The 144,179-nt window shown below is 45.9% G+C and overlaps 6 protein-coding genes across 9 annotated transcripts in view; 4 read left to right on the forward strand and 2 right to left on the reverse strand.

The window, feature by feature from the left end:
* Positions 1 to 19,090: 19,090 nt before the first annotated feature.
* Positions 19,091 to 41,930, reverse strand: LOC119393465 (UDP-N-acetylglucosamine--dolichyl-phosphate N-acetylglucosaminephosphotransferase). The gene is made up of 8 exons (XM_037660497.2): positions 41,587 to 41,930; positions 40,932 to 41,046; positions 38,515 to 38,728; positions 36,963 to 37,109; positions 30,842 to 30,926; positions 25,941 to 26,129; positions 24,339 to 24,582; positions 19,091 to 19,216 (listed from the first exon to the last, which is right to left on the reverse strand). Exons 1-8 carry the CDS (start codon positions 41,733 to 41,735, stop codon positions 19,151 to 19,153), a joined length of 1,209 nt encoding a protein of 402 aa, XP_037516425.1. The 5' UTR covers positions 41,736 to 41,930; the 3' UTR covers positions 19,091 to 19,150.
* A 5,727-nt stretch (positions 41,931 to 47,657) lies between these two features.
* LOC119393466 (splicing factor, proline- and glutamine-rich) lies at positions 47,658 to 76,984 on the forward strand. Of its 2 annotated transcripts, XM_037660498.2 has the most exons (4): positions 47,658 to 47,950; positions 49,010 to 49,035; positions 55,588 to 55,751; positions 74,682 to 76,984. In XM_037660498.2, exon 4 carries the CDS (start codon positions 74,710 to 74,712, stop codon positions 76,846 to 76,848), a length of 2,139 nt encoding a protein of 712 aa, XP_037516426.1. In that variant the 5' UTR covers positions 47,658 to 47,950; positions 49,010 to 49,035; positions 55,588 to 55,751; positions 74,682 to 74,709; the 3' UTR covers positions 76,849 to 76,984. The 2 variants fall into 2 exon arrangements, with proteins under 2 accessions (XP_037516426.1, XP_037516427.1); XM_037660499.2 differs by lacking the exon at positions 55,588 to 55,751.
* On the forward strand, positions 54,148 to 55,374 carry LOC125758589 (splicing factor, proline- and glutamine-rich-like). Its single transcript, XM_049415918.1, has one exon. It carries the CDS (start codon positions 54,148 to 54,150, stop codon positions 55,372 to 55,374), a length of 1,227 nt encoding a protein of 408 aa, XP_049271875.1.
* Positions 76,985 to 128,931: 51,947 nt separating the features above from the next.
* LOC119393468 (pterin-4-alpha-carbinolamine dehydratase) lies at positions 128,932 to 131,723 on the forward strand. The gene is made up of 3 exons (XM_037660500.1): positions 128,932 to 129,118; positions 130,486 to 130,617; positions 131,429 to 131,723. Exons 1-3 carry the CDS (start codon positions 129,038 to 129,040, stop codon positions 131,609 to 131,611), a joined length of 396 nt encoding a protein of 131 aa, XP_037516428.1. The 5' UTR covers positions 128,932 to 129,037; the 3' UTR covers positions 131,612 to 131,723.
* Positions 131,724 to 134,160: 2,437 nt separating this feature from the next.
* On the reverse strand, positions 134,161 to 141,809 carry LOC119393469 (protein BTG4). 2 transcript variants are annotated; one of them, XM_037660501.2, is made up of 4 exons: positions 141,767 to 141,809; positions 140,903 to 141,370; positions 138,133 to 138,256; positions 134,161 to 136,706 (listed from the first exon to the last, which is right to left on the reverse strand). In XM_037660501.2, the coding sequence occupies exons 1-4, from the start codon at positions 141,796 to 141,798 to the stop codon at positions 136,476 to 136,478; spliced, it is 855 nt and encodes a 284-aa protein (XP_037516429.1). In that variant the 5' UTR covers positions 141,799 to 141,809; the 3' UTR covers positions 134,161 to 136,475. The 2 variants fall into 2 exon arrangements, with proteins under 2 accessions (XP_037516429.1, XP_037516430.1); XM_037660502.2 differs by lacking the exon at positions 141,767 to 141,809 and adding an exon at positions 141,688 to 141,706.
* Positions 141,810 to 142,008: 199 nt separating this feature from the next.
* Positions 142,009 to 144,179, forward strand: part of LOC119393470 (integrator complex subunit 10) — a 35,816-nt gene continuing 33,645 nt past the window's right edge. For both annotated transcript variants that reach the window (XM_049416257.1, XM_049416258.1), the window contains exon 1: positions 142,009 to 142,169. In XM_049416257.1, the coding sequence (XP_049272214.1) occupies positions 142,020 to 142,169 (150 nt within the window). In that variant the 5' untranslated portion in view covers positions 142,009 to 142,019. The remainder of the gene's footprint in view (positions 142,170 to 144,179) is intronic.

The following is a 144,179-nucleotide window of genomic DNA, read 5'->3' on the forward strand; positions in this document are numbered from 1 at the left end:
CCAGGGGGGGGGGGGGTTGCATCAACATGGGGAGGCAGCCAGATTAGTCAATAGTGTGTAACGTGCAATGTTAGCTGAGCAATTCTGAAGGCCGTTTCACACAGATATGCGAGACCTGAGTGTGCTTATCAAGCTGTGTAGCTTATTGCTACACTGCATAGAAAAATATTATCTGAAATTACAGGGCGGGGGGGGGGGGAGCAGCCGCCCTCCCCCCTTGCAACCACCTCCGGACGCCCACGGATACAAACAAATATGAAGACGAGAGTCCCAAAGTCAATGACTGCCAACGGGGCCCTCGGTTAAAAAAAGAGAGAGAATGTGTCCTATGGACATAATCACATACCTCGACCACAACGCATCCTCCCTAGACCCCTCGGGTCTCCAGTGTGTAGAACCGACTAGTGATAGGCAATTATTCTTCTTTTCGTTTTTTTTTTTTCTTGATCTTTTTTTCCTATTCACGTCGATCACTGTACAACGTACGGCTGATAGTAAGCTCCGTGCGCCGCACACGCATAACACACGGCAGCACGCATATCGCACATGAAGTGAGCCAACCGCAGCAACTCGAATCACATCCAACTGTTGGCACTTCAAGTATTTTGAGCGCAGAGGATAATGAGTTTAAGATTAAGAATGGCAAAGGGGTAAAGATGTTTTTTTTTTGTGTGTGTGTGTGTGTGTGTGTGTGTGTGTGTGTGTGTGTGTGTGTGTGTGTGTGTGTGTGTGTGTGTGTGTGTGTGTGTGTGTGTGTGTGTGTGTGTGTGTGTGTGTGTGTGTGTGTGTGTGTGTGTGTGTGTGTGTGGAGGAGGGGGGGAGGGGGGATACCATAACTCTAAAAGGGAAACATTATCATTCACCCGTTTTCAGCTCGAAGCTAAAAGGGTGGACGCCGCCCCCTTCTGCAGTACTAGTGGTTTGCCAGTGGTAAACCCCATACAAGAACCGACATTCCTGCAAGCTCATTTCCATATCACGTGCGTCGCCGATGTGGCTTACGTATACGGCATCGATACGAAACGGCGATTTCAATTATGCTCCCGAGTGAACTGCGTAGAACGAGGAGACTTGTAGCGTCGCGGCAGCCGCACCACAGGTTGGCAGCGGGCGGGAGGCAAGGGCGGCAGCTGGCGACACGCAACCCTATCGCGGCGCGCGCGTATGCAAATCGTAACGGTGGGCGGAGCGCGCGCGCTAGGCCTACGACGCCAGGGCCGCGCAACGAGCGGCACGGGTTGGTCTGGACGCCGACTGCGCCACGCAGGGGCGTCCGGTTGCGCTGGCGAATCTGCGGCGCCGACTGACGCCCCAAGTCGATAGGCGCCGGCGCGAAACGACGCGCGCCAAAGGAGGGAAGATAGCGCGACACGCCATGGCTGGCGAGAGACAACCGGTTCGATTCGTTGAGCCAAATAAACAGGTCATCCGTAGAAGGTACAGCGAAACTTGAGGAGAGGTTCACGAAGGGACAGTCGCACTCACCCCAGCAACTATAACCATGCAAAAATGTACAGCGAGCACCGCCTCATACACAACCAACACCGCCAGGATAAACAAAATCACGCGCGATGCGAACAGCATCGGCGAGAATGCAAGGTGCCGGTTTGACAAACAGCGGTTCACCCTGCACCTCCGCGTAAATCGAGATCGTTAGATCAAACGCAACCGGCTTGCCAATCCAAGAGCGCAACGTCACAGAGTTTTGCTGGGACTCAATTGCACTCTTAGGAAAAAAAGGTCGGCATATTCACTAACTAAATACTAGCCGTTTACTTGTCACAACATACACTAGCCTCTTAGTAAGTGAAGGTAGTAAAATGCAAGTTAATGAAATTTGCTACCTAGTTAGTAAGTGAATAGTGTTGGCTCCAATGGTTAGCCCATTACTAAGTTGTTAGTAACTGCGCTAGCGACTTAGTAACCGTATTAACTCTATCGGACTACAATAAGCCAATTAGAGGTTTACGCCTATTTTCTTTCTATATGCGTGTGCATTGCCATATCAAGATGATTCTACTACAAAGGTATCCTATACGATAAAAAAAAAAAAAATGTGATATTGTCCTCGTGCATTAACCAATGGCCGCTAATTACTTCATGTAATTACTGTGGTAAGTACGCATCACAGCAACATACATAGAGGCATGAATAGATCACAAACGAGAACACACACGCAAACGCACACACAGAATATCAAGACTTCTACGTAGCCGATATCTACTCTAGCAGCAGCTTGAAGGCTATTTATGCTCCTTCTTTGGAATAGCACACCGTGTACTGGTTAGCAGCCATAAAATTTAGAAGAATAATTGATGTCTTCTACACATCATCGCGTGCCCTTCTATTTGTTTGTATCTGTGACATCACGTATCACGAAACTTTCATTCCAACGTGATCAATAAAATTAAAGTTTGCGTAAATTTTCCAAAGACTGTCACGAGTACGGCAAAATATACTGCGGCATCTACGAAAGATCTGGCAACGTGGGTGGCTAGTAGTTACTTAGTTAAATACACCAAGAAAGCTTCCCTGGTTAGCAACGGCAATATTTACTACCTTTACTAGCTGCTGGATGCCGCGAAGGTAGTAAAATACGCTCGAAACTAGTAAATACATGCTTTTACTTACTGTTTACTAACTTTTTTTTTTCTAAGAGCGAAGCGAAGCTCGAGCATCTTAAAATCAAAGAATTTCTGTAGCGCGAACAAACATTAGATTGCAGGCACGTAGCCAGGATTTTTTTTCGGGGGGGGGCCCAAGGCCTAACTGTCCGAAAAAAAGTATCTCCATGGCAAAAATAAAACAAAAGTTTCCCGGGAGTATAGAAGGCCGGACGAATTTCGGGGGGGGGGGGGGGGGGCCGGCCCCCCCCCCCCCCTTGCCTACGTGCCTGTTAGATTGTGTCTACGACCCGCCACGGTGGTCTTATGGTTCACGTTAAAGAACACCATATATGGTCCAAATTTCCGGAGCCCTCCACTACGGCGCGTCCCTCATAATCATATCGTGGTTTTGAGACGTAAAACCCCAACAATTATTATTATTATTATTATTATTATTATTATTATTATTATTATTATTATTATTATTATTATTATTATTATTATTATTAGGCTGTATCTAACACAAAACGAAAAAAAAAACCGAGACCCTCGAATAATTCCGCTTCTTTAAGCACCAACCAACCAATTTCAAGTTTCTTCTGCCTCATATATCTCGAAGCGCCAGCCTAAGGCTATCTACATGAATGATTCCTCCTTGACTACCTATAAGATCATGAATTTCGCGCAGCAAGGTTAGTCTGACTAGATAACCGCACGGCGTGTCCACACAGGCTGTTTAGACAGCTTTAGGCTTTGCGCGCTAGCGGATGCGCTTATCGCAGAGAAGTTTCAGCTCTCAAAACATTCGTGCTGCATGCAGTCGCGGGGCAAGCATGTGCCATAGGGATCAACCGTAACACGATATGTAGGCGCCTTGCTTCGCAAGACCATGCATGCGCTCAACGGAGACGACAGGGGGATCGAGACATGGGAGGGCTGCAGCTGCGATCGGAGCCCGATACGCGACAAAGCCGGGTATAAGGAGCGCGTGCAAGTTTACGGTGTTCGGACATCTAATCGTCCAAGGCTCTAAACGACGGCACAAAGCCCGTTGGCAGAGGCTGCGACGGAAGCGTTGACATTGTGGAGAGCGCCTGGGACAACTCGAGTTGCAAGGAATGAACGCCGAAGCAACGGCATAACAGGGGAGAGCTTTTGCATTTCGCCGAGGAAATTCGGCCGTCCGGATCGGGGCGGCGCCGTCTCCACGACGCACGCCGTTCTCGAGACAGTCGAGGGGCGCCGGCATGGGGGCACCATTGGCTCCAGCACGCGCACTCCATTCGACGAAGGGGCTCGGGTTTCCCCAGCCCCGCCGACTGCGATTGTCGCCCTCGGCGATGACACCCCGAGCAGCGGGATCCAGACCACGGCATCACAAGGGGGAGGGGGGGGGGGGCATCGAGGCCCGCAGAAACGGTGTTTGCGTATGTGCGCGTGTATGCGGAGGAGGGGTATGAGCGCGTGTGAGAGTATGTGTTACGGTATAGTCTACAGCACAGCAGACTCCGCTTTGTCGACGATATTCACTTGTGATATAACGATTAAGTGGTGCCGTTCCTGCATGGAATTGGCACCAGCTCAGACTTCCTGCAGAATGGACAACGACTCGACATTGGCTCGGAAGTTAATTGCGACGCCGCGTACACGTAGGCTGGGCGCTTTACAACTGTAGGCAGGTGAAGCATCAGTTTTCATGTAAACATGTAAACATCAGTAAACATGTAAACAAATATTTAGAATGTGACGAGGGCATAGTCTACAAAATTCCGTTCACGTGCGGAAAATGCTATGTTGGGCAGACTGGGCGTTGCATAAACACAAGATTAAGAGAACATGGGTACGCCACAGAAATGCTGCAGTCACCAGGGCACTTAGCTACTCATTGCGCAAGATGCGGATGCGATCCCATTTTTAACCAAACGCAGACGTTGGCGCACTACAGGTCTAAAAAAACACGCGAAATCATGGAGGCATTTTTCATGTTTAAATCACACAATCACGTGAGCTCTGCATCTATTGCCCTCAGTGAGGCAGCATTTAACTTTATTGACAACCGCCAGATTAGTTAGGAATACACATGCGGAGCATGAGAGCACCAAAATGACCTGATTCCATGAACAACACGTTGCAATATGGCCCTTGTTATCTTCAGTGTTTTTTGTGTATATCTTTGGCGTGCTTTTGCGAAAATAAACAGTTGAAAGTTTGCGCACGAAGTCCCGTCCCTTGTCAAGTTTCTCGTTTGTGCTTCACTCAGCGCATCTATACATTGCTATGCCGTACCAACTAGCCCAAATTGAAGCTTTGCTGATCAGTTTTTAGCCTGCCTGGTAAGCATGGGGTGCAGCCAATTTTTTTTTTTTTTCGGAGGGGGGAAGTGGGTATTCAACCATACCTTATTTATTCTCGTGCGTACGCTTGTGTAAGCGTATATATATACACATGCAAAACTGCAAGATTCCGGGGGGGTTTAACCCCCCCCCCCCCTTCCAGGGAATGCTGGTAAGTGAACAGTCAACTGGGCTTGAAGTTATTTTGGACCTACGGATAACAGACGTTGTAGTCACGAATGGTCTTCACAAACGAAGGGTCCCTGCAATGGCTGCGCGATATAGTATATAAGAAACGGCGCCGGAGGGCAACCACCGCGCTCCTCTGAATCGTGCAGGCCGCGCCGCATATACGCAAAGCGACGCGCGCGCACTGATGAATGTGTGCTTCTTACTTACATTTTACAACATGCGCGGAGAAAGAAATAAAGAAGGTGAATGGCAAAGAAGCACAGTCGAACGCCCATCACGAGACCGAAAGGCACGCATCCGTCGGCTAAAGAGCGCAGCCCCGGCACGAAGACCACGCGGAACGCCGGTGCGAGAAAACGCGCGGAGAAAAACAAGCAATATATATATATATATATATATATATATATATATATATATATATATATATATATATATATATATATATATATATATATATATATATATATATATATATATATAAAGGCACATAACAGAAAGACGCCGCCGCCTCTGCCACCGCCGCACGGCGCACGCATCACATTACGACCGCGCGTACACTGCCATATAAACGCGTCGCGCGCACAAACACACGAACTAAAGCACCCAGGCCGGTACAAACAGCACCGCGGCAGCGCACGCGGGGACGAGTAGAGCAAAGCGCCCGCGGCGGCGGCATATCGTAGCTCGCGGCGCTTTCTCCGCGCTCGCTTTCACATCAGCAGGCACACACACACACACACGCCCGGCTCGCGCTGCAGGGCCATCACCGTCATCACAACGGCACGATCCTCCGGCGGCGGCCGGCGGAGCGACCATGCACGGGGGAGGGGGGCGGATGTGGATGCAGCCCGTATACCAATATGCATATACAGTCCGCTTCCTCGCGACGGTCATCCGAGGCCCCCCGCTCCACGATTTACATGCCAGGGAGTGCAGAGAGAGATCGTTTACTTCGTATATATGATGCTTCGTCCGCGCCAGTGACCACTACCGAAGATGCACCTCAGCACAGTATCATAAAAACCGAACAGCGAAAAAGGGGCGCTCACTGGTTCGTTTCTCGGAAAGCGCGGCGAAGTTGGCCCACCGTTTGTCCTTGAGCTCGCGAGGAGCGGGTTCGATTCCCGGCCACGGCGACTACGTTTCTGCTGGGGTGAAATGCACAAGCATTAGCGTACTTACATTTACGCGCACGTTAGTGAACCCCAGGTGGTCAAAATTGATCCAGAGTTCCTCCTATGGGGCGCCTAACGATCATATTATCAATTTCGTACATCAAACTGCAGAATTTAGGGTAATTATTTTTACTAACGTACACGCTGAGCGCGAACTCGACGACCACGGTACACTGTACACAAATCACAACAACATTGCTCATCCGCCTGGAGGTGAGGCCGTACATAGCATATATATAGTGCTTCAGAGACTTGCCTATCGGGATCGACACACAGCAAACAACAACAGGCGTATCTGTTATCCTGGTGGCCTAGTACGATAGAGAGCACGGATATCGCACATCCCTGTACAACTTGCGCTAGAAAACAAGCAGAGGGAGTGAGAAGGCATAGAAGAAAGACGTCGTGCAAAAAGTGGAACGCTGGCCATCAACGAGCGCAAGTCTGTAACCATCCCGTGCAGAACGTATACCACCAGATGTAGGCAATATCACTCGAAAGAGAAAGCACACGTCTCCCACAAGCCGCTGCCATTCACATATTTCAACTCGAGGCAGAAAGCGAAGAAACTCAGAGGGAAAGACAGCGCCCTGCGTACACGCCACGAAACGGCGTCCACAGCGTCGCAAAGACACGAGAAACGGGACTCGCACGACCGTCGCGTGCTGTGCTGCTCGCGCACCGCCTCATAAATCCTCAAGCACAAGTAGCGGCCTCAGCTTAACCTTGAATTCACGCAACGCCATTGTGCAGCGATAGGTAAGATTCGGGAAGCCACGACGGAACAAAAAAAAAAAAAAACATAGCAGGAAAGAGGAGGAACCATGGGGATGGGGAGGATGGCCCTAACCTTGACCCTGTCATCCACGCAACGGTACCGCAGAAAAGTAAACTGGAGGCGTCCCGCCGATGAATGGAAACGGTACCGTGGGGGAAGCACACCGTGCAGGAGCTCGTCACAATGGAGCTCGCACGCGACGATCCCACCGACCCCTCGAGGTTCTTCAATGCAGCAACAATGCCACGGGAGAAGGAGGAGCGATGGCTTCAGCCCGCCACGCGACTCACGATGCTCGCAGCGGCCTCGGCGTCTCGTCCCGACAGACACACAACCAAATGTCCACGTAACTTGGGCACTTTTCACCGACCATCGCGCCTTCCGAATTGTATTTTTGTGACAAAAGCTCAGAATTCCGGAGAGGGAGCTTATCGCGTACGTTAGGTCTGGCAGTGTGATGTAATGGAAAGCAATGATGATAGAAGGACCGGTAAAGCGCAGAACACAAAACCAGGCAGATGTGGCCAATGTCTGGACATCTGCTGACAACGCCCCCTTACTAAACGCATTATCTACTTTCGCGAGGGCTCTAAGCGAGATGCGGTGTTTCAGCGGGAGCTTGCAGAAAGCTCTACCGGACGAGGAAGCTGTGCTATCGCCCTCCACCACAGCCACTAGGGAAAGAAAATTCAAGGACCAAGCATGTGAAAGGCCTCTTTGATTAAAAAGCCGATCAGTGGTACGCCACAAGCGCCTGCATTGGTTTCGGACGTGTATTTTTGGCGGGGCACGCGGCTAGGTTCACAACTGGAGGCATTGATGCATTAATAATAATTGTTGGCGTTTTACGTCCCAAAAACGACGATACGATCACGAGAGACGTCGTAGTGGAGGGCTGCGGAAATTTCGACCGCCTCGTGCGTTCTTTAAAGGGACACAAAAGGCAAATGTTAAGTCGACGCTGATTGTTGAAATAGCGTTCCAGAAACCTCGTAGTGCTTTTTTCGTGCCAACAAAATACTCATTTTGAATGAAAATCACGTTTTCGTGGTCCGCACAGCATCAGCGCACTTCCAATAGCGCGCCTCAAGAGGCCTCGTGACGTAGCATTTGCCTTGCCCAACGTTTCCTGTATTTACTACCCGGCAGCCGACGCCGTGGTTTCTGCTCTACACAACATTACATTACACAACATCACATGGACACCGTATTTTGTCCAAGTTTACGTTAGAGCGACTTTCATAAGCGTGTAAGGTGCAGTAGGCGATAACGAAACTACCACTTACGCGACCGCGCGAGCGGAGCGCAGGACTGTGAAAACGAAACGTTTGCACAACCCGCGCCGTAACGTCAAATTCTTTTTTCCATGACAACCACATACACATTATTTATTATTTATTTTCTCTCTCTCGCTTTTAACCCCCCATTCCCCAACCCCAGCGCAGGGTAGCATACCGGATACAAACTTCTGGTTAACCTCCCTGCCTTACTCTGCTCTTTCTCTCTCTCTCTCTTTTTTCCATGAATCAAACAGATGCGCACAAGCAGAATTTCATTACGTCTTGCAATGCTCGGAATGTTCTTTTTTTTATCTTAACTAGCTTGAATACTAGTGATAATTTGTACTCGGTACTGTTGATGCCATCGGGCTCGTTCCAAAACAACCCACTGGTGGCGCGTATAGTGTCCAACATTTACCTCAATTTCTCGATTACTAGAGCTCTGCTGTTGATAATATTGACGTTTTAGACGTTCTCGAACACTGAACTTTCACTCTGGCATAAATTTTTATTTGCATTTAGTGTCCCATTAAGGTGCACCTTGTTCCAAACACAGGTCTCTAGCATATTGCCTCCATCGAAATGCGGCCAGGATTCGATACCGCGACCTTCGGGTCAGCAGTCAAGCACCATAACTACTAGACCACCGCGAAGGGTGGCACTGACGTATGGGTAGGTTAGGCGGTTAATCATAACGTAAGGCAGCGCGCATCAAAAACAAGGACGACACGGAAACGTAAGAAAAGAGAAAACACGCTAGCGCGCTGGACGAATACAAAAAAAAGATAATAATAATTAATAAATAAATGAAGACGTCAGCGCTTACGTGTTTTGTCTATTCCACGTTGTAAAATATACTCTCTCTAGGTGAAGGCACTCGCGAGACGCGATCGACCAGATAAAGTAACAACTTTGCTGAAACGGTTGCTTGGGCGAGTTGGCGGGACGACGCATCAAGACAAAAAAGGCGTTGCCGTAGCAACCGGCGCTTCGCTTTTCACCACTTTTCTCCTTGTGTCTGGCCAAATATTTTAAATAAATATTCTTCTAAGCTGCACACACAACATTATAAAAGTTAATCTTTCACTTTAGGCGCCTTCCTTTTATCTGAAAGCGGAAAACGAGTCTTTCCTTACTCTGGCACCATTAAAAAAAAAAAAAAAAAAACTTTCTGCTTCAGCGTTAGAGAGTGGTAATTGAAGTGCCCGGAAGTTTCTTGAGGTGCAACACGTGCTGCTGCTATATCTGAATCTTGAAACCGACCGAAAAGGCGAATAGCAACGGCACATCACATTGTCTCTCTTGAAGTTGCGTCGTCCCGCCGATAGATATGCGCTGCTGTCACGGGACCAACGGACGCGGCGCGCACCGCTGTTACTTTATCTGGCCGAACGCGCCTAGCAAGCAAGCTGAGAAGTGTCCCCAGCAAAAGAGTATATCCTCAAACCACTACTATACCATTACGAGGATGAATATGGTGGTGCATAAACTCGAACAGCCAAACATTCTTCAAAGGCTCATATCAAGATCTCTCTAGTGCAAGAACGTGACGAAGCGAACAATTTCTAAATAATACATTATTAAAGTACATTGCATTACCGTCTACTATACATATTATTATTATTCACAACAGCCAAGAGGGAGAGAGAATAGAGGGAAAGCAGTGACATTAACTAAACTTTGACCAGGTGCTACCTTTCTTCATGTGCGTTGGGATGGGAATAGGGGAGTAAGAGTAAGACGGTATGGGTCTATACTCCATCCGACCACCACCGTTCAGCATTACCAAAGCTACGGGGTGTAAGCAAGCCACACGCTTGCGCTGCAAAATATAGTTCCAGACATAATCACCATACAATTCGCAGGGTTGAGACATTTGCGCTTGTTTAGCACGTGTTACATCACATCAATTCGCGATATGTTTATTCTTCATCGCATTTACGTCGTATTTCTTTTATTGTTGTATCAGTAACCGCCGGTAACCGCGGTTACAGGTAAACATGGCAGCGCCCATGCAGACGTGACCGCCCTCTTCGATCCGAAGTTGCGCTTGTTACTTGCCCACAGCGTTGACAGTATGAAATAAATGGTTAAATGAGCCATCGCTATGTGCCATCTTACGATGAGGAGAAGACATCAGGTACGCTTTGTCGTTACTGGCGAGATCAGACTTGTTTATCCACGTCTGCTAAGCCTATCGTGCCGAGCATTCGATAACGGTTCATGAAAATAGCGCAATATAGTCACGAATACATTACTGTCGAAGCGTAAGAAAATTAATCTAAGGCAAATACAAGCGTCAGTTTGGAACTTACGGGCCATACAGCGTACGACGACGACATGATAAGTTCGAGGCGGACGGCACCAGCGTCGACGTGTGCAGCCATGTTCTCTTTCTTTGCCGTCTGCTCGCTTTACAAGCCCAGCGCGGTCGCGCAGATACCATTTAATCTTTTAAATATTTTTTTTTACCTTTTGGCATTCGCACAAATAAAGTTTTTCACCATGTACCACTACCATGGGGACGCTTAGCAGACGACGCGGCGCGGATGAATACATCGCAAGGGATTTTAGGGGCGCTGAGGAGTGCTGAAGGGAACTTCTGGGATGGAGTATAGATCGTTAACAAGCATGACTCTGCGTATCAACAGTTGGGCAGCTAAGTACCGCAAAGAGAATGCTTAAAAAAGCTGAAAAGACGCAAGAAAACAAAGAAAGATCCTCGTGGTGATGCTGCTTCGAACTTCGTCGCACCGGTTTCTAAAGGAGTCGTGAATTTAGGTAGCGCTTGCGTGGTGCTATAGTGCACTCTTTCTTTTTTTCTTTTTTCATTAACATAAAGGAGGCTACTGCATTCTGAAGAAACCGAAGGTTCAACCTAGCAAGTCTGATAACTTACCGGGAGCAAAGAGGGTCTAAATACGATTAAAAAAAAAAAAAAAGTCTCGTTATGGCACTCTTACAGCGGCACTGGTATTCTTACGAGAAGTTTTTACTAAAGACTGTCCTTTCTTCAACTGTTTACCAAAACTGTTTCTCCCTGAATGAACGAAAAAGAGTGCGAGAATACTTCACCGTGTACAAACTGTTTCAAAGGGGCCGCCGCATGACTAACTGTTCATGCGAAAGTCGAATGACGCCCATTTATTTCACCTTGTCCGTGACAACCCGTAGCACGTAATTAGTCACGTCGCAAAGCAAACACACTGCATCCGAAATCTGAAAAATTGGGTTCCGCACGTGTGCATACAGACTACGCCATTCGCCCGAAAGGCAAGTATCCGGGCGAATAGAAACGCGCGTTATTTGTTCAACCTGCTGCCGTAAGTTTTGGAAACACGCATTTGCATACACCTGCGCCTCCTATTCTTACTTCTCTGCGCATAACAAAGGTTCAGGTATCTTCCAAGTCTTTCCAAATTTTCTAGAGTAAGAACAGTCTCTTTCGCGGTTTCTCGTAATTTCCGGACATCTACAGACAAGCGGTGTCCCAAAGAAAATGTAATCAAGTTACAAATTCAACAAATTTAACCAAGCCGTGCTGCAACGACACAGCGCTGTCGAAGACGCTTGTAGACTCGTACGATAGGCAAGGTACACAAAGATACAACAGATAAAAAGCAAACTGTAAGCGTTTCCCAGCAGAAAATCTACCTATTGCCGGAGTAAATAAATTTAAGAGCGCTTAACGACCACGCACTGACTTTTAAATTACGTAGAAAAGGCAATGAAATCAGCGTTACTTATAACATAATGGATTCTAAGCTCCCGCTCCTTTGAACACACTAGTAGTGTGACAATCGCTACAGCCCCAAATATTTTAATCGGCGGAATTCAACATCGCGAATAACAGCGGATCGGAAAACGGCTCCGCACGCTGAGTAACGCTTAAAGAGCGCTCCTAAAGGCGAAGACAAAACGTAGTCTCAAGCGTCGTTCACAGTTCGATTAAATCACTCCGATTGTTGCAGTCACCACGTCAAAGCGTTCACGAGCGAAACAACATTCGCGTATTGCGCACAATAAAAACATTCGATGCCGCCACGCTCTTCGGCAAATGTCAACGGTCAGGGGAAAGCCGGCGCATGAGCGATTGGAAATTTAGATTTATGCTGAATCGAAAACACAAAAGGTCGCGCTTCGCTACTAAAACCGAAGGACGATATCACAATGCCAAGGCACATCGACACGTAAAAAAAAAAAAAGAAAAAAGTTTTGCGTAGCATGCGGACGCTGCCAAGAAAACGATACCCAGAGGCACCTCGCCGATTTAGACGCGTCCTATCGAATGTTCTGCTATTTCTACCGTATGCATACACACACAAAAAAAAAAAAATCTTTTTTGTTGAGGGGGACCGGTGTTCGCGACTACGAGCAGGCAGCGAGCGCTCGAGGATGAACTTCGCGCAAATCGATTCGCCCGTTATGCAGCCGACGGAGCACATGTGTCGCTCGCGTCTCGTTTACCGCTCGGCATTTTAGAACGCCCGGCGATTCATGATCGCTTGACAGCTCGCAATCGCACGTTTGAGCGATGAGTGACACATCAGAAAGCACGCACAGTACCCATAGATACGCGTACTGACACGGACAACACCAACAATCAAGCAGGCGGGCGCTCGTGCACGCGCGCTACGTCCCGGCGAGTGTCGGGGTTATCACACGCCCGAATGGAAGCGCCGTCGAAAGCGGAACCCCCCCATCTCGCTGTGTCAGTGTCCAATAACCACCACGCCCACTTCACGGCGGGTCGCATTGTGTGCTCCAAGCTCCCGAACTACCTGTCTCCGATCGGATCAGAAGGCAAGAATGAAATAAATCGCTTACTCGTCCGCTGCCCAGCCGCTGGCTCCGCCATCTTGAATAATCTAACAAGCTCCGGAAGTCGTCTAAAAGAACGGATATCGCTGGTTCTTGTTTTAGCGTAGCAAAAATATATCACCGCAGCGCAACCTCACTGTCGTAAGCGACTTCAAAGCAGTTTTAAAAGTACAAGCACCGCAAAAAATAAACTCGAATCTTCAGTACAACTTTACGCCAAGTTTCGCAACATTGAGACCGTGCTTTTCTGTTTGTTTTTGTTTTCCTCGCCTCAGCCCCCTCCCCCGCCTTTCGCGCACAACTTGCGCTGCACCCCAACCGTCCACGCCCACGTGTTGTTCATTTTTTGTGTTCATTTTATTCGCCCTTCCCGCTCTTCAAATGTCGGTGATATCGCAGTAGGTCACTGCGACTCTGTTTCCGTGTGTTGGCACTCGTTCCAGCTGTACACTTTTCAGCCAATGCAAATGTGGGGCGTTTCTATGAATGGACGAATCAACATTCGGCACTGCACCAAGTGCACTGGATGCATGATCAGTGGCTTGTGGCGGTCTCGTACAAACTGTCCACCACCGTAGGGTCGTTCGTGTAATGGATACCTTTATTGATCTGTCACTTTGCAGCGCGATGTGGCGTAAGCGTATGTGACCAACACTGCCGAGGTGCGGATACAGGGCGCGTCAACCTGTTGCTCGCGCTTTTCCTTCGCCCATTGATATGCAGCAGTGTTAGCCACCCTAGCAGTGTTGTCGTTGCACTGTCATTTTCGTTATTGTTGTTTGACTCTTTTGTTGCTGGTGCTTCCGCGCGTGCGCATTGGAATTTTGCGAAAGTATAAACAACAAAAATGTGGAAGAAGAGGTTACATCGGTTCACATTCTGTTCTGAATATAGCACGATTTGTTGTTGACTGTTTTGTATGTGAGCGCTACAGAGTTTATGCAAATTTATTATTTTTCCACCCATCTAACTTGCATTTTGCACTTGGCGGCGACTCATTTACTTTGATCAACAATTATCACTGTGGCTATCAACCAATATAAATTGGTTCCATTGTTCCAACACTCCATTGGTAAAAAGTAATCAAAGCACGTAGTTGAGCCTGATCATAATTCATTGCAAGCGCGCTTCCAGCATGTGTTGCAAAATTTCTTGTGGTAATTTCTGTCGCACTTTTTTTTTCCCTCTCATTTTAATGCTCACCATCGTCAGCAGTGTATACTTGAGAAATCTTGGTTAATTAAACAAAATATACAATAAGTATGATGTGCTGGGTCAATGAGACAGCATTATAACCAGCTTTTGCTGTGGTATCCCGCTGTTGCCAACAACGGTGGCAGTCTATGACTTTTGAGGTGCAAATGACCAGTGTCGTAGCATAGTTCACTGGTTTTCTTATCCTTTCTTTCAAGTCCTGTTTAAATTAGCTGCACATACGCTTCCAGCTATATGTAATATGAGTGAGTGAGTGAGTGAAACAACTTTATTCAGTCCACAATAGAAGCGAGTAAACTCAACGTCACCTGGCAAGGCCCACTCGGGGACCATCAGGTTAAATCTGATGGCCCTTGCGCAGGCCCTCTGGACGGCCAGAATTTGAGAGGTCTGGTCCTGGGCCTTAATGAGCCTCTCCATTTCCGCTTGGGTGAAAGGGGGACCGGCAGAGGCGCAGCCCCACAGGACATGCTCGAAGTCTGCATAACCACCACACAGGGGGCAGTCCGGTGCAAAAATATTTGAAGCTTTTCAATACCTCTGCATATCTGGAAATGTTGCCCTGAATACTTCGTAGCCCCTAATTTGAGTGTGCTGCTGCGCACTAGCTAGTTGCAACAGCACGTGACTCAAAAGAAATTGAGAGCTGTGGTGGGCCCCGAGCACGACGCAAATTCAATATTTGTGTATGACTATTTCCCTTATAAAATTTTCAGAAGGTCATATATGCAAGGCCAACAAGAATCTTCAAGTGGTGGTCAAGCAAGAGAGCTAAATAGTGAACTCAGTCATGAAGGTACAAGGAAAAGTAGCGTGGATTAAATATGGGACGATATTAGGCAATCTATTGTGACCATCAACTTGGCAAGAACACACAAGGCGGTTGTTCCTTCCTCGTCCCTGGTGTTTTCGCACAGTTGATCATCGCAGTGGCTTACCAACTCATGCACTGCTCCGCTCTTCTAAGATTACGTAATTTTGAAGTATGTGGCTTCAGGCAAGACATAATATATCAAACAGTGAAGTTGCTATCTATTTCATTATCAGGCTGCACAGCAAGAGAAGCGAATGCAGTAAAGCTCTTGTTGCTTGTCTCCAATATAACTCTTGCTGGCAGGCATCTTTCAAGTGGTACCAATTGGTAACAAACTGTTTGGTCAAGTATTGGTGCTGGGCCCTTGGCCTGATAATGTATCGACACTGTAAGCCATCGTTAAAAGGCATTTGTTCAAGGCTGTGGATGTGTCGCCAAGTTTAAGCATGTCTGACAGCAGGGGCATATCCAGGGGGCCACGTCGGGCCCGTACACCCGCCGAAATTTTTTTTCCCCGTGGGATACAGAGGACAAAATGACACTTGACCCCTCTTATCTGCCCGGACCCAATGTTGGATCAAGGAGGCGCCCCCCCCCCCCCCCGAAAAAATTTCTGCCTACGACAGTGAGCAGGGGGTGCAAAAGGGGACACCACTTGACCCCTCCAAGCCACACCGCAATGAAACATGGGTCTTGCCCCCCCCCCCTCGCCCCCCCAAGACAATACTGTTGACATTCTTTAGTGTATGTGACTATGTGCCACGGTAGCTGGGAGGAGGGTTGCAGGTATGCCCTGTATGGATCTGCAAGCAATCTTTGCATGTTACTATGCATCTCATTGATTACTTTTCATAAGCTTTTCGTACTCTTCCCTTCGAGTAGTGTAGCAAGGACCGTCACGTCATGGCGCCATCTCTGCTTTCTCTCAAATAAATTTTCGTCCATCTGACATGAATGGGCCTATGCCCTGCAGCGAGACCAGTCGGAATGATTGATGGTCACGATGAACATAGAACATGCAGAGACGACAGGAACACGTCGGGCTCTACTTACTTTTTCTGCCACATAATTACCCTGTAGCTGCCAGTGGCATAAATCCAGAAAAGTCACAAGGGGGGACAAATATATTGTAATGGCAGCCATAGTGTTTTTATAAATATGCTTTATATTTAATCATTAAAAAAATAAAATTATGCTTTCACAAAAATTTAAAAAAATAAACAAGAATGAGCATTGGCACTGGGTAAAGGAAGAAAGCCCTGAGCAGCCAATAGTATAAGCCTAAGTTGCGTGGTAAGGTTAGTTTCTAATCGTAACTCATAGGTAGACTCTAGCATATTTCCAGCAATGTCATTCAGGTTAAAGCATAAAATAAAAATGTCAGCACTTTTTTGTGATAATGCGTGCAGCTTTTTCATTTCAGCTCCATTCCCCACGGCGTATACCAGTTAAAAATAGCCTCCCACGGTTTACACCTGGGAACTTCTTTATGAAGCATTTTTATGTTCGCCGGTGACATCTTTTCAAGATAAGACAATCATAATCCAGCGACTGCATTTTTATTTCATTGTGAATGGCTTCTAACAAATCGTCGACATAAATAACGGTATATGATCGGGGATTATTTATTTACTTTGCATTTCAAAGCCCAGCATAATAAAGGTTTGTGGCACATCAAAATTAATTCATAGCATTTCAGGAAGCTTGTGCTTTACAGTGCTTTTTGAAACAAGCAGCTTTCACTTTTGTACTTTGTCTCTGCTCATTGGAAGGGCTTCAGATTTCAGAATTGGTTTTACGGAGAGTGCGCCATCCTTAACTGTCAAGAAATTCAAATATGACGTTTGAAGATAAAGATAAATCTCAAGGGGAGATACTTGGTAGCGGTGTCCCCCCCAGCCTGAGCAGAACGGGGGGTTAGGAGCCCCCCCCCCCCTGACCCCCCATTATTTGCACCATAGGTAGCTGCAAACACCAACTTTCTTCAACTTACCTGGCAGCTATTCGAATCTTCTTACTGTTGCCTCTCTTGAGAAAGAAAAGTCTTTGATGTGGCAGTACAATAATAAATTGCAGTGTAATTCTTAAATTTTAATTACTGGTTATAACATAATCTACTAACTTGTGCTGTTAAAGGGGTACTGACACCTTTTTTTTTTTGAAGGCGAGTTTACTCTGTCATACAAATCTCCTGTATGCAGAGATGGCTCTGAGCAAGTGTGAAGCTCAGCAAATGCTGATATTTTATTTCGATATTAAAGTCAATTTTTCCATGGCGCACCAACTGACATCGACACTAGCTTGACGTCAGGCTACAGTACAAATTCTGGTGACTTCATGCAGCAGTCTGGCTGGTTGTGATGATGTTAGTTACCAAAACTTCCAAGATGGCTGCTTGTGCGTCATCAAAACTTCCGAAATGGCCGCTTGTGCGTCACCAACGGAGCCACGGTGCAGAGCGGCCGCGGAAATGTCACTATATATTGTGCGAGCACGTGACGAGAAGCTCATATCGTGTTGTGACGTCAGGGTACAGTAGGAACCGAAACTAGCTTTTAATAACATACTGTAATTACATTTTCAGGGTGCACTCGTGCTTAGCACTACCTTTTCTAGGCTCTTGAGGGCTTGACCTTTCATTTGACGCAAGAAAACGACAACTGAAAATATTCGTGTCAGTACCCCTTTAAATTACACAGACACCTATGTCTGGCAGGAGTGAGCTTAGTTTTCTGTTCTCTGTATTGTTTCTAATCAAGTTTCTGCCCATAGAACGGTCCTCATAGAAATTTGAGAAATGAATTTAACTGCCACAACACCCAATATTCCCAGCTCAGTGGCCTTATGTACAGCTTAAAAGGTCCTTGATACTGAACGCCTGTCAACTGTAGACATCCTTTTTCTTTAATGGTTAAAGGGTCAGAAGGCTGGCATTCAGCACACTCCATTAGCTCTGCCCAAGAACAAAAGACAGCAATGAGGGCTGATTAGGAAATGGCAAAAGTTATTATGAGACACAGCTTCCTGGCTACCATCACAGCTGCTAATCAAGACCACTCCACAAGAAAGCAAAAAAAAAAATGTCCATTAAGCTTTGTATCAGTCTCGTTAAACTTCTACAGCAAAATATTCTCATTCACTGGTACAATGCCAAGTTTCTTAAGAGAAGCAGCGGATGCCGACCAGTCGTAAATATTGGAAACAACTGCAAGAAAACGGTTGCACTGTTTAAAATATAATGCATACATCAGATTCTGTAGGGCCCCTCATATTGAATACAATGCTTCATACAAGCTATGCCTAATTGTAACGTGAACACAAGACATGCTGGATGCCACGCAGAATTCGCGTTTATTACAAGATCACACCTGTGAAGGTGGCCGTAGCTACTTTAGCTGATTGTGGCCAGTGTCTAGCTGTCACACTGCATCTGCTCTCGGGAACTGGAGGATTATGGTAAAATTACAATGAAAGTAAGGCGTGCTGTCCGCATTTCTTACCACAATGTGCAACAAATTTGCTCTGTTACATTCCGCATATACACACACAGATGCCAGACCAAATCGCACAGTTTCAAGTCCCAGCTGCAGCAGCCATGATTTAACAGACGTCAAATGCAAGAGCCTGAGAACCTAAAAAAGTTCATAAAAAAGCACATGAATGGGGGCAAGATGATGGTATGCTTTTTGAAGAACTTTGCCCTTAACATGCACTTTGTCACCTATCGATATTTTTAAAGATGCAAGACTACATCTCTAAACAACGACTACATGTAATCCTTCATGGTAGGTACCTCTAACTAAGCAATGCTAAAGCAAGGCTTTCAGCGAAGTAACATCAGTGAGACAATAAAGGCTCAGGCAGTACACACTCTCCAAAAACACAACATTTTATTATCCGAAACCAGAGAAGGAGACAATTTGAAAAATAAGTGGACTAGAAGTCGTAAAAGAGCCTTGCAAGGCCATATCGAATGCCAAATGCCACCACACTGGAAGCCACCTAAAAAAGAAGACATAATAAGATATGTAACTGGTGTCAGGAATCCTATTAATGAAATCGTTAGAAACTACACGAATATTTTCAATAGTTTATGGTAGAAACAACAAACGTCAGATATCACTGTCAATGCAGCTGAATAGGGAACACTTCTGGAAAGCTATGCATCTTATTAATGGAATGATGCACTTGACACGAAATGTCAAATGTGTTTCAAGGACCATATAAAGTGATCAGAGTGAAATATACAGGTATTGTTTGTTGTTTGATATCCATCGTAATTCTGTAGAAAAGAGAGCTATCTACAGCTACAACATGCTAGGGACTCATGCAAACCAGTTCCCTACTTAATACCAAAAGAACCTGAGGGTTCTTGTGAGAATTCAAATTGGTGCATGGATCACAATTTCGCAAAATGACTGCGCAGCTGAATGCTCAGTAGTGGGTGCCACCAAGTCGGACAATCTTGCTTCATTCTGTTTTTCTGCATTATACAGGGAATAAGCCTTGCATTGTGCTGTGGCTTGTGTGGCAACACCCACAACCCTCACGCAGCTTGTCTCAGTTTGAGCCTACTGGTTTCAGGTATGGCAGCAGGTTGATTATCTCGCACATCAGTGGTTAAAGGAGTGGTGATTGAAAATTTGTGAACCTCTGTTTTTGCTCTTAATCAGTGGCTACTGACTCGTTAATAGTGGCAACGAAACTCATTTGCCCCAGCGCGAGACGAATGTTTAATTATATGCTCGTATGTTACGACCGGAGGCAGTTTCGATTTCGAAGAGCACTCGATGGTCCCGTGACGTAGTCGGCCTACTCATTATCAAATACTACCAAGCGACTTCGAGAGCCAGTGATGTCACTGGCCAGCTTCTGCCATGTTGCCAGCGCTGCTGTTTCATCTGCTGTGTTGAGCGTTGCGAGTGCTTGTTTCCTCAATCGTCAAACAACGTTGCTTATCTAGTGCGGCGATGGACAAAATAGCTGAGAGGAGTGTAAAAATCAGTCAGAAAAGTTCGATTCACTTCGCGAATCTCGGCGGTGGCTGCGATTTTGTTCTTGTCGTCGACGTCCAACTGAGGCGACGTTTTCCATGAGGCTTGGAGCAGCCGCCGCATTAGACGTGCTGAAACATTTCCCTTCAATCATTTGTAAAGTAGCAGGTTGAGAAGTGACGAAGGAAGCAGTGAAATCACAACATTGGCGCCCTGTAACAGTATATATCCGTAACATGCAAGTGACGTGATGTAAGCTCTACTGACTCATATTTAGATTGGGCAACGCTGCGTTCTCAAGGCATGCCAATCCCACAGACGGACATCGGAATGTCGAAGCAGTTATCTGTCCACTACACAATACAATCCCGGCAGTAGAGAGCTCTAGTTAGTCTGTAGACTTCCTAACGTTTGCGGATACCTGGTTACCGGAGCTCTTGACAGCTGCAGCAGTAGCAGCAGCCGTGGAGCCGGTAGTGACATCTTGTGGGGTTTTGTCCAACTACAATAATTCTTTTGTTTTCTCCGTCGTGTTGCTGCTCTTGTCGCAAAAACAGCAGTGGGAATACTGTGCGTTGCTACTTATCTCACTGCTAATGCTTTACAGAGAGTCAATAAGCCGGTAAGTTGCTGAAATGTTATTTTGTAGGGCTTTGGTTAGGCAATGCATCATCAGGTGTCGCCACCAGCATTGTCCGTCTCATACACGCCTGCGGTAACCCGGCCAGAACTCGTGACGTACGTTGTTTACAAAACGGCCCCACTTAATGACATCATTGCTTTTTGCTTCTATTTCCGATTCGGCTCTTTCACAAACTTCAAAACTCAATAAAAATGCTTTTTAGGCTGTATTTGTGGCTGATATTGTACAGATGGCACCTATATGCACCCATTAGTGTGATGCAATAGTCAAATTGTGTCCGAATTGTTGTGTCACCACTCCTTTAAGAATATAATAAGGGCACAACAACTAATTATTGTGAACCGTTGGGATTAAGTATAATAAGAATAATCAAGGACTGCTGCCTGCATAAGGAGTTGAGAACCTTTACCATCAACATAGAGTAACTATGCCAAAAGGTAGAAGTAAAGATGTATTTTATCACTACTATTTTGTCTATTAAAACAGGAGAAGACGTAATAGCCTTACTCCTCACTCTTCCATCACTTTTTTCGTTTGTCATCCGTTCCCTTGAGTATATCTTTGCAGCTTACAAGACCACGGATGAATCCAACAGCGGTCAGTATGCACAAGGCTGATCTATGGCTAAAATTAGGTTGGTCGCTCTAGACACGTGTACGGGAACTTGGTTTCTTTTCACGTCACCTGTAATCTCTTTTAGGGCTGCAGAAAATTATAAGTCCCGGAGGGTGCGACTGATGACAGAATTGGTGTGAAATGGTATTTTGGCCTTGCAGTGTTATATTAAATTGTACTATATGGTATGTAGCTACACATCAGCATTTGCTGCAACCTCATTTGGGTGTAGTAGTTCCTGCTGGCTTCCCAATACCAGCTGCTCTCATTTTACTGCAACACATACGCGCGCACGCACACACACACGCACGCGCGCGCACACACACACACACACACACACAAGTAGAGATAAGGCTTCAACTTTTGCGTGTACGGCAAATGTATGCTATCTCATGTTTGATCTTTTACCAATGTAAGCAGCTTATGTGCCTAGCCCTACAATGTCTTGCAACAATGCAGGAGTAAATGTAAATACAGTTAAACCTCGACATAAACAAGCCAGTAAAATCGACACTTAGTTCGTCATATTGAAAACTGCGTTAAATTGAAATTCGATCTTTTATGCAAGTTTTGATGCCAAAGGCCTCCTCTTTGCAGAATAAGTGTTGGAAGGATGTTTGAATAATACAACAGTACAAAAAACTAATTTCAATAATGGCGACCAGAACTTGATTATGCGCTGGCGAAGTCCTCTTCAGAGCGGCCATACACCACGCACAATGCCGAAATTAACGCAGTGTCAACGTAATGTGGTAATATGGGTGAAGTTGAGCTATCACGCCTACTCTGCCACCATATCCCTTTCCGACCCTGCGACCAGTGTACTGGACATAACAAAAAAAGCGGAGCAGAAAAGCAAGCAAAGCCACAGTCGAGGCCGAAACTACTTTGACAGCTTCTGTAAGAGGCGAGAAATATCTTTTTGAATGTGATTCCTCCTTCAGCCCCATTTTCTTATGGGGGCGCATCACAGTAATGGTGGCAATCAAGAAGAAACGCGCGCGCATGGTGTGCTCAAGCATACAAAATTATTTGAAGAGTTATCTTCGCGCCATTCAGATAACTTAAACCGTGCGAGCTGATTTATGCCCTCTTCAAACAATGTTGCAAAAAGGTAGCTTTTGTGATCAGAAGTTTGCTTGCAATGCGAGATTGTATTCATGTCCAGTGCACTGGACACCGGGATGGAGATGGCGCTCATTGTGCTAAACATGGAGGAGAGAAAATCAATTAGGGAGGACGTCACGTGAAAATCTTGAAACCCAGCCATAAAAATTGAACCAGGAGGACGCTGGGAATTCTACCAAGTGCCTGGAGCACGAGGAGGGACCGGCGTCGGAGGAGGTTGGCGTGTGGACGATAAGCGCGTTCCCTCCTAGCTTTTTACCCCTTCGTGGTGCTGAACATTATGCGCGAAAATTAACAATATAATTTTTTCTCTTTTTCTCAAGTCAAAACAAACCATTTTTGTGTTTTAAAAGACAATTAACTTTCTGACAGGAACAACAGCAACATTTTTTCAAGGAAGAAAGCAGAATTAGTGTACCCATAAGTGGAACAAATGAATCCTAGTGTCCAGCATACTGGACATGATCCTCCCGTGAAAGCCATTGTACCTACGGTCTCGTTTATTTTTCTGCATGCTTTTCAGTAGCCTCTTAGCTAGAAAAGAACACGGAAAAAATTTTATTCTACCCTACGAAAAATTCGGGACGGAAAGGGATATTGCATGCTGACGCACGGCAGGAACGGCACTGAACACAGAAATGCAAGCACACGCCAGGGTTCCTGCATGCCACAGCTCAACCGCATGCTCTCCCTTCCCTCTCTGCCATCTCGAAAGCAAGGTGAGCATTGAGTTGCAACCTTTCACCTGAAGCCACTGCTGAAACATGCACTATTCCGTTTCAGCAGCAGCTTTCTGTAGCGCAGTGTGCAATTTGGAGAATGTGTTGCACAAGCCACCTGCAATTCAACTACATGACCATTCTCCCTAATGGAAATTTCAATTTATCGCTTCAGCAGGGCATTGGAACGAAATGTTTTTCGTTTCGGTTTTAGTTTCGCTCAACCAAAACAAAGTTCCATTCCTTTTCTGTTCCAGAACGTTACAAAAAAATGTTCTGTTACGGTTCGTGACTGTTTTTATTTGTACCCAAAAATATGAAGTTAAAGTAACGATAAAACATGCTACTTAACTTTCTCGTAAGTGAATTACAAATTTTCTGAGCAGGGGCAATGCTTTGCGTCAAGGGAGTGAGCATGATCTCGGAAGCAGCATGTCATTGAGACAGCTTTTAGTCTCTGATATGCAAGACCATTCTTCTGATAACACAAACTTCAGCGCCAAGAATGCTGTCTCCACGCTGGCCTGTGTGACTGGCACACCAAGGTCCACTTGCGTTGATATAAACAGCCTCATTTACCACTCTTTTCGTTTTTCACAAAATTTCAACACAATATTTCAACACATTTTTACATTGAAATCCCTGCCTGACATATGTGCTCCCCTGAGATATGCAATAATGCTCACATTGCATGACCTCAGTTGTTCCGGATTGCCAACTTTTCCCTTAAACCGAAAACCAGTAAAAAATATTTCGGTTTCACTCCAGAATGAAATAATGGATAATGTTTTGTTGCATTTCTGTTCCGGTCAAAAATATTTTTTCGTTTTCGTTCCATTCCTACACACTGTGCCTTGGTCTACCTCTGCAGCAGCAGTGAAACTTCATTACAATGAGGTTCAAAATACATAGTGTTCTATGTACACGGAGTTGTAAAAAGTGAAACATCATTGTATTGAGGTTTAACTGTAAAAGAAAGCACGATTTTCTGTTTCATGCGTGACAATATCTGCCACAGGCAATACCTGAATAGCAAGGAGCACAGTGGTGACCGACTGCTCGTGCTGCTTGCCGCCCCACACGAGAACTAGATTGATGAGCGTGAAGTTGCTGCAGTCCACCTCATCACTGTCTTTCTCATGCACTGGCTTGCACTGCACCAAACCAAAGGTTCGATACAGCTGGAGCACCAGTCGTCCCAGAGGGTTGAGCGAGGACACTCGGAAACGCACTGTGCTCGCTTCCATTTTGTCCTCCTCAGGGCAGAACCTGCATGTGATTGCAACAGTCAATCCTTGCTTTAAAATACATCTGAAGGCCACAATTTTGTGTTACTTGGTGCTACGTAATACTTGTTGATTTATTTGTACCCTTCGTGCATGACTGACCGTTATCTTGCTGTTTTGCCAAATTGTAACGGGTTCGGAACCTCGTCAAGCTGCTCGGGCTTCTTGTACTCCTCCTTTCCAAAGGAAATAAAGTTTATTTATTTATTTATTTGTTTGTTTGTTTGTTTATTTATTGATCTTGATACTGCTGTTAGCATGAGGTCTACCCGCCCTTTCCTTCAAACATCCCAATACAGGAAGGCCTATGAATAGCTGCCCAAATTGAATATAGTATGTGCAAGCAGCGACTTTTCTATGTGTCAGTGCCATGTGATGGAGCCAAGTTGCAAACATGGTGAGGGTAAGTGCATACCCACAAAGTGCGCTCAGCTGTGCCCATCATCTGCGAGGCTGTTCGTTCTTACAGATGCCACCCCATAATTAGCGCACTTCAGACAAACAGGCAGCATGAACAGGCAAATGGCTTTGCTTGTATGTCATGTTCCAAAGATGAAAGTTGCAGCAAACAAGAGACAAAATTAAATTTTAAGCTACGCCACATGCCCACACTCATGAGATAAGCTGAAGAATGTGGTTTGTCTAAAGTGCACTATTATGGGATGATGTCTGCAAGATGGAACAACCCGGCAGGCAATAGACCCAGCTGAGCACGCTTTGTGTGCATGTGCTTACTGTCGCCCTGTTTGCAGCTTGGCTCCGTCATATGGTGCTGACGCACAGAAAGTCTCCACTCGCGCACGCTAGTTAAAGATTTTGCTGGCTGTACCTGCATGCATTTAAGCTAAATAAACAGTGTACAGCAATTCTGTATACTGCTCTACATATATAGGAGAGCTCACAAATTTCAGTAAAAAGGGATGCAGAGTTTACAGATGTGGGTCTGATCATGCTTGCTATAGGCTGCTGATCGTGAATTATAACATACAAACTGCCACATGGTGCTGAAGTTCATAGTGAAACACGTGTTTTTTGCCTTTCACCCCCATCAAAATGCACCCCGAAATCAAACCCACACCCTTGTGCTTATAATAAGCATGGTGACTTATTGAATGGCACTAAAAAAAGCATTACCAACCTGCCCAACTTGCTGCATTTATCAGTGCTTAGCAGAGGACACCTTAGGCGATAAACTACAATGGCAGGTAGTTCCCATGAAGCTCCCTCCCACTGCCCTATCTTGCATAAACCATACTTCATGCTTCACTAATAGCATTCACACTGCAAAATGTTGCTGTCTCACTCTTTGTTCGAAGAAAGAAATCAAAGCAGCAGTGGCACCTGGGAAGCCTGTGTCTTGGGCATGGCACTAGGTGGAAGAGCTGTGGCATGCTGTACAGGAAGTTGAACACTTGTGGGAGAAAGAACAGCAGCATGGTTTTGCTGAAATGGCCCAGTATGCCCACCACGGCAAAGGTCATGCCAGCGAAGTAGCAGAATGTGTCACCCACAAAAACTTGCGATGGGTACCTGCAGCAAAGGAAACAACACATTGCACCAGCTGCTTCAAACCACAACGCCACCACAGCTAATGTAAGCAACACGAAGAGCCGCGGAATAAACGCAGTCCCTACCTCTTCTGTATACTTCTTTACACACTTATTAAGGTGAAAGCCTCGGATGCCTCATCAAACGCAAAAACTGACCGTCGGCATCCCACAGCGTCGGGCACAACATGAGTGATGAAAAAAATCATCATCATGTGATCATGTCACAGATCTCAAAATTCTGTGACATCATCATGATGTCACAAATTCTGGCGTGACGTCTCATGATGCTATCATCACATGACATCTTAGCTCTGTCAAAGATGCGCCGATCACGGAGGCAGTGCAAAACCAGGTAAGTGCCTCCAATCCTAAAGGCAGTGCAAAACCACACTAGGTGCACAAAGCTTTCAAAGGGTGGCAGGGCAGGATCAATACTTCAACTGAGAAAAAAAAAAAGATGGCTTTCGCCTTCGAGTCATCTTGGGTGAGTGCACAAGGGACCGTGTGAGTTTCTTACTGATACCTGGAAGGGTGCTATCACCCCCTTTAGAGTCGTTTTCGCCTCATGGCGCATGCGCATCCAGTGGAAGTTGTAGTTAGCGTGGTTATAGTTTCGCCGCTAAGTAAGAGGTGGCGTTGTGATTGCGCAGTGTAAAGTTAGCACAGTGGCACCAGCAGCGCCGCCTAGCGGGGGCAAGGATGGGCAGGCGTACAGCAAACAGCAGCAAAGCTCTTTGGGGTTTGGCAGCATGCATGGACGGACAGCTCTCGGCGGGGTCCTTGGGTACAACTCCGCGGGTCGGACCCATGGGCCCTCATGGCAAGTTGGATGTCAGCGATAGCGCATGTGCACGTTGTATGTGTTATGTTTCCAGAGTGTTGTCTTGGCATTATGTAAGTTTGTTACTAGTTATGTATTAGATTCGGCTGGCAAGCTCGTCGACGTAAAAGCAGCTAATAAATGTACATGTGTTTGCTGCTCGACAGCACGAACTGTGTCCGTGTATTCCATGAGCGCAGCTCATCTGGACCCCACATACTTCACAGGCAATGTTTTTTTTTCTGCCAACATTAGAAAGCTTCAGGGCTCTGCTCTGTATCTCAACAAACTTCTACATCTCAGTCCACACCACACAGAGCAAACCCTGTGGGAGGCAAATATTGATTCATTCTCTGCTGGATCAGAGGGATGTGGCTGCATTCTGCATGTGCCTGCAGCCAGGAATACACCAACGGCACCGTGCAAGCTCAGTAAAAATTGCACTCATTCTGTAGAAAGCGTCACAGGTCGCAAATAACTGCTGTGAATTGCATGGAGTGACATTTCCATGACTGTGCTACATGCATAGCTTCTGCAGTATTCCTGCTAAGTATCAAACGGTGTAAAGATGCTCACACGTGGATGCTGCAAGACCTATAAGTCACCCACTTGGCAAGGTGATGCCATTGCATTTATTCGAGACAGAGGAAAGGCTTGTGGCACCAACAAGTGTCAGATACTGCAGGCTCTTTCAGTGCCAGCTTTTCTAGAAGCCTAGTACGGTGTTGCACGGGTATTCTGAATATGTTCAAAATGATTGTCTAGTATGGATTCAGAGGTGATTCAGGTACTGCCATACAAACAGTATTGAAAACTGCCGAGTCATTTTGCCTACTGAGCCAACGTACACTCAAACCGCATTATAACAAAGTCACATCTGCCACGAAAATAACTTCGTTATATCCGAAAATTCGTTATAAACGTTTATTTGTAATACTGTATATATGACAACACTATTCTGCATTTACTTCGTTATAACCAATAATTCATTATATCCGTGCTCGTTATATTGAGGTTTGAGTGTATATATGTGGAACTCTGTGAAGATGTCAAAGGCTCTCAATCAGACAATGTGAACTCGTTCGTCAACAACACGTTCACTGCACTACACTGTAAGCAATTCATTTGATCAAAAACAATAAAAAGAAATATTCTTGCAGCAATAAAGAAGCACCAGTGCCATGCTATGACAAAAACAATGCAGCCAGTAACACCAATATTTGCCAGAGCACTCAAATAAAACCAACAACAATTTGGATAACATCTAAAAGATGGCACATTATTTCAATATGCAATTTAAATGTCCTTCGGCATTGAAGATGCGCTCTTTAGATAATTTGAATAATTGTTAGAGTATTGGGTCTGCGGATGCAGAATCGTCATTTGCAATTGGGGTGCCACAAGCACTTGGTCTCAGTGCGCATAAGTAGAGTGTACTAGAACAGGGGAATGCTCAGAACGGCCGCAGCACCAGTGTACAGAAAGTGAAGCCCAAACAGGGTCAATCCGCTTGTTGCACTGCGTTCAGTAGTCTGCAATGTGTCATCGTTTAAGAGTTGTGCGTGGCTCCGCCAAAGTGGCACAGGGGTAGAATGCCCACTTCCCACTAAAATGCCTGGGTTCGAATCGCAACTGTAGATGGTGGGTTTTTATTCTTAGTGTCACTTTTAATATCTGTATTGGTTTTCCTTTGTTTCTTAAAACTAGCTTCTGTTGCTACGTATTACTACAAAAAGTAACGTCAAATGTGAAATCTCGTTTCGAGTTTCGTATTTGCAAAAATCTCGGCGGCCAGACTTTACATTTTTGTTAAATCCTGTGTGGTGGCACTGCAAATAACTACGCTCATTGTCAAATTTCTTCTACTTTACTTCACATTTTGCGTTACTTTTTGAAGCAACACATAGCAACTGAAGCTAGTTTTAACAAAGGAAATCCAGTACAGCTATAAAAGGTGATGCTAAGAATAAAAACCCACCATCTACAGCTGTGATTTGAACCAGGGCCTCTTGAGTAGGAAGCAGGCATTCTGCCCTTGCACCACTTCGGTGTAGCCGCACACAACTCTTAAATGACGACACATTGCAGACTACCGATCGCAGCGCCACAAGCGGATTGACCCTGTTTGGGCTTCACTTTTCGAAGCTCGTTCCGAGCACTCCCCTGTTCTAGTAGCATTTTGATAGACACTGAGTTTACCATGTAGCAGTGGTACAGATCCTGTGAATCAAATAGTAAGAAATTCAAAAGCCATCGACTCAATACTTATGTGACCTGGGAGCAGTTTCACAGAGGGCATTGCAGTAGACTGGATAGATTCAAACCATAGCATTTTTTTTTTGTACCTTGAAGATGTTCACCCTATCAACTCGCATTATAACTTTGCTCATTTTCCTTCCTTCAGTGTGTGCACAAATTACTATTTTTCATCCATTCTTTCTATCAAACATAGACAGAACTACATTTTACAGCAGGCATGCTTGTTTTAAAATCTACTAATCTCACCAACTATGCAGTTTACATATTTGCAGTGAATTCTGTTTGTTGGTTTAAGATGTTTAACATCCCAGAGCAACTCAGGCTATGAGAGATGCCATTTTCTGCAAACTTCCTTAGAAAAAAAGGCGCATTATATCAGAATTGTGCAAGTGCTGCAATGTTCGATCGTGAATATTATACTAAAATATTCCACTGTTGTCACCAGAGCAGTCGCCATTATAACGCGTGCAAGGTGAAAATCCATGTTCATGTTATCTGGCAAAGGCCAACTTGAGTATGAAGATATTAAAAGTTTAGTCTAATAGAAGTGTATAGATGCTTGCTGGGACATACAGGTGAAATCAAATCAACCAGTGCCTAATTAATGAAAATCTGCTGTACGATGTACTTTGCACTTATTCTGCAGTTAACTGTGTGCTATAGGCTTTGGCAAAATGGTTGTGAAATATTAAAGGACTCCTGACAGCAAAATTGTTTTTGCGACTTGTGCTTTAATTAGTAGCTGTTGCCTGATAATCCTAAAACTGAATTGTAAATGCTCTAATGTATTGTGTAATTAATGCTAGCATCATTAATTATGAAAAATTTTCCCATCACTTCAAAACAGCTGCCTAAAACTAGTGTCCCAGAGCGGTGGAGTGCCATAAGACCATGTGCACACAAGCTTTGGTGACACTCAGAGTGCACTTTTGGAATCGGGGCTCCGCGTGTGGGAAGAAATGAAACGTCGTGGATGCTACAGTGTCAGTAAGGGTGTGACGCATGAGGTACATTCTCCTGCCAAAATTTCTGTCTACAATAAAACAACACGTGACATACCTGCCTGCCAAGCACCCTGACAAGGGTGCGCCCCCCCAGGAAAAAAACAAACATTCCTTGCTACAGTACTTAAAAGCCACTGGCATAAGCAGCCAGAACCACCTTGAGAGCCACTCGATGACAGAGCGATGGGGGCAAGCAATAGCTCACTTTGGGTGCAAGTCGTGGTATTGTATACACAAGGCAAACCTGTCTGTGATGTTGACAACATTCTCTTAAATCAGAGGGGCCTCTATCTGCATCATAAGAGCGGAGATGTCACAAGGTGCTGCCAACTCAGATGAACACTCACACTTACTTTAAAACCAAATCAAAATATCTTAAAGGCAATGTTCGCCGCTAATAATTGGTCAGAAGTACTCGATGTATGCAGGAGAATCAAACACAAACGTCTCGAGTTTGCAATTTTGGTGCCAGGGGGGTTCCTTAATAGTTTACTTTGCAATACTGCTTCAGAGTCATTTTACGTTGGTCAGTGCAAGTTACCTTACATCGACAGCATTAAATAAACATTTTGTAAGGAAAAAAAGAAGAAAAACAAGGCTTACACTCACCAATTGTACTTCAGGAGGCCCAAAGTGGTGAAGAGAAATGGAGGCATCAGGTAGAGCGAAAACAGGTGGCTTTTCCAGCAGTCGCCTAGCAACCAGGGAGACCAGAAGAAAAGTTCATGAGAAAAGTTCAGGAAGAAAAGTTCATGAGGGCTATTGTGCACAATGCAAGCGAACACTACAGCAAAGCTGCCCAAATGACAATGGACGACGTAACCTTACTCTCAAACCACAGGAGAAGAAAAAAAGAATATGTCCAAGATGCAAGTGTCAATTTTGAAACTAAGACATCAAAAGCATTGAAACTGGACAACAAATGGAGGAGAGGTCAGAGAATGTTAATGTGCAGCTTTACAGCATGTGTGTGCCATTGTCAAACTGTCTAAAGGTAGAGGAGATGGGCGAACGGAAGTATGTGCAATGTCCTTTTGATCATCCTTATCATCCACACAACAGATGTGGCTTGTAACATATGACCTTGTCAACATAGGTGTACACACAGAGTAGGGGAACGGAGGGGTCCTCCCTAGTCATCTAAGGGGGGCACCAAATCTTCCCCATACCTTTCCTCAGTCGGGCCTGTCCAGTCATTGTTTATTGTTCAGGGTTATGACCATGCAGGTCTTCGCTGATAATGGTGGCCGAGGAGCTCTGATGTTGCATTCCAAGAACTGTTTACGCCCCATATTTACCTTTGGAAAACTGGGGACCAAAGGCAGGCCGTTGTGAGAATCACGTCATGGCTTAATTTTCATTCTTGCATCCATTGCGAAGCTTGTTTTCTTCACAACTCGACCAATGGACGGAGGGGGAGAAGCTGCGGTGAAGATTGCAGCCTCTCCCCCTCCTAAAGGACCCGAAAAAAGAACCTTGCTAATGCCTATGCTCGTCAACGTGGACCAGGGGCATAAGCAAGGGTTGGCACTCCGAGCACTTTCACCTCCTCTACCTTGTCATACTCCTAAATTAGCATAAATTGACCCGAGACAACCCCTGCCTGCCCAGCTGCCACTCTGACGTTGAGCGTATGCCGCGTATGCCACCCTGACAAAATTCCTGGCTGCAGCAATAATGTGAAACAAGACTGGGAGTTGGCAAACGTGTGTGATTTGGGTCGTGAGACACGGACAAAGTATGGAGGTTGCAGGGAACAGATGATGAACCACGTGACCAAAACAACTTTTCTCCAAAATACTCTAGCAATTCACTGTTTCCAATACAGTAAACATGCACGATTTTTTTTTTCAAATACATACGAGATGGTTGCCGAAATGGCAAGGACATTTGCCAAGGAATGAGCCATTTCTGGGGCATCTCGCTGGCCACCAAATAACCACATCAACAAATAACGTGCATTTGTTATTTTTGCTTTCATAGCTACCAAGGTATATATATTATGGACATAAAAATTAACAGAAAGAAGTAGCGGCAACTTCTTCTAATGGTGGTGTAATTTCTATCAGGGCAAATGCTGGGCAAGTTTGTGTAGCACACATGCCGATGGATAGTGTTCTGCGTAAGTATGTGCCTCTTCTGTCGTGGTGCAGTGATTGCAACTAGCAGATGCTCACGACATCTGCTTTCTCTACTGGCAAAGCAGGAAATGTCTGAATGCGCCGAGAATTACCATCAATGACACTGCTTTTACCATCCACCTGCTCTGCTTTCCAATTAGTAGTCTTTTTCTTGTTTTTGCCATCTTTTCTGGAGAGTGCAGAGGTGAGTGTGACTTTCCTCTACTTGAGAGTAAATTAAGCAAAGGAAACAGAATAATGCTTTGCGCCTTAATGGTACAACTTGCAACTATCAATGGGTATATAACCAGTCTCAACGATTAAATTACATGGTCTCATGCCCCAAAACTACACAGGGAGTTACAATTCATAGTGGAGGACTCTTGATAAATTTCGATAAGTTGGGGAATCTAATAGTAATTGTCGGGGTTTTACGTCCCAAAACCACGATATGATTATGAGGGACGCCGTAGTGGAGGGCTCCGGAAATTTTGCCCATCTGGTATTCTTTAACGTGCACCATTATAATACCTATGTCGCACGGGCACCCACACCCATCTTTACATCAACGGAAATGCGGTTCGCGTCACACGGTCTCCCTTACACCAAGGAAGTTAAACGGAGTGTTTCACAGAGGGAGTTCAGTGATCTCCATTAGTGGTGGAATGGAGTACTCTTGTCCCCAGTAATCTGTATTATGCAATCAACACAATAACGCATTTTGTCAATATTAAAAGTTCTTTTACTGCATAATCCATTCATAACGTGCGTTTAGCAGGGGAAATATATATATATATATATACATGATACGTAAATTAGGAAGAGTCTGTCTTCGGTTGCCATAAAATTGATAAGAAAAAGGTACACGCTTCTAAAAAACTGTTTATTTGTCGACATTTCGATCGGAGACCGATCTTGATAAAGATCGGTCTCCGATCGAAACGTCGACAAATAAACAGTTTTTTCGAAGCGTATACCTTTTTCATATACATACATATGTATATATATATATATATATATATATATATATATATATATATATATATATGTGACGTATAAAGGCAGTGATGTCTGGTAGAAGCCGACGAAGAAGACGTGGCGCGTGAATAGAATAAAAGTATGGCGTATGAGCCACGGCACGTCACTCATTCATAGCGTCACACAAGTCGACAGGATGAAGACCTGGCAGCCACTTCATCAGCCACGCATCATCAACGTTCCCAACAAGACGCCCTGACCACATACAGACCACCTGAGAAGAACATCGCTGCATACAGTGACCAGCTTCATGGCAGCATCATCGGCAGACCTCGACATCGCGAAGTACGCTGGATCGGCGGACGATGGACCCGTAGAGGACTGGTTCCACCTTTTCGAGGTCCACGCTACCGCTGCATCATGGTCAGAACGGGAGAGGGTCCAAAACTTCAACGACTACGTCACCGGTGAGGCCTTCCGCTTTTACCTCACGCACATCTTCCAAAACAACGAATCTTGGAAAAAAATCTAAGAAGAAATGATCATTCGATTTAAAGAGTACGATGAAGACTTGTCCATAACCCACCAGCTGGAGGCTTTTCAACTCGCTCATCACAGTAACGAGAATTCCGCACGCAGCAAGCACATTTGCCAAGCAAGACCTCGTGTGAGAAAATTGTCGATGATTGTACCATCTTATGAATCTTCCGAATATCCCTCCCACATTCGAACACCGAGCATGAATCGGCCATTCCCACAAGACAAATCAAAGCATCAGCTGACTGAAAGTCACCCAAGATGTTTTCCCACAAGAACCGACCTTCCACCAGGTTTCCCATCTGCGCAAAGATCGCCATCTCCTACCTCTCCACTCTGCTACAAAAATCAAGCCAATATTCAACTACCCGATGGGCCTCACTACTCGTCTGGCATATGTGGACCACCACCTGGTTTCACATCATGTGGCTCTTCGATTGCTCATAACGCACACCAGCCTCCTCTAAAGCTCGCTACGTTCACAATGGAGGAGCTGATGAATCGGGAAAACACTCGACTAAGCCACGAGCCACCCGGACGTGTTTATGAGTCAGAAGTGCTTAGCTCAATAGTTTCGCAAAGAGACGAGTATTCTGAATCGCAATCTGCCCAAGCCATGTCTTCCGCCATATCATCGCCCAGTGCTCTCACGCCCAAAAGTCAAATTAATGATGAGCCAACATTCAATATAAGCCGCAAGGATAAAAACGTCAAGACAGTTCTTAGTTCGGTTGACATGGAGCATGCTTACGTACCACCACTGAATTACGCTGAGACCACGAATAGTGTATGCTCATCGAATGGTGAAGACAATCAGCAATTTCCACAGCAACATCGACAAATCCAGCACAAGCCAGCTGACCAACTTAGGCGACAACAACAGATACTGCGACAAGGACAACGACGAACGAAAACTTCATCCGAAGCGTACTCGCGGACTGAAGGACGTCCGAAAACAAGATTATTAAGCCGAAGACAGATTCAAGACGTAAAGCATCTGCCCATAGACCGCCTTCTGCCCCTAGGAAAACAACGAAAAAAGCACAAAGCTACCCATTGTGCTCCACAAGAACAGAGACGTCACCCTGTCGTCCTCGATCAAACAACACGCAAACTGGAATCACAGCGTGCGTACAAGCCACAACAAAGAATCCAACGCCTGCGACACCCTACCTGCCGAAGCTACAAGGTATCCCAACGTTGTTCGTTTCTCACGAGGACTCAAGCTGTGCTTTCATCAGCATCCATGCGCCGGGAACGCTTATGTCATCCAATGTGGAACAGCCAGCCTCGCCCACTAGAGCCGCGTTTAATACCACCGGACTGCTGGACACTGTTTGAAAGTTTTATTGGTTTTACGGAACAAACACTCTTGTGACATGGAACTACTCCGCATTTTGACATTTACGCTTTAGTACTCTGCTTGTTCATGTTTTGTTGTTAAACTCGCGCGTTCTTTTGGGGGGAGGGGGAATCCTGTGACGTATAAAGGCAGTGATGTCTGGTAGAAGCCGACGAAGAAGACGTGGCGCGTGAATAGAATAAAAGTATGGCGTATGAGCCACGGCACGTCACTCATTCATAGCGTCACACATATATATGCGTACAAGTGCACATACTCCCCCTCTGCACGATGACTCGCGGAAAACCGTCGTGCCACCATTTTGAATAAGTGCCTCCGAGTCCTTGTGCACTATTTTGTTTACGCCTGTTATCTCGTTCCGTTCTTACTGCGGCGCTCTTTATTCTACTTCAACATTACCAAAAGTCATAGCAGAGAGTGTTGTGGGTTCTTCCTCCTTCGTCGACCCCGGCAATCGTGCCGGCAGCACATGCGAACTGTTGTGGGAACCACACGCAGCAAGGGCTTCATGTACTAAACGTGAGACCTGTGCTCACCCTATAGTATTGGAAAGGGCAACGTGATCTAGGAGGACAACTTCAAAGAAATCAATGACAACCAGCACTTTGTTTGACAATCAGTGCACATAAAGAAAACGGGTACAAGAACAAACATACAGTGTTGCCAGCACTCCTATCAACATTACTGTCAACATGCTTGCAGGTACACATTTCTGTGATAAAAGCCCAAAACATGTTTTTTTAATTTCAATTTAAATAAATTGTAGTTTTTATAATCATACTGCCACGCCCACTTCTTGTCCTATTTTGATGTTTTTTTTTTTCTGGTGGAGGTGCGGGGTGCAAAAAAAAAAAAACATCAAAATAGGACAAGAAGTGGGCGTGGCAATACGTACGATTGAGAATGTATTCAGCGTGATTACACAAGAAATCTTGCATGCAGACATAGGCGCGACAGCATCTAATGGACCCCTTGAGGCTTCTGTCCAAAGCTCGTAAAATGGGCCTTTTTCAGAAGGGTAGTCTGCGCATGCGCGCTGACGACACGCGTGCCATGTTTTTTGAGGGTCAAAGCGTAGCGACTGGAGCGAACTGAACGCCACCTGGCGTGGAAGATTTGCAAATTTTCCCGAAAAATACCAGGCCTCCGAGAATGTCTACCGGCACGCGGCGGGCAACTTCGGAGGCCATGGACCCTCAGTTTCGATTTCAGCGATCTCCACTAGAGGCGCTGTTCAGGCCTGAAAAAGGCCCATTGCCGCGTGACATGGCTAAAACTCCATCTCCGCCGAACTCCCTAATGGAGTTTTACATTTACAGAGTTTAATGGAGTTCTGTGGAAGCTGTGTGACGGGGGTATAAATCTAAGCACACGGGCCTCTAGTATTTCGCCTCCATTGAGATGTGACCGCCGCGGCCAGGATTCAATCCCACAATCTTCAGGTGTGTTGGCTGTTCTCCAATATATGTGTGGCCATTTAAAATTAAGCACGATATCAAAGCATTATCGCATTGCGATCCCTCTACAGTGTGGCTGCCGCAGCCACATCATACCTGTGGCCACAAGTTCAGCAGCGTGCCATGGTCATAGAACTACCATAATAGCTAGGCCACTTAAAAAGTACAATAACAATAGGTAATACTTATATGTACATACCACTAAAGTCTACAACACAGCAACGCTGACATAACCTACACACATCAAAACTTATAGGCTTATAGAGAACACTCACCAAACAATTCAATTAGATTAAAAATTATGATGGAAGCAGCAATGACAGCAGACTGGCCAGCTTCAAGACCGTTGATGCCGGCAAGAATGTTGATGGCATTTGTGCAGAACACGGCAAGCATTCCCATGTATATGTAGTACAATGGACCTGCAAAATAATCCACGCGTCAGTATGAAGGTTACTTTTGCCTGACACAGTCAAATCAATGCCATGCATCGCCCACATCGCAACGTTAGATGGAAATGCACTTTAAATCACAAAAACAGCGTCTGGAAGTATTTGGGGAAACGCAAAGTATCGGGAGTGAGTATGTCTCTGGCTTGTAACAATAATGTCAAAAATAGCACCAATAAATTTGGCAAGACTTGCTGCAATGGTATATTGCAGTGCACGTGAGAAACATAGGTTTTGCATGTACCCAGAGGCGGCGACACAGTTGGCATCAACCGAGGGGGGAGGACGGTCAGGGAGGAGAGAGAGATTAACTGTGCATTGAGAGTGATTTACACAACGTACATCAGCACTGTTGTCACCAAACTATGGAAGTTTGTTTGCGCAAGCTTAGCATTATACTAGATGCCTAGAGCAAGATGTAGCCACTAATTAGGGCTGCTAAAGTATGCAATACCAAGGGCAAGGCCTCCTCGGTGGACAAGTTTGGGAGCAGTTCTCTTGTGTGCTGTGTCAGAAGAACATGTCGTACTTGTGTACAGTTTAAACGCCATACAAGGTGTTGGAGTGCGGCACTAAACCTTGCTATTGCTGTCAGTGCTTCACACTTTGTGCAAAACCTTGTGCACACAGAAAGAAACAGTTTTGTTTGTTTCCTGCAGACGGGCAGTGCAGTCCCATGGCAGCTTTCAATTTGCCCTTTCACCTTTGTTAAAGCAAAAATTAGTCCAGCTTCACTGACTTAACGTCATGAAGGCTGATGAAACAGCAAAGCATTCTCTGTCACTTCATCTTGCCTCGTTTTGAACGCAGGGTCCAATGCAAGCCGTTCACGTCTAACTTCAGTTTCTCTCACTCGATATTCTGGATCTTCCGCCCTCTGCTACGGCATCTCTTGCGCGGGCTTCTGGATCAGAACTACCGTGCACGCGCAAATTCCTGTTGACGCTCCTGACGGGCAGCTTCTTCTAGCAGAGAATGCATGAATTTACCCATCGCTGAACATTTCAGAAGACCGCTGGACTTCTTCAACAGATACGTTTGCCTCCTCCTGCCGGCAAACGAATGCCAGTTGTGCTCTTATTGCACAGTACGCGGTCTGCGGGACATTCAGGCTAGTTATAGACAGCTTTTTCATTATTAGTGGACAGGAGGTGAGTAGTGGGGCCTTCCCAATCTTTGGGGCACATACCTGCTAGGAACTGCGAGCCGTCTTATGCCGATAGTCCCGTGAAAACCTTGACCATAAACAGCTTCGCTGTTAAAATCCCCTTGCTTTAATTAAGCCCTGTTGCATGTCAAATTACTGTGTTGACTGTTTCAGGTTGACCCGTAAAGATTAGCCAAATCACTAGACAAAGAAACTGGTATCAAAACTGACCGAGCCAAAGGTCGTTGCCAAGTATGAAGCGGAAGGGCTTGGGCACAATGATCGTCGTGTTGTTAAAGGTGACATAGTAGACGACGAGTAATGGCAGCGACGCCAACGTTGGCAAGAGCAGCTTGTCTCGCCACTTGAGGTCCAGCACGTCGTCCGCAAAGCCCAGCAGCAGCATGCAGCAGATGGACAGGAGAGCTGCCAGAAGCTCGACAAACTGCACATAGATGTCCAGCAGCACCGTTAGAGGCATGATATTGTCATTAAGTGAATCTGTATACAGTCTAATCTCAGCATGACTGTGGTAGTTCTTGTTCACACCAACACTGCGTGGCTACAATTTTCTGCTGTGTCATTGCTTCCCCAACTGAGGCACTGTTTTCACACCTCTCTATGGTGGCATAATATAATACCATATTTACTCGAATCTAAGCCGATGTTTTTTTCAAAAAAACGATGCGCGAAAGTGGGGGGGGGGGGTTCGGCTTAGTTTCGAGTACAATGATTTTTTTTTTCTAGCCTTGCGAATTTCGGGGGTCGGCTTAGAATCGGGGCCGGCCTAGATTCGAGTAAATACGGTAATTGTTGGAGTTGTAAGTTCCAAACCACGATATGTTTGTGAGGGACGCAATAGTAGAGGGCTCTGGAAATTTTGACCATCTGGTGTTCTTTAATATGCACCTAGATCTCAGTACGCAGGCTTCAAGCGTTTTGCCTTCATCAAAATGCGGCTGGCACAACTGGGATTCGATACCGTGACCTTCGGTTCAGCAGTCGAGCACCATAACTAGACCACCGTGATGGTTATTCTATGGTGGCCTAGCTGATGAGCTTGTACTTCAAAACGGAAGGGCCCGGGCTCGATTCCCAGCCATGGCCACCACATTTCGATGGGTGAAAATGCAAAAACAACTGTGTACTTTGATTGAAATGCACATTAAAAAAACACAGGTAGTCAAAACTAGTTCAGAGTCCCCCAATACGGTGTGGCTCAATTGTATTGTGGTTATGGCATGTAAAAGCCTAGATTTTTTTTCATTTGCTTCTGCAGATGTGTACTTAAGCCTCGACATTAGCAGCCAATAAAAATGCTCCCAGATTTGCTTGGGGGATCTTTACTGGCGGTGCAAAGGAAGCAGTTAACAATAATTGTTTGAGTTTAACGTCCCAAAACCACGATATGATTGTGAGGGATGCCGTAGTGGAGGGCTCCGGAAATTTCGACCACCTAAGGTGCTTTAATGTGCCCCTAAATCTAAGCACACGGGTCTTAACATTTTTACCTCCATCCAAAATGCAGCCGCCACGACCGGGATTTGATCCCACAACCTGTGGGTAAGCAGTCAAGCACCATAACCACTAGACCACCGTGGCGAATAAGGAAGCAATTGGACTCTGCAATTGAGACCAACACATTGGTAATGCTGCGCAGTACTTGAATTCTGAGATGTGCCTGCAATCAATGCTTTCCTGCAGTGCTGTCCTATTGTCTTTTATTATTTAATTGAAAAGCTAAGACAGTTTATTGCATTTCGCGTTAAAATTCACTTCGTTACTTCAAAACTTCAAGGTTTTTCTCTATGCACTAAGAGAAACGAGAAGCAACGGAAGGGCTATAAGACTGAAATCAGGTTTATTTACTGTATACGTGCACATGGTGACGATACACCTATAATGCTCTTTAGAAGCCTGTTTAGCTGTGCCATTAGTGAATGAGTGAAAAGGCAAAATGCCAGGTCAAGCAGTGGTTGACTTTTAACAGGCCCCTTTTTAATGGCTGCTTAGGTTTAAACAACTGTAGCCCTATACATAGCTTGCCGGTGCACCCAAGCATCTTTCACACCAAAATCCCTGCGTTCCTTTGTGTTCCCCCTTGGTGCGGCTGGCGAACAAAAGAAAGCGGGGAGAGCACAAAAGAGCGCGTGGACCAAACACCTGGGTGTCCTCCTCTGCACTGACACACTCTAATGAGATAAAAAAGTCACGGTGGCCGCCATGTTGGGGGACCAAGCGCAAAGAACCTGTCTCTGACGTCACGTGCAAGGCATGTATACAATGATCCATAATCGCATGGTCGAAGGAACTGAATATAGAACTCAAAAATAAAATACTCTGCAGGTGACATACTGGAATTGTATTTGCATGTTTGTACGTATATCCCTCATGATCACCCTTAATTACAGTTGAAAACACCAGTTCACAATGAGCAGGCAAAGTGGAAGGAATTGATGCACATTAGATGACAGAGGCATATGCCATAGCAGCCTACTGTTGCAGCAGTAGTTGCACAGGTATTAACTTAAGGAAGAAAAAAAAAAGTCATGTTGTTTTTGACCATGCTTTGTGTCATCGGCTGGGTATAAACTTGGCGATAAGGATATTTTGTGTACCAAAGAATGGCAACAGGACCGCAAACTTACATCACTGTGTGGAAAGATTGAGGCTTCCGTCAGATAGTTGAAGAAGGGCACAGGGATAAACAGGAACATGGTAATTAAGAAGACTGTCGCCGATATCACGCCAACGGATTCTGGGCTGAAAAGAAAAACGAGACAGAAAAACGTGGTTTACACAACTCACAGCGTAGAATGCACAGCTGGAGGCCAGTGCACAGTTTTAAAAGCGCAATGATGCTTAGGTGCGCTAATTAAGCTATTCCGTGAAGAAAAGTTCCGTTTAAAATTTCAGCTACTGCTAGCAGATGGCAAGCGCGCGGCGGTTTTATTTATGTGTACGGACAACCGGCTTGCATACCACAGCGTATGACCCACAAATAATGCTAACGCTGCGTTAAAAAAATTTTCGGAACTACCAGTTCCACTCAGAGGCGCGAAACGAAACTGGCGAATGCATGTTTTCAGCGGGATGAAATGAATGATCCGTAGTCTAGACTATTTATTCAACCAGCATTACTACAACTAGCTCGCCTTTTCACATGAAAACAGCGTTGACACGTCGCACTTAGAAAATACTGCCTCGTTTGCGCGCACACCACTCGATCAGCTGACGTAATACAGTGTTTAACCGTATGCAAGCCGTAACGTATTTAGCGCGCCGACAGAGAAAAAAACTTACACTTTTGCTTTGGTTGTTTTGCTCATGTCGACCCCTGATAGTCCAGCTTTAATAAACATCTCTCTGAAACGGGGTATTAAGTCTAGCGTGACTAGATGAGCAACAGTCGACATCGTCAGATTGATGCCGAGTACGAGTAAAGTGTGCATTTTGAAAGGTCAACCGTGAGTGGGCACACGTCAACGATGTTCACAGTTCAGAGCGGGCGAACTAGGAGACGCTGAACACATCACAGTCACGAAAGCGGCCACACGTAGCCCGGCATCGTCAACGCAAAACAACTTCTCCAACGCGATCGTAGGATCGTAGAGCGACGAGCGTTTCTTTTCTCACAGACTCCATCCGGGTAACTTGAGATCTGGAGACTTTTCGTCCGCTTGCTCCTTGAAAATCCCTCTACGTCTGGGTACTACCTAGGCAACTGTTTATCCCTAAGAGACCCAGCCACTCGGCTACTTGTTGATGGCGCGTGTTACTACGAATGCGAAGTGTGTGCGCGCGCGGATGGTGATCTGCGGCCGAGGTGTGTTTCTTTCCGTCCGTTCCAGTTTTTACACCCATCGAACGCTTCGAGATTGCCCCCTGCTTTAGTTAAAGGGCCTCGCAATTTCTGAAGGTGTCGATCTTGTAGACGACGAACTTTTTGCATGTGGGTAGAGGCGGAGCGCACGTGTTGCGTCCGGGACGCGTGTTCACAGTGAATGCGCTGCGGGCTCAGCGATACTGTCTCCCCGAGTGACAATCCACGTATGCTGGCGAAGTGAGAGTCAAGTGCGCTCCGTGAGCGACACCCTGGACGGTACTTTAGCAACTGTTAATCGTAACGTCCGGGCGTAACGCTAGACACCGCCTTTACATCGCGTTTGAGCCCTATGGGTATTAAATTTATGAACAGCGATGGCCGCCTTCTTCAGCTTGAGTAAAAGACCCAATCATGATCAAGAAATTCGATGTGGATCAGGCCCGATTGTGATCGAAAGGGGTTGTGTGACACCGGTATTATGTTTTTCACCTCTTGTCTGAAAAGGCTGAGTGAGGAAATCGGTGTCATATTCTCAAAACGCTGCCTAATGCATCCAGCAAAGCTGCTATTGCCGTGGCAGTGAAATCATGCCAGCTAGACATGTATTCAAATGTGCATGGTCATTCTTTTAGAACTGACCTGTTTCATTGGGCTGTAGTTTTCCTGCAAATTATTCGATTTTAATGCAGCTTACAGTCAAAGATTCAGGAAGGATGAAAATTTACTGGCTCGTCCCATTTTTTTTATGCGCAATGCAAAAGAAACAGAATAAGTAAGAAATAGGGAAAAGTGCGAAAAAACTCTGAATGTCGTGCTGCATGCCACACACAACTCGTAAAGGTTTGTAAAAGTCATAAATCACTTGCCCTACCGCAGGTGTTGAAATGACCACCCTGCATGATCACACACTTTTTGATGCATTTATTAGCATGCACAAATTTTAATGGACAAGTGGCATCGGTATTGCAAATTATTTGACACCATGATGCTGTCACCACATGCTCTAACTAGGACTTTTATATTTTTCATATTAGTGTAACATAAAAGTTGCCCATGCAGACTTGCAGGGAGTACTGAAAAACCCAAACGACATTACAGACAAGCACAAGCAAGGTTTGGGGCTTTGCGTAGGCAGAGTTGCTTTGGGGAACGCAACATATAAATCTGCAAGAATTGGGCACAAACCCAACAGCCAGTATCAAGCATGCTCTTTACCTTTCCAGTGAGTTCGTAAAAACTTGCTTCGCAATAGGTAAGCAGATATCAACACATCACAAAATGGAGTAGAAGTTTTGTTTTATCTGTTACTGCAGGCCTTGAGCCCAGAACAGCAGGGAAAATGAACAGAAGTAGTTATATATGATACTTAAGTTCCTGTGTAGTAACACCCTATTTCAAGTATCATGAATTGCCAACTCACCCAATCAGCCATTCTGTTAGGTATATGTGGATGTGTGTGCATGTGTGTTGTGTGTGTGTAAATAAGTAATGAACATAGAAAAAAAATAGTTGGTTTAATAAACACATGAAGCACAAGGCTAACGAATACACAATAAGATTAAACAATGATCAATAAAAACATTCACATGCACCAACATCATAAACAAATGTACGACATGGAACCATACAGGTGTATTACAGTTCAAGATTCATAGTTCTCATTCTCTTTGTGGACTGGTGGTAGTTCGTCCCAGTCATTTGATCGTTGAAAAAAAAAAGTGTTTAAATGTCTTAGTGATCTCATTCATCTGATAGCTACAGGGTATAGATATGTAAAATGCAGCGATCATAGGCTAGTGAGTGCAATCCTTGCCCCCAGTTTGAAGAACACACACAAAAAAATAACCACTAATGCACAGGCCAACCCAGGTATAGCCAGGAAAAAAACAGAATACTTTAGAATTCCCCTAGAAAACAAATACGACACCTTAGAACAAGAAGAAACAAAAGACATAGAGGAAACCACAACTAGACCGATTTCTGAATCTGTAGTCAAAGTTGGAGGTAAAGCATCAATGCAAGAAGTAAGCAACATCTCTTGAACCACAAAAGACTGGATAAAGAAACAACAGATAAGTGGGTGGGCATAGATAAATAGAATTTGCTTAGCTATTAAAGCTATCAATAAATATAAGCCCAGTGACATATGGAATTATGATATCAAAGAGCAGTGAAAAAGGTGATGACATCGAAACAGCTACCAGGCAACTCTATAGGAAAGACCGAAATGCATGCAGTGAAAGATAAGCATGGCAATATTAATGGTAAACTGAATGAGTGCATCACTTGTTACACCACTAAAACAAGATAATTTATGAGCTCGTGGCAATTTCTATTCAGGCCACATGGTTTTGAGAACACTGAAGAACTTATAGTTTTTGGTGCAAAGTTAAAAAAAGCAATTTGTACCATTCTTTTCCCTCTTAATAACATACTGCCATGAAACCAAGGCGAGTAAAAGTCCTTGATTACTTTATCAATAAAAACTGATTCAGTGTTTCAGATTAGCAAGCCTTTAATGTTGAAGTAAGGCCCGTATTTTGAAATGCTCCTTGCCTCAGCGAGGAGGCCATAACTGCTTCAGGATGCCTTGCCATGTATTCTATAATGCTTCTTACCAAGGTTCCCTCACTGAGGCCTTCCTTGGTGCTCTCTTGAGTTAAGGTAGCACTAGGGCAACCTTCGTGCCTCCTTACCTCGCACTAAAAGGGTGCTTCTCTGAAGTACTTTGTCAGTGACACTGTGTCCGATCTTTTTTTTTTTTGATCGATTCCTTGTACTTCTGCACGAGCTCTGTAATTATATCCTTCCCATTGCCGATCAAAAATTGCTTGTCGGGCATGTTTTTTAATGTGCGGCTGAACAGCGGCCAAAATTTTTCATTAAGGTGGTGCAGCACGAAGAGGACAGGGTACAGAGAGACGACGAAGATGGAATGCTTACTGCCAACTCATGCTTCGCACCTCAAAGGGTTAAACATTCTTTAGCGAGACCCGTATTACACCTTTGAATGCGTACCACCCTGTGTTTGTGACATCATATACTACGTCCTACCTTCCCGTGCAGGCAGTCAAAAACAAATGGTGATCCTCCTGCACACAAATCGTTATTGCAGTCACCGCTGTCGGGTTCCCAAAAGCTGTCGAAGCTCACTGAAGTGTCAAATGAAAAAGAACCACATGTCCTGCATGGTTTCCTACTTCTCATTCGGGCTGGCTATCACAGGAAAATATTAGCAACTGTCTTAAAACGGGTGAAATTCAGTGAAAACAGCTCTCAATAGCACAAAATAAACTTCATACCAGTAAGCACACATAAAGTGAGAACAGCTAAGATGCAAGCATTTATGACAAGAGAAATCAACAAGAAAGGAGACATGGTGAGAAAAAAATTTCCACACTCCATTAACATTGGTCCTTGCCTCATTAACTGAAACGTCATGCTTCCTTGTTTAGAGGGTACAGGTATATGTGGCTTTGTTGGTAGGTGGGCAGCTGCAATTTGAAAACAACTACATTTTTCCACTTGTGTGAATGTAAAAAAAATGCTGAAAGTACACGGTAAACCATTCATGTGTGTCACTTTGTGAACCATTAAAGCAGCATATGCAGAATCGGCAACAGACAGGCAGATACACTCTTGCGACAGAGCATCGCAAAAGCAAAGGTCAAGGGATGAAGCAACACAATAGTCAAAGGTCACAGGTTCTCAGTCAGGAAACAAACCAAACAACACAAGTGACATTTCCATTTCTGTTGTTTTGATGTCAAGGACAAGAGCAACACATGAAAAAAAAAAAAAAACTAATTTCAGTATAACAAAGGAGCAAGCATTTGCAGCTACAAATGTTGGTTGTGTGCATCTGCTCTAGTCTGCAAACGGCAGTTGTAGGTAGAAGAAACTGCAGTAGCAATTGAAGGGGTGCATTCGTGGAATGGTGAAAGTTCCAGTGCTGGGCTGAACTGAACCAAATGAATTAAGTATCCCATGCCTATAGAAGTGTGTCACCCATCTAGAAGCTAAATGTACCATCTAATCTAATAATGGTGCATTTAACTTCACATTTTGCATTAAGCCAGTTATAAAGTCTCATGACCAAAGGAAAACTTGTCTTAAAAAGGTGCACCTTTACCAACCACCAACTGTAGAAACAAAGTTGCAGGTGCATTCACACCACTGATACACCCGTGCGACAACATGAATGAAAGCAGTCATGCTGCTTCTCAAAACATTTCGCTTCTCTTTATTTACTCACCATGTAGACGTATCCTTGTCATTGTATGTCCAAATATTGAACACTAGCAATGTGATGTAACCAGCAGTTGCAATTATTTCTTATTACCACCTGACGTCTAAGGATCCTGCTCGGCTCTTTTTTTATAGAAGCATGGACACTTTCATTACTTTGAGTGCACGTGCCCTAGATTTTTAGCATCAACTATATTAAAACTCAATCACATGCGCGGGCAGAATAGCTATTGCAAGTAATACCGGTGACACGCAGGCACTTTTGATCGCAGTCAAGGTTGACCCGGACCGGATTTCTTGATCGCGATCATCAATCATTGCTGCTGCTCGGTCCAGACTAATCCGGATCGAGTTTGACGCAGACATCAGTCAAATCGCGATCTAGGAGCCAGATATCGATGCGCAGATCGCAATTAAACAATTAAAATGACCGTGTAGGTACACCTGATCCGGATCGAGCCCAATCCCGATCGGTCGTGATCGCGATCAATTGCCCGTGTGAAACCGGTATAACGATCAGCGAAGTGCTTTCGTTCATGCCAATTTCCAAAAACGCACAATATTCTCAGCTACACTGATAATGACAAAGAAAACTCATCTCGAGGCGTTCGACGGGATTAAAGACAAGGACGGACGGTAAGTGACAGCGCGACTATGGTGGCTACAATAGCGCGACAGGGCTACATGGGATCATACTAGAACACTGTAGATCCGAGGCATTGGTAGATCATACACACCCGGCGAGCACGGACGCGCCGTCCGCCACCAACGTCAACAACAAAAACCTCGCGCGCCAACCCGCAAACGACGAGCAGCAAAGCTCTCCTAGGGATAAAAAGAGCATTGCACGTGTTCCTAGGTAGTACCCAGACATAGGGAGATCTTCAAGAAGCAAACGGGGAAAATATCCCCAGATGGCAAGTTACCCGGATGGAGTCTGTGAGAAAAGAAACGCTCGTTCGTAGCACGTTCGTAGTCTAAGAGCGCAGACCACCGGAAGCAGCGAAAGCACAGCGTACACGCGTACACGTAGGGCGTGACGTAATACGCACTATTTACTACCGCCATTCTTTCTCTCTTTTTTTTTGAGGAACTTTACAGAATGAGCGATTTTGTCAATTTCAACTAAATAAAATATGTCAAGCAAAAAGTTTATTTTTTATACTGAATATTGTTATTCTGTTGTTGTTACAAGTACCGATAAAATTTTGTGCAACTACTTTTTCTGCGCAAGCATACAACGAAAAAACTTGCTGAGGGGGGCGGTAGCATTTAACAGCGCCTCGTATTTCGTTTACACACCTCTTGCGGGGCACAATTTCTTTTATGCTTTGATACCGCAAGCATTCAAATTAGATTTTATATATCGTTTTCTATTAGACTGCTCTTCATTGTTATGGTTTAGTTGTTCTTTTGAGAAAGACAAAGAACTTGTTTTTCTTGTGCGTAACACGTTTCTCGCGCCTGCGCACTCCGCGTCTTCTCGTCGACGGCCTTCCGCCATACTGTGCAAACGTGTGGGAATCGGTCTTCCAAGCCGGCAAATTGCTTTGGTCAAGACTGGAGATCAGATCGTGAAACAATACTGGCAAGGTAAGGTTTTATAAACGCTATTAATGCGACTCGCTGCTTGTTTCGCTTCGGTTTGCTTATCAGTACCGGCATTCTTGCCTGGTCGTTATTGTTCATCCGGCCGCCATTGCTACGCAGTGGAAGCGACGAGACCAGTGCAACTCGTTGTGATATTAAATCTACATTTCGCAGTTTTTGAGGTGCGACGCGTTGGTCTTCCATTTCCCGCCTTTACGAGTAAGTCATCCGGTACAACTGCTGGAGCCCCTAGTTTAGGTATACAACGATATTCGGTTCAGCTTCGTTTTGTATACGATTACTTTTTGTGCGGAATAGTGTTAAAACAAAAGCGGGCTTGCGATGATAGTACTGAGTTTTGGTTTCGTACGCGCACATGGTCAGAACGCTGACCAATATCGCGCTAATTTGGAGTTCCCTTCGTTTTAAAGAGTGCTGCTGGCAGGGGAAGTCCGGTGGGAGGCATCGTTTTTCTTAAGCCTAACTACTTCGACTAACGCCGGTTCGCGTACTGACGCCCCCGTGTAACAACGGCCACGAGACGCTGGTTAGGTTTCGTTGTACTGGTGGTGAGCTGTACGCCTTAATTGTGAAGTTACCAGAAGTAACTGTTTTAGTTTGCTGTTGGTCGCCCTGGTGAATGACACCTATGCCGCACGGGTAAGTGAACGCAAGAATATGGCGTAGATGCCGGCTTCTCGGCGACCCTGGAAGTTTAGCTTGCACCTTGCAACTCGCTCTACGAGCCGGGAGCCGGCTATGCGTTGTGAATGCGATAAATGTAACTTGTGTGTTAAAACATGTTGCCATTACACTCACGTCTATTTTTCAAATTCCTGCTTAAACGACCCAGCTTAATAAAAAATCGCAGTAGTGGGACTCCGCGAACAGCGTCTGTGATTTGGCATACGTTCAGACGGTCGAAGTGCTGGTAACATAAAATCCCAGTCAGCAGTTCTGAAGGAAATGCTGGTGCTGTTTTAACCACTGTGTCATGAACGTATGTAGCTTCGACAGCAAATGGCAGTGCCATGATGTCTGAATTTCTTTTCTCTCTTCTAGGGTGGCCACCCCAGGGAGGACGTAAGGTAAATATTTTCAGTGTTCTCACAGTGTTAGTCTATTTATTTTTTTCCCACGTGGAGGTTTCAGCTTCTCAAATTTCTTTAAGACGCAGAATCCAAGGCTTATAAAAGCTTCATATGAGCTAGCAAAGGCACAACTCTACAATAGTGATGTGCATTGTATTGCCAATATCTGTAGGACTGTCTTGAGTCTTGTTATACCAGACTAGAGCAGCAGTTGGCTGGCACTGTGACAGGCTGGCTTTGCCAGTATTGTGCCAATATATGCCAAGCTCGTGCTACTGAGAATAGGGGTTGTGAAGGGGCTTGCTCAAATTCAGTAACCAATGCACACACACATGGGTGTTTCAAGTGAGGCACGGCCAAGGGAAATTAAGTTTTTTACATATATACATATATATTGTGCAAGTTTTTTTGCTCTGAAGTATTTGAAGGAGTATTGATATTTTCGTGCAGCTTTGCACGCTTCTCGCGTATGGAGGAGGATCACACTTTGAAATATTATAAAAGTTAAAACCTCTTGAAATGCTGGACATCATGAATATTGTGACATTGAAAGATACCCTGACCAAAGGCAAGACATAACTCTACTGTAGACGGTATAACTCTATTCTTGCCTGGGAGTTGCAAACAGCATAAGAAAAAAGCCATCTACAGTGCAACATGATGCATCAGCCTCTTGCATATAAAAATCACAACTGATTTACAGGAACAAATATTTTAGTGAAATATGCGAGGAGCATTCTGGTGCTTGGATCTCGGTTTTGTAAATTTTGATGCTTTGGCTGGTTGGAGATCTGTCAGTACTTCTTTGAATGCTTTAGTGCCTTAGTATTTTTGTTATCTGAAGAAAACTGTGTGTGAGTGAAATTACGGGCACGTTACGTTAGATTGCTAATCCTACAGTTACGTTCTGGTTCTCACTAATTAGCGGAACCTAAATCTGCATGCCGGATTGTAGTAAAGTTCGGAAGCAGGCTGAATAACCTGCTTATTGCACATTTGTATGCCTAACCTGAATAGTGAAGGTTTTACTTGATTTTGCGAGGGGGCACTAGAGGGTTTCTTGTGTACTCATTATTCCAGTCTAGTTACAACTGTTCCTCTTGCTCTCGGAAAAGGAACGTTTGTTGCTACTGTTTCAATTTCACTATGCGAGTTGCTGAGCTTCAAGGAAAGCACTGGGAAAGGCCTAAAGGGGCCCTGTGACATATTAAGCGTGTCGTTTTCATCGCTTCTGGTACTGTGGAGATACATTAAGCAAGTAGGAACACCGAAAACAAAGATAGTTCAATTGGAACGAAGCAACCACTTTCAGCTCTGGCCTACTTGGCACACGAGAGCAATTTTTGGCATTCAAAGTGGCTTTTTGGTCATGTGACAGTGATGTCTAAAGCTGTGCGTTATGATTGGCTTGACAAGCTGTCGCACGCGAGCATGCTTGTCTCCGCTTGGCAATACTGCAGTACACCATAAAATATGAAAACATTCTTTATACTTTTTGGCAGGCACAAAATGATTTGTTTTACAAATATATTTTAAGAACAGTTGCAGCATGACGCTACATGTGCTGCTCAATGGCCACCATGCGGCGAAACTTGTTGTATCTCCAAGAAGTGCGCAGTTTTTGGAAGCAACTAGTGACATCATTGGTAGAGTTAAGTGCAAAAGGGAACATTTTCTTATTTCGTCCGCTCAGGTTTTGAGCTTTGAAGGCTAATAAGTTAAGTTTGCATCTGCCAATTTTTGTAATTCTTTCTTCAGTCATCTCAGTATTAAGTACACACAGTCCTTGCATCTGCCAGTTTTTATAATTCTTTCTTCAGACATCTCAGTATTAAATACACACAGTCCTGCTACCGAAGGCGGTAAACATGGCAGGGCCCCTTTAACTTGTTCAGTACCATGGTAGGCAATCCGCCTCTCACTTTCCTGTGCTGCCCTCTGCTGTTGTGGTGGGGGTTTAGTAGGGTCCAGGACAACCAGTATTGCCAGAAGCAAAACCTCAGTGATGAAGAGACGTTTCGAGACTTTTCCACTAGGGGAAAGCGCATGCGCTGGGGCGTCGTGAAAAAGCCGGATTATGTGCCTTGCTTGCATCCTTTTCAGGGTCACGAAGGCAGAGACTAAGTTAAATTGAGGATAAGTCTAATGCATAAGGAGCTAAATTCAGGTTGTGTAAGTGCACCTCCATATTTTATGAAATTTAAACGTCTACTCAGTCTAGACCATTGGCATATGAAAAGCGCCCTTAAAGCGCATTATGAATACCGCAAGTTGACATGGAAAATTCAGGATGTAGCTTCTTCATCGCTGCATTTTGGTCATGAAAATATTTTAATGGCAAGAAATATGATGAGGCTGCTACTTTATCCACCTTTGAGAGGATGCTTCATTTTGCATCCAACAGTTATATTTTAGCAAGAAACTGTTCTTTCGTGTTTGTAGCATACCCCACTGTATGATGAGAGCGCACTTGGAAAGCCTTTGTCTCCATGAATGGTCTTCAGGTCCGAGGAGTGTTTAATGGCAAGAAATATGATGAGGCTGCTACTTTATCCACCTTTGAGAGGATGCTTCATTTTGCATCCAACAGTTATATTTTAGCAAGAAACTGTTCTTTCGTGTTTGTAGCATACCCCACTGTATGATGAGAGCGCACTTGGAAAGCCTTTGTCTCCATGAATGGTCTTCAGGTCCGAGGAGGTTAAGCTGAGCTCTTTTGCCACCATCCCATTTGCAAGGCACCGGAGCTCAGTGTAGTGCCCCTTCGTAAGCCCCTGGTTTTGGGAGAAGTTGATACAGGCTTTGTTGTACGTATGGCTATGGTAGAATTGACATGCTCGAACATTCATTAATGGATGTTGCTTGTGTACAATTTTGGAGCGAAAAACCAACACGGTGTGTGAGCAATGTTATGTACACATTCGAACTTCCGCACGGTTTCTGGTATGTCTTGTGCAGTATCAAGACGATTACTCCTGTTGGTACATGAGTCTTGCTTGTTTACCAGCTGGGAAGGTGGTTGCAAGATGATTTTTTTTTCCCCTGTTCGCTGGCTAATGATAAATTTGGAATGTGCAGTAATTGCATACATGAGAAACTGAATCAGTTTGAATGAAATATGTTTAGTTTGTAGAGGTTCAGCACATCATCCAATCAGGTAGTCCTTTACGGAACATACCTCAGTACAGTAAAAGCTCCTTAATTCGAACTCAAAGGGGGCTACCAGATTGTTCGAATTAGCGGCGGGCGCTAAAATAAACAGACATCACGCCACACTGCGTGGGCAGAACCCAAAGAAGCTCTAGACTCGTTATCACGAGTTATGCACTACCGCACGTTTGTGGCAGGTGATTTCATCATCAATTGATTTCATGGAGCTCTAATAGCAAACAGAATTGATTGATCAGTCGGTGATATGCCAGAAAGAACACAGACATGCATTCATGTGAGCAGTGAGCCTTAAATGTCAAAATATATGACGCTATTAAGCCCCAAGGCATGTTTATTTACATGGCAAGGTTAACACAATCGAAATTAAAAGTAATCTGTAATTTGCATTTGCTTGCCTTTCTTCAGTAGCAACTCCATGAGCATCGTTTGCAGCTTGCCCAAGAGCTTCAGCGCAGCGTCCGAATCTTGTCTGCTGAGGAATATTATTGTTCCGTTGTTTTGCATCTCTAATAAATTTGGTTTGGATTGATTTTGCAACACATTGTGGGTCACTCTGGGCCAACTTCTGCGAAGAGTGGTGAAAACCTGGGGCTCAGAGTTCAAATGAACCGTTATGGATATCGACGCGTTCAACTTATCGGTAGTTTGCCCCCCTAGAAATACACAGGGCTGTGCCGGGACATAGGCATCAGTTTGAATTAACTGTGAGTTCGACTTAACGAGCTTTTACTGTATAGGTAATCGTTATTGTTAAAATGCTGCCTGCACACTACATATGTTATGGAAGCAGTTGGTGGGGCTATAGTAGGTCTGCATTGGTAGTATCGCTCCAGCTTATTGTGATGTCATACATTGACATGGTATTCCAAAGTGGGCCCTTCTGTTTAATAATTTCACTTTTGCTTACCAGACTGGTAAACAAGATATAATGGGAAATTTGCAGCATCGCAGACATCACTGGTATTGAGGGAAATTCAATGCTAGTGATCTGTAAGTTTCTTTATTCAATGCCAGTTATACGAACTTTGGAAGAACACCACTGAGTTTATTTGTTCAGTGCAGTAGGCCCAAATTTAGAGAGCACTAAGCTGGAACTGAATATACAAGTAGTTGCGCAGTAGATGCATCATGCAGTAGCTTAAATTTATATAGTGCTGCACTTTCACAGGCTTTAACCATTTTAAATCCAGGTCTTTCAGAATTGGGAGTAGTGGAAATATATAAGTGTAACAGAGTGATGGGCATTTTTTAATAATAGGAGACATTTCCCGGAGGCTGCAATCGCTGTTAAAATGTGAACATTCCACATTACGGTGCATTCTCCATGCAGATGGTACTTCTGTATCCTATTTAAAGCACGACTTGCTTTTCTTTACTGGCTTGATGAAAAGCGTAAACTGTGAAGTATAAATAACACTATTTTAAGACAATTAAAAAGCAAATGCTTATGGTGGTGGCTAACCAATGTATACCAACTCTCAATTATGCTGGAGGGAGTTTCTGCAGTACTAGTACCAAAGCTTCACAGCAGTGTTGCCTCATCTTATTTGCATAACTGTTCGTTTGTCATTACTCACTGAACAGTTCCACATTTCATCCCATCAGAGCGTAAATTAGCTGAATGTTTTACAGAAAGCTGTTACACATATTCATTGCATTAGATTAATGATGCAGCACTTAACTGACAGGTGCAACTGTAATTTTCACAGCAGATTTAGCTGTAAAGTAGTCAGATGATGAGGGTTCACATACGCAATTTCGGCACTGAGTCTTGGTCACCTATCTTTTAGTCAGCGTCTGAGCTGTAACGGGCATGGTCAGAATAATCGTTTTCAAAGCATGCCAAAATCTGTGCAGTGCCTTGAGTTATACAAGTGAAGTGAATGTATGTGTGCGTGATAGTGGCTTGGAGCGGCCAGGAGGAGGTGGTGGTGCAGCATGAGCTTCCACGACAACACAGAGCCACGCCAGCAGCGTCCACCTATCTACCGACCCAAGGACCCTCCACCCGACGTAGCCCTTGATCGGAGCCGCATCTACATTGGTAACCTACCTCATACCGTGACTGAGGACGATGTGCGAGAACTGGTTGAGCCCTATGGGGCTGTGCGTGACGTCTTTGTGAACAGCCAGAAGGGCTTTGCCTTTGTAAAGATGGACAGCCCACAGAGTGCAGAGGCTGTGGTGACTAACCTGGACATGAACCTGAGGCGTGGACGACGACTTCGCGTGACACCAGCGTCTAATGCGAAGGGCAAGTTGGCTAAAGCGTTGGGTCATGGCGGTGGTGCTGTGCGACCTCGGGATGAGAAGCCGGGTGGTCGCTGCCGACTGTTTGTGGGCAACCTGCCAGCAAGTACAGGGGAGGAGGAGCTGCGCCGCCTCTTTTCGGAACATGGAGAAGTGCAAGAGACATTCCTGAACTCTGAAAAGGGCTTTGGTTTTGTCAAAATGGCTTCCTACGAAGCAGCTGAAGCCGCTAAGGCAGCCCTCGACGATGCACTTGTTGATGGACGACGCATTCAGGTGCGATTTGCCACCCAGGGTACATGTCTTAGTGTGCGCAATCTTGGACCGTGGGTCTCAAATGAACTACTGGAAAGTGCTTTTTCTCTTTTTGGTGAAGTTGAGAGGGCTGTGGTTATCGTAGATGACAGGGGGCGTTCGGTGGGTGAGGGCATTGTGGAGTTTGCACGCAAGCCTGCTGCCCAAGCTGCTTTGAAGCGATGTCTCGAGGGCTGCTTCTTACTAACCAGTGAACCGAGACCTGTTTATGCTGAGCCACTGGAGTACAGAGACTGGGTTTTAGGTCTTCCTGAACGGACAGTGTCACGGCGAGGGCGGGGTTATGCACGGGAACGAGAATTGGGGCCACGTTTTGCACGACCCGGCACACAAGAGCATAGGGTGGCAGAACGCTGGAAACGTTTTCTAGACTTTGAGAAGGACAAGCGGGAAGAATTGGAAAAGGTACTGAATGAAGAGCGTCGGAAATTGGAAGAAGAGGTGGAACGCTTCCGTAGAGAACAGGTGCTGGAACGTCCCTTCCCACCTTGGCAGGATGGACCTCACGATCAGTACGCCAGCTATTTGGGCTACGACACAGGCTATCTTGGGTATCCACCACAGTATGGTGCAGGCTGGAACCATCGCAGTCCTTACTGAGTAGCCTTCCTGAACTGGACAATGGCCAAAAGCCCCCCATCAAATCAATGTTCTGCTTCCACTTTTTTTTTTTTCTTTTTTGTAAATGAAGTGGAAGTCATTACACGCAGTTCAACATGTGGCTGTGTTGCTGTGTTCTTTTCTGGTGCCCGTCATTGGGAAGTGGCTAAATATTGCCGCTGCAGCACATTAACAGTCGGTTCTTTTTCTCAGGCAGGAGCTAAGTGTCTGCAGTGCCCAACCTGCTGCTGCTCTCCACTGCAATTTTGAATCTTCTTGGCGCCACACACAAGCTGCACATAGCCTCGAGCGTTGCATTAGGAATCTGTGCGACTGTACATCATCCTTGGCGCGTGTGAAGGAATAGATTTTTTTCGGTAAGATATGCAACCTTGTTTGCTGCCACTCGGTGAACCCCCATTTGCTTACTGAACTCGGAATCTTGATGAATTCAAGCCTAATCGCGTCGAATTTTCTAAGAATATTGGCTATATATTCAAATGTCATCACAAGTATATTATAAGTCATTTACGTCAGTTTTACTGAAGCTCTCAACATTCATTTACGGTGAAGATCTCGGCCATAAGCCTCATGAACCATAGAACTTTATTTTTGAACAGTAGTCAAGCGCAACACGTCAACTTAAGATAAGTCTTTCATTGTAAGGCGCGAGAGCATAATATTGACAAGAGTACACATCTGTTTGTTCCACGGACTGTGCACATCTGTGTGCGGTGAACGATAGTTGCTCCTTTCATTCATATGCAGCACATTAAACTGATGTTACCAGTAGTTGTGAAGTATGGATGGATTTAAAAAACATCATTAGTATAATAGCCTCGCATGTTAAAGCTGCTGAATGTTCTCTTGCATCCAAGATACATACAATAGGTTTTAAGTGGTTTACACCTGCACTACTAAGGTTTCAGCAGCAGGGCTAAAGTTCAGCTGGATTTGACTGGGATCTGTTAACATGCTGGCTTCATGGCATTTTTTTTCTCTCTTTGGGAAAGTTTGTATATTGCTATCAGTCTTGTCAGGCAGGGAGGGTGCTTAAGTTGCGCACTTTTATGGATACAGCTCAGGTGGAAAAAGTTGAAAGAATTTGGCCTGTTGGGGCTAAATGAGTTTCGAAAAAACTGGGCGACAGAATGATTTTGTCTGAAGTTACGTGCTTCGCCTCACAATTCGTTCTGCTTTTGCTTTCCAATCGGCACCGTTTGTGCAAAGCAATGGTTTAAGTATACTTTACTGAGACGTATAAAGCAATCATTGGTACTGTACTTCAGTTGCATACAGAAAGCTATACTGGGATTTTCATCAAGTTACAAGATACTTCTATTACTAATTTCCAGAATTCGCCATTTTCTTTCTCTTTATAAACTTCATGAACTTGGGATCGTTTTGAGATTTCACTTGCGTTTCGTTAGTGTTAAATTTGGGAAAGTTTAACTCATCAGTATTAGAACCTTGTGTTTGAAAATTTCTGGTGGGGGAAAGACACCAGGGGTACTTGCTTTAAACGTTGTGCAGATGATGTTGAAGCAAGAGAAAATTGCAGTAGCCAAGTCTAAAAAATGTCACTGTGATCAGAAAAAATGGTGGGCTGTATTTCACTCTTCCGTTACAATGTATGTGGTGCTGCAGAAGAAAACAAAATGTGTGCCTCAAGAAGCTTGCATTTTGGGTAAGCTTTAAAAAGAACAATCAGTGCTACCCCTTACCCCTCACCCTATCATCCTTAGAACTTGATAAGTATTAAAACTAGAAGGTTGACAGGCATGTAATGTGTAACAGCACGATTTCATTGTGTTGGAAGTATGTTACACCTCTAAAGCATTAATTCTGCCACTGTAATTTTGGCATATAGGAATGTGCTACTTCACAGGCATTGGTTCATAGTTTTTACTGTAAATTCGGGATTTTCATTGCTGCGACGCCCTAAATCGATCTAGTATCAATATCCTTAACTGGCATCCAGCTTAATGCTTAGATAGGTCTGTGAGCCCTATATGGTTATGCAGAACTGAAAGTTCAGGCTGATTATATATATGAAATAAAATATTCATTAGATCATAAATTTTGAACAGTTGCAAGAAATCGCAAGTTAGTTGATGGCAGGAATAAAAAAAACTCCAAAGATGTCATTGGCACTGTACTACCCAAATAGTTCTAACACAAACTGCATTATGGTTATACTAGGCTCACTAGAGGCATCGGGCATGATATCCAACGCTAACAGTTGCAATTAGTTTCAGTGCATCACCTGTCTATATGAAACACTACACCTACGTTCGGTTGCAGCAACTTCTGCTGGCCACCTTTGAACCTCAAGATAAGCAGATTGCCATAGACGTGGGCACTAGATATTTTGGGTGTAATCGTGCGTGTAGTGCAATTCAAAGTAGTTCTACAACATGTTGCCAAAGCATGGCTCAAAGCATCCTTTCGTCGAGTGTCTCCAGTCTCTGCATGCTCATGCTCCTCGATTGCCTTTGGCAGTGTCTGCCTTTGCTGTTGTTCCTTTGGTGAATCCTGTCCGCTGTTTGTTTGTTGTGCTTCTGCGTTCAGCCCTATTTCTGCATTACGGTTTGCACTTTCTCAAAGTTGCCTAGAGCAGGTATAGTGTGGTCCATTGCCAGTAGGGTTGTACAGGTGGCAGCCTTTAGTTTTCTTACTTTTGTCTGTGAGAAAATTACTTTAGACAGCTGTGATCACGTGCATAATTTCTGCCATAGTTATGGACTAGGTATTTGAGATAATTTCATCGATATAGTTGAATGCTGTGATGTATTCGCTCATGTATTCAGGAGGAGAAAGGTCTCTTATTCAGAAAACCTGAGTACTGCTATTAACTCCGGATTTTCTTTCCTTTGATACAAATAAAGTTGAAGTTACGTAATGTCCTAATCTCCTAATCTACTGAAAGCTGATACGCTACAATGCTTCAGTAGTGTGCGTAAAGAATTAAAAGGGTACTGTACCGGGGAAATTGCAGGCAGAAGTGTGGCATGTGGGTCACAAGTAGGCAGGAAAACAGAAATTATACAACAAAAGCTAGCATTGCCTTCTTATAAAGATAGCTGCGCTTTGAGCGAGAGGTGATACTTTCTGCCTTTAACAATTCTACCAGAAAGGCTCTGGGAAACAAGAGAAACGTGCAGCGCTTGTGACGTACACATAAAATGGTCACTCAGCTCTATTATGGGAGAATCTGTAAAGAAACTCCGCTTGCATGCGGAAAATGTTGAGGCATGAGGAAAATGTGTATATTAGCGGTGAAGCTCACTCTTAAGAATCATCGTGACGCAGCCTTCAAATTCCTCCATTAAGTTACAGTAAAGAACCATCTAGAAAATTATCGCACGAAAATGCTGTATGCCTCACAGCTTTTAGTTGCATTTGCGCTTCTAAGCCTAGCAAAGGACCATAGCAGTGCTTGGTCAGATTGTTAGGATACCTACTGTTAAGCTTGCCTTATACTTTATCGATTCAAGCATTCATTATATAAATGCAAGTGATTTAGTGCATCGTACCATAGTGTAGAAATAAGAAATTGTCTAGCAGGAAATGTCACTATAGCCAACGTTTCTAAAAGGGGATTTGTTGAAATTTACCTCTAGCCAGTTCTTTACCAAATATTTTTTTTCTTGATGTTGAACAACATGAAGGATGGGACAAATATTCATGTACTCCTTATCCACATTACAGCATGAAGTCGTCATGTTTACGTGCCTTTATTATAGCATGGGTGCTTTACTCTTCAGTACTCATTGGTTTTGCTTTCGAAAACCTTGAAGAAGTCGCACATTTTTCTGCTTGCGAAACTATCTTGATAAGATAGCTTGTCTGTGAACACTACTGTCGCACACTACTGTCTCAATCACTACTGTTTGTTCGCGTGCATGTTCAAGCCGGTGTAATCTTCAATCTGGTAATGGGGAAGTTCTTGGGTGGCTATATTGGCTTTTGTCTCTTACTGCTCGTGGCTGATGGAAATAAGATTTGTGATTTGTGTGCAATTTACTTGTCGTGATATCGCTGTGCTAAGGAGTTATGAACTTGTGAAAAACTGAAGCTAATTGTGAAAAAATTCACATGCAGCCTGCATGCTAAGGTTGAACCGCGTGGCTTTGTACGTCTTTTTGCACAGGACTGGCAGAGTTAATCTTGGCCTTTCTTGCATTTTCTTCAGGTTGAAGCAACAACCCTTTCTCTTGCGACTATCATGCCTGACTATCGTGCTGATGATCTGTACTTTGGTTACGTTTACACTTTCTGCGACATTGATCACATGGCTATGCAGACAGATGATAAACATTTAAAGCCATTCTCTAGAAAATTCTACATGGCATTATTTCATGGCAGATTTGTGTTCGCTTTTATCCTGCGATTGTGTTGGCTTCATTACAAAACCCTCATTTTAAATGTGGCTATTCATCTAGTGTCTCCATAGCCACCTATCAACCTTGGTTCTTCACATCGAATCGTCCTTGCCTTTCGCTACCCTTGGGGGGAATCAATGCACACTTGTGTGAAGTTTCTTACAGCACCGCGAAAATGTGAAAACCACAACTTTAAATGCACAGGCATTTCTATGCAGACTCAGCAATAAAAACGGTCAATCTGTCCCTCTGCTACGTAAGGGAATCATTGCTGTAGAGAATGAAATATATAGCATATTTTCTTGCCGGTGCCGGGGTTTCAACACTGGGCCCCCACATTCTCTAGGTGAGTGTCGTAACCACTGGGCTACGCACACATGCTTGCAAAATGCCAATATATCTGAACCATATGGAAGCATGGTACCCGTGGTGCAAAACTAATGTTAAAAGCGAACATTTTTTATGAAGGCTGCTTTGAATTTCGTGGTAGTGGGGAAAATACCTCTGCAGGACAAGCTCTAAAGCAGACATCGAAGATTGCTCACATCCGGAAAACTCATTGCAAAAACTTGATGCCAAACGCATTTAGGTGGTCGTGGGGTGTGCGTGCCATGAGGACATTAGAGACTCCGAGAAGCACTCAAAAGATGAGATGCCTATGGTGCCTGAAAACGGCATTCTGGGGAAGGACAGAACCAACATTAGACCTGAAGCCTTATGCATCACTTGGACAACTCCCAGAGGAGGTTCTGCGGGAATTCTCACTCCCTGTGAAGCAAGGGGTGATCGCCTTCAATTTGTATGGCCATTATGATATTCACTTTTCATGGTTGTCCTTATTTCATTGGCTCGATTGGAGGTACAGGCTTCCTGGTCACGTGGGAGATGTATGTGCATCCTCTGAAACATTGGTCCATAGTTCATGAATGCACTTCATTGTCCTCTTTCAAGTCCAACTTTTAATTAGCCTTCTGGCCAGCAAAGGTTCTGTCAGAACTTCACTGTGCTAAGAGAAATGGCCACCTGTTGCAAGTTTCTTGAAGTATGATCAGAGGAAACTGTTCACATTGTGCACTGAAGTAAAATCTCCACAGGTGTCTGACTTGAGCAGCAGGCAGTGTAATGTAGTTAAGGTAGATATGTGTGTAAGCCAAGCGGCAACATATCAAGATGTGTTGCAGCAAATGGCTGTACAACATGCACTGACAAAATGTCACTGCAACGCGTGTGTCGAATACCAGAAACCAGCTCTGACCTTCGCATTGGCCACTGTTCACCAGAAATTGAACTTGTGTGACTAAGTTGCTGGCCATAAATTCTGCATGACTTGCACAAGCAGTGTCTGAAAACTCTAGTGTATAGGCAATGTTACTGGCCTGAATATTAGGGGCGTCCGAATATTCGAAGTTCCGAATAATTTGATAGGACGAATATCTAAAACGCGACAAAGGCCAATGATGCAACTTGGTTAGGGTATAGTGGCTAAAACTAACACTAATGTCGCCGTTCGTTAAACTTTCACTGACATCCTGGTTCAAAAGCGAGCGCATGTTGATCTTAAAGGAGATTCTTATTTTCCCACGTAGAAAAACGCATGAGAAAATTATCAAGTCCTTCACGACTTCGCTCCCGAAATGAAGGCACGGACTTCTTGCGTAGTTTAGTCACACATGCCGCAAGCGCTGTAAAACGACCTGACTATGGCCTGCAAAACCCTCGGCGATTGGCTTTGCATGTAAAAATTTGTTCGCGCTGGGCAGTGGCGCACTGCCGCACCGCACCACTAATTCAGAAACTCCTATAGTCCCGGCGTGCAGTTTAAACACTGCTGTGAACGGGCACCCGAAGACTTATAGGGCCGAAGCGCCCATGGTGATGAAGCACATCATTACCATTGTCAGATGACCCATGTTACGCGACCATAGGGGAAAAGAAAGACTAGCTACCGTACCCCCTCTGTTAGGAGGTTAGGAGTGGCGCTGCCGACTGGAATGGCGGCTCTTCTATCAGCGTGCCTGCGCACCCATAAAAGCCGAAACGAAAACCACTCCCGAAAAACTGCTTAATGAAGCTGTCAGTACGCCGTAGCGTCCCTTATTTTGCCCTTGTCTTGCCGTTACTGGTGGTGCACATTTCATGTAAATATACTATTCGATATTCTATATTTTTGGCTGCTATTTGGCACTATTCGCACACCCCTACTGAATATACAAAAGTTGTGCCTATAATTTGATGCATTAACTTAAACTTGCATGACAACACATTTTTTGCTTCTACAGGCGAGTATGTTCAAGCCTGGAAGGTCACGGGTTCAATGCCTTGTTTTCTTTTCTTTTTTTTTTTTTCTTCCCTGTTTTGTGACACCCCATTTTCATAAGGAATTGAATGGCAGAAGTGCTTGCGTAAATTTGCAGCTATATTTTGCTAACTACTGTCTCTGAAATCTGGTGAAAAATTACTTTGTGGAAGTGAGTACAGGAACGTCGTTCCACTAGACAAAATTAATGTTAATGTTGAATGAATGTTTAGAGCAGTGCAGCAATGCACCTCACTCTGCATGTTTGCAGTAAGGTTCGTTATTTTTATGGTATTTAGCAGTGTGTAAACTAAACCAATGCATTGTGCATTGCTTAGGTTGTGTAAATAAATTTTCACAGCTTAATTTTTCCCTGAGGAATTGGGAGTCGTATACCGGAGTTTGAACTACACCAGAGGATATATTTCTAGGCACCCATTTCTCCAATCTGCATGCAAGACTTGTGTGTGCGGCTGCAGTGCCTACTCCTCCAGTACTTAAGCTCTAGCATTCTTTTTTGCAGCAAAAGCTGTTATAAGATCACAACAGCAGCTTATTTTAGCGGCACAGTTGTCCGCTGCCGCCAGTGTTCGTAACTGCTATCGCGCACAATGAGAAAAAAATATCGAGCATCAAGCGGGATTCAAACCCAGACACTCTGCGTGGTAGTTGAGTATCCTACCACTGAGCTACTCAGGTACTTGGAACTCTGTCGCAAAAAGACCCCATACAGGCGTCATGTCTGGCAGATAGATTAACAAATGGTACAGCATTTTAGAAGAGTAAAATAACTAGACCTCACGTAATGGGAATTGCATATACATTCGGTGGTTCAAAGCTTCCCACCCATTACTAAGGGCTCCTCCGTAATTAATCAGCCACAGCATCAACAAAGTGCACATAGTGCCATACAGATGTGTAGTGGGTACCTCACGTCTCCACAGAATGATGGATGGCATAGTGGGTAGTGGGCACTTCCGTACCTTGCAACTGTACTTTTAAACTCTCTTGGAGTGACTACTACAATGGACTCTAGAAAAGCCGCTCCTCCACCTGTAACTGCAACTGCTGCACGTTCCACACAGGCCTGACCTCTTCATCTTCTTCTTCCTTTCCTTTCTTTCTTTCTTTCTTTCTTCCTTTCTTTCTTTTTTTTCCCGATGTCTTGGGTGTTGTGAAACTCAGCTTATAGAATTTTGTATGCTACAGGGGCTCCTGTTTTCAGAAGCAAGCACACACAGACCAATTGCAGCGTCTGCATGAATACAAATGTATAATTAATATTCCAGAACTGCTTTGTCTTCCTCTGAAAAGTGATAAAATGCAGATTTCGCTGTGGAGTTATGTGGTGGGGGAAGTGCAGCTGGACTCCAATGAATATTGTAAATTTGCAGGAATTACTGTCTACTGTTGATGCTTTTAGATTTAATACCTACTAAAACATTGAAAATTTACTCTCGCGTGTGGGATGGTACTTTAAAGGGGCCGTGATGCCCAATTTTAGATCATAACCTGCATTATGTTGGTTAATCCTTGTGCATTCACAAATAAGCTGGTGAAATTTTATTGCATTTGGTCGAGCACTTAATTTATAATTGGATGTGTTTATTAATGCGCGAGCATCCCGAGAGTCTGGCAACGCTGGTGCACTCGTGAGCCATGACATAACAAGCAGCTTGCTGTGCGAGCGTATGCATTCCAGCGAACAATATTGTTCTGTGGTCAGTTGCGCGTGAAATTGAAGTATTTGCAGCGGTTGAATTTTTGGTCGGAGACGACTGGCTCTGCTCCATGTAGCAGATGACGTCACGGACACCATGGCAAAATGGCAGTCGCCGGCGGTGGGTGGGGATTATAGCCGGCACCTTCTAAGGCTCGTTTTGCGCTGAAATATTCTTCTACAGTCCACTTTTCAAATATCTGGAGGCATAATAGACCCTGAACTTCTCTTTTTTGCTGAAAACCACAAATTGTTGGGTGACCCTGTCATGGCCTCTTTAAGTTCTTGAGATATTCAAGTTTTTTTCTACCTGAATCTCTGCGAAATTACACATACTGAGAAGAAACTGTCAGTTTTGAGACAAAGCCTGTATTTTTGTTTTTTCATCACAAGCAAGAAACAGAAGTATGTAGAAAGGCAATATGAATTTCACGGGCAAGGCTGGAAAGTTCGAACCAACAAAAGTAGTAAACTATAGGCTATATGCAATAATGAAAGGAATGGAAGCACGTTTGGGACCATCACACTTTAATTTATGGAAGAAATTCGTGTTAATTTTCTTGTTCTTGTTTATCCTGCAAGTATATTCTTGCAATAAGCGTGCAACTCAAAAGCACATCTGCCATCCTGTTGGCTCTGTGTATTTGAGAAAAAAAAAGTGCGCCACTCGTCTTTCTTATTATTAGTTACTTGCGCTAGACAGTGCGCACTTTTTATTTTCATTCAATACGAGCTGGCTGTAGTATTCGTTCTAAGTAAAACGTTTATATTTCTACCTGTGTGCTCGCATCAAGTGGACTGTCGCTGGGTGAGACCACTTGAGAATGTTGCCAATTGCTTGAAGAGCGTGTGTAGTGTGGGTCTTGCTGTTGCCACTTGTAGCTGCTCGTTTCATGCGAATTCATGGAAGAACCTTTGATGATGAACCAACGAAGCTGTTCCAAGTAACACCCATATCTGAGGCCTTATCTTTGCGGACTTCGTTGTCATAGGTACCATCTTGAAAACAGATCTCAAAGGTCCTGCGTTTTGGTCACGGGACCCTGAACGTCATGGGTGTTTTGCGTCAAGTTTGGGGAGCGGTGATTATGGGGGGCGAAAAAATCAAATTTGGACGACAAATTTCAGGTGCTTAAGAGCCATAGGGCGGCAAGAAGTGCGAAGCTCACTCAGACTTGCTCAAGAAATGTAGGAACGGTGTGGAAACATGAAATTAGCAGTGAATGTGGAGGGGGTGGTTGCTCAGAGTTTAAGTACATGTACACAGTAGCCATGGCATGTTACTCTTACAAATTCGAGGACATTTGTCTCATAATGGGCACGCACTCCAGACTCAAGTCATGAGCCAAAAAGACGATGACCCTGCCTTTGCATATTACTGCAGAGTACACGTGCGGGACTATTGCTTCAGTCGCAGAGGCCATTGGCTGTTGGACTTCGGTTGCCTGGGCAGGGCCTTTCTAGACTTAAGTTGTATCTGGGTATAGTGAGTCATGCCACCTGCGACTTTCTCGCCATGTCTGGCCACTTTGAGCTAACAGGTGCAATGCTTACATTGCACGCTCATGATCATGTCTGCAATCGTGTTAGACTTATTGCATCGCTATATGCTGCGGAAAGAGCTCAAATTTCAAACTGAATGCCATTTGCTCTTCTCCTCCCGGGCACTGCGCTCCAAGATGGGCAATGATGTATATACAACACTGAATGCATTACGTAAATGAAGGTGCTGCCACCATGCAGAAAAGAGCACCTCCATGTCATCCTCTCCCGCCACTGGAGAAGTAGGCGAGGAGGAGGGCAAGTCTAGCTCACGCATTGTGATGTGTGCGTGGCGTGCTGATCCGTGTGGGCCACGTGATCCTCCGCCTCGGGTACAGGAGAATGCAGGGAAGAAGTTTGGCCTGCGAAGGGTAGGCTAGGCAAATAGCAAGGGTGTAAAGCTTGCCTCCGCACAATATGGTTGCGCAACGCTTCAAAATATTTATCCCTGCTTGTAATGAACTAATTTGAAAATTTTTTTGTTGTAGAACGTAACTTCTAGTGCGTAACTAAAATTTGTTATGTGGCCTGGTGAAGGGCTGTTTAAAAGGAAAAGTAACAACCAGTGTGAGAACCAGTCATGGCACTGCATAGTTCGAATTACTCATGGTGGATCTGATTTGCACACGAGTCGCTGAGCTATTTAATGTGGGATCCTCCTATGGAGCTTAGCTGAATGGTCACTTAGTTCAAGTTATTAAAAAGTTCTAATTAATGTAGTGGGTAGCGTGCATAAACTTCATTTATTCCTGCAGTAAAGGGTTAACAGCAGGTGGCAAATTTTGTTGCAAATTTGTAAGATGTCTTCAGCCTTCAGGTGGGGAGGGCTTAATGTGTAGTAAGACTAGCAGCATGCACATATTCAAGAATGAAGGGGAAAAAAAACTTATTTTGGCTCTTCTAGCCATGGAAGGTTGGCACTAAGCATATGTAATTTTGCAAGCATTATTTAGTTACTCAATATGGCTGTCTTACATGTGCCTCATTTGCTTCTCTAGCAGTCACTTGGCGTGCAAGCAAGCAAAGCTACTCCATTTTGTCAGTGTGCTTTTCTTTGCAGCAGATGGCCAAGACTAGGTGTGCACATGCTCACTCATCAAAGCATTCAAGTGAGAAAAGCAGCTATCTTAAGAAGCATTCTGTATCTGCCTTTGCATTGTGAAATGGCAGGGGCCATTACTGCGTCGTTTTTGCTCATAGGGGCGTTTGCTGAGGCGACATGATCCTAACTGCTGAACTGTTTGACTGCATCTTTAGAATGCTTGCAAAGCTGAAATTCTAGCTACATTAAAGCAGTAGCTTTTACCTTGGAGCAGATGCCATTTCCATTATTATCTTGCATCTATTTACTTGTAAGTATGAGTGATTAATGCAAGATGCAAAGCGGTCACTCCAAAAGTGATCTTAAAGGGGTACTGACACAAAAATTTTGGCCTCGCGTTTTTTTGCTGCAATGTGTTGCTGGGGGCCTGTTAGTCATAACACGGCACATCGTTTGCTGCAGCGCGCGACAGATAATTAATTACAGGCTCCTCATTACCGACCAGTGTCAGTTTCGGTTTCATAAATGACATGCCTCTGGGTGCAACTATCACCACCTAGCAGCTGCAGCGCTCGTTCACGTCAGCACACAGAAGTGTGACGCACTTCCGCGCTGTTCGCGTTGTCTCCTCGCATTCGCACGCTTGCCACACGTGCTGCGCGATGTCGTCGCCATCATTGACCAACAGCGCAGCGGCGAGCGCGTCAAAACAGAAATGGCGGCTACGACGTCATCACAACTTGTTGTACTGGCTACAACGGTTACGTAGGGGAACTAGAGGGGTCACCTCGGGTCACCTCCGAGGGTGTCAATGCAACAGGTGCGGCCTATAATGCTGGATCGTGCATGCGAACTTCAAAATTCATATAAAATACCTTCCGAGCTTTATTCGCTGTCGATATTTCGCAGATGGTACATGCACGTACACGGAAATCGATCCAGCAGGCTATCTCGGCCGCGAAATTTTGTGTCAGTACCCCTTTAAAAGTGTAGGTCATGCCTTTGAGTACAGCTTTGGGAGTGGAGCTGCTGCGAAATGTGGCACTGTTAAGTGCAATGAGAGTGATTCATACTCAACTGAGGATGTCGAGAATTGGGTAGGGTGGTGAAATAAAAAGTTCATTCATAAAATATACTCGGCTTGTACAAGATTGTAAATTGTAGATCATTGGGACAGGTCTTTGTCCTTCAGTGGACATGGAATAGGCTGTTCAGCAGCTATGCAGTATACTCAATTTCATACATATTGGTAATGCTGTAGTAGCTATGCAAGTCTAGACTATAAACATTTCTTCCATACATTTTGGAAGAACTGATTGGTAAACTGTGCTCACACCCATAATGTAATAGCTGCATATGCAAGCACATGCAAGGAAACCAGTTCTGAAGTTGTTATAAAGTTCAAACAAGAACTCCCAGCAACCCTTGTTGTCCCTGAAAGACAACTTTTACAATTCTCAATAAAGAATGCATGCAGCAAGGTAGCATCGTTTGCATGTAGCAGCACCTGCCTGCAAATGACTGAAATTGCACCCGTGTGGGCAGTAAGCAGGCACGCATCAAGCTGTTGCCCTTTGAGAGATTAAAGGTAAGACTGACTGAAGTTATTAAGATTGCGACATTTGGAGACGCAGCGAGACAAAACCAAACATAATGCTGTGCGTACATGCGACTGTGCGAGCGCTAGCAGGCTTTCCAGCCTACAAATTCTCAGAATGGAAACCAAAGGTCAACAGCGCAAGAAAAAAAAACTTCTGTCCCCGCAGTGGGATGGCACTTACTGGGCAAAAAAAAAAAGCTTTAAAAGTGGCATGATTTTCAAACAGACAGCACTGTAAACATACCGCTTCAGCCACTTCAGACTTAATTGGGACTCCATATATTTAAAAGCGTGTGAATGCGAGCTAGTTGGTACATATCCATAGTTAAAAATGGCGCACTGTAAACGCAGACAAGATGCAGAGTCCTGTGTGCATCTTGTCCGTGTTTACATTGCGCTGTTCTTAGCTATGGAGCCATATATTGTAATTGACCTTTAAAGGATTGATGTAGGCAGATTGCAGCTCTACTTCATTATCTGAAGCCTCAATAGAATTTTAATGTGGTTTGAAAACTCTGGCATAATGTAGAGACAGCATTAATGTTCATAACATCTTCAGTCACTTAATTTTAGTTTGCAAGCTTAGCTTCTTTGCCTTATTTTCCTGTTTTCGTGTCGTGTTTCACCAAGTAGTGTGTGGTGTAGGGTGATGCCTCTCTGCAAAACACATCATGCAAAGAGTCGTCACTTGAGACCACATGAACACCCGCCCATTGACTTCTTTTCAGCAACATTATGCCACACAGTCAGTTTCTATTGCCGATGTGACAGTGGCTGTCTTTGCTGTCTTCTATGTGATTTCTCTGTGCCGATGAAGCAGAGCTGCATGTGTTAGCATGTTAGTCGGTTGTACTGATGTTATTTAAGCTAGTACACGGTATTATAAAGTTTCGGAGATACCCACTTCTGCAGTTGTATTATCACATGTAAGATGAAAATGCGGTAGGCTTTACTAATAAAGATAGTGGAATCTTGATTATACAACTTGCAGTGGAGGGGTTATACAAAACCATCGTATCATTGAAGAACTCATGCTTAGTTTCGTCTGAATAAGCGCACAACATGAACCTGCATGCTAGGGTTAAAGGGACACTAAAGGCAAATATTAAGTCGACGTTGATTGTTGACATAGCGGTCCAGAAACGTCGTAGTGCTACTTTTATGCCAAGGAAGTGCTTATTTTGAACTAAAATCACGTTTTAGTGGTCCACATCGCGTTAGCGCACTTCAAATCACTCGCCTGAAAGCGGTCTTTGAACCGCCACTGTTGTCGTGCCCAACGTTGCCCGCCTTTACTGTGCGGCGGCGTGCGCCATTCAGGCAACCGGCCACATCGCATGCGGCATTTTGTCAAACTTTAGTGTCCCTTTATGGCTTGGGCAAGATGCGTCATTGTGCAAAGAAGGGAAAACAACGCTGAATTTTGAAAAAACGCAAAGGAAGACGCACGCTTTGTTTTTTTTTTTTTTTTTCGTCCAAAATTTAGCGCTGTTTACCCTGCTTTACACAATAAAGCTGCACTGTTCCAAAGATGGTAAATTAAACTATTTTGAAAATTGACAGCCAAGCATTTAATCGGAAGAGCTGTGGGCCACTCTTCTCAACTTTAAAGTTAATTTCATTGTGTAAACTTAACTTTTCAACATTTTCTTTTTTCAGTGGAAATCTCAAGCTTTGAAGGGCATTCACTTTTAGTGTATGCACTGTCTCGTGATAGTTAAAACAGAGTCTCTCGCCATGTAAAAGACTTCATATATCCATGAACATGAATGTTTAGTGTGGATAATCTTTTCTATCATGCAATGTGTGCTGTGTACTCCCCCCTCATTTCCCTTCTGTTTCACATTATACCCTACCTGCCACAAGCTGCACAGGCCGACTTGGCAAGTTTTCACTGTAATAAGAACTAACACACCCGTTAATCTACAGATAGCGTGTGCCTTCGTGGAATTCAACTAGTACTTGTGTCACCACTAATCTGATGTAGTAAGAAGGCAGCACCTTTCGTAAGAGCCAGAGAGTAATTAGATAAGTTAGGTCCTTAACTACGGTATTCTGATTTAATGCAGCTAGGAAAAGTGCTGGTGGCAAAAAAAAAGTTCTGTTGCCAAAGCTGCAGCATTGAAATTGTCTCCAGTTGGTGTTAATAACCAGTTGCAAGAGTCTGAATTTTTAGGCAGTAATCTGCAGTAATAGTTCACGACCACTGGATGCAACTTCACTATTGCACATAGCGGTACTGAAGTGCCTGCTCAAAAATCAAACGAAACTCTACTGAGGCACGGAAAATGCTTCTTGCCAAAATACGCTACGTGTATCACCCACATCAGCTTTTATCTCCATAAAGCAGCTCTGACAAGTGCACATTTCAGTGGCTGTGGCTTACCTTGTGGAAGGATGCAGGGGCCATATTCTCAAACGATCGCGAAAGGCGATAGTCGCAAAAGTATAGCCTTTGGTGCGTGCTGATTGGCTCTATTGAGCAAAACCGGAAAAGTGTGGGTGCCATCTAGTATTTACATCGACGTGACTGTGCTCTACGGCGCTCCTGGAATGCCTGGAATAAACGAACACGCCTGATCACCGTCGGTTCGTGGTGAAGACTAGCATTTCAGTGACGTAGGCGGTAGCTTCTAGTATTCAATCCTCGATGGATGTACGCAGCATTTTTTACGCTGAAGCTTTCAGCGAGCATTATCTCAGGGTGTTATCAGTACTCTTTCTTTGTCAGCGCGTTTTTTCGTGGTTTGAATGTCTCAGGAACATGAACCGTGCATTGCTCGCGTGGCTTATCGCGAGCCGGCAGCATGTTGAGATGTTGAGACGATATCGCTGCGGCGGCACACTACAGCTGAACTGTCTGAGTACGCTGAGTTAAGCTCTCAACGAAAATACATTTCACACAAAGTTGCATTCTTTAAATATTACACTGTGCATTAAACAATCGCAAAAAAAAAAAACGTTGAAAGCACTTTCAACACGCCCCATATTTCAAGTAGCCACAGCCAAGCCTGGCCACTGCTTAGAAGCCAGCATACGCTCAAAAACGCCGCACTCGGGTCGCTCTGCGCTTATACGGTACACTCACTTCTGTGTTATTGAACGCATCAGATTCTACGTCTCCAAACGCGCCTTTTGCGATCGTTTGAGAATATGGGCCCAGGAGTCATTTCTCACTCATTTCAGAATCTGCCACCGTTTTCAAGTGTGACAAAAAGCAAAACCTGTAAGGCCAGGGGAAAAAAAATTAGTGTGTCGTAAATGGACACTAAAGAGAAAACAATTTTGCTGTTAGTAAATTACTCTTTCACAATTCCAAAATTTCCACGCTTGCTGCGAGAAGACGCCTAGTGAGAAAACGCGCAAAAATAATGTGCAGGTGCCGACGCCACCTACCTTGACATTCCCACACCAAACACCATGTCATAGATTTGGATGGCATCTACTGGGCCTACGTAGTTCTTAATCAGTAGAAATAAAGTGTATTGATTTCTGAGAGAGCCATAAACTCAACATACGTGAAGTTTCAAAAAATTTCATTGAGCCAATGTCACTAAAGTACAACAAATGCTCTTCGAAATCCGTGGCGCGGGGATTTCGGCGCAAATTTTAAAATGGAACTTTGACCTTGATTTTCTCCTCTATTAATAAACTTATGATGGGGACATTAATGACATTAAGTCTCAGAGTACACTTGATCAATCTGAAAAGATTCATTGTTTCACTTTAGTGTCCCTTTAACCGATTTTAACCAGAAGTTCCTGAGAGCTCTGACAAATTTAGGTAGTACAACATATAACATATTGGCCATGAAGTGTGTTTCAGCCTATTAGCATCACCACCTCCTGTTTTCAGAGGCTAACCTGGATACAAAAGCCAAAAGAACGCTCATATGGGGAACAGGTCAAGAGGGTTGCAAATGTCAGCGGCCTAAGCATTTTTAAATATTCTCCTAGACTCGGTGGTATTGGCTGTGGGTAGTTTTGCGCAAACCTTGGGTTCGATAATTGTTCTTTATAGGCTTCCTTATGCAAGTGAATATAAAATGTTGGGATCGAGCCTGCTTAAATGTGCTAAAAGCTGCCATACGGAATAAGAATGTGGGAAAACTTATAATAGAGGTAGCTTGAAACCAGGAAGTCATGACACAGTTTGTCTAATTCTGTAGTTACTAGGCACGTGTGATTTGGCGAGCACTGTTAGTGCACTCCCTGTGAGATTACAATTATCATTGCAAATTTATAGTCCCTTCATTCATCTATATTGTTTCCAACCTACCAGTGAAGAACTGTAAGTTGAGTACCAACACAAGATTCGAGTTGGGTGCTGCAGTAAATAGACAGTAACTAAACCAACTTGCCACGAGACAATGTACGCTCCTGCATGCAGAGAGTAATTGGCGTTGTTGAATAAAACGTGGACAAACTGTTTACGGTTCTTTGGGCTAGGTTACCGTCATGAGCTAAATGTCTGAAGGTATCAAGGCCCTTGTGCCTGTCTTGATCAGGTCTTGCTAAAAAATGCTGAGGATGCTTCGCCCTTTGAAGCTGCTACAAAAGAAAAACATCTTGAAACAACAAAAGTTAGGCTTGTAAAAGTGAAGTGAACATGTAAAGCCAGTCCGCTGTCACATGTCTGTTCCCTTATTCTTTTATTCTTAAAGTACAAAATTTGGAATTCTGAAATCTCATCTTCGTAAATATTTCTATCAAGCTTGTTTCGCATCAAAAAGTGGTTGCATAAGTAGGCATATGCACACGAGTTGCAATGTTTTAACGTGTCATCACTTTAAAGCACAAAGCCAAAGAATCGAACAATGTTGATTTTAAATTTTGTGTTGGTACTCTACTTTCATGTTTTTCTAGCCGTGAATAACAACTCAAGGATTTCTGATACGTAATCAGTGATCCAATTTTAGTCTCTTCACATGCAAGTTGTCTTGCACATTGGTGACAATGTGCCCAATGACAATTCCACGCAGGATTAATTTCCATTAATAATGAAAAGTGAATAATGAAAGTTAAGCTCAGAGATGTTAATTGTGTGAAAATGGCCTTGTGCTGTGTCTTAACACTGGAAGCAAGGCATAAGTTGGATTCAAGTGAACTTTCACAATAAAACTCTGGCAATGCATTAACAGTTCAAAAAAAAAAAAAAAAAAGCTTGTGTCGCGAGGTATGGTTGCTTTGTGTCTAATGCCTTTTCTTGCAGACATTCAGTGTTTGCCTTGCACAGTCGTTGACCACACTGTGCGAGCATTGTGCAGGGGTCACCTCTCCTCTCGTTGAGTTGTCTGCCTTGTTCATACTGGTGTGCAACGCCGTCATGTAAATAATGAAAAGTGAGCTGAAAATGACGTTGCGTAAGTTCGATTCGAGTGAATTTACCTATCGCTGGCAATGCAATAATAGTTAGTTAAGAAAACCTTTGTGTCAGTGCAACTCTCTCTCTAATCTCGCAGCACCATCACCACATCGAAGGGTACATTGATGCTTTGTGCATTGTTCACTCAAGGTGCTATATCCCTTTTAATGCCTAAAAGGACTGACCACTGGCCAGAATGTACGATTTGATCCTGGCGGAAGTTGAAATTCCGTGAATTGTAGGGACAGAAGCGAGCATGCTTCTTGAGATATAAATAGTATTCGTATTTTTTAGTTGCATTGAAAGACACGCAAGTTGCATTGCCTGATGAAGCCTTTAAACAGCACGAAGGAGTCGTTCGGATTGCTTTAAGCATTCTACTGGTGTGCTTGCGCAGTGTAATTGATGCTTAAAATTGGTCTGCATATCTCGTAAGACATCCCCACTTTATTAAATGCTTATAAGGGGGAAGAAGGAGTTGATGCTAGGGAGCAGCGCTGCCATCGTGGCAACTAGTGGAATGGAAAAGCCATGGTACATGCCCGTTGTGTGCGCGCATGTGCAGAGTACCGCAGCGTGCGATGACAAATACCTGCAACACAGGCCTCACTTGTTCACCGGCGTATGATCATTATCTCGCTCACCTACTCCTGTTTGCTGCATGTGTTGTGTGTATGACTTCATCGGTGATACATTTCGAAATATTCCCATAAAATTGTTTCATGGCGTTTTGTGCCTTAGCATTCTACGATTTAAATACACTCGGACTAAAGAAAATGCGTATCATAAAACTTCGTTGTCTTTCCCTTTAAAACATGTATGGTCCCAACGCATCGATATTGTCGCGCTTTGGGCTGCATATGCATTTTACTTTTTCTAAGTTATAACAGTTTGCCTTAAATCGTGATTATGCGCAGTGATCTGCATACCTTTAAATGTTTGCGTGTTTTAGCAGTGGTGAATGCTGCCTCGTGAAAGTAATGTGCTATCAACGGTGTCCACAGCCAAATGGACGTTTCTTTCTGTTAAGTAACAAGAAGCTATGCAGTCAGTTCTTTTGCGGCATTTGCTTGCGGATAACATGTGCAGAACCCATTCGACTTCTGTGCATTAATGACCCTACAAAGGTTTATTCTCTCATGAGAAATTGGATTTGCATGCATATATGAGCATTGTGACAAATTCATCGAAGAGCACACATTGACAATTAGTTCTTCATTTTCTGTTCGTGCTCTCGGTGCGTTGAAGGCAGCGCAGGCTTTTTCTGAACTCGCATGCAGATGCGGTTGCGCGCGCGTGTAGTATGAATTTTGCTGCTTGCCGCAATGTGTGTCTTTTTTTCATCACCGTGTCTGCAGAGGTTTCGTGTGCCGATAGCGAAGGTAGATGTCTGGAAGACGTGGATCGTCATCTTACCCACCGCGGCACTCACCGTACGGTGGTGGAGGGAACCGTAACTACGGTGGCGGCGGCCGGCAGTACGATGAGCGCAACAGCCATTACGGCCAACATGATGGCGCGCGCAGTCCACATACCCAGAGCCAGCCGGACAATAGATACCAGTCAAAGTCTATGCCACCACCTCAACAGCAGCCAAGATCATCATCCCAGCCCTCCAAGCCTTCGCCACAGCCCCAGCAACAGCAGCAACAGCAGCAACAGTCTCCTCGTCAAACTCAACAGCAACAACAGTCTCCACAACAAACCCCGCGCCCCCAGCAAGCACCAACACAAGTGAACAACAGTCAGCAGCAGAAAACACCTGTGCAGCAACAGAAGCCCTCGCCCGTTCAACAGCAGAAGAAAGACCAGGCACCAAACCAGCAAGCGACTCCACCAAAGCCAGTGGCCAAGGTAGAGCCTCCGTCTCCGGTGGCCAACCAGAACTCTCAGCCCGTCACAAATGCTTCAAGTGGCCAGGGCACCCCCAATGCTACAACACCCAATTCTGCAAATGCAACGAACACCGCAAGCAAACCAGGTGGCGAACATGCAGAGAATTGCAAGCTTTTTGTGTCTAATGTGTCGAACATGATGAACGACGAAACGTTTCGCAAGATGTTTGAAGAGCACGGTGAGGTGCGTGACATCTTCCTCAACAAGACCAAGTGGTTTGGCTTTGTGCTGTTCAAGACGCATGAACAAGCAGAGAAGGCTCTGCGCGCCCTTAATGGCACTGAGAAGAATGGCCGCCGGCTGAATGTTCGATACGCGACGCAGCAGAAACCGGACCAGGGTGGGCAGCAGGGTGGGCCTCCTGGTGTTCCTGGCCCTCAGCAGATGCAGCAACAGCAGCAGCTGGGACCATTTGGTGGTCCCCCTGGCCAGGGCCCACCAATGCCTCCCCCACACCCTCAGCCTGTAAAGCGTAGCGGGGCACGTTGCCGCCTCTTTGTGGGCAACTTAGGCAACAATATGACAGAGGAAGAGTTCCGCCGCATTTTTGGAGCATACGGAGAGCTGCTTGAGGTGTTTCTGCATGCCCAGAAGGGCTTCGGCTTTATCAAGTATGAGCTTCGGCAACAAGCTGAGGCGGCCAAGGCTGCCCTAGACAACACGCCTCACGAGGGCCGCTACCTGCAGGTGCGCTTTGCCACGCAGGGTTCGTCACTAAAAGTTAAGAACCTCAGCCCATTTGTGTCCAATGAGCTGCTGGAAGATGCATTCTCCATCTTTGGCGAGATTGACCGTGCCGTGGTCATCGTGGACGACAGAGGCCGCTCTGTGGGCGAAGGCATTGTGGAGTTTGCACGCAAAACAAGTGCTCTGGCTGCACTCAAGAAGGCTTCGCAAAGCTGTCTACTGCTTACCGCATCACCTCGGCCCGTTCTTGTAGAACCACTCGATCTGCGTGACGAGGAAGATGGATTTCCCGAGAAAAACATCAACAAGAACAACCCTCAGTACCTCAAGGAGCGTGAACTGGGCCCGCGCTTTGCTGAGCCTGGCACTTTTGAGTACGAGTTCTCCAGCCGCTGGAAGAAGCTCCTGGAGCTTGAGAAGCAGAAGCGCGAATTTCTGGAGCGCGAAATGGAGGATGAGCGGCGCAAGCTTGAGGAAGAGATGGAGTACTACCGCTATGAACACGAGACACGGCTGCTGCGTGAGCAGCTTCGCATCATGGAGGAGCAGAGCAAGATCTTTCAGCATGAGCGAGAGATGCGCCATGCCGAGCAGAAGCGGCGTGAGGAGATGCGCCGCCAGGAAGAGATGCTGCTGCGCCAGCGAGAGGAGGACATCCTCGGCTTTACACGCCGAGAGCAGGCTGCTCAGCAAGCAGCCAGCATGCAGCAGATGGCACCGCCACAACAGCAACATGAGCAGATGGCAGCTGCGGCAGCTCAGACCAAGGCACCAGCAGCTGCCATTGAGGGGGCCACGTTTGTCAGCACCTACGACAGTGGCACCCGTGTGTCCCGCTTCGACCAGCAGCAGCCACCACAGCAGCACTATGGAATGCAGGCCGACGATGGCAGGCGCCCCGACGAGTACGCAGACAGAGACCCCAAGCGTCGCCGCTACTGATAACTTAACTGCACTCCATCTAACCAGGCCGTGTCGTGTCACACTCACTCTGTCGTCGTCCTTCTCCTGTAAACATTGCTCTCTGCATTGCACTGTCTATCTGTCGCCCATTAAACATAGTTCAAACACCAAGAAATCGTCTGTGCGCTCATCTGGACGCGTGGTGGCGTCCGCTGCTTCGAAGCGAGCGCGGCCCCCGCGTATTCTCTTCCCTTTCATTTTTTCTTTCCTTTGTTTTCTTATTTAAAAAACGTTCGTAGCCTCAGTTGTTACCCCTGGAGCAGGCCTAGCAGCTTTCATGCGTGTACAGCTTTATAATTAGCATACTTGACATGTCGCTGTATTCCCTGCCTGTTGCCGTTGAACCATTCAAGCAAGTGACGTGAGCAGTGGGAGGCTTGCCTTTACGCTCCATGTTCTGCGATTGTGATCCCTGCATTCATTTCCATCTAGCATAAGGCCTTGCACAGTTATCATTTGTTCACACTGAATTGGTAGAGCTTGGCCTGTCATTGTAATGAAAATACTTTGCACAAAATTACCTTGATGAAGCTGTCCATTATTTTTTGGGGTCATATGTTCATTGCTTGGTGTGTACACTTCATAGAGCTAGAGATCGCATGTCAAGTTTTTCAGGCCTGCAGATTACCTGCCTTAGCAGATGAGACCATCATTGTGATAGACTTGCACAGATTTCCTTAGGCAATCTAATCCTTTGTTCCTCTGGCCATCAGGCAAACCACCCATCGCTGCATAATGCTTTCATGGTGATGTCATAACTGCTCCTGAGCAGAACCTAAACACATGCTTGTGTTAGATGGCTAGTCTTGAAGGCCTTGAAGGTCTTCAAGTCTTGAAGGTCTTGAAGGGCCTCTTGCCACACCCCATTATGAATATTGGTTGCACACCGAAAGTTTTAATGCGCCTTGTAGGCAGGATTTTGCCAGAAGATCCTATAAAATATATTCATTATAGAAGAAATTCAAGGGAACTAAACTGGGAGGGGGGGGGTGGCCACTGTTAACAGAGTTCTCTCAGTATGGACAGGGATGAGACCTTTATTTTGCTTTGTGATTCGTCTCCAGTGGTTGGTGCTGAGCTCTCCACATTAGGCTACAGTCTTTGTGAACTTTCAAGGAGTACCTCTTCCGAAGAGATGCTGTGTGTGTCACTGTCACTGTGGAAGTGTGGCTCCCTCGAAAGTAGAGGCGTGGGGTTTTGTAAAGTTTCATTTGTTTCCACGCCACACAGTTGTTCCTTGCTTTCTAGGCTCATACTTGTGTATGTGCTGCTCTTGTTCATTTGTCAATGCCCAAACTTCGTGAGAGGCCCTTTTGTGATTTTGACTTTCCTACCAGTGGGCTGGCTGCCTTGTAGCCTTAAGGTTTGGTGACATTTACATGACCCTAAATTTTATGATTCTGTGTCAAAGTAATATTCCACTCCATATTATTCCCAGCATGAAAACGGGCATGTCATGGCTAATTGTATGACACCCACGAAGCAGGCTTGTTTTTCCAGAGGCAAATGTACTTACCAGCAGAGCATGTGGACCCTCCCCCCCCCCCCCTCCTGAATGTCGATTTAAGCAGATGAGCTCACTTCTGCTGCAGTGTAGTGATGATTCAACTCTTTCCCTAGCAAGCTCCTTGGCCCGAAATGATACAGAAATACCTATCTTTTTTATTTGCCAAATTTATTCTATGCAAGTTCAAACAACTGGCAAAAAAAAAAATAATGTAAGGCGCTTTATTTGCAATATACACCGAACAAATATTTTTTTTAATATGCAAGGGATCGGCTTATCTGCTCTGCACCACAGAGAAAGTCGGAGCCGCTCCAGTCTTCGGCGCAGAAAATGCCTCTTCAAAATTTTAAAATTAAAGCAAAGTGATAAGCGAGGCTCAGAACAGAAACCCCGGACGCCCCACCCCAGTGGCGTTTCGTTTAGAGTACCTCTATCGGCATCCACTGCCGACACGTCAGGGTGCCTTCATTCGAATCTGATTGTCAGAAAAGATATACTGCTCTGTGTTGTCATTCGTGGCTGTGCTGAGGGAATAAAAATTTCTTCACTCTCAGGAGTCCAACAAAACTTCTACAAACAAGTCCTTTTTTTTTTTTTTTTTTTTCGTGCGCTGTTGCTAGTATGCGCGTACTCAGACACGGAAGCATGTCATATTTAATTCTGGTTGCCAGAATTGTCGTTCCTCAGCCAAAATGCATGCTTTGAGCAAGTTTTTAAATTTCTTACGGAGCCATCTGTTGAAGGCAAAAACAAATCAGCAAAATGGATCAGTGTGACTCATCTTCGGTGGGAGCAGTACAAATCGTGTGGACAAGGTCAGCTAGTCTTCAGTAGAGAAAGGGTTATGTGCATCGATGCGCAAGATGCCGAGATGTGTGCTTGGAAAACATCTGTATTCATGGAGTGGAGATCTCGTAAGAAATGTTTTTTGGCTCAATGCATTGTTTTGAGTGCAATTTTTACAATTAGTCTTCAAATGCATAATTAAAATTTTCGCTGAAGTGTATGAACTGCCTGTGTCGGCAGGCATAGTGCAGGTAACAAATATTTTAAACTTGATCGGATGGTACGTACTGCAATAGTCGTTGAATATGCATGCAGTACAAATGTAGCCCGCTGAGGAATTCTTGCTGTTCTGGCAAACACTACCAGGTAGGAATGTACAGATAAGTACTTTTTGTTTTACAGCCACTGTGCTTGTTTTTGTACCAATGGCGGTCCGTCTGGTGATTGGCTGCTGTCATATCCGAAATTGTTTCGAGTTAAGTGTTTACTGCGCTTTCACAAATACTGTTCTAAATATTCCTCTTCGATGCCATCCAACAACCATTGAGTGGCTTTCTTGTCCAACGGAAGTTCCCATGGCCGTCTCGTGCATAGTCTCTTGCCCATGCCTGTAAAATGACGTCTGAGCATGGAGAAAGAAAAATTGGAGCACACTACAGCTTGATTAAAGCCAAGAAAAGTGATCTGCGCACATGTACTGTCGGCCGCAAAAGTTTGCGGGATCTGCAGCGCGTGGCGGAGCGACGGAAAAATGCATTGCTGCGTCACCTATCGTGACGCGGCCGGTGTTGAGGCTATCGGCCTCGTTGATTAGCGACGGCGCGTTTAGACAACGTGCCGTTGCCGGATCTAATCTCGGAGGCCACGGCCGATAGCCTCAACACCGGCCGCGTCACGGTAGGGGCCGTGGCAGTGCATTTTTCCGTCGCTCTGCCACGCGCTGCAGATCCCGCAAACTTTTGTGGCCGACAGTGCAGTCAATGTTAGGGGAGCACAGCAGAACATGCATTCAGTACACTGTCCTTTGTAGTTAACAACTTTCTCCAAAACTGGAAGCACAAATTGTGGCCGGAATGGCCTCCCATTTTCAGTATGTTGTGTAACTTATTGTTCTCTCCTAGTTCATTTCTTCATCCGTGCTCTGGTGGTTGAACAGAAAGCCATGTGGCAGAAGAATACTTCAATTCGCACTATAGCATTGTTAGTAGGATGAAGCAGGCTGCAGTACCCACTTCAGGGCTGCATCAGCAATACCGTGCAGAGCTCAAACACCATTCTGCATTAGGGAAAATCCAACTTTTCCATATTTATTGTTGTGTAGAGAAACTTCATAGCAAAATAGTATAACAAATCACTTAGTTTTCTAAACTAGTAGTGGCACTTCATGTAGCATGGTACATTTGGACTCTGTTGGGTTGTGAGCCACGTTAGCAGAGACTGCCTCTGGCAGCTGGGCATGTCTGGAATAGACCGATCTCACCGCGAGTTGCACTACGCCACCGGTGCTGCATTGCATGCCGGTACTTAGAGTACTTAGAGGCGCCGAGCCATCGGCTGAGGCTGCCGCCGCCGCCCTGAGGGGGCTGCTGCTCATCCACCACATTGTGTGTGTCACCAAAACCTCTTACTGACTCATCCATCCCTTGTGTTGCAGGAAATAGTTTGCTGTGCACAAGATTTCCGTGACGTTAAACTTTTGCAAACAGCATGCGGCCAGTCGTCCCTCCGCGGACACGCTTCTAACCTGCTTCACGGCGACTTCATTCACATTTAACGCATCACTGTGCTCGAAGTCCTGCGTTGACAACACAGTGTACATTGAAAATACTGCTTGAAGAAAAAAGCGCAAAAAGCTTTTTTTTTTTTCGTCCCATCGGTTTATTTTCTCATCTTCATAGTCCCGGAGTGCTCTCGCAGTTTGGCAAAATTATTTTCTGCACACTGTAACTTTATCGCTCGCGTGCTGACATTCACTAAAAAAGATTTTTGCTCTCATGACAACAGGAACGTGATTTCTCTTTTTAACTAATACTTATTCAACGAAGCGACGCGAGCGCATCAACACGACGAGACGACCTGGCCACATGTAAGCGTTGACTACTATTCTTTTTTTTTTTTTTTCTCTCAACGCTAGGATGTGCAGTGTAACCTGAAGTAAAATAACATACATTAGAGGTCCGGACGCATTTTAACACAGCGTTCAATGGTCTTCTGTGCCAAGGATTCATGCCAAACGGCAATATACCTGAAGCACGCAGCAAGCAGCTGCACCAGCAGTGCTCAGAGTACTCCAACTAAGATGGCGGCAGCGCCGCTGTCGAAAGCTCGTGCATGTGCAGATCATCTGGTGAGATCTGTCTATTCTCGTCTTCGTAGTTTAGTGCTCAATACGAGCTGCACATGCAGGTAGCATTCTGTGCTGGTTTGCCTTAGACCTGCAATTACGTGTGGAATTTCCATGCTTATCGCCTCTAAATATGCATATTTGGGGACACTGTGCATGCGCTTGCTTAAAACTGCATATTAAGTTCTGATGACATGAACCGCTAATAATGACCCCTCAGTTACGGGTTGCTGCAACATTTGACACCGTGCTGTCTACCACTAGATGGCAGTTAGTCTTGCAGAAACTATGCCTGCGGATTAGTCAATTACTCGCTGATGGCTTTAATGAAATATGGGAGTGAGTCTCCATCAATTTCCAAACACGGAAACAGCTTATGGGCGTTATCTGATCAGAATTAACAGTGGAAGCAGTGAAGTATTTTCTGCAAGGGTCGACATTTGATGACCGTATTCTCAGTGTTCCCTGATATTTTACAACCAATCAGTCTTTGATACCGCCCTCATGCACCTTGTGCACTTGACCTCTAGGTTCAATAAGATGCGGCATCAGGAGTCTGACCATCTGAACTTTCATAGCAGTCATAAATTTATATTTCAGAAGAGCGTTTCTTCCATGTAAGCAACGGTCGCCACTGAAAGTTTGGGCTCAGTTTTATTTGGCTACGGTGCGTTTGAGGGCCTTAGGCTAACAATTCAATATGATGAAAACATGGCGACAATCGGAGAGCCACTGTCAAAGCAGTTGCATGTTACGTCATGCAAACTACTGCCGTTGCATTCGCCATTTGGACTGACCTCGTAGTGCATAGTTCTTGCAAGGATAGAAGTGGCATGCGACCCTTCATTGATCAGTACCTCCAGTGTAAGCAGGTGGCCTTTTTGTCAAACTGAACGGCAGAGGGCATGGTACATGAGGTCCGGCGTGCGTGTTTTTGAGGTGGTCCACATACAGACAGACATATCCCAACGTGCAGCTGCATTAATGGGAGCTTTGGTCTGCTATGCCGCAAGATGTGGAATTGCTCTACGGGCTTTAGAAGTCTCCCAAGATTTTTTGTACCGCTACAGCACTAATTGTGCAGGCAACAGCTGCTGAAAGTGAAAAACAAAAATGTCCAATGCATTGTTCCGTGGAATACAATAAAGGGGCTAAATGAGTGCTACTGACTCCAAATCTCCACAAGTGCTTGTGTCCTGTACTCGTGCATCGGATATTAGTTTGGTCCACTTAGATGTGAATCTCAAGGTTCATCTTTGTGAACCCTGCTCGCATCGATTTTTCTCGAGCACGTCATTGGCCCAACCTGTCATAAATACTTGCAAACGCATCTCCACAGCCCAGTTTTGAATTGGCGCACTTCTGAAGACATCAGTCAAGACTTGGTGCTTCTACAAGATAAGAAAACTGGAACATGCGGTAAACAAGGCCTATTTAGTTCTTTGACTGTTCTTGTTGCATGGCCACCACCAACATTGCTACCAGAACACTTTGCTGCTTATACGTCCTCGCAAAAGGTAGCATTCTAGGGAGTGTGTAATCTAGGTGCATGTTCCTGTTTGTCACTTCTGAGGAACTGGGCTGATATACCAGTGGGACATGTAAGGATTCGCCCTTGGCGGTGTAATGTACCAGTGTTTGCAATAAGTTGCACACCTTTCATCATGCTCTTCACTATTTAATTTTGTATGCTACTTCCAAAGTGTGACTAAACCAAGAGCAGTGTTCTTCAACCAGAAGTCTATGCAACACATCTTACATGTCCTAACGATTCGACTGCGTCTGTGCTGTAGCATTCATTTAGCCCCAAATATTCTTTCATTTCAAGATGCGCTTTCACTTCAAAAGCCAGAAGCAACTCCTCCAACCTTAATAGCGCACAACGTCGAAATGTAATCGCCCAGTTTTTTCTAGGTGGCAGCTTTACAAAAAAAAAGTCTACAGGAGTTGCTGTGGATGCCAAGCTTTGTCTCTACGAAAGCTTGCGAATATCTTGATCTTGGTTCATTTGGTCTTGAAGAAGCCTCTCCAAGTACAGGGTACAGTGCCTCCGGGACAAGGCTGAAGACTCCTGCTGCAAGACAATCTGCGATAGCCATGGAAAAGAAGAAAAACAAAACTGAATCGAATCAAGTTTGTTTACGCATAAAGACGACACAATTTTTTTTTTTTTTTTTGTGCTCTGGTTGTTTTTCATGTAATTAAGACATGTGATGCTGTCCAAGGATTTGGACCACTCATCCAGCTACGGACATGCGGAAATAGATGCCATTTCGTTATGGGATCACGGAGCCCCCGTGCAGCATAACGTCATTGCCAGCAGCAGAGCGTTTCGCTCGCAACAGCTGGGTGTTGCACAGGCAATGCTGATGTGATGGTTATGGAGGGTAGTACACTATCCTCTGCTTTGAAATTCATAGCCAACACTCGAACAGGGGCTCTCAAGCGCATCACAAGAAGCATACTGAGCGTCACTTCATCATTAGTTCCATTATTACCATTCGCTGCTTCAGTCCTCCTTTCATGTTCCTAGTATCTTTCCAATGCTGATGTGTTCCTTTTCTAAATATTAAGGGCGTCATGCATGGTGCTTTCAACACTTAGTTGGCTCAGATTTTCTGTTCCTATTCGAGAACTGATGAGCCTGGACAATCATGGTTTCTTCGCACCAGAGCTTGAGAACCCCTGTTGCGTAGTGAATCAAATAATTTTAAGCATATACCTTCACACCAGGCTGGGAAAGGCAACGAGTTGGACATAAACTTGCTCGCGCAAAATATTTCCTGTTGTTTTAACATTTCACTGGCCAACGCACCAGCTTTATCGCAGCGATCGACGATCTGGTAAGACACTGTAAATAAATTGTGTACATTTTGATCATTCTATATTGCAGCCGATCATGGTGGTAACGTCCACAGTCGAGTTGACTGTCATATAATCGCTCCTGTATTTCATCTATTCACGGTTTCTCTGTTACAAGGACGTATCGTTCAGTCCTTCGCTAAACACGAAACCAGCTGAACGATTTGAGGAAAGCGGCAACAAGAGAGAAGGAACGTACCATTGGATATACACCCTCGTTTTCAAAGTTATATGAGGATGCATATCCTGTCACTGTGTATTATTTTCCTACAAGTCTGAAACAGCCAGCCTATATATGCGTGCGCTTCTGCAACCGAACGACTTTATGAAGTTACGACAAAAGCCGCTGGAAGTGCTACGCTATGTCATGAAACATCGGTGCTTTAGTTGGTACAGTGCCCAAGCCATTCACCATTTTGCCGGCCAGCGTTACGCCTTCGCTTGTGTAAAGCCAGTTTCAGTGAACATGGTGCTATTTTGTACAGCGGAACGTCGCACGTACGGCATGTGTCATGTCGGCCTTCTATGTGCGTGGATTTTTTTTTTTTCTGTACATTCCTACAGTTGCGTTGAACTTCCATGCCGCGTTGCACTTGATTAATGTTTTGACCTGCAAACGTCATGTTCAATGCACATGAATCTGAATGCATTTCACATAAGTGCATACGTGGATACATACCGAAGCCGCGTTGCAAAGTTCCTTGTGAAACTGTCGTAATCGTAAAATGTTCTGGCGCTGCTGAGGTACCTCTCTGCCACAACTTTAGCAGCTTGAATATTTAGTCTGAAGTCGTGAAGCACCATAGGTTAATGTTGGTCTCCATGGGGCTGCGCTGTACTTCGAATTTTACTGTTCTGCAGATAGCTTCCAGCATTCATAAAAATAACGAGATAATCGGGTCTTGTACTACAGCTATACGCCTTGAACACCTACATTGACGGCTGTAAAGTGCTGATGTGTAATTTCGTCTAGAGAACGAGGGTGATTTGTGTTGGGCACAATGCTTTATGCCCTTGCTAGTTGCATACGAAATGGATTTTACAAGAAAATTCCCGAAGCGTCGTCGCTTCCTGGCATCGCCCTGCCGCATACGGTCCATTCTCCGCCAAAGTAACTCTGTGCTTGTGTATCAGCTACCAGTAGCTTCGATTTGTTTAAGGTGCCGCCAAGCAACGTTAACACTGTTTGCCAAATCACTTTTGATCAACAGAAAGGGACCGTTGGATAATGTTTGTCTTATCATGAACCATCAAAAAATGTGTGGCAGTAACAGTTGTTACTCGAACGGTAATCCGTATTTGCAGCTCCAGCGATTGTGGTCATATCTTCATGAAACTCGAAGTGTTTGGGCGCTCGGAGTCATCTTGACGCGAATCTGGAAAATAAAACGTGTAATCCGAAACGTTGTATTACCTTCGTTCCCCATAATGCAGAACCCTGCGCACGCCTATGGCCCCTTACAAAAATTGGTTGCATCTGTCTCACCCTACGAGTCACCCACCAGTCGCCTCTGTAGACCACCTTTTTGTAGACCTAGTCCTCGGACGGCAAGTAGGCTTCTCAGTATAACTTCCGTGCGAAGTGTATGTGGCATATATGTATGTGCGTGTGCGCTTTTTTTTTTTTCTCTTATGGGCTCTCGGGAAAGCTGCAGCCTTGCTGCAGAAATTTTACAGAGCAGGAGCCACCCAGGTGTGGAGTACGTGAGGACAAGTGACAGACTGTCAGCTCCTGTCACCTTGAGATAAACCATCACAGTTAAGTAGGCTTGAGCTTTCAGTCCCCCACGAATACCCCACCTGTCACCCTAGTCTGCAGACGTGCTGCATCCGGCCAGGTGGTAATCGGAATTCGCTAATTCGAAAAGCGTTGCACGTTTGGCGGGTGTAGATTAACAGATCTGTGTGTTTTATGGCTACCTAACGTCCAGCATAAATTAGCATGTATACTGTGAACGGGGAAATATAAAATTTTGAAGCACAGGAATTTTCTCACCGGCACTGAATGGCAGGTCAAGGTACCATGGCTATATCACGGCCGCTCGATCTCCCCCCTTTCGCTATATATACCGGGTGTTTGGTGTTAGGTTGTGAAGCGGGAGTGTGTGGTATTCGCTGTTGCGCGTATGTTGGGCGTGTGTTGGTGGGTGTATGTGGGGTATTCTACCCTTCGATCCCGCATGTTCCTTGACTCGTGGTGCTAACGCAAAAAGTAGCTTTTTTTTTTTTTTTTTTCCATCCGTGACAAAGCTCTCCACATATTCTGCAGAAAGGGTTTACCAGTTGCCTGCTGGCAGGTAACAGGGGTGACAGTCTGTCACTTGTCTTCCGCATTCCGCATCCCAGGTGACTTATGGTCTGCAGAATTTCCGCAGATAGGTTTTTTTTTTTTCTTTGTAAGGGGCTGCCACAGCTAGGGTTGACAACGACGTTCCGCTCTACCAATGACATGCGTGATATTACCGAGGTTACGTGACCCCAAGCTGTTCAGGTGCAAGTAATCCCCAAATTAAGTGTCTGATGTGCTGTTTTCGCTGCTTAATATTAAAGGGACACTAAAGGCAAATATTAAGTCGACGTTGATTGTTGAAATAGCGGTCCAGAAACCTCGTAGTGCTACTTTTATGCCAAGGAGGTGCTTATTTTGAAATAAAATCACGTTTTAGTAGTCCGCATCGTGTTAGCGCACATTAAGTCACCCGCCTGAAATCAGGCTTTCATACGTCACTGCTCCCGTGCCCAACGTTGCTCGCCTTTACTGTACGGCCGCCGACACTAGTAGCAGCAGAGCAAAGGTAGCGGGACCCACGGCAGCAAGAACGGCCATCGAAGCTTGCCGCAATGGGTGTGGACGCGATCCCGAAATTACCACTGACACGCGACCGCGTGAGCGAAGCAGGGCGCCGGGCAAAGCGCAGTTAGGCGAAAACGGAACCTTTGAACCACGCGCGCCGTTCCCCACATGGCAACGCCACAGAGGTTCTTTTTTCCATGAATCAAAACCAAACGAACAAACAGCATTTTATTACGTCTTTTGATGCACGGAAGGTTCCTTTTTTTTTTTATTGCTGCTAGTTTGATTAGTAGTGATTTATTGTAGGCCGACTCTCATACGTCATCGGGATCACTTCGAAAATGTCCCACTCGTGGCGCTCATCATGTGATACATTTAGCTTAATTTCTCGGTAAGTAGGGCACTGCTGTTAATACTGCCGTTTTAGACGTCATACATTGAGCTTTCACTCTGACATAAATTGTTATTTGCCTTTAGTGTCTTTTTAAGCAATAGCGGCACGCGCTTCATTTATTTGTTTGGTCCCGATATTTATTTTTTGTGGAGCGATGTAACCGTCTTAAGCGCCCGCAACGCTGAAACACCATTTGGCGGCGCAGCGACTTTTCGAATGTGTCATTCTGCTGTCCTCGACTGTGATGTGGTATTCATTCTGGCTACGCGTCGCTACCGATGCGTTTGATTTGCATACCCGTCCACAAACTTCCGCGCCCTTCCGGTTTTTAATCGGGGTTACTGATCTAGTGTACTGCGGAGCGCACAGTTCAGTTGTCTCGCAAACCGTTCCCGATTAAGGAATGCCGCCTTTCTGGTGACCGCTGTGTAATTGATGCCATCACTGGGTTCAGTAGAGGGGCACGCGCGGGGTGGCCAAGTAGACCACCTTGTCTTAGCGTCTGGTGCGCCGTATATACGGACACTGACTTCGCTTTTTTGCGCCTGCGCCATCTTCTGACGTACAACTCAACCAGTTAGGAACGGTGGGCTACGTTGCTGTTTTAATGGCATAAAGGCGCCGGATGTAGCATGCTTTATTGCGATAGCAATATGGACTCTCTCGGCGGGTTTTGCCGTCGCCGTGCCGTTCTGTATATTTCTGTTACCTTGCAACGGGGTCGTTCATAGCGCTTTGTAGTAGCTGACGTAGCGTTCACTCTAGTTAGCGTGGCTAGAATTAGGAAATGTTAGGGCGAGTGCCTTTGCCTTTGATAGAGTATGAACCTCTGCGCACACAAGCCGCCAGGGAAAATTCGGCCCTGCCACACTCTCCGTGGTTGCTACGACTTCGCTCAGCGCTAAAATTACGAATAGTACTAGGATGCCAATGCAAATTTTGTACAGTCATTCGATTCGGCCCCTATACGCGCTCCAAAACTTGTTTTAGCTATCGGCAGCAGAGGCAGTAATCAAATTTCGGTGTTCACTGTCAGCCGTGCGTACCCTATTACCTCCAAATGATCGTTACCACATTTGGATCCTTCAGGGCAGCGTTAAAATTTCGTAGGACATAACGAATTAACAGGTAATAAAAAAAAATGGTTTCGCTCGTTGAGTGTCCCGTCCCCTACAATATATATAGCTTTGTGAATGATTTCGTTTTTTGAGGATGGAAAAGTGTATAACGTTAAATTCGCTTACCCGGCGGGTGCTTTCGAAGACGGCGCCGCAAACTATGGCACAGCGGCAGGCGCGCTCATTGGAACCAGTCAGTCCGCCGATTCCAACGCCTGTCCCATTGTGGCCACCCTACCACATTTTATTAAATAATCCGCCACGTTGCGCGCTAAGCGAGTCGCTGCATTGAAAGAAAGCCGCAGGTCACGTTCGCAAAAGCGAAGCTCGTCGCGAAATGAACGGTAATTGAACGATAATCGACCTGCGCTACCCCCTTGTTTTACCCGATTTATCTAGGGCAGTCGGTGATCACTAGGACCGTGCGTACATGAGCTATGGTAATTACATTTCTACTCAATGAATAGCAGCATCCGCCGGGGCTGCGCCTAGCGCTGGATCTTTTGGTTGCGTGCGGCTTAGTGGCTGCCGTATGTCGAAACATTCGCCATACGGCAGCACTGAACGAGTTCGGAACACGAAAAAAAGGGGGCCGTAATGCGATTTTTCGCTGTTAACAAGGAGACGTTGATATTGGATGTTGTCGTGTGGCCGTTGGTCATCAATCAAAGCGCCAATGTGGTGACGCTGGCAGTTAATATGGCGGGACTACGTTTTACGAATTGGGGGAGAGTCAAGTCAGTGTATATAACATACACAGTGCGATGGCGTAGCCGGGGCGGTGGGAAGTGGTACCCCCCCCCCCCCCTTTCACGTAATTTTTGCATTTTGTATAGGTAATATATGCGCACATATACTGACACGTGCGAACATTCATAAAGAGGTGCCGCACCATCCCCCTCCTCTGTCGACGCCATTGGCATGGTGAAAGTTTTGTATCGTGCAAGGAATTCTTCGCGTGACTTTGAACGAAATGGGATAATTGCACTTTGCCGGTAATTTTTGTCATGGAGACGAATGATAAATTACCCCAGTGGTCACATCATATCGTCGATTTACATCGCATCACTGGCAGTGCACGGCCTGTCGGAGCTCCTAAAGCGGTATTCACACGAGGGAGAAATCCCCGGGGGATAAAGGCGGAGCTTAGTGACGTCTGCTGACTGGGACCCCTCAAAAGTCCCCCGCTCACACGGACGAGGCGAATGGAGGGGGAGACCAGGTTACTCAAGCCCTCTCTAAGGGCTTTAAGTTACTCTGCTGGCTCGTACAAGGCCATTGAGACGTGCGCTGCTGCCCATCACAAAATGCGCGTAAAGAAATAACGGCGATGAGTGGACGTGCTTTCCTTGCCACAAGCCGGACTGAAAAAAAGCCATTCTTCGCGAGGTCATTGACGGTGGCTTTTTTTTCCCTCTGCTAAAGAAATTGTGCACAGCCTTTCGGATCAGTCAACATTGGGTCTAATCTATGAGACTTTGGTCACGTAGTCAAGTAATAGGAATTGAAATGAAGCGTCTTTCGATGTTGGTACGCTTTGTGTTAATGAAGTACAGTTATTTTTTTTTTCACGAGAACGGAAGAGATGTCGCCTCTTGATGCTTGACAAGATATCTAAAATTACGTACAATGAGCCGGAGCAGTGCCTCCTGGCCGGGGCCTTCTGCATGAGAACTATGCAGTGTGCGAGAGCAAGTGGCGCTCCACCGAACGTCTAGAAAGTTCGTTTGAACCTATTGTTTGCTGCTTTTCATCATTAATATACTACTACAAACATACGTTATGCTGTTTGTTCTTTCTCATTAAGTCCTTATTTCAAGAAAACCAACGAAGTCGGGTTAAACGGGCTCAAGAGAGCTGGCAACGTCAAAATGCTCACATAAATCACCCCATTAAAAAAAAAAAAGCTTATCAGTGACCGGTATATGGGCCATAGTGGAGCCTTGACGCTTTGTCATGTGGTTGAAAAATCACCTTTCCCAAAGCATTCAATTGCAGCAGGCCTCGGACGCATGTTCTCAGACGATTGAAAAAAGAAAAATGGCATCTCCGCTAAGTTTGGTCATCGGCTGCCGTGGCTGCGGCCAACAAACCCGCAAAGCGATTGCAAAACGCTTGCTGCAGTCGGAGCAACTGCGCCAAACAGCTGCCCGAAAATCCGTTTTCTCCCCCACCGCGGGGGATCGTTTGGCCTGTAGGGGAAAAAGGTCCCCGTCTCCTCCGAGGAGGCGCGGGGGTGTCGCGCCCACTCACTAATCCGTGACGTCGCTGTCACGTGATCCTCAATCTCCCAGTTTCCCCCGCGGATTTCTCCCGCGTGTGAATACCGCTTAAAAAGGGCTTATTTGTCCGCCAGCTTCCCTAGTCTCTTCAGAGGTGACGCCAACTACACGGGTCCTTTTACTAGGTGGCACTATAGAAAACAGAACGGCAGCGAAAATGGAGTCAGTTGAACGTCGTTATTGCTGTTCTTAGCCTTCAAGATTGGCTGATGGTGCCATCTGGAAACTTCGTGCCGTGTTTGGTGCCTACCGTAATGTTTAAAACATCTCAATAGTCTCAGCGTTGTGTGCGTCTGCCTTCTTTCTTGTGTCCCGTGCTTTTGCCGTCTTCCTTCAAGTAACATGAGCTGGCTCGGACATTAGCTCTTCTGCATCTCAGTAATCTCGGAGGTGGTATCACGCCACGTTGTCTCTAAACATTCGCCACAGGCGCACCTCGCTGTCTCGCGTGCTGAAAATGGAAGGAAAAGAATAGAGAATCGGGGTGTGAAACCACGTGGTAGGCATCCATACGAATGCAAAATATATTTTTAAAAATGTTGGGAAATTAGCGGGGATTTTTACTGGAACCATCACAGTTTTGTCTGCTCGCTTGAAAAGGAGCGTTGAGTTGCTTTCAATGTGCCACGGTGCGGTAACGGTAAGCAGTAGAGCTATAGTAAAGCATTATTCTGCATCACGGTGGCTTCAGCAGTGACTCTCCATTCGCACCGTCAAGATGTCTGTACAAGAAAAATACGGGTGGGTACACTTCTTTTTCGTTTCCAGTCATCACCTATATATTCCACGGTGCTCCGTCCTGTTTTCTGCTTAGGCAAGAATCGACTGGAATTATTCCAACATGACACTACGCACATATGCGACACTCTTCAAACATTAAATCACAGAAATAAAATTGTTGCACTGTTCCGCCCTTTCTACTTTGAAATTAATACGCAGTTACTGCGCTGCGTTTTTGCTGTGATGATTTATCTGCCGAGGAGGACTTGTGACCGGGTGTTGCGTGCTACGATTGCCACGCACCTTTTTGGCATCCCATTCAACGAATAAAATACTCTTACTAGTAAGAAGTGAACTGCACTAAAAAAGTGTGGTGCTCAGCCTTCTAGAGCGGACACTTGCCATCAGTTGTGGCTCTGCCGAGGAGCGAGCTGACCAAGAAATGCGTCTACGAAGACGGAGACGTTTGGTTAAGTCTCCGCTTGACGTCAGAAAGTAGGCCAAGAGATACTAGTCGGGACGCGTGCAGCCCTTTCCTGTGCGATGTGGTTCCGTTAACGCTGTCTGCGCGCCGCCGGATTCCAGTGGCTGCAAGTTCACCACTGCGCCTGACGTCGCGCTTGGTTGCATTGCTACGCCCAATCGCGTTGCGAAAGAGACGCATGAGAGCGCAGCACTGACCGACGCTGGCGCTCGCAGCAGGACGTCCCGATTGAAGGCACAGCAGACGGGATGCTAGTAGATAATGAAATGCGGCCCGGTAGATCTCTGCAGAAATTGCAGTATATTATGCGACAGCGTGCCGTACTGTGATAAAAGTGCGAATTCATGTCGGATCTTCGAATAATCCATATATAGTGCTTAGTGTTCGTTGCAGTAAACCTCTGTGCTTTCTTTTTAACATGATGAATTTGATAAAGGACAAGCTGTAGAGCGCGCGTAAAAGTTACGGTAGTGTATCCGTCGCATTCTGTGCAGGCACTAATCAGTGTTTGCTCATTTTTCTTGTATGATGATTCTTTTTTGCGAACATATATTTGTGAGACATGAGGAAGCACTTTATTAGCTGAAGCGGAGCATGTTTAGCGTAGAAGCGTACGCGTGAATAGGGCGTGAATAACGTCCTTCGAGATTTCTTGCGCTGGCGTTTCGAGGTCGCTGTGAAGCGAGTTGACGGGTCATAACCTTTTGATCGGCCGCGAGACCTCACCGCGTCAAGTGTTAGGAATTGCTGCATTCGTTTAGTTTTCTCGTAAGAGTGCTTCCTTCTCTCTCATTTTGCTTGCGCAGTTCGGTGTGTGCCGCACATGTAGCAGTCGATGCGATCGAACTATATATTTTTTTTTCTCTCAAGAATATTGTGCAGAGCAATGAACATTCACTGTGAGTGGGCGTTTTTAATATGAAATAAAGGAATACTTCCAATGTCGATGCGAATTGTCAGATCGCAGCTTTTTGCTTCCGCGACCAACAAACCTGACGGATGTCTGAAGCGAACGCAGATAGCTTCAGGACTTCAATTACGTAACACGCGCGCATTCCTCGATGAATTTTCCACCGATCGAACTTCGCAATATTGGTCCGATTTTGAATGCTGCTGTCTTGTTTCAATCGAGCTATAATCTGCTTTACTACCGACCTTTCTCTCCTTAGTAAAATATTGCAAAAGGAGCTCAATCTTTAGTGCGAATGTGGACAGGTGTTAATTCTGTAGTCGTCGGGTAGCCTGACGTAAAATAAGTGCATCGAGATGGCAGTTGGAAAATGGATTGGAAAATGGACTCCATCGTATTCTCCGACTAGCGAAGACACGTGAACGCTATAAGCAACACGAGAAATCTAAGTGGACGTCATTTCAAGTTCATTCTGGCGAGAGCTCTTGTTCGAAGTGTCCTACAAAATGTAAAGCACCGTACTACCATTGTCAGTGAAGCTACGGCTACTACGGCAGCTTATGCACATACGTCATCGTCATCTTCAGCCTATTTTTATCCACTGCAAGGCCTCTCCCAACATTCTTAGGCATTCTCGCCAAATATAGCACTGGTTTCGGTTTCTTTTGGGTGACTCGTGTACGAAAGCTAGGCACAGCGAACTTTACGTGGATTTCCGGGACGCGCGTTTAAAGCTGGTGTTTATAACGTACTGCCGGCTTCCTCTATTGGTTCCGGCGCCTGCGGCATCGTAGCCTTCGTGAGATTAATGGTGGTTACCCGACAAAAAAAAAATGAAGAACCTCTGCTGGGATGCGTGCGGCGTATGAGAGCTTGCAGCTGATGGACGCTGTCGGGTCGTTGGAACCGGCGCGCGGCGTGCCCAGCCGTTCGCGCACCCTTGCAGTCCTTTAATATTGCGCGAGCGTTGACCTCAGTCCATGGCAGCGCCTAATAGCGGCGAAAAGCAGCGATATCTGCTGCATGATGCGCGCAAACCACACTCGGATGTCCTTTGTACGGGTGTGCCGTGTGCGCACCGTATAGCAGATATCGTTACTTCTCGCCGGTATTAGGCGTTGCCATGGGCCGAGGGTCAACGTTCGCTCAAGGTTATTAAATATTTGAGTAGCCAGTAGCTGAGCTGTCACGATGAGTCTTGTCTTCAGTGTATACGTCGCTGATGCACTTTCGTGCTTCGACGGCCATTTTGTTCGTTAATTTACCGTGACACTACGAGAGCCCACAGGTGAGACAACAGTGTGTATTGCAAACCTTCAACAGTCGCGCATGTTCTACGAAGACCACAGGACAGTGAAAAGTACCAGTGAACGGTGCGTGTTACGTTGACGTTTAAATCGCGTACCGTATGTGAAAAGCAAAGCAATATGGCTGACCTTTGTTAACGGACAGAAACGTGAATGATGTTGCGGGTCTGTTTGCAACAGCGGTTCCGTGCTGCCTTCGCTTCAGTGCTGCCGTAGGTTGTCGACGCGTGACAGCTCGCAATTAAAGGTCTTTGTTAGCAGGCTGTTTTCGTGACCGATGGGCATCGTCAAATACTGTCGCGCAATCCTGCTCGACACGAATCAATGCGCCGTTTTTATTGGTCTTCGTCATTGGTAACTTTGCTTTCACTTTACTTTTCCGGAAACGATGGTACCTTCTCTCAACGAGCAGAAACTTGCGTGCGCTTCACGTTTGTGAAATGACATTTAGCACGCATGAAAGGCTGGTGGTACGCGCAGAGCTGATTTTTGAAACATGCTGTTCGCGTTTCCCGTGTCGTCTGCGTGTAGAGAGGGTTTCTACCTTCGCATGTATTTTAAAGAGCCTAGTCGCTCACATTTAAAGGAATTCGCAAGGGGAAACTGTTCCAGAAATTCCGGTATACTCAATCTCAATCCGAGATGGAATTCTGCCGTACGTATTACGGGCACTAGAAAACAGCTGCGCCAGAAATATTGCTCTGATCTTCTAAGGGGTGTTTTGATGAAAGCGTTATGACAACGCCTCCTCTAGAAAGATGCCTGCCGCGTGAGCCAAAAACCTCCTGCCCTACCCTCCTTCACCATTTCTAATGAGGGCAGCAGGTGGCGATCCTTGCGGTGGCCGCTTGCAACACACATTTGCGCATGCGCACATTACACCCCTCGACGTCACACAACGTCAGCCCCATTGAAAACAATAGGGGAGAACGTGGCGCCATCTCTCGACAAGCGACTACAACTCAAAGCAGAACGGCTACAATGGGATAGCCAGCGACGCCGCAGGCATGTTTCTAGAGGAGGCGTTGGTTATAATAATTGAGCTGTACTGTGAACAGCCGTGAACTTCTTGTATTTGGACTCTTTCGTAGTCTCCTGTCAGTCAAGCATTTTTATTTCATGTGCGACTGCATTTTCCGTTCACATACACGCAGCATTGCGAAAAATGTTAATTACGGTAGTATTTCTTCTTTGAAGTGCTCGTGCGACGCAACAGTTTAGGAAATGTTACGTTCGATAAAAACGCTACCGGTTAATGCCAAACAGCGTTACCAGTGGCGCCATGTTGTGACGCTTGCTCAAAACTACAGTGCGTAAAAGGGTTGTGTCGCTTCAGTGTTCTCGTCGAAGGGAAACCGTGCCATTGTATCGCACGTTGACCATTATTTCGCTGCCAGCAACCCTTCGCTGTAATATATAAAGGGCCCCGAAACCACCCAGAGGTCGAAATTTAGTTGTGGTGTGGCACGAGTCTACAACGAACACGTAGCCGTGAGAATTTTTCGGAACGGTAAGCGTTTATGGTCGAAACGCTGCGATCGCTCGTTTCACTCTTTCCTTCGCTATCCTCCGCTCCTCTGCTGGGCCAACACCCGCTGGGCTCTTCCCCCAAAGCCGTTTTGCCCTCCTCCCCGAGTGCCCCTCCCAATCACACGTGACATGCCGTCATCGCTGACGCGCTCTTCGAAACAGCGGGCACTTCCGGTTGCCGCGACTCCGTGCTTCTAACCGCTGTTGTCGCCGTGCCGGCCAGTGCTCCTACGAATCGTGCCGGTATGGACCCTGTGTTCCGCGCCTGCCTTCAAAGGATCGCCAACATGATGGACCCGTACGGTGACACGTGTCGCGTCTTTTCGTTTTTCCAGTCGGCGCTTTTGCAGCCAAGCACATATGCGTAAAAGCCATCGCAAAACACTGTCGGATTCAGTCCGCGCAGCTTATCAGACCGCGAGGCGTGACTGCTGGTATGCTAGCGATTTGGCAATTGCGTTACGGGCCGCAGTTGCCGATTCGCAAGCGCGCACACGCGAGCAACTCTACGAAGAACAGCAAGGAGCGCGGGCAGCTGCTTGTAGGCTAACCGGAAGTCGTAGGTTCTTGTTCGACCAATCGCCTGCATGCCGCATCACAGATTCAACACGCTTACGTCACACACGTCACTAGGCAGACTGGAAGTGGCCGGAGAGGAGGAGAAATCGTTTCTTGGAATTTGTTGCGCGTCCGCGGCTTGTAGCGCTGCCACGTGTGGCATCGTTGATCGTGACGGCATTCTGCACACGATGTGCGTGTTTACTTGAAATGTCTGAAAAAAATATCGGAGGTGGATGAAGGGCCCTTTAAGCTGTATGTAACACTAGGCGACTAAAGTCCGCAGCATGAACTCTGAGCTGCCTGAATCTTTGGGAGGTTCGAGCGAAGCTGTAACGGGAGAGTGACGGGTAGTGCTCTTAATTCGTTCAAATTTCGTCCTTGTTTGCGAAAGGCTCAGCGTCTGCAGTCTTTATTATAAAGGCCAACCGCGGCGATTTTTCGAGGTCAGTGGATCTCAATAAAATTCGCTGGGTACGTTCCTTCTCACGTTCCCGTTATTTATGCCAAATTACAAGCTGGAGACATACGTAGATTCATTACAAATGAATTTTATTGATTGCCCCGACTTTCCCCACCTCGCTTCTCAGAACTTTTTGGCAACATTGTGTGCGTGACGTCATTTTTCTTAAAGCGGAAGTGACGGAACCGAGGGCCCACTACAGCGTCTGCTATCCGCAAGGCAACAATCTCGTGTGTTCGGCGAGCGCTTCGTTGGCTGGGCGTGTGTATTTGAGTTCCTTGTGGTAATGCGTGCGATGGCTGGCAAGTGATGTTGCGTTGTGGGCTGCACACGATTCCCCGTTGGCGGTCACGAAACACGCGTACCTAATGATTACCCTGCGTTTTTATATTAGAGCTAGCAATGCCGGTTTACCGCACGGAAAGGGCGGTAATGCCGTACCTGGTAAAGAATGCACATGCGTGAACATTACCGTACGGAAACGCTTTCCGTAACATATACAGGGTGCACCGGGCCTATTGGTGTACGGTGAGCTGCGCGTCGTGCGAAACAACGTAGCCTAATCTAGTAACGTTGGTGCGAAAAGGTGGCTCGTACATGGCTTATATTAAATTCCTTCGGCCCTACCAACGCGACGTTGAGCGCCGCCATTGCCAAACTCATTCACTCTTCCCATAGCAATATTAAGCAGCTTAAGTTAGACCGCAAACTTCTCAGCGATAGCATTTTACCAGATCGCGGCCCCACAAACTTGGGCCGCCTGGACAGGTGGCGCCATCTGTCGGTGGAATGCGCAACCAAGCAAGCAAAGAACTAAACAGGTGTGTGTACTTCATCGAAGAGGAATGGAATGGCGATTTTAGTCGGCCTACAAATGCGTCGGAATCGCAGCTCTCATGTTCCCACAGCTCCGAGGAGCTTGTGCACACGTAGCACGGTCAGTCACGCACAAGATATATTTCCGAGGGAGTCACCTTTCCCCTGAGCGTCTGCTCTTCGCAGGTTTCATACTACGCGCTGGTGGGACCGGCATGCCTTGCATGATTTCCGGTTTTTCCCTTCTTATACTTCACGCGGAGACGGTATGCTCGGTTGGGTTTCCGTTTCGGTGTTGCGCTTTTTTGCTTATTTAAAATTGTTCTCCAATTTGCCGAGTATTTCTGCTATTGGCCGCGAGATCGAGCGGAGTCGCCGCCTGGCGGCTACTGGCTGAAGCGCGCCTAGTGTGGATTGCTCCATGCGTCGTCTGCTAGCCGCGTTGTGTTTGCATGTGCGCGTACGTCATGCAGGGCCTCAAAAGGCCGTTTGTTCCGTTGCGTTGGTGCAACTTTAACCGCTCGTACGTATGCCTAACAACATGTAAAGAAGCATTTGGCCTTGATCGGATGTATATGTACTGTAATAAGATCAGTGAGTGCACTTGTCGAGAGTGCTGTGTGTGGTCGTCGTACAGTCCGTTCACGAGAGTCATATCAGTGTAGGTGCCGCTCTGTGGTTCAAGCGCATTGCAAAGTGCGCTTGGCGTTGTCCTAATGATGAGAAGTATTAAATCTCATGTGAATATAGCCTTTTAGCGGCTCGGTGGTTAAAAAAAAAGGCTCTCATGCACTTGCGCGTTGTGGTTAGGTGTATAACTTCGGGACTGTCGTTTATAGGTTACGCGACGAGCTTTAGTTGTGTACGGTCCTGGTCCCACTGCAGAGAAATATTTCTGTCAAGTCACGTCTGACACTTCGGTACCTAAATTGTCCCCTAAACAGAACAGAAAATGGAATGGCACGGATATCGCAAAACTGAGTTGCTTTGCGCAATTATAACTTGTGGCGAAATGTATACAAAGACACCCGTGTACTCGCGAGGTAGCTTATGCCTGTCAAATTTGCGCTGTGGAAAGTTCAGTGTCGGAAGTGCGTCAGGCCTCAATCTCTTCCGCGAAAACCCTTAAAAAAAGAGAGCGAGCGAGAAAAATATATTCATCAAGATCAGCAGTGGCGATAAACCCGCTCGAGCATTTTCATCGCTTACGTGGCGTGTGAGGGCTCATAAAACGATACCCTTTACTATGCACCAGATCATGCATACACACTTGCCGCGTTTCGGTGCACGTACTTGCCCTGCGGAATACTGAGAACTGTTCTCGCGGCCGTGTAAACACAATGAAACATGCGCGAACTACAAAAGGGCTCGGGGATTCTCGTTTAAGCAGACTCATAGCCAAGCACGAACAAACTTTGCATTCACAGCGCAGACGGTACATGAATGACAAAGGATAAATTCCATGAATTAATTTTCTTCTTTCTCGATTGATTCTCGCTTAATTTTCCTGCGGAAGTGTAGGAAAATCAAAGCACAGGGAAGCTTCCCCGAGCGTTCGCTTACTGCGACCATCTTCACGCTTGTAGTGCACAGCAGCAACAAGTATATAAATACACACATTAGCGAAGTTATCGCTGACTACTCACCATTCTTTCTCGTCTGCGAATGCGAATGCACCGTCGTCGAAGTGCTTGCTGCACACCATCGCGTACTTGGAAGGCGTCCTGCCGTTACGAAGCCTAACGAGCCACAGTCGGCGACGTTCCGCGTCGGTGGGATAAAAATGGAAGCTTATCCCTGGCTCTGTGCAGTATATGCGGCATTGTGGCACCGAACAAAACCTCACCATCAATAATGAAGAGTTTTCTGTGGGTACGGAACACAAAATCACGATGTGAAAACAGAAGCCCCGTGCACTTCTACACACACCACACGAAACCAGTATCCACACTAGCGGGGTGACGGTGCTGCCACCTATAGGTCGATCTCGCCGCGAATCGGGCCCGTGACGAGCGTCTCGGGAACATAAAAGCACCATTACTTTGACATGGCCAAAAAATCGCTGGAGTTGGCCTTTAAGAATGTTACAATTCTCGATTATTTAAATATGTGTGCATCAAGGTTTCGCTTTCATTTATTTGGAAAAATAATTGGGAAAGGGAAACGAAAACTGTTTTAAGCCATTTGTGCGTATACTAGGCATTGACTTCGCTCATGCTGCCCTCATAAATCATCCGCCGCGAAAAAAAAAAAAAAAACGTTACCTGTGAATTCTTATCATCGCTTTACTTTGGAACACGGTTCCATAGTCTTCCAATTCACTTGCCTGTGCCATTCCTAACATGTTTGACCTTCGCACCGTTTTTCTTCAGCCATGGGCCAGACACGCTTCCATCCATGGGGGCGTGTATAGTTGGCGTTATCCAAAGCATAGAAATAAAGCGTACTTCGGGTGCACATCACTACATATTCAATACATATTTTCTTTTTCCTGTCGCATTTACTATCTGGCTGCAAATTTTAATGTACTTTTTTTTTCACCTCATGTATCGTTGCAACTCGGCGAGCACTTGAACAAATCACGCGCGCGTGACCACGTACCTCTTCTTGCTCTGGTGACTAACATGAAGCTGCTTTTGAGATTTACAATTGTAGCTTTGGCACAACTCACATATTGTGTAGGGGCCGCTGCATATGTCGGGGCCCCAAGAAATACTTGTGACTGCTAAGAAACGTTCGTAGCCGAAATGATTGCAGCCTCGATATGTATGCACAAAACGATCATTACCAAAAATCGCATGAGTGAAGCAGTTATTTCGTAATTAATTCTGAACGCACTTTTCTTTCAAGGGGTCAGTGTTTGAAGATATTGCGAGGCTCGCAACATTTATTTTGCAGGTGCTACCTTTATAACACACTTTTATTCGGTTAGTTTAATGGCCCTACGTGTTAAAAATAATTGTGAGCGTTGGCTATCTTTTCTTCTCTCTCTCAGATCTGTATAGCTTCATTGGGCTATGGCCTTCCTTTCGCGCTCCTCTGCTTAAATGCAACGTTTCGGCGCACGGGTATCTTAGCGTGGTGCGCGCTCGGCGTCGTGCCAACTTCACATCGACATGGTTACTTCCCATAGTAGAACAGTTTTGTATCAGCTTTCGAAAATGCTTGTCGGTGCCATTAATAGCGCCGCCTATGCAAAACCGGTTAAGGCAACATCTGGGTGTTGCTCACTAACAGCCGGGTCTCAGCATTTAATAATATCTGGGGTTTAACGCCCCAAAACCACGATATGATTATGAAGGACGCCGTAGTGGAGGGCTTCTGAAATTTCGACCACCTGGGGTCCTTGGGTTTCAACATTTCGTCGCGTTTCCTCGAAAAGCTTATGTTGAATGCGATTGCACAGTCCAACACTGCGTTCAGGAGACTTGGTGGTGGCGCGACACAGCAACGTTTGCCACCGAAGGATCATGCACGGAGAAATGGAAATGGAGGCAGGGGCGAACCTGTAATTAAAAGATAACGACGCTATATAATGAAGGCGTCACCCAAATGGCCTCAAGTAAGGCGGGACTCGGCACGGCAGGCCGGTGCTGAGCTAAGAGGTGTAAATTGAGTTAGCTGCATTGGCTGACCTTGCTCAGAGCTGTTAAATGACCTTGCATCCGAAGGTGTCGCCTATACTTTTCACTTGTCGATCTGGAGCGCGTTCGCGCATTCCACTGGTAGTTTGAGCAACCTCCGCTCCGGATTGCTCTCACTTGCCGCGCCGCCAAGTCGAGGGTTCGGGCGGAAATAGGACGAGCAGCATACGTCACTTCCGTCATTCCGCGAGCAACATTGGTTGCGCTTTTCAGCGGCGACCAGGGTTGCCATGGAAACGTAGAGAACGGAAGCAGGAATAGTTCCCGGAACCGGTCAACATGACGTGTGCATAAATACCGTTCGGTGTAGTCTCACGCGTAGCATTCTCGTGTTCCACTGGCAGATATGGCTATTTTTTGGTGCAATCAAAGTGCTCGCTCCAAATATCCCAGTGAAAAACGCCATAAGAACGCTAAATCGAGTTGCTCTGCATTCAGGGGCGGCGCCAGGGCACGTTGGGGCGGCAGCCCTCCCAAAAATTAACCGGCCCCCTCTTCCGAACCCCCCCCCCCTCAAGGATATCGCCTTTACCCTAGCAAAATATTCCTGGCGCCTCCACTATCTACATCAGTCTGAAAGAGACGTCCAACTGAAGTTGCCCGTTTTAGCCGACAGGAGTACCGCTGACGCACTTGGAACGAGTAGGGAGAGGAGCACTTCATTTCTTTTGATATGGTATGTGCATACAGTGCAGTTGTATCGACAAATAAAGCGGAAACCGCACTTGTTTTACCGTGAGACTATATGCTAGGAAACTACTCGACTTTATCTTGAGCTGTTCAATGGAAAAATGTCATTTCTTTGTCGCCTTATTTTACTTCGGCCAATCGCAGATGGGATTATAACTGGAAGGGCACATGCAATGGCAGGAGTTGCGTGCAACAAATCGAGTAGAAATGCACTGTTACTACGGGAGTGTTAGTGTAGCTTTTTTGCTAGGCTATAGCCTAGCAAACACTGCAGAAATACATTTCAGATTCCAAATATGATTACTTGTTAGTTATTTAGAACGTGACGTTTTTAAACAAGATCTCGATGAACAGCACTCACGTGCATGTAATTTAAGTAAACCCAATTGTCAGCAGAACAGCACGGTTGGAGTGCATCGATGTACTAGAGCATAAAAACAAGATACGATAAAATAAAATGCAACGTCAATTAGCCACCGCAGTTTTTTATTTATTTATTTATTTATTCCGTGTGCATTTCATGTATGCTCATTGCCAACTCTCGTGCTGTGTGGCAGCTTCAGCGCATTATCACTACCTTGTTCGACAACCACGTGACGTGACACTACTTTTTCATATCGCACTCATGCGTAGATAACTAGCCTCATTCCACTGTATCCTGAAGGCGGTATTGGTATTTTCGTTGCACTTGTGTTGGAATGTTTGTTGTTTGGTTTTTTAAACAAAGCTCCGGTATTGTTGCGTTTTCGGAAGCTTTGCACGCTCGCCTTGCGCATACTGCAGTAGCTTCATGGCGGCCATGATGCCGACTGTCCGATGAACGTTGCTTTATTTGATGTTGAGGCTGCTGATTGCTGACGCTTCGCTTGCACGCTGTAGGGAGGCGCGCAGGAGCAGCAACTGACGCCTACTTACCTTACTTGCAGCTTGCCAGCGGAACTCTGGAAGCGATCACCGTTGGGACGTGCCAAGCACTTAACGTATATCTTTTCTCGTTCTTATCTAGGTCCGTCTGAAGATGTGGGGACAAGCAGTGGTTCAAACGCGGTGGATCACTTATGGCCGTCGTTCATTGGACCTAAATAAAGCCAAATTACCGATGCACCGTATGTCTGTCTCAGTGGTTCCTTGTAGCGTCATGAACTATTGCATCTGCTGCAAGAACGTTGGATGTAATCGTCGATGCCACCCCGCACTGCAGTCGCTGGAATGTGAGACAGGTGAGTTGGTCATGGCTTCGCGGCCACCTCGACGACACCATCATTTTGCACACCGGTAGGTCGTTCCCTTTCCACAGCAATATCCAAGAGCTGAGCCTCCTACATTTCGGGCTCTGTTTCAGGGATCAATTGGTTATTGTTCACGTGTGGTGCTACAAGCTGTACCAGACTCCTCTCGCGATTCCCCAACCTCTGCTCATATGGTGCGATGACTAGCCAAAACATTCTTAATGTTTGTACCAAGTCGCGCGAAGCTTGGCGCAGCGAAGCACGGGCCCGTCGCCGCTCGTACTCCCCGTCGACTGACACGTCTAGCTTCGAAATGCGCGGCTTTCTTCCTCGGGACTACGCACTTTCTTAGGACGCCCCATGACTCTAGGTCTGCTCGGATGGTCTGCTAACGTGCCTAGTTAGCCGATTGGCTAGGACACTCTCGTCTTCGGGTCGAGGGTACGCGGGTTCGAATGCCGCCTCGTGAAGAATTTTTTTTTTTTTTTGCAGTAGTCTTTCTACCTTTTTTCTCTACTTCTCTCTTTCGTTGATCTGTCTTCTCTCATTCTTTCTGTGCTACGTTTTACTCCTTCCCTCCTCACGTTCACTTCCCTTTCTAACCCTCTTGCTGCACTATAGAAGGCCACGCCGTAGCGGTGAAGATTTGCCTAAATTTTGTGGCACATACCTATTCGTGGTGATGATAGTTTTGCGGCAGAGTCGGCATTACGGCCGGTATAAACAGCTTCGCTGTTATGAGCGGATGCGAAGTAGCATTACGTTTACTCTGCGTTTCCATTAGTGTGTGAGGTTTGTATTTAGTGTTTGTTATCATTACGTTGTGTTTCTGCATTGCTTTCCGTTAGCGCAGAGTGGCGCCGTCGACGTTAAAACTCGTCTGAACTGGAGCGAAGCGAGAATGACTGAAGCCAGTGGAGCACGGACGCCGCCACCGGACACAGCCCCGAGCAAAAGCTGCTTCGCATAAGTACGCTTACAAATGAGCAGCAAAGTGTGCGCCCTTGTGACGTTTAAGCGGTATTCACACGGGGTTCAAATCCTCGGGGGATAAAAGGCGGAGCCCAGTGACGTCAGCTCGCGAGAATTCCCCGCAAATGTCCCCCACTCGAACGGAGGAGGAGACCAGTGTTACCAGACTTCTCTGGTGGCTTGTACCGCTCGTTTCACCAGCTGCTGACGACGAGCTACAGACGACCAGCTGCCGCTCTGCAGGAGCAAGTGCAACAATGGCCCTGTCCTGTGTGCCTCTTGTCTATGTCCCCGTCCCATAGCGCTCGTATGTCCGTATCAGGCCGAACAAGAGCCCGAAATACCGCTATATCTCCCACCGCCGGGAGATCGTTTGTCCTGTCGGGGAAAAAGCTCCCGTGTTCTCAGAGGAGGGTCGCGATCACGTGATCCGCAATCCCCCCGCGGATTTCTCCCTCATGTGATACCCCTTCACCGGGCATGTCGGAACGAGAATTCCCAAGGTGTAGGTAACGCAATTTGCGCCGTAAATTCTTCGGTCCCGCCCGCGCTAGCAAAATGACATACATTCGATACCAAATTGAGTCTGAAAACTTCTGTAGGATCGCTAAAACGCCATTTTTTAAGTGCTGGCAAGTGTTCATATAGCATCAAATCGTCCGCACCATAGTGCAAGCGAATCCCCTTTTATTTAGGGTGCAACGGGCAATGTCATCAACTGCTCCGGGCGGTCGACTTCGCTTTATGACAATGATCACAACAAAGCTCCATCTCCCGAGGTCGTGCGACGCAAGAAGGCGCTTCGAAAATTGCAGACTTAAAGGGCCCCTCACCAGGTGACATATCGAATTTTAGTTAGACATTGGAAGTTGTTGTGAGCCCAATAAGGAGCATTATGCCACAAGAATTTTTCTAATCGGTCCGTTAGAAGCCGAGAAAAAGAATAATTTGTAGCGGCGCGAAACCATGATGAGAGGAGGCGAGCTGAAAACCCTTGCCACTCGCCTCGTGTAGCCTTCGCAAGCTAAATCCCTTCCCTGCCCTCTTCGGCACGCGAGCAGGAAGATCACATAACGCCTACGCATGAACACGTCATGCGCACACAATGTCACGAGCGCATGACGTGCCCGAACCAGCCCGAGACGCGAGCGGTGTTGTGGCGGCGTTCTTTGCGCTTCATCTCTGCAAGTTATGCCGAATACGCCCTCGCCGATCACTTGGCTTTCAACCTATTACTGAGCACGAAAGCTGCGACATTTGTACGGACGCGAGACTAGCGGTGTGCCGCATGAACACCTAGTTAGACGCGGGAGGATAAATGAGCCTAATGAGCGCTGGCACGCGGTAGAAAATTAGTTTCCTGGTAAAGGGTGGCGTCTGCACGATGCGCAAAGCGCGAGAACACGAACGCGTGCGAAACGGAGGCAGACTAGTCTTTAATCTCGCTGCGATTCGCAGTAAAAATTAAAAACGAAAACGCACACACTCCGTTTGTGTGTTTTATTATTACTCTCAAGTAGGGGTGTGCGAATATCACATTTTTCGAATACGAATCGAATACGAATATCCACCTTCGAATATCGAATATCAAAGGAAAAATGCCTCCACAGTAACAATATTTTATTTGACATGTAGCTATTTGAAAAAAAAAAAAAAAAACATTAACAGCCTGAATGGCAACAAGACATACACTGCTATCTCCAGAACACAATGTCCAGGCTAGCACAATGCACATCACAACGCAATCAAATATCACGCCACATTGAAAGTAATGACTAGATGTTATCATGAAGAAATATGAGTTGCTCCACATCATCAGGCAGCAGGCGCTCCCTTCTAACAGAGACACCCCCCCCCCCTGCCACTGAAAAGGCACGCTCGCTTGAAACAGAAGTGGCTGGTATGGAGTTACATGGGGCAAAGCTTTGCCAGACTGGGGTATCTGAAGGCACCAGTCACGTGGGTCACTGTCTTTCTTCAGAAGTGGTCCCGCATAGTGAACGAGTGGCAGTGCGGCACGTTACGGCCGCATAATAATGAAAATTTTCGGTTACATGATCGCCAACAGCGCTGCACTTTGGAGATGCACCAGCAATAAATCATACGTATCGGGGCGCTCGTCGCAGGCAGATATCGTGCCTCCGTGTACTTACGATGTGTGTCGCTCCTCTCGGCAACGTTTTTAGCTATACGAACGCAGCAGAAATGTGGAAGACGAATTATTTTATGCATGATAATCGAATCGCATATTCGAATGTTTCGATTATTCGAAGTTATCGAATATTCGAAACTTTTCGAATACACGATTTTCGAATCGAATACGAATATTTCGAATGTAATATTCGACGAATATTCGAAACTTTCGAATATTCGCACACCCCTACTCTCAAGTTTTATTCATCTATTCAAGCAACAAATTACACAAACTACACGTCGTGTCAAATATTTATCGCAGTGTCACGTGCTACTGTTGGCGACGTCAGAGCACAGTCGTCTACGAAGAGGACCGACGTCACAGCACTACCATCTACGTAGGGCCATTCTCTCATGTACGTCATCCCCTTATTCTCTGGGCGCGCGGCCGCGAGAAGGGCAAGCAGCGTTCAGCTTGAAATTTGACCCACTTCTGCGGCGCGTAGCGTTGCAAATTTCGGCATACGTGATCGTGAACGCCCAGTGTATACATTGCGCTCGTCAGCTCAAAATTGTCAAACCTGGTGAGGGGCCCTTTAAAATTACACCATCTCCCGCTAAAGGAGACCATGAGGCGATGTAAAGCCGGAGCACTTGCACGATCGCGTTCCGTTGGCGTTCGTTCGGCATGATGCCTACCTCGCGTCGTGGAACGCGAAGAGGAACGCTACGCGCGTCGTGTCTTCCCTCTAGCCTGGTCAATTCTCACAGGGCGAGCAGGGAACGCGGTCGACAGACGCGCGAGAGGGGGAGGGGATGCGCTGCCGCTCATGGCGGCGTTGAGCAGGAGAGAATGAGGCGCGCGAGAGGGGGAGTGGAAAGGAGGTGTGTGGAGGTTTGCGCATGCGCAGTTAGGGGGGTCACGCTGCACACCACCACCGGATTGAACTCCGCCATAAGATGTTTCGCATCTAATAAGAGCAAAATGTTAACGGCATATCTCTGCGAGCAGCATAGCCTTGATAATGGACGTGAAAGGGTGCAGCAGCTTGGGAAGTGAACATAATCTTTCAACTTTGCAAATGGAGAAGGGCATACATATATATATAGCCACTAGGATCGAGGAACAGAGCCATATGATTATATGCAAGTTCCGTTAGTCTGAAAACTAGGCCAAAATTGCGGGAATATTGTTGAAAGCGGTAGGGAAACGAGCTTGCAGGAGGCGAGTACCAGTCCGCGATACTTTCACTCATGTGGACAACTCTTCACCACATCGGCACTATGCAGGCATAGTAGGCAGGTCATCGATGAAAGTAATGAAGTGGGAACAACAATGGTATTTCAAGAACTAGTCATCAGTTACATGTAGCCATTGAGGAAAGAAAAAAGTTTCGCATCAAGAGCGAAACAATGAATGCAATGGCAAGAAATTGGAATGTCGTCGGAAGAACGGCAAGCGGCTAGAAAGTTGCTGCGCGCTGCTCAAGCACATAGGACGCAGGAAAAGAAAACGCAGAAGGCAAGTGCGAACTAACAGTTGTCGCAGCTCGACACTTGCAGCGCGCTGCTCAAACAGAAATAACGTACAGTTATACGTAGGACAAGCGCGAACTGTAACAGTTGTTACTTCAACTAACCCCTACTTTGGCTCTTCCAGCTAGCAGATCACTCCTTTCGCAAACGCGGCCGCTGCAGCGAGCAAAGTGACCGTGTGATCTATATCTTCAGCGCAAACTTTGTGGTGCAAGCACAAGACGTACAAAACCCCCTCAAGAGAGTCGCGCGAACGCTGTCGACCACACCATGCAGGTCAAAGTACAAGTCTAAGGCGCACATCCCAACTCCGGCTAAACACTAGAGTGAGAATTAGGGACCCGAGACGGTCCCCGAGCTGCGTTGGGTAGGCTGTTCTTGCGTTCGTAGGAGGAGCAGTTTTTAGGTGCAAAGCAGCTTATGGTCGGGGCTATGTCACTGCCTCCCTCCACCGTGCGGCGTCCACACCCCCACTGCGCATACGCATCTTCCTACGCTCCTCCTCCCGCGCCTCATTCTCTCCTGTGCAACGCCGCGATGAGCGCGCTCCTCTCGCGCGCCTCATTAGAGAGTTTTAGTTTAGCGCGCGCAAACCTGTACGTACGCAACGGCCTGCGCGCTGCGTACGTTAGAGTTGAGGCTGTCTCCTACATTTTTAGTTTACCGTACGCAACAACTGAAACGTGGACTGCGTCTAGGCGTCAGTGCCTTCGTCTCGGCGTGTTTTGCTGCGCCATCTAGTGGCTAAGAAATAAACTACAATATCCGATCATAGTTGACACAAGTCAAGGCACGAGACAAGGCAAGATTTTACGATGGCGCAAATTTTGTTGAGGTGATCGGTGGTGAACGGTGACGGTTGGTACGACTTCTACGAGGCGAGCAGCAGCGAGGGAGGAAAAATGCCTTCCGAGAGCGGTAGCTTTTGAAGGGCGACTGCAGTTTCGACGACATCGAATATCTCCTACATCTTTGCAGCGATCACTGTCCACTGCACTGGGTCCGCGAACGGATTCAAGCTACTCACGTAGGCAAGGAGCTCCAAATCGAGGGCAATTCCGAAATGGACACGGTATTTATTCGCTGCCATGACCGCCGTGCTAGCCGTGCCGCTTGTGCTGCTGTCGGACGCAGCCATTTTGCTTGTCTCGACCGGTCGAGATCTCGCGAGAGAAGCGCCCGTAAGGTACGCAACGGCCGTAGCGGGCGCAACGTAAGCTCCGAGATCTAGCGTGCGCATCTCTTGCGCGCGCAAACGCACGCATCTCTCTTAGGTTAAGCGCATGCGCAGTCTTGCTCTCTCTCACCCGTTGCGTGCGCAAGGCCGTTGCGCGCGCTAAACTAAAACTCTCTAATATCCCCTGCGCAACGCCGCGATGAGCGCCAGCGTATGCGCGTCCCCTTCTCTCCTACGCTCCTCCCTCTCGTGCGCCTGTCGACCGCGTTCCCCGCTCGCCCTAGGCTAGAGGGAAGACACGATGCGCATTGCGTTCCAGGACGCTTTGTATGGATGGATGCAGCTTACGGCGCGGGACTTCGCCCCAGCTTAAGAAGCTGGCGAGCCAGCTCCTAAAAAAAATTACACCATCTCCCGCTTAAGCGAACCATCTACCCGCTGCTTCGCATCCATACATGGTTCCCTTTCGCGGGAGATGGTGTAATTTTTTAGAATTGGGTTAAACGCAAGCTGCGTTGGGTCAAACGCACGTGGCGAAATCCAAATCATGCGAGACGCGGGCCATACTGCGTCGTTTCGCTGGTGACCCAAGACGCCTTGAGTTAAGTTTTGAGTTTGGTATCGACAGCCCCTCGATGATCCGAGTGCACGCTGACAACTCGAAGATCCTGAGTCTGGTTGAAGGCAGCGTTTATTCACGGCGACCGTTCGCACCGGCCGCGCCCAGCGAACTCTCTCAGTTCCCGTCTTCCAACCGGCATTTCCGTTTTCCCTCTCAGTTGAACAGTGTACGTTCTCCCTCTCTTGCTCTCAGCTAGGAGAAAAGGAATCTGCGCGACGCTCTCCTTCCGCAGAACCACCCGCGTTGGCCATTACTGCCGACGGACGTAACCCGATATCCCGCTTCGGACATCGCTTGTCCTCCTCTGTCGCTGCGGCCACATGGCCTGGACCTCGGCGCCCGCCTGACCGTTTCGAGAATTCGCTGCGGCGGTTAGCTTCCCCGACACACTCTCCAAGCAATAATTCCGGGAAACCCGCCACAGTTGTCGGCCATCTCTCCCGACGACCTCCTGTGGTGTCGGCGCCACGGATCCGCTTCGCTGCGACCTAACAGCTCGCAAACATAGCGAGCAGCAGCCCGCTCACACATTATGAGGCGCTCACACTCTCTCAGACTGACTCCTTGGGGACCCACGCTAGTTTCCGATTTCTGGGTCTTTAGTCAACGCGAGCCCAAAATGGCTTGGGTTCTGCACATGCGCCCTGGTGGCTCGCAAACTTCTTGGGTCCCCAAGCTCATTTGGGCCCCAATTCTCAAACCCTCTACTAGAAATATTTAGAATTGGGAACCCAAGAAAGTTGCGAGCCTCCAGGAAGCATACGCAGAACGCAAGCCACTCGGACTCTTGCGCTCGCGTTGTCCCAAGACCCTGCAGCGCCTTCCTTTGGGCGGCAAACAAAACCGCAGAGCGCGCGACCTCAAGAGAAACAAGGACGGCGCTTGGCAGTGGCACGTGAAGCCACGGCTCGCGTATCCTGCTGGCTTCGATTGTGGTAGATAAAACTTAATTTGGCTCTATGTGGTACACATTCCTGTGGCTAAAATTGCAGCGCAAAAGCACTTCTTTGTCCCTGCGCTCATCTGAATATCATTTCATGTCTTCGCGTATCTAATACTAGCGGCCGTGCTAATACACTATCATCCTTGTTACACATTTTGGTTTAGAGCTATTGTTGTGTGGCATGTGCGGTAAGTTTTCCTTGGGCTTGTATATGCATTGCGTTTGCGCTGTAATTTTAGCCTCAGGATTCTGGTCGTGGTGTAACATATACTGTGATTCTGGTTCAACCGCCTCGTTTCTTCCCTCCTGTGGCAAATCGTACAAGAGTACATAAGCCAAGAGCCACCATGAGCCACAGGACGCTCTTCTTTTTTCGCTGGCCGACTGGCCACGAGGGGCGTGGCGCTACAACCCCAAAATGGAAAACTCCGATACCGACGTCATTCGATGATCACTTGGAGTGTTCCAGGACCCATTTTAATGATACAACCCAGTTAGCACGAAAGCGATATAAAGCTGCTACGGAGCGAATTGGCCAATCCGAAACGAACGTCTTCCAACGGGTGCTTAAAATCCGTTCATCCGACTCTATCGGTCGTATTTCTCCGCTATTGTCCGGCCAGTATAACATTTGAAGAGGTTTACAATCCTGCTTTTAAAAGGTCCCAAAAATCCGTTCTCCTAAGGAGATAGATACTCGCCGACCGCTGCAAGCCTTGAAAAGTAGGGATAGAAATCATCTACAATCCGGATTGATGCCCCGCCTCCTCTCACATTGTTTCCCTTTCCCGTGCTCCTGGTTTTCTCGTTCCCCTCCCCCGAATATGCACTCTTTCTGGTACATATTCGGGTGAGGAGAATGAGCGGCTGCCGGCAGGTAATGATGCGGGAGGCACAATTAAGTAGAGCGACAATATTTTTATCTTGCAAATGAAAGTACAAGAACGGCCATGAAAAACACGCAAGTCTTGTGGGACCAATGTTCACAGCAAGAAAAGGATGTGTGGAGATCAGTGGTGCCTGGATTTATACATATTATAATAACCTCGTATGCAGACTGTTGTATGAAAGAGATGGCGCGAGCAGCAAGGGAGCATGGACTTATATTTAAGCTCACTGGCTACTAAGGTTTATCTCAAATGTTCTTGCACAGCTGTCTGTTCACATGCACTAAATGTGCAAAAGAGACAATCAGCAAGAAATCAGTTGCACTAACGGTGCTCCCAAAATATATCAGTTTGATAGAAGAGTATTTCAGAACTGAGTAATGAAACAAAATACAGAGCAAAGGCAGCAATTATGATGCAGGTATCAGTTCCCTATGAACAAACTTCTAAATAGTGGCAGTGGAAACTTATGTTCAAACACTGCACAAAGTAACAATGGCAACGGTTAAAATCAGGCGCTTAATTAAGCGAGAAATGCCGAAATGTTGGACTTCCAGTCCCATCGTGGGCGGAGCCACCAACTTGATCTGGGGGCCTTCGGCTCCCCAGATTCGAGTTCTTCAGGACTCCAATAAAGTTCTTGTCATGTCATGTCATGTATGCCCGAGCTGCACAAATAATAGTAGTAAAGTGCATGTTCTAACCTCTAACAGATTATTGCACACTCTTAGAAAACAAGGTCGGCGTATTTGCTAACTAAATACTAACCGCTTACTTGTCACAGAAAGCACTAACCACTTAGTAAGTGAACGTAGTAAAATGCAGGTTAGTGAAATTTGCTACCTAGTTAGTAAGAATAGTACTAACTCGAATGGTTAGTCCATTACTAAATTATTAGCAACCGTACTAAGTCTAGTGGACTACAATTAGGCAACTAGAGGTTGCGCCTATTTTGTTCATATGTATGTGTGCATTGTCATACCAAGTTTATTATACTGCAAAAGCATATATAAGGTGAAATGAAAAAAAAAAGAAAACAAAATGTCATTGCTTCATACGCTAATTAATGACCACTGATTAATTATAATGGTAAGTAAGCAGCAGAACAACTTACATTGAGGCATCGAAGGGACCGTAAGGGAGAGCACACAAGCACACACAATATCAAGGCTTCAACGCACGCGCTATCTACACTAACAGCAGCTTGACGGCTATTTATGTGCCTACTTTTGCAATAGCAAGTACTTGTTAGCAGCCATAATATCTGGAGTTTAACGTCCCAAAACCAAGATATTGTTACGGATGTGATGGGTTTATTTACAATGCGAAGTAGAAGCTGGAGAAAAACACAAGAGACGGTCGCAAACCGCCGGTCAGCAATTCCTCGTGCCAGTTCCTCTTCTTCCTCCCCCTTTCAGCGCCGCGTTACATTTCCCTCCGGCCAAGACGAAGCTCACCGAGCGAGTCAGAGTGATCGGTTGTTGTAGGGCTTCAATCGTGCAATATGCACAACCTGCGTGTTGCGTGAACGGCGGTTCTCAGCTGTCACTTTCGCAACGACGTAAGTGACGTCAGTCAAGCACTGGGTAATGACAAAGGGACCGGAGTACTTGGAAAGGAGCTTCTGGCAGAGTCCCTTCTTACGAACAGGCGTCCATAGCCATAGCCAGCAAAAATCACCTCTGGCGAAGGTGACTGGCAGGTGTCTTGCGTCGTAACGGTCTTTAACACGAGCATGGGAGGAGAGAGTTCTAAGTCGCGCAAGTCGACGCGCCTCTTCGGCGCGACACAAAGTCTGCGCAACACTGGCGTTCTCGTTTGTAGAGAAAGGAGGTATGGTGTCGAGAAAGGTTTGAGGATGACGAGCATAGAGAAGGAAAAAAAGCGTATATCCTGTGACCCCGTGTTTTGCGGTGTTGAAGGCGTATGTAACGAAAGGTAATACAGCATCCCAGTTCTTATGGTCCGCTGAGACATACATTGAAAGCATATTGATGATGGTACGATTGGTGCGTCCTGTTAGGCCGTTGGTCTGTGGATGATACGTTGAGGAATGTCGATATTGACACCCACAGAGCCGTAGCAACTCTTCAACATCAGCGGTGAACTGCCGGCCGCGATCACTGATCACCACACGAGGGGCTCCGTGACGGAGGATAATCGAGTGCAGCAGAAACCACGACACATCTGATGAGGTGGCTGAAGCAACTGCCATCGTTTCAGTATACCGCGTTAGGTAATCCGCGCACACGATAATCCAGCGGCGGCCGGTGGCAGACTTAGAGAAGGGACCGAGTAAGTCTATGCCGACTTTCTCAAAAGGTGAAGTCGGTGGTTTAACAGGTTGCAGTGTGCCTGCCGGATGAGTAGTAGGCTGTTTGTGGCACTGGCAGACATCACAACTCGCGACGTAGTGCTTGGTCGTCTTCCACAATCGAGGCCAGTAGAAACGTTGTCGGATACGGTGAAGCGTCCGGGCAAATCCAAGGTGCCCAGACGTAATGTCGTCATGCACTGCGCGGAAGACCGCAAGGCGCAGACATTCGGGGACGACGAGTAGCAGTGGGGCGCCATCGCTGGAGTAATTCTTGCTATATAGAAGGCCATCATGAACTACAAATGGCGTTGCGCGTTCAGAGCTACGGGTCGCATCGATAATTTGTCCCACTGAAGGGTCGCGCAGTTGCTCGTGACCGAAGGCGTCCAAACTAGGGAAGTTGGAGGAAATCGCAACGAGGTAGTTGGCGAAATCGTCGTCATCAGTGTCCACATTCCGAGATGGAAGACGAGATAAGCAGTCGGCGTCTGCGTGGCAGCGACCACTCTTGTAAGCAACAGAAAAGTTGTATTCTTGAAGCCGCAATACCCAACGAGCTAATCGACTAGCTGGGTCGCGTAGTCCGACAAGCCAACACAGTGAATGGTGATCTGTGACGATCTTGAAATGTCGGCCGTACAAATAAGGTCTGAATTTTTGGAAGGCGAAAACAACCGCGAGGCATTCAAGTTCCGTTACTGTATTTCTCTCAGCATTCGTCAAAGTGCGACTTGCGTACGCAACGACGTGTTGACGTCCATCATGAAACTGAACGAGCACAGCGCCAACGCCGACACCACTAGCATCTGTGTGCAGTTCCGTGAGTGCCTCCGGGTCGAAATGACGTAAAAGTGGCCCGGAAGGGAGCAAAAACTTCAGCTGCTCGAAGGCAGTCTCACATTGAACGGTCCACTGGTGTGGGGTATCCTTCCGGAGCAAGTTCGTCAGTGGATGAGCAAGCTGGGCGAAGTCCTTAATAAACCTGCGAAAATAAGAACACAGGCCCAGGAAGCTACGAAGATCCTTCACCGTCGTCGGCTGCTTAAAGTTGCGGACTGCAGTAATCTTGTGGGGATCTGGTCGTATGCCGTCCCTGTCGACGAGATATCCGAGGAACAGGGCTTGGCGCTCACCAAAATGGCACTTCTTTGCGTTTAAAATGAGCCCAGCTTGTTTGACGCAATCCAGAACAACGCTGAGCCGCTGATTGTGCTCGTGGAATGTCCGTCCGAATATAATCACATCATCCAGATAACACATACAAGTCTCCCATTTGAGACCGCGAAGGATGGAATCCATAAATCTCTCGAAGGTTGCTGGGGCGTTACATAAGCCGAACGGCATAACGTTAAATTCAAATAACCCATCGGGCGTAACGAAAGCAGTCTTCTCTCTGTCAGACGGATGCATTGGTATCTGCCAGTACCCAGACCTTAGGTCGACCGATGAAAAGTATGCGGCGGAGTGCAGGTAGTCAACAGCATCGTCGATGCGTGGTAGAGGGTACACCTTTCTTTGTGACGGCGTTAAGGCGGCGGTAGTCAACACAAAACCTCCACGAGTTGTCTTTCTTTTTCACGAGTATAACAGGAGCTGCCCAGGGGCTGCATGACTCCTGAATAACGCCCTTCTGCAGCATGTCGTTGACCTGTTCGGCGATCACTTTCCTTTCAGAAGGGGATACGCGATAGGGTTTCTGGCGTATCGGCGTAGCATCTCCCGTGTTGATTCGGTGGTGCATACGGGATTTCGGCAACGTGAGACAACGCTCGTCTTGAGCAAAATCAAAGACTGCCACATAGCGTGCAAGGACTCCTTCGAGAACATGCTGTTCGGAAGAAGACAGCGACTTGTTAATCAGGGGCGTAGCCAGGGGGGGGGGTTCAAACCCCCCCCCCCGAAATTTTTCAGTTTTGCTTGCGTATATAAACACGCGCACATACAAACGCACGCACGAACATACATAAAGTATGGTTGAACCCCCCCCCCCCCCCCCGAAAAAAATTTCTGGCTACGCCCCTGTTGTTAATCATGCGTCGCAATTCGGCCGAGTAGTTGGGCGTTGTCCGACTGATGCCCGAGGACTCTGCAACCATTCGGATGTCAATTGCGGTCTGCTCTTCAAATGTTGCCAGTTTAAGTCCGGCTGGGAGAGCAACAGGTTCTGGGGAAGCGTTGACCGTCCACAAAAAAAGCATGTCCGTCAATGGCTCGAATAACACACCGCGGAACCAATACATTCTTCTTAATAGCGTTGGTGCGATCAGGCTCTACAAGTCCGGTGCAGGGTCCTAACTGGGCGCGAGAAGAGCATACGGGAACAAAAAAAGCGCCAGGCCTGCGCTGAAACCGCAGCAGCAGTCACAGCGAAAGCTGGAAGAGCGACGTTTCTAGAGCCCGTTATAAGCTCTCTTGGGGCTACAATACAAGTAGACTAGAAAGGTACTCACTACGCCATAAATCACAATTTTTGTGAAGTTGGGAAGCACCTACTAAGCCATTATTGGTCATTCTACGGAGAAGCGAGGCACCAGATACACGTCTGTAAGGTATTATGTGCACTTTGTTGACGCGACGACTGATGACGATGAAGAATTATGGCTCAGCCCTTTGTAATGGGTTGGAAGCTTTAAACGGCCCACCAGTTATGTAATTTGCAATGGGTGACGCCCGCTCGCTATTTGCCTCTCCCGTCATGCTGTATAACATACGTTGACGTGGGAGAGAGACGGGGTGGGGGGGGGGGGGGGGGGCGAAGAACTTTACTGAGACCTCGAGGAAATGGATCATACGCTCATGGGCTTCCTTGGAAACCAATCCAAGTGCACTTGCGAGGAACCCACTACGCTTTGAATCATTCTAATTTTTGAGAAGTAGGGCAGCAGGCACTGTGCCATTTTTCGTCATTTTACGGAGATCCGTGGTAGCTGCTAAACGCATGTAAGGCATTATGCGCACTTTGTTGATGCTGTGCCTGATGACGACCAAGAATTATGGCAGAGATCTTTGTAATGGGTTGGAAGCATTTCACAACCTACTCGTTGCGCAATTCGCATTGTGTGACGCCTGGTTACAGAATTCGCGTTGTGCGACGCTTGGTGCTTATTTTACTCTTCTACCACGCTATATTGCATATGCTAATGTGGTTCCTTCCCGACATGAAGCCTGTATAGGACCTTTTTGCAAAGCAGTTTCAAGCACCGCCATGGCTCAGAGGTTGAATATGGGCTCCCACGCAGAGGGCCGAGGTTCGAACCTCGTTCCATCCTGGAATTTTTTTCTTATTTCGATCGATACTGGTTACGGACACCGGCGGCGGACAACTACGGCGCCAAAAATGGCCGGTGAAATGATCTCATAACAGCTTTCGCTGTAACACTGCTGTCCGACCAGGGATCGACACATCGTTAGAAATTGAAAGCACGTCAGTTGGGTGAGTTGGAAAGTCATCAATGGCGGCAGTTGGCAACGTGCTTTGTAGAAGCATTTCTCCAGTTCCACAGTCAAGCGTTGCACCGCATTCACGAAGGAGGTCTATACCTAAAATGACGTCATGAGTTGCGTGAGCTAACACAGTGAATTCGGCTCTGAAACTTTGTCCTCCAATAGAAAGAAGAACGGAACAAATACCGACAGGGCGCAACATTTCCCCTCCAACTCCACGAAAAGTTTCTTGGTGGTCCCACACGAACATAACTTTATGGCCTAAAAAACGATCTTTGAAACGAAGGCTCATTACCGAAATAGCAGCACCAGTGTCTACAAGGGCGATAGTATTTGCATCGTCTATACGCACACTCACTTTGTTCTTTAGCATCACAACAGCAGGAGGAATTGGCGAATCTGACCGTCCCGCGACCGCACCTCCATCGGTCGCACCAGCTAGTTTCCCAGCTGAGGCGGGGAAGGCGACCGACGACGCGGGGACAGCGAACGGCGTGATCGTGTCGGAGGTCGTTGCGGAATCTGCTAGGCCACTGCTGTCGTAGAGGGTGGATGACAGGTGTGGAGGTCGAGGTTTCGTGCACACGAGCAGGGTACGTCGAAAAGCGTGGTGCTCGCGGCTGGCGGCGGCAGAAGCGCGAAATATGCCCTCGGAGGCCGCATGCGTAGCAAACAGGTAGTTCTCGGCTTACATTAGCGGGAGCAGAGGTACGCGAAGTTGGGTAATACTCGGCAGAAGCACGTCGTGACGCCTGGTAGTAATCTTCAGGAATACGCCTTGTTGGTGCTGAGTGGCATTCCGCAGCAACCCGCCGGGATGGTGATGGACTGCGGCGACTGGGATCTGCAGGTAGACTGGAGGCTCGCGCTGAAATATGCCTCTTCGCTGCGCGGTCTGCACTCGACGCGACGCTCTCGCATCCAGTATGATGGTGGTTCGGGGCAATCGTCGAACGAGCATTGGTAGTGGGCATCCGCCGCTTGGAGCCGTCCTATATAGCTCCTCTCGAACTACCCGACGTAGGATCAAGGGAATGTCTTCGCATGAGGCGACGTCCATACTTGCAACGCTGGGAACGTTGTCCAAGCGCCCGAATATATAATTCTTCGGGTCTTCAGAGCCTCGAAAGCGCGACACTGCTGCCTAAATTCGGAAGGCGTGCTCAGGTTTTCCTTCGTGATCAGGAAATTGCACACGTCTTCAGCCTGTTTCACATGCGAGCGACCGAGCGGCGGGGCCCGCGGCGATCGAGCGGCAGCAGGACGCTCGGACGCGGCTTCGTTTCACATGCACCGCTTTTGCGCGGCGCGCGCCTCTGCGATGCGCAGTGATGGTTGTGGGAAGCGCCCGTTATCCGCGGGTTTCCTTTCTCCGGGCTCGTTTGCTTTGGTGCGCTTGGGTTGCAAGTTTCACCAGCCTTCTACTTCGGTGATCGATTTTCACGCGCCTAAACCTTGAATGATGAAAATGTGCAGTTTATCAGAGTGCAATTAAACAACTTCAGTAGTCACGTTTATTTCTGTTCCAGCTTTCTTTTTTTTACCACGCAAGTCATGTTCCACGCACATACACTTGGCCATGGAAAAGCAAAAGAAAGAATTTGTTTTTGGGGTTTTAAGCTTTCACAGGGCTTTCGGTGGCTTTTGGTCTCGAATGCCGCAAGGCGTTGGTGCGCCGTATGGGCCGGCAAGCGGATGCCAACGGCCCAGTCGACGACATTGTGGGTTTGTGAAGGAGCTCGTCTCTTTTTTTTTTTTTGCCTATGGGCATTCTGCAGTAAAGAGGCGGCGGCATTTGTCGTCTTCGGGGTACGTGACCACTAAAAAAAAAGGAAAAGAAAACAGTAAACTGTTCGAACGAGCTGCACCAGAGTAGTAAAAAAAAAAAAAACTGAAACGTCTACTGCGAACAAGTGCGGAGTGTCGTAGGTTCCCCCTGTCCGGACCTATGTTGGTGTCACGATTCGATAAAAATACAAAAGAACAAAATGACACGTGCAAACGATTTGTCTGCTTTGATGGAAGCGCAGTAAAGAACAACAAAAGGAAAAGAACGGCGTTTTCTACACTGCCAGCTCGTTGCAGCGAATGTCGTCTGCTAGGAAACCGAGTCGGAGCGAGTTCCTCCCGGCGCGCGCGGCTGCTCTCGTCTCCATCCCTACGGTCACGTGCTCCCCGCGTCACTGCTCCCCCATTGGTTGACCTTGGGCAGCCGCTCTGCCGCTCGCGAATTTTTCCAACTCCGGCGAACTCGATCGCGCGTCCACTGGTCGCTCTAAAAAACCTGTTTTTGGGCTTCCGCGACGGCAGCCGCTCCGCTCTTGGAGCAAAATCGCTGCATGTGAAACAGGCTTTCGGCGATGCCTTTTAACAAATGTCCGACTTTGTCTTCGTCAGGCATGTTCGCGTTTACAATCCCGCAAAGCTTCAATACCTCTTCAAAGTATGTCGTTTCGCCGGGCAACTGAGCTCTACGCGAGAGCGTTTGCTCAGCTTTCTTTTTCTTCGAGCTCGTGTCCCCAAAGCAGGTCTTCAATTCCTGGACAAAGATTTCCCAAGTGGTGAGCACGTGTTCGTGATTCTCGAACCAAAGCAGAGCGGTGCCAGCGAGAAAAAAATGCTACGTTCACGAGTTTCGCCGGCGTACTCCACTCGTGATAGCGGCTCACTCTTTCGTAGTGTTTCAGCCAATCATCCACGTCTTCATCTATTTTACCTGAGAATGTGCGTGGTTCAGGCGCCCAGCAGTTAGGTTGTCTTGGTCTGCGGCCAGCTTGTTCCAAGGCCGTGGCACTGGTTGATGCAGCGGCGTTGCCTGTCGGCATGCCTGCTTCGGCGTCGGTCATGTCGGTGATCTCCGGGGGTAGACCGGCTAGACGTCTGCTTCTTCGAAAGTCTTCTGCGAGTGGGAAGTCCAGGGCGTCGGATTACCCAGCACCTCTCCACCAAAGCTGTTACGGATGTGATGGGTTTATTTACAATGCGAAGTAGAAGCTGGAGAAAAACACAAGATTGGTTGGTTGGTTGGTTGGTTCCTCAGTACTTTGGCTCAACCCACTGCGGGGGATAGGCCATGAAGCGGACGGTGCTTTGCTTAGGAAACTAATTCACTTAGTGAAGGAAAACGCTGAAATGAAATGTTTAGCCTTTACATATAAACTCGCAAGATTTAAAGAAGAGAAAAAAAGAAAAAAAAAACGCCTATATGGAAACAACAACAATAATATATATATATATATATATATATATATATATATATATATATATATATACAGTTGCATAGAAGACAACTGAGGCTACACTCAACATTCAATTCTTTTGGATTCTCGTAAAAAATTAGAGACAGCGTTGAAAACGCTCCTGTGGCTAAAACCAAATATGGTTGCCCCAAATGAAAGAATCACCGGAAGTGACAAATTCAAGCCCAACTTCCGCAGGGGTTCCTCTAGTAGTCTTTTTCTTTGTGTTTTAAATCTTCGGCACGTCAAAAAGAAGTGCTCCAGAGATTCCCTCTCATTACAGTGGAGGCATAACGGTGACTGAGCCAGACCCGACCTGTGAAGGTAAAAGTTCAGTGGTGGGACTCGACAGCGTAGCCTTGTAATTAGTATTTCTTCCTTCCTAGATGAACACCATCTGCTCTTCCAAGGAAACTTTAGCTGTGGGAAATCTGATGAAAACAAAGGAGATTTATCGAAGTTATTGGCCGTGGTACGCTTTTCAAATCTCGCTGCTGTGACATACGCTGACGTGGGCAATACAGACAAAATAGGGCCATCATGGGATGATATTGCCAGTGCATCCGCATATTCATTGAGTGCTAGCCCTCTATGGCCTGGTATCCACACTAATCGAACCAGCCGTACATGCCTGGGAATCATCGAATAGAACGTCTGTATGGTACTCGATAAATTAGGTGCACTTAACGCAGAACAGACAGAGAGGCAGTGTGTTAGTACAACCACTGCTGATAGATACTGGGGCAATTTACTCAATGCTAGGATTATTGCCAGCAATTCAGCCTGGTAAATAGGGGTGAAGTCCGGTAACCTAATCGAGAATGACCAGTCTAGAGAGAATGATACAATTCCCACACCTGCCTTCTCTTCACAAACGGACGCATCAGTCGCTATCACAGTGTTTGTTTCTAAAGTGGCCAGATGATCTTCCAAAATGCAATTTAGATATTTATATGGTAAATTTTTCGCGTTCTTGGGATATATATCATCAAATTCAATCCTAATTGTTTCTACAGTGCTGAGTATCTGTACTTCCCAGAGGTGAACTTTTAATGGGTCCAAAAGTCTCTGTGTAAAAATGACCTGGGGTCAACGTAATCTAGACCATTGGTGGTTAAAAAATGAGGCTTGCTGGTTAATGAAGACATACTGTGACCTCCTTTGTGGAGAAGCATAGATTTTTAGGAATGTACGTACTGTTAAAATATGAAATCTTTTGATAAGAGACGGCAGGCGTGATTCTTCGTATAGAATATTGTTTGCAACAAATTTTGGTAGCCCCAGACATAATCGTAATGATTCACGTTCTAACAGAACCAATGGTCGAACTTTATAAGCCGGAGCGCCAGAAAACAAAACGCAGCCGAATTCTAGAATTGGTCGAATGTACATGCAATAAATCATGACGAGCACGTCTCTGCGCAAACCGGCACGTTTATTGCTGAGCCTACGCAGCATCCCTACTGCGCGTGCTCCCTTAGTAGCCATGTTTTCTATATGGGGTCTCCAGTCAAGTTTGTCGGTATAGGTTACTCCTAAATACCTAACTGACTCGACCTGAGGTATCGCGGCTTGTCGGTAAAGTAATGAAATTTGCACTGGTACATTTTGTGCGAAAACAACAATTGCACTTTTATTAATATTTAGCGATAAATTAATACTCTCTAGCCACGTTTCCAGGTTATTCATATATTTCTGCAGGGTTTGGTAAAGTGTGTGAATGTCTGCTGACGTAGCGAAAAATGCGATATCATCGGCATACACATACACCTGCACGTTCTGCTGTATGGGAATAGAACATAGTAGAATATTAAATAATAAGGGTGATAACACTGAACCCTGCGGGAGGCCTCTCGTCTGCTTATATTTTGAAGAACTGACACCAGATTGCGAGCAATAAAATTCTCTATCCCTCAAGAAAGCATAGACCCATGCCACAAAGTATTCTGGCAGTCCTAAGTTCTGAAGCGAATTTATCAGTTTCACATGCTCCACACTGTCATAGGCTTTGGTGATATCTAAGGTTACTAAAGCTGAATATTGTTTCTGATATCGAGCAAGCTGTATTCTACTTTCTAGATCAACATGTGCACACCAAATGGAACAACCACGCCTGAAACCAATTTGACATGGGCTCAGTGTCATTTTTTCTGACATCCAGCGATCTACCCGGCTATGTAAAATTCTCTCGACGAGTTTTACTAGATTTGATGTGAGTGCTATAGGCCTGATATTATCTAAGGTAAACCCCGCGCCTTGCTTTTTTAATAATGGAATAACTTTTGCAACTCTCCAATCAGCTGGGATCCAAGAATTTCTAATTGAGTGATTCACAATTTCGAGTAGGCCAAGGGGGTATATTTTATGTACTGCTTTTATTACCGACGTCGTGATACCATCAGGACCTGGAGCGGAATTAGGCAGCGTTCTTACCACATTTACTAGCTCAGCAGCTGTGACCTCCTCAAAATCCTCACCCCTCTTAGGGGTCTGGGGTTGGTTAAGAGAACAGTCGTAAAGCGACTCTCTAGGCCCTGAGCGATGTCTTCGAGGAAGGACTTCAGTTCACTTGGTGTTGATACTACAGATTCTACGGTTTTCAGTACTGGAAGAACTTTCTTGGTTCTCAGAAAGCGAAATAGTGCTTTTCTGTTTGCTGTCTTTGAGAGACACTCAGAACGTTCACTGTCAAATTTGTCCTTCGCAATGGCAACGGTTCTTTTAAAACTCGCGGCGGCATACTTATAGTCACTCCAGTTGCGAGGGCACTGGTTGAAAAGTAATTTTTTCCATGCAGCTTTTCTTAATCTATACGCCCGCGAACAGTCCGCATTCCACCAAGGGTTGGTCGAAGCGCTTTTGGAGCTGTGTATGGAGAATTTGGACTTATTCAACGATTCTTTTAGGATGTCGCTTAATCTGATAGCGTCTGGTTCCCTATCATCTGCTCGGTTAGATATAGCCGCTCGTAGTAATTTTCGAAATGTACTGAAATTTACATGCGTAACCGATGGTCGAATCATGGAAGTTACTGGGCATACCATCTCAAAAAATATAGGCATATGGTCGCTACTTGTGCCATAATTAATAGCAGACCATGTTGAGATGGACAAATTAACACTAGAAAAAGTCAGGTCAAGCACAGAATAAGACTGATTATACACAAACGTGGGAGTTCTGGTGTTGATACACATCAAGTTATTCTTATTAACCCAATCCCACAGACGCTTCCCATTCAAGTCAGTTTTAAAACCCCACGAAATATGGTGAGAATTGAAGTCCCCCACTAATATAATATCTTTGCGGCAATTTGAAACTACGGTATCTAGAACGGTAGAGACGGTCGCAAACCGCCGGTCAGCAATTCCTCGTGCCAGTTCTTCCTCTTCCTCCTCCTTTCAGCGCCGCGTCACAATATGATTATGAGAGACGCCGTAGTGGAGGGCTCCGGAAATTTCGACCACCTGGGGTTCTTTGACGTGCACCTAAATCTAAGTACCTCCACAGGCCTCAAACATTTTCGCCTCCATCGAAAATGCAGCCGCCGCGGCCGGGATTCGATCCCGCGACCTTCGGGTCAGCAGTCGAGCGCCATAACCACTAGACCACCGTGGCGGGCGCTTCCGAACTTCACGAAAATTGTGATTTATGGCGTAGTGGGTACCTTTCTAGTGTACTTGTATTGTAGCCCCAAGAGAGCTTACAACGGGCTCTAGAAACGCCGCTCTTCCAGCTTTCGCTGTGTCTGTGCTGCGGTTTCAGCGCAGGCCTGGCGTTTTTTTTTTCGCCCACTCTCTTGTATCCCACATTTTCGATATATGTATGAAATCACGTAGCACGAAACTGTTATTCCAACATAATCTATAGAATTGAAATGTCCAACTTTTTCATAAGACTGTCACAATTACGTCACAATACACACAGCATCTGGCAACACAGGTACCTTAGAAGTATAGTGTACTAGTTAGAAGTTACTAAAGGCTATCTGGCAGGGGCGTAGGCAGAAATTCTTTTCGGGGAGGGTGGGGGGGGGGCACTACCTTGATCTGAGGTGGGGGCTGGACAGGCAGATAGTGTCATTTTGTGCTCTGTGTGCCATGGCAAGAAAAAATTTCGGGGGGGGGGGGGACGGGCCCTTTGTTCCCCCCCCCCCTCCCCTGGCTACGCCACTGCTCCCTGGTTAGTAACGGAAAAATTTGCAAGCCTTACTAGCTGCTGGCTAGTAAAGGGATGCCACGAAGGTATATATACAGTAATGCTCGAAACTAGTAAATACATGCATGTACTGTTTACTAGGTTACTAGAGCACGGGTATGGTGTGCACATATGGCGCAACGTAGATTGGTCGAAACGGCTCGGGCGCCCCGCAGTGCAATTTGTTGACGATGCCAACACACACTCACGGAAGTTCATAACTGCTTTAATAAGTTGTGTGACCTTTTGTTTTCTTTAAAGTCCCCAAGGAAAAGAGAAAAACTAAAATAGTTTGACATCTATCTGTATGTATACGAAAAAAGCAAGTAACCCCATCAGTCATAATTTAGTTGACGTTGTGCTTGTTTCTAAGCATATAGGGCAAGTACAACCTGCAAAAATAGGAAAAAAGATAATTTTGTTATATGCTATAATACCTTATAGAAGACGCCGTGAAAAGACGAAAACTCGATAACACTGTAAGCCGACGGAGAGCGAGCATGTTATAATTAACCAGGAGCAAGTGACGTGCTAGATAACTTTACGATCATTCTGCTAGCAGATGCCGGGCTTACAGATGAAGGAGAAGGTTAACAGAGAAGCTACAAGTTACAATCTACAAGTTCCAACGTGCGCGTCGAGAGACAAAGGCAAGGTATCATCAGGCACTGAGAAAAAATGCCGAACTCCTCCCCTTAAAACACACCTTTGACTATCATGCCCTCAGAAATTCGAAACTAATAGAAATGCGCGCCCAAGCTCTCGTCACCCGCATATAATACGTACTGTGCGAAAAACGACGAACTAGTACATTACCATTATGAAGATTCTCTTATCAACAAATTTGTTGCAGTGACACGAGAAAGCACATGAAACACGTGTAACTTCCCCGAGTTTTTTACGTGGCACACGCAACTTAAGTTAATTTATATCTTCAAAATAGCTCCATCAAGCGACCAATAAAGATCTGAAATCAGGTCAAGTAATAAAAATATTTTCGTTCATGTGCATTCAAACATAAACAAAAACCATATAGCCTATATTTATGTTTGAACAGCTTAATCATTTATTCTATATTAATTACGCAGTCACGCACTGCTGAAACATGTCGCACTTGTAATTCGTGCTGCAACGCAACACATTGGGCAGTTTTAGAATAGCGTACGCTAAGTTAGCGTTTGCGGCCCGCTATTTCCGTCACTTAACGGGAGCCCGAGAGCGGTTAGCGTACGACGCATGCGCAGTTGCGCGAAAAGCCAACGCAAAGCTTTGCGTACGCTATTCTAAAACTGCCTATTTTCTTTTGTTCATTTTTAATGGTTCTCGAAAACAGTGCAACGCAACGAAAATTAACTTACGTAAGTACATTTGGGGTGGCCACAGCGCGGGCACCCCGGCTCTGTGCCATCCATATATTTAGAACATTTTAGAGGCGATGCATACGCCTCCGTCTGTAACGGACGTATGTAACGGACGTCTAACGGATTTAAAAAAGCTACCAGGAGAGCACAAAGTCGTAGGCGGCTAGATAGATAGATAGATAGATAGATAGATAGATAGATAGATAGATAGATAGATAGATAGATAGATAGATAGATAGATAGATAGATAGATAGATAGATAGATAGATAGATAGATAGATAGATAGATAGATAGATAGATAGATAGATAGATACGCTCAAAGTCGCAGAAGTTCGCTAAGAAATGCTTCGCATTTAAAATCCGCGCGTTGAACGCGCCGCTTGCCTATCACGTGCTCGTCGTAGAGCCGATCCGCCGAGCCGAGAGTTGGCCGAGACGGATCGTTGGGCGACCAGTCGCATGTCACGTGCGGGAGCGGGGGAGCGACTAAAAAGCCACCAAAACATGCCCGCGTTGCCAGACCACTTTTTGGTGCTATCCCTAGGAAATTCCAAGCGAGATGTACCTAGCCTAGTCCCGTGGCTGTGCGTGTGAGACGTTGATCATGCGATTTAACCATGGAAATGCAGGTGGCTTGATTTAATGGACGCACGAGTAAGGTGCATACTTGCTGCTTTCTTTGAGAAGGGCCACTTTTTGACTAAGGGGCACGCAGTTCGCAAGGCGGGGGAATCAGTTTTGTTTCAGCTCAATGAGATCACTGCGCAGGCATAGCCGCACAGTGCATTAGGTTTCATTTTTGTGTTAACCTTGCTAGCGTATCAAGCGCATTAGTTTACGAAGCTGGCCCTTTTTGGACGACGAAGTTTGAGACATGATCGGAACTTGTCTCGTGGTTCCAGAAAAGCCAGCTTTTCCCAAAAGGTGCCTTAGAAAAACGTTTAGATATTATTGCTTGTTTTAAACAAATGCTTGTGGCGATCGAGCCACCACGCGAACGAGCGTCATGCCGAAGCCGGCCTCCCTACTTAGGGCACAGTATGTGTGTACTAGGCGCAGCGATGCAGATTGCCTATTTTCTCGTCAGATCAGTCTAACAACCTGGCGATACTCTTTCCGGCAACTAATTGCAGCCACAGGTAGCAAGCTTCACAGCGTGGCATTTAGTTTTCGTCGCATTACACCCCTGTGTAGCGGTAAAACTTACAAAGCAATTCATTGTGGAGCGCAAAGAAATCTGTGCTGCGCACGCCGCCCATATTTTGACTCGTACCCTGCTTGTTTACGCCATGCTTGCACTGCCCATTGGATTCAATGCACTATATATTTACATTATATATACGTGCTACAAGATGACAGATTCACTATAGTCAGCTTTATGGCATTGCAGCTGTGTTATGCCACAAAGCATGTACTGTGCATCAGTGATTCGTTGTGCAGCGAAGCCCACCAGCAGGGAAATCGTAACTGCCACATACGTTACCTGATGCTTTGTCTTCTTTAATTACAAAAAAAGGCGCCCACGCAGTATCCAGTCACCGTACGAGCACCCAAACGTCTAATAAATGCGCCAGTGCGTAGCAAAGGTTTCTTCAATTCTTCTACCCGCCAGGCAAATGAATTAGCAGCAACCCTCTACATTAGAGAACAGACCAAGCCACTTCTTGGAATAGCTTGGAATAGTGTCATGGAGAAACTTAATTATGCCAACAGAAATTATTACAAGATACCAATGAATCACGTGTCCTGGCGTGATCGCATAGCGTCAACTTGCTGCAAAATTGCGACGAGGCGCCGCTACGGATGTCTACTTCAAACGCCAGCTGCTACATTTCAGGTCAAATAATAAATGCGCAGATGATGGATTTATTAGCGCTGCTGATAGTCTTAAGAATCTGTATAAATTCAAACGAACACACGCAAGGTAACATAAAGCAGGGCATACACAGACATTTTAACGCAATTCGCACACTCTCGAGTGCCTCAAGTTTCACCTCACTTGACGACCGTCGGACCCATCGGATTCGAAGGGGATCGCGAAATAATTCGATATATCCATTATTACAAATGGAAAATACGCCTGTAAGCTTTCATGTTAACACGTCTCGGACAGTCTCATGAGATGACTGATTCCTTTAAGTTGCTTCGAAGCCGTAAATGTTTTATCAACCACTTTGCGGCAGCGAACCCTTCTCGGCCACGAAGGGCTAGAGCTTCACAGCGTGACGTTTAGTTTTCTTCGCATAACGCCACTGTGCAGCGGTGAAGCTTAACAAGGCAAATCCCTCATTCTGGAGCGCACTGAATTATACCAGGCGCTTACATCGGAACACCACTCATACTTTGAAGAGTGAACTTGTTGGCTAGTTGGTTCAACATAACTTAAGGGAGCAGCGCGAAAGACAGGGACAGAAAAGGCACACACACACCCACACGTAGCGCAGTATGTGTGGTTGTATGTGTGCCTTTTCTGTCCCTGTCTTTCGCGCTTCATCCAAACTGACAGCAGAGTCGATGTCTTAGCAATCTCAGTCACTTCTAAGCGAACACTCGCGAGGTAACACAACAAAGCATGACACAGATACACAAAATCTTTAAAGAAGACACGCCATCAAGTGCCTCTAACTTCAAGTTTCAACTCGGCCTCTCGTTGCTCTCGTCTGCTCTCGCCAACTTGACTAGGGAATTTCTGGGTACACCACGGCGCTAATTTTGCTCGGCGGCACAAGGTAGCCAACATGAAACATGCTTACACCGCTAACATTGGGCGATGTTTAGGTGGCTTTTTAGTCTCGTGCGTCACGTGCGGCCAATCCGCGAAGTCCGGCCGCCGGCCGGCCGGCCTTGTTCGAGGTTTCTCTTTACTTTTGACCGGAGGGCATATTTATCTTCTTTTTATCTGCAATGATTCTGAGACGTTGGATAGTTTTTCAGTCTGCAGTACGCCTAGAAGCTGCGCGGTCGACACGTTGGCTCTCCAAAATGGTAAGCTTTAATGCAGGGAAAATCCTAGTCGGGTTTGATTATTCCACTGGAATGTTTGTAGCGTGCAAATTTGCGTGCTTTATAGCAGCAGAAAATGCACGAAGTTTGTGGGGAAACTTGATCAACAAGTGGTTGGGCCTTGCTCCGTAAGCGCCATTCAGACGATGCCTACCCGGCATGTAGGCACCGCCGATAGATTCAGATTTGTGGTAGCCGATTAATTTTCGGATTTACTTGAAATAATTAAGGCTGACGAACCCATGAACATTGCAGAGCTCTGTGGTAAAAGGAAATGCTCATTACTGTACTTAAACACGCGTCTGCTATTTTTATTGCTGACTTTATGGCGTCCGGAGGTCAATTAAGCAGGAGACGTGACACTCGTGCATCATGACAGCGCGAAAGATTAAACACTGACAGATAGAGACAGGACAAGTTTTATCCATTCAGTACGCGCTGCAATACATTTTTTTCCCCTTGGTAGGCTACGTTCGAGTATGCGCTAAGGTGCAGATGTAATCGATAAACCGCGCTTCATTCGAATAAACGATGGCTGCAGCATTCTTTCGCAGTGTTTCGGCCTACGCTTCAGTTATGCCAAATCACGTGTTTTTGGGCCTTCATCTGTTTTAAATGTTGTCTCGTGTCGGGAAAAGTTTATACAAGACAAGAGCTCGGAGCAGGTTCTGCGGATCTGATGCAAGTAGCACTGATAGCTAGTGATAGTATCACTAGCACAGTGCAAGGCCGATTACCATCGCCGTCAGAAAAATAAAACTGCCAGCCGCTGAAGAGCTCCAAATTTACTGTCATAGGGATGCACCTAGTCATTATGTTTCGTACCTCTTCGCGAATCTGAGTGACATGCGCACTGTGTTCTACAAAATTTGTTTCGAAATATATAGCCTTGTGCGATCCCCGTCGTGACTAAGTTAAGGGATGTTGCACATGAAGGCTAGAAGGGAATTGTAGCCTCATGCCATTTCAAAGGTGCAGTGGTGACACTAAAGTGGATTTCCTGCCTATGAATCTCATGTAATTGTGCTGCTACTTATCAACAGTAGTGCGCTTGTAAGTTTCAAACAACACTTACAGAGCACGCCTGTGTGTCATCGAGAACAACAGTGTCAGATCTTCATAATGAAGAGTTCAGTTCTGTACATTCAGCAATGTTGCTCAGTGTGATTGAGAGTGGTTACCACATCTACTGGAATGCTTGGTAGAAAACAACTTGTACTGGGGAAGCCCTTGAAATTCTACAGCTGTTGAATACAAATAGTGAAGTTGAAACAGCTAAAAGAGAAAAGAAAGAAAAAAATTGATGCTGATGGTTGATTGTAACCTTCTACCCCATGCAATCTTCCAAGGCTTCTAAGAGGGCAAAGCTTACTGACGAGGAGAGGAAGACCAGCCTTGAACCTCTGTTCACTGCTGGATGGACGCAGGTCAAAGACCGTGATGCTATATACAAGGAATTCTTATTTAAAAATTTCAACCAGGTAAGCCGTAGGTTTTATAGCACACGTCCAACATAAACTTACTTCAGACAGTTTTGTTGGTGCACAGTTTTAGTGCAAGTACCTCTAGTGAATCTCTTTTGCCTATCATAACATGTGTGCTGGCCATCCTGTTGCCATTTATCTTACTTAATCTGGATTATTCTGTCACTAGTCTGGGCATGCTCCATGCACAGGCTGTAGATATTAATGCATGACACCTAAATTGCTGTAAAGGCAGCAAAGGAAATATATTCTCGTGTTTGAGTATGATTGCACGATTAAAGAGACACAGACAAAACGGAAGAAGACGCACCCATTTGTGTCTTTTTTGCTGTGCATTCACACTCAAATAATAGTTAACAACTTGCCCAAAATGCTGCTATCATTACATTCAGCTATTATCGTGGATAAAATTGACCCCTTTTCAAATTGCAAAGCTAGCTTTCCTGCTATGCAATTTGCCTGCCTAATGGCAGCTAGTCACTTACTGCAAACAGTGTGTTCAAGCACAGTTTGCTTGCACTGTGATGTGGAAAATGTAGACTCTGCTTGCTTGACATAAACACGCATAATAGACAAGCCACAGCATCTGCAACTAGGACCTCATCTCCACTTGAAGCACGACAGGTGCTGCCATTAGGTGGGCGAATATGCAGCGCAGGGAAGTGCACTTGCAGATTTTAAAAAGTGTCTATTGCAGGCAACATAGAGTTATGCCTCATGCTGCCTGCAGGCATCATGGTCTATAAACACCTCGAAACATTATATGCTATCTGAGTGTGATTGAGAATGGCAATCTCCTCTTTTACAGTCATTTGGCTTCATGACGCGTATAGCGATGCAAGCTGAAAAAATGGATCACCACCCAGAGTGGTTCAATGTCTACAACAAGGTCCAGATCACTCTCAGCACCCACGACGTTGGTGGACTCTCCAACAACGACGTTAAGCTTGCCAACTTCATCGAAGTTGCTGCCAAAAGCGTAACTGCTTAGCACTTGTCAAGAATCTCGTGAATTTCACGGAGTGAAAGCACTAACTATGCATCCATGAACGATTTACTGTTCTCGCAATAGTTGTCTCAATAAAGAGGCAACGCACCAGTGATGCACTTTTCTCATTCTTATGAATACTCATACATGTGCATAGTATGCACCAAAAGTTTATGGACCACAATCGGAATATGTCGACTCCCACCAAGCAGTTTGTGACCGTAGCTAGTAAAACACCGTGTTATTCAAGCACACACTAGTACGGGCTGGAAACCTAAATACTACCAGGTCATAGGAATGAGTATTTAACCATTTCCAAAACCCTGTAGTGTTAACTGGTGGCACTAACTGTACATGAGTAAGCACTAGAGCAATACAGAGCAGATTGCTCTTTCACCCAAGTTCTGCCTAATTGTGTGGAACCCGAAGTTCTTTAGCACACAGCATTATAACAGTAACATTGCCTTTTTTCCCTTCCTATTCTGGGCACTCCCCGCCAGCTTTAGCACTGGAATTGCAGGATGGTTAAGTTTAAATGGAGAAAGCAGACTGTGCAATGAACCCTTATTTTAAGGAATAACTTTGAGGGACCTGAAACTATGCATACTGATTTTATTACACTTTTGCTTAAACTGCGTCAGTAGCAGTGCCAAAATTAAATTATTTGATGTTTTAATTTGCTCCAAAAATCAGTTTCTACAGCAAGTGCCGAGTCGCATCTCGATAATCTTTGGCAACGGGTGCAAGGCAGAAGGCATGCGATGCATGTTATTTGTTCTGACTCCCTTGGCATAATGTTCATACATTACATGTGATAGTGTCTACTTTTTCTCAAAAGAATGTTTCACTGAAAGCCATGTTTTGATTGTAAGCAACAAGAATCCTCGAAGAGTGTGCGAAATACAAGGTTTTAAATAGAGCTGTGCGAATAGCAAAATTTTGGGTGCAAAGCGAACTCGAATATTGAAGTGTGAGTGCGAATCAAACCGAATATTTTTAGAATATTTCTCGAATATTTCTAGAATGTTTCTCGAATACTTCGAAGCGAAATTGCAGAAAAAATGTTTGAGAGGGTTCTAAGCATATTCTTATGAGATAGCAACATGAAAGTGTTTCTTTTTGCTAGGTTAATGATGTGCTGGCGGGGTGGTGTTTCATAGTTGTCTTATCAAGAATGAGGCAATGTAGAGGCCGAATTGTATTTATGTACATGATTTGGTGCAACCAGTGTTGCCGACAACACTTTACACGTGATAGGCAAAGATGCCATTTCCTCAGCCTCTCCTCCTCTTTCAACTTCTGTGGAAGACTAACTGATGTGGCGGACAAGGGCGTGCTCCCTTCAAGTCCGGAGTTCCAAATCTGTCTTGTAGACGTCGATATATAAGAACATCTGAAATTTCGGATGCTAAAAACCTTCGGCTTCCAATTTTTCGGACTTCCTGACCAAATTTCAGGTCCTAAACAACATTAATAAAGCCCCCAACTCTGCCACATCTTTCATCTCTATGTTGGAACCAGCATTTTTTTGAGTCAATACATTTGCGACCGTAACTGAGCTTGAAAGGCAGCTTTGCCGCAATACGGAGGTGTGATGAGGTGAAGCACATTGAAAATCTAGGGACCACTTTCAATGGGACGTTGACTGTCTCTTGCCACGGCCGGTCTAGAGGCGCGCGCTCGCTCAGGAGCGAGCGCGCGCCTCCAGACCGGCCGTGCTTGCCAAGTTCGACCGTAACGGAGCTTAAAAGGCAGCTTTGCCGCAATACGAGTGTAATGAGGTGAAGCATACTAAAAATCTGAAGGGGTCACTTTCAATCGGATGTTGACTGTATTTGTCTTTGGGAAGTTCGAATAGTAAAATTCCAGTGCAAATCGAATCGAATAGGAAACACTATTAGAAAAATATTCGAAATTTCGAATATTCGCACATCCCTAGTTTTAAACTATTCAAGTTGAATCACCTTTGTTTGCCTTCCTCAATTTGCTAACTCGTTTTCCATTCACCTTGGAATGCATCATAGATGTAGAAACGTTGTGATGCATAACTTGGTGGGTAAGGCACGACGGCAAATTTCCTTTGCATGCCAACTCCTACAAATTTTCACTTTTGCCAAATTGGTTAAAAGTGAATTAGTTGTACTGCTATCAAAGCAACCTTTGCAAGGGCCACAAATTATTTACTTATTCACAGTAATACTTTAAATAGCACTTCAGCAGATAACAGATCAAGCCTAGAAGTTTGAGCTTAGGTGCTGCACTGCTTATCAGTGTTCCAGGTTCTAAGATCTGTAGCAAGTGTAATTCCGAAGTTTTGTCTTTAATTTTGGCATTAGCTCATATATTTTTGAATGCCCTTCATGAAGCATAGATTTGTATTTAAAGCATAAAATACATGGTAGCTGTTTTACATCTGTTCTACAAAAAAACTAGTCTTCTTGCACTACAAAATTTCCTTACGGCAAGCAAAACTTACCTCCAGCAAAAGCACTAGCCTTGTCAATGTTGGTGAAACACTGAAGCAGACAGGTTTATATTTAGAGCACACCAAAGGCATAAGCATCAACAGCCTTTAATACAAATAAAAGGTAGGGTATACACCAAACAGTGCACAGTACACATCACAAAGTAACTTCCAAGACACCACCGGAACGCCACATAACGTAGCAGGACAACAGTTACAAATACTAGAATTTGTGTATATATATTACTTGGCCTAGTAGCTTAAATAATGACACTAACAGAACATAGGACAGCTTCCCTGACGGCATTTGTGGCCCACTGCTGCAAGGCTCGAAGAACGAGAACATATTAAAAGAAAGGCAACGACTTTTACACTCTATGCAAAAGGTGTCATTTGTTGATCCCTTATTTTGGCCAGTAAAACAATTAACAACAGAAAAAGGAAAAGGCCCTAAAACACGTAGGACTTTTTCTGCTCTAAATGACACAAAATGGCTTCGTGGGGAGAACCTAACGTATATTAGGTATGAAAATGCAAGTAACAAAACAATGCTAGTGAACACATTTTTGTAATGTACGCAAAGTCTTGCATGATACTGATTTGCGCAATAAAAGCTGGCAGTCTGAACGCATGCATAAACTCAATATGTGATGGCATAGCCTGTTCCATTAGTACGATTCCATAGTCTCGAGGGTTAATGGTTCTTGCAAAATAAGGAAACAACTTGCAACTGTGAGCTGCACAGACACACCACAGGCAGCAGCTACTGCAGGGGACGCACTAGCAACATGAAATCTCGTGCTCGCTCATCAGCTTTTGTAGTTTGGTATCAAATACTGTACGCATTGTTTGCTGGGATGTCCATGCCATTGTACAAGACTACGATCGTGCAGGAAACCTGCACAATGAAATGAATACCAGGAATGGAGGGAAGGGGATGACGATGATCGAGGTCCCGCCACAGTGGATAAGAGTGTGAAATGACAACACACAGTGCACCAGAGTAAAAGCAGCTTCAAGAGCACTTTGTATAGAATCACAAAATTCCTGCATCACAAGTGCGCCATCCGATGAAGATGCCGACAGACGTCTACACGCCAAAGAGGTAGCCTTAAAACCGTCGTCAAAAGCTTGAATCTCTTTAAGTTTGCATTGCAAAAAGTCCTTTTAAGTTGCATCTCCAACTTGCATGTAAGAGGGTGCTTTGCACATGAGGTTTAGATACATTTGTGCGCTTCTTGTACTAGTACTCATCACATGCGAACCAGGTGCAAAAAGCAAATATCACACAGGCAATAAGAACACAAAGAAAGCGCTGATCTGACAAGCACCAGGCACAATGCAGGTGACAGCCCCCGAAAGGGCTTCCAGATTGTCCCCTAATCGGTCTTTTAAGGATAAGCACATCAGGCTCATATCGTTTCCCAACTCTCACACTCAACATAACAGGAGGGTCTTTTAGTATAAAGCACCAATCTGGTTGAGAGTGTGACCAAAATTTCTGGCACCCTTCCAGTGGACTTCCGCTGTAAAGCGTACAATGCCCTCGGCCGCAGCTGGTTGATAACGCAGGCTACAAGGACATGGTAAAGGCCAATCACACTACACTACGTATAGGCACAACTCTGCACCATTTGGAGGACCTTGACCCAAATTACGAGCGGGAAATATTGACCAACATCACTTCTACAGCGCTTCTGCTAAATCTCGTACACTGGTTAAGTCATTTCACACTGAATGCCGGACAACTGTCAAGCCGCAAACATTAAGTACACCAGCTCCTTGGTTCCATACCTTCAAGGAATAGCGAGGGAACAGAATATTCTGAACATGCACATATGAGGTCAAGACAGGGAAAGAAAATGACATGGCTGCATGTCTGTTGTAAAATAAAGATGTACGGTACTACCTCAGCGTACAGATAATATCATGAAATAAAAACTTGAAAACAATTTTAACTGCATACACCGACTCTGTAATGGGCTTAATTAAAAGAACAACATTGTTTAAAATATATAACCAGGCTACACGACCATGAGGCTGCAAGCTGCAGTATGTGCCTAAAAAGCACAGATCTTCGTTACACCTGATCGAGAACGCAGGACCATTACAGTGGCAGTGTCTGCAGTGTAAACAGCTTGTCTAATTTCAATTTGGACTCAAACAAAGGGCAACAGCAAAATGAAGCAATGGAACTATGAAGTCAGATATGAAGCAGCTTTTTTTTTTCACTGCCTCAAATGCCTTACGGGATGGGAAAGACAAAGCGGGATGGGAATGCGGAAAGTGCCTTGCATCAGCCATAGCTAAAGACTTGTGTGTCCTGAGCCAAGAGCCCAAAAAGTGGCTCGTAAAGAGCTCTAAAAACATGATGGCATTTAAAAGATGGAGGGATTGGGGCCGTCAAGCCTTCACGAGTGCCTTGTTGACCCAATGGTACTTGTCAGGCTTCTGGCCCGGAGTCGTGGATGGGGGAAGGCCAGCCGACAGGTTCCACAGGGTGCCGCCGCGCGACAGGAACTGCGGCGGGCTGAAGGGTGTGGGACCTTTGAGAGGCGCCACACCCCAGGAGGAAGCCCTAGCACTGCCACTGCCGACACCTCGCTTCCGTCCAGACCCCATCTCCTGCAGGGACTGTAACAGATGCACCAAGCAGCTCTCATTGGAAGACCTGACCATCGAATACAAACTCATGCAACAATTCAGAGAGAAAGAAAAAAAAAGCTTTACGTTACACATATTATACAAGAAATGTCAGAAAAAAATAGTATTATTTATTTATTTACTTATGTATTCATTTATATCACGCTGAAGGCCATGTGGCCCAAGCAGAAGGGGCAAGGTATAACATAAGTACACGTACAAGGCACAACTGAAAATATGAAACGAAAGAAGGTAAGGAAAGCACAAAAATGAAAACGTTGCTTAGGAAATAGAGAGAGCGTAATTCCAAATTGATTCAGGCATGTTCAGATGATGCAAAGGTATGAGGTTCCATTCCTCAATAGTTCGGGGCAAAATGGAAATTGAAAGAGGTTAGTCGTGAAAACATAAGAGAATGAGGGAGTGGGAATGATGGGTTTTCCTGGTTTCAGAAATGGTTATGTATGGTCTGAAAATGTTATGTATATTTACTACTATGCAATTTATTGACCTTTGTGGCAAAACTTTGCAGCTAAGTATTGTAAGATGTGCAGGAAATGCAAGGACGTGACAGCAATGCCACTAAGGTTGTGTAGTGCAGAGGACGCATTGGCCTCATTCTGTTCAGCAAAACCAAGTAATACGCATTGCTGGGCCAGTTGGTTTCATGAAGTTTTACCAAAACTGTGGCACAGCAAAGGATAAGGGGCGACAGGAGTAGGGTGTGCACCTGCCCACGTTGCTTCTGTCGTCCCTCGCTCTTTTACTGCACCACACTATCGATAAAATATTTTTACTCAATCCATTCGTCTGTGAATGATAAGCGGTGGTAAGCCACATGCTTGCTCTGTGGAGCAGGCACGGAGGATGTCATCCACGACAAGTGACAGGAAGTACCTCCCTCGATCAGCAAGCAGCTGCCCAGGGGTGCCATTATGAAGAATATTGTTGTACAAGAGGAAATCAGCGACGTCAGTGGAGCAACGTGTTGGCAGTGCTCGAGTGATGGCAAAGCGTGTGGCGTAATCTGTGGCAACTGCAACCCATTTATTTCCCAAGGTGGACGTAGGAAAGGGGCCCAGTAGGTCAAGGCCATCGAGGAAGAAGGGTTCCCCAGGTGTGTCGATGGGGTGTAGGAGGCCGGAAGGTATCACAGAGGGGCACTTGTGGTGTTGGCAATATCAGTGAAACCAATTAGTTCTGGCTGGGAATTAAGGATAAACACTAATACAGTATTTATGCATGGTGCCATTTGGTGAGCCAGTCCAAAAAAAATGTGCCTCTGTGGCCTAAAAATAGAGAAAGGGGGGCCAATCCCGGAGATAGTGCAATACGGGGCCAACTCATTACAGAGGTAAAGCAGGCTTTTCCCAATGCAATTCCGGGCCATCCTGTGGCCAGGTATTGCCATATGTACCTGTTTGGGCCTGTCTCCAGAACGCTGCTCCAACTCGTCAATGTTAATTTGGTCCACAAAGTTCTCTTTCCTGCCTCCCTTGAATGATGCCAACACATAGTACACACCACGACGCTCTCCAAACCTAGAGAAACAACAGAAAGAAAAGAATGAAAAAAAAGGGGGGTAGGAAACGGCGAGTGTAGTGAAACAGTAAACATCAGTAATAATATTCTTGCTACATTTGCAAAAAATGTCTAGCCATTGCAAATTTTCAAGTTACACAATCCACATCATATAAGCGAGGAGATGCACTGCACAAGTACATTCAAGAAAGCAGTCTACTGCCAACAGAAATGCTGCCATGACATAAGCAAGTCCAGAAAAAATGAGAATGCACAGTAAAATGGATAATTACTGGTAGCGCTTGGACCCCAATGTGTGAAACTAAAATGGGACAAATGTACTCATATGCACAGTGGTACTCAAGTCAATGCATCTGCTTGACCAGCAGTGATATACAGCTGAAACTCGATTTACCGAAGTGATGACCACGCTCGAACTATTTCGTTAAATCGGGAAGTTTGTAAAATCAAGAAAGCATTTTTCGGCTCTTCGAAATCCAAAACAGCGACGCCAAAAGCAACCCGGCCATTGTTCTTGCCGCCAATCTACACCCGCGCATGTGAAAAGCCCGCGAGGGCGGCCCGGATATGGAGCCTCTTATGTCGCCCAGACATAGGCAGCACCATGTCAGAATGATTTAGATCAGGTAGACGGTTATGTGAAACAATGACAAGCTACCGATATGCAGAGAACGAATGCAGTGATTGTGCAAGCAGGCCGGGCCAGAAAGTTGCAAGGAGACAGTTAGTGCAGTCTGTCACATAAACCATGAAATAACGAAACCAATCACCGCCGCCCGTGGCGCAATCCAGTACGCACATTTGTACCCACATTTGTACCAGCTGATAGACAACAACCCCGAAAAAAGGAAATGTGCAAGCACATGTGAGGTATTGTCCTAAAACCGAAGCACAAGTGATGACTGCAAATACATTAGCCTTCTATGCTTGCACATACTTTCATTGTTCTCATCTAGTGTTTTAATTATAAGATGCTCACATACCATGTGAAACTTGGAGGACAACGAAGCAACTAGAGAAAAAGTTGAGGACCACACAGCGTGCAATGGAGTAATATTAAGAGATCAGAGGACGACAGAATGGGCCAGGGAACGAACAGGGGCTGTGGATATTCAAGCTGACATCAAGCAAAAAAATCTGGGGAGGTGCGAAGCATGTAGGCAAGCTTGTTTCAGCTCGAAGGTGTGAAGCATGCAGTGTTTTGAGAGAGGTTTCTTTGATGAGGCACTGGTGGTGCCAAGCCTGAAACCAGGCATGTAGAGAAGGGTGTTTCTGCTCCACTAACATTGGCAGAAAACTGCGTCGGAATGCAGCTTGCCCTAAGGTGCTTCTTTTTCTTCTTCTTCCCCACATGCCCGGTTTCAGTTCAGCCCTAAGGTGGTGCTTCTTCTTCCCTGCATGCCCGGTTTCAGTTCCCCACGGCATGTAGGGAAGGGCGTTTCAGCTCCACTAATGTCGTCGGCTATTTGTTGGGCTAACTGTTGCCTTCTTCATTTTTAGGGGACTGGCGGCGAGTAGTGGGATTTACCCAATTTTTATGGTGCATACCCATTTTATGATTTACCATGCCTACATGACACACTGTGATGACATTAAATGCCGACAAGCCGAGCCCCTAAGGTGCTTCGCACCTAATAAATTGGACCTGGGCTGGCCATGTAATGCATAAGACAGACAACTGGTGCACAGTAAGAGCAACGGAACGGTTACCAAGGGATGGCAAACGCAGTTAGGGAAGGCGGAGAGCTAGATGGAGTGACGAAATTACGAAGTTCGCAGGAATAAAATGGAATCTGCTTGCACAGGATAGGGTACACTGGAGATCACTGGGAGAGGCCTTCGTCCTGCAGCGGACATAAAGTGGCTGAGAATGATGATGGTGAGATACCATGTGCTCAATGCTTGCGTGATAGTGTCATAAACGAATCACAGGGGCGCAAGTGCACACTGTTCACAGAATGAAGTGTGTAAATATAGCACTAACTAATTCACTTTCATTTCCACCGCCTTCAGTTCGTGTACCATTGGCGTAATGTTGGCTTGTACTCTTACACCAGAGCCCACAGCAATTCTAGTGGCCAGATACATAGCAAAATGACATGGTTATCTCAAGCAATTGCGCATACCAGTTGTTAATAGTCCTGGCATCACATTTCGTTCGACAAGCGCTGTACGCATGCGCTAAAGTGCTCAGTTGTGCTTTTGCCTTTGAACTTCAGCCATCAGAAATTAGGCTTCAACATAGCAGGGTTCTACACCTTTTAGATTGTGTTCTCTCTGCAATTGCACGTCTAGAGACAATAACTTAAGCTCATATGCGACTCCCCTTTTAGGCTCTATGTCTTCCAGAGAGAAAAGCACACACTTCTGCTTATACAAAACAGAGCTGCTGTTCCTACTTTTACGTATTAGCTAGCTTTTCAGTTACAATTTTGTCCTACTATGTTGTGCTGCGCACACACACATACACACACACACACACAATGCACTCTATTCAGTAGGCCCGAGGAACGAATTTCCCGTGAATTGAATTTATCTGCTGACACTTCCGTCACACATTTTTGTATCAAAGAAGTTCTCGGCAAAAAGTTTCAAAACCTGCCGGAACCAGGCGTGCAACGGTTCCAAAGTTCTGGCTCTCTCACCTGCAGCCTACTTCCTCGGGGTCCACCCACACGGTCAGCTCAGCAGGCAGGCAGAGGTCATCGTATCCGAGCCCGCAGCGGCGCGATACCTGATCCAGCACAGGCTCTCGAGGCTCGGTCTCGTTGATTCGAATGCACCGGTACGCTTGACCCCGTGATGGCCGCTCGGGGAACCAATGATCGCGGAACCTTTCGGTGAGGACGCATCGCAGTCGCTCCCCCAAGGCGTCCACCTGCGCCCGGTCCAGGCTCGAGTTCCTAGCGATGACGCGCACCAGAAAGGCGACCGCCGCGTCGATTTCGTCCTTCATTGCACGCTGACCGACTTCCTCCGCCAAGATGCGACGACGCAAAAGACATTTAACACACGCAGGGCAGGCAGCCTCCTGCGGGGATATCGCGCACACGACCTCGATGTGCGCGGGCAGCCTTTGGATCACCACCGACGCCTTCGACTCGGTCAGCGCACTGCGTGAGAAGGGGAAAGGGACAGCGGACGATCAGACCCGCGCTAAGGCGGCGAACTCGCTGGCCACAAAAAGAGCGCCGAAAAATCTCGGATCAAAACATCGGACACTTCTATAGCGCACAGGGAATGGTGCGGTCACCGAAACGCACAAAATACGAGCGAAAAAACGGGCCCATCCAAATCGACGCTTTGCGGTCGCCCCGCTAACAAAGCCAAGCGCCGTAACGAGTTTCACACTTTCCTTTTAAGGGAATCGAATTATAGAGCCGTTGGCTAGCGGATACGCTTTACAGTCAATATATCCACGCTTACTCACTCTAAAAACGTAAACAATTTGTCTCATAAAACGAAAATTCGAGGCAAAATAAACTTGACAAACGGGACTCTAGACTTACGGACAAACTCCCTTTCCCCAATCGACTTTCATATGCAGAATGTCGTACTTACTACGTAGCCGCAGTTGTCGAAATTACGAAAAACTTTTGAATCACATCAAAAGTGAAGCGTTAGTGTCTGTTTATTGACACAGATTGTATACTAAGTTACACTGATTTTTGATGAGCCCAGACTATTGCGAATTTGGGAGCAGCTATCTCTTTCTCTTTCGCGCCGCTAGAGCGGCTAGAGTATGTTCTTTTTGTTTACGTTATGGCGCCGGGCAGCACGATGAAGGAAAACGAAACGGACGAAGAATACTTAATTTCTATGGCACGGAGCTACCAGAAAAGCGATCCGTATTTTACGAAGTCTTGGATGCTTACAGCGAAAACGCTTTTTCCTGAAAATTTCGGAATACAGGCAAGCGAAAGTGTTTCTTGCACTTCATTGCAGGCTGAACTGTACACGAAGTTTGTAGTACAAGTCGTTAAATCTGTCATTATTACTGCAACGTAAATGTGCTTTGCGGCTCTTTTTGAACGCGGCAAATGAAACCGCGAAGTTTGTGCAACACGCCACTGACGCACATGCTGCAGTTTTTATTCACGTTTGAGCGTGCACATGCTGTAAGTAGCTATGACACATGCAGCGTCTGATGCCAGACTGGAAGCAAAATGTCACAGAAGCTTATTATATTTTTTCCTCGACCGTCGTGCCTTGCAAAGGCGAGAAGTGCTTGAATGCGTATCACTTAATTTACTTTCTTATACCTCGCATCGACGTTTTCTCGATAGGAATGCAGAGAGCAGCGCGCGCTCCTGTTATCGCGGAACATGACTTATGGGGAACGGACTGCTAAAGCTAAGCTGGCGCGTGCTATCACTGCGTGTTCGCGCGTGCTGCAACCATATCGGAAATTCTTAGTGTGCCGCTGAGTGAGACTTGCTTCGGATGCGTTGACGAGACGGCTACTGCGTGTGCGTCACACTGGATGTTGCATGGAGCAAGGCATAGTGTGACTAATTGGTCAACTAGTATTACATGCAGAGCACGAATAAATTGGCCTAGGGCAGTAGTCAAGTAAAACTAGTTGCCGTGTACTCAGCGTAATTTCTGCTCCCTGAGCAACAGCGCGTGATGCGTGAAAGAATTCTTGAAATAGCAAGATGACCGAGGTGGTTGTATTTTGTTTACAAAGGGGCTACATTCATGACACTAGTTATATGCTTTACAATATGTAATGTCACTCTTTCATATGCTTATCGCCATTCCCCAAGGCCTGAATAATGCTGCCATGTTTCTCCATTACTCAAACATTTAAGATGCAAGATGCTCTGCCCCCGACCCGTTTCATACTGGCACATTTCTTGTGTCGAGGAATTTTAGTATTTTGTGCGACAAGTGCTTATAAAATGCACAATATAAAGAAACGTGAGTTGTTTTTTGGCCAACCCATTGGATGCTGTTGTGCTGCCATTGAGGATTTTGCACCATGGATTCAGTAAAAAGTTTGAATGTCGACTGGATGTTACATCTACACAGTCCATGCTGCATTGCCCTGTATGTTGCAGGCATAGTCAATTAGCAGGAAAGTGCACATGTATGTTCATATTTCACATAAGTATAAATCACTCCAGAATCCTCTGTTTGATAAGTATGGTGCCATAGGGCCTTAGGTGCCTTGGGGTATTTTGGGACCTAAAAAGGGACACCACGCTAGCCTGCACTAAAAGAGAAAACAATTATTATTTGTTGTGAAAACGAACGCACATGCAAAAGACAACGAGGCAATAAGGAAGGAGCAGACCCAAAAACTGTCACCGAGGGGAACGCAGCACCTGCCTGCTCGTTCGGGAAGAGGAGGTAGATATAGTGGATGAAGGTAGGAAGAATGGATGAGAAAAGAAAATAAACTAATGACAGGAAACTGACAAAACTGAAACAGAAACACACAAAAAAAAAAGGTGCTCCACAAATGGGAGGCCAAGTCAGATTCCTGAAGAAAGGAAAGTTAGCAGTGCATGATGGGCCTGGTTGTGTAGAGAAGCACATCCCCTTGGAAACAAGCAATCTGTGAGGGTCATACACGTTAGTCCAAGCACACTGTGTTCCTTTTGTGGCAATGTACACTGCACGGGTGTGGGGCACTCTAATGTAGGGTGTTCAAGTGTGTCACAAGAGCTACAAGACGCGCATGGCGGACAGTCCTCATGTTTTTATCAGTATTAGCGTTTGGGCACCAATTACGAGCTGATCCTTACCATTAGTAACAGTGCTCAAACATGGCAGAGGCAAGCCACAGATAAAGGGAAGGGAACAATGCATTTGCAACGGTCATAGTACTGTTTTAGGAAAAAAGCTGCAACCACACACATGTAAAGATAGTGTGGGTTAAGACACATAGCAAGGAATTCGAACACAGCCCCTGGT

This window comes from Rhipicephalus sanguineus, chromosome 5, assembly GCF_013339695.2.
Source record: "Rhipicephalus sanguineus isolate Rsan-2018 chromosome 5, BIME_Rsan_1.4, whole genome shotgun sequence".
NCBI classification, from domain to species: domain Eukaryota; kingdom Metazoa; phylum Arthropoda; class Arachnida; order Ixodida; family Ixodidae; genus Rhipicephalus; species Rhipicephalus sanguineus.

Coding starts and splice junctions, on each gene's coding strand:
- LOC119393469 (XM_037660501.2), bottom strand. CDS start 141,798: ATGAAAGTCGATTGGGGAAAGGGAGTTTGTCC. Junction 141,371..141,766: donor TGGGGAAAGGGAGTTTGTCC/GTAAGTCTAGAG, acceptor CTTCTCACGCAG/TGCGCTGACCGAGTCGAAGG. Junction 138,257..140,902: donor CCCGAGGAAGTAGGCTGCAG/GTGAGAGAGCCA, acceptor TTGTTTCTCTAG/GTTTGGAGAGCGTCGTGGTG.
- LOC125758589 (XM_049415918.1), top strand. CDS start 54,148: ATGAGCTTCCACGACAACACAGAGCCACGCCAGCAGCGTCCACCTATC.
- LOC119393465 (XM_037660497.2), bottom strand. CDS start 41,735: ATGCACACTTTACTCGTACTCGGCATCAATCTGACGATGTCGACTGTT. Junction 37,110..38,514: donor TGGCAACGACCTTTGGCTCG/GTCAGTTTTGAT, acceptor ATTATTTTGCAG/GTCCATTGTACTACATATAC. Junction 24,583..25,940: donor CCAAGACACAGGCTTCCCAG/GTGCCACTGCTG, acceptor AATCACATGCAG/GTTCTGCCCTGAGGAGGACA.
- LOC119393468 (XM_037660500.1), top strand. CDS start 129,038: ATGATTCTGAGACGTTGGATAGTTTTTCAGTCTGCAGTACGCCTAGAA. Junction 129,119..130,485: donor CACGTTGGCTCTCCAAAATG/GTAAGCTTTAAT, acceptor CAATCTTCCAAG/GCTTCTAAGAGGGCAAAGCT. Junction 130,618..131,428: donor TATTTAAAAATTTCAACCAG/GTAAGCCGTAGG, acceptor CCTCTTTTACAG/TCATTTGGCTTCATGACGCG.
- LOC119393466 (XM_037660498.2), top strand. CDS start 74,710: ATGTCTGGAAGACGTGGATCGTCATCTTACCCACCGCGGCACTCACCG.